Source organism: Biomphalaria glabrata, chromosome 11 (genome assembly GCF_947242115.1).
Source record: "Biomphalaria glabrata chromosome 11, xgBioGlab47.1, whole genome shotgun sequence".
NCBI lineage: Eukaryota > Metazoa > Mollusca > Gastropoda > Planorbidae > Biomphalaria > Biomphalaria glabrata.
In genome coordinates this window covers 6,746,998-6,891,176 of record NC_074721.1, presented here as the reverse complement: position 1 = coordinate 6,891,176, position 144,179 = coordinate 6,746,998, and the positions used below count along the sequence as shown (strand labels likewise).

At 33.9% G+C, this 144,179-nt stretch overlaps 9 protein-coding genes across 22 annotated transcripts; 4 read left to right on the top strand and 5 right to left on the bottom strand.

The window, feature by feature from the left end:
• The first annotated feature begins 2,253 nt into the window (after nucleotides 1–2,253).
• On the top strand, nucleotides 2,254–20,034 carry LOC106068612 (enhancer of polycomb homolog 1-like). The gene is made up of 15 exons (XM_056003833.1): nucleotides 2,254–2,659; nucleotides 9,812–9,968; nucleotides 10,067–10,212; nucleotides 11,334–11,429; nucleotides 11,554–11,661; nucleotides 11,766–11,833; nucleotides 11,953–12,033; nucleotides 12,297–12,423; nucleotides 12,940–13,116; nucleotides 13,212–13,298; nucleotides 13,434–13,576; nucleotides 13,666–13,788; nucleotides 13,892–14,622; nucleotides 15,218–15,521; nucleotides 17,768–20,034. The coding sequence occupies exons 1-15, from the start codon at nucleotides 2,507–2,509 to the stop codon at nucleotides 17,826–17,828; spliced, it is 2,562 nt and encodes an 853-aa protein (XP_055859808.1). The 5' UTR covers nucleotides 2,254–2,506; the 3' UTR covers nucleotides 17,829–20,034.
• LOC106068613 (serine/threonine-protein phosphatase 6 regulatory ankyrin repeat subunit B-like) lies at nucleotides 19,823–23,057 on the bottom strand. Its single transcript, XM_056003834.1, has 2 exons — nucleotides 22,930–23,057; nucleotides 19,823–22,095 (listed from the first exon to the last, which is right to left on the bottom strand). The coding sequence occupies exon 2, from the start codon at nucleotides 22,057–22,059 to the stop codon at nucleotides 20,749–20,751; it is 1,311 nt and encodes a 436-aa protein (XP_055859809.1). The 5' UTR covers nucleotides 22,060–22,095; nucleotides 22,930–23,057; the 3' UTR covers nucleotides 19,823–20,748.
• A 113-nt stretch (nucleotides 23,058–23,170) lies between these two features.
• LOC106057647 (ankyrin repeat domain-containing protein 7-like) lies at nucleotides 23,171–28,484 on the top strand. Of its 5 annotated transcripts, none has more exons than XM_056004553.1 (2): nucleotides 23,171–23,217; nucleotides 24,466–28,484. In XM_056004553.1, the coding sequence occupies exon 2, from the start codon at nucleotides 24,478–24,480 to the stop codon at nucleotides 25,705–25,707; it is 1,230 nt and encodes a 409-aa protein (XP_055860528.1). In that variant the 5' UTR covers nucleotides 23,171–23,217; nucleotides 24,466–24,477; the 3' UTR covers nucleotides 25,708–28,484. The 5 variants fall into 5 exon arrangements, with proteins under 5 accessions (XP_055860528.1, XP_055860525.1, XP_055860526.1 ...); XM_056004550.1 differs by having other exon boundaries at nucleotides 23,177–23,367; XM_056004551.1 differs by having other exon boundaries at nucleotides 23,184–23,220.
• Nucleotides 28,485–31,171: 2,687 nt separating this feature from the next.
• Nucleotides 31,172–44,482, bottom strand: LOC106068615 (speckle-type POZ protein-like). Of its 2 annotated transcripts, none has more exons than XM_013228045.2 (10): nucleotides 44,313–44,482; nucleotides 42,779–43,008; nucleotides 42,557–42,678; nucleotides 42,305–42,456; nucleotides 41,719–41,846; nucleotides 39,499–39,676; nucleotides 39,307–39,362; nucleotides 39,050–39,172; nucleotides 38,172–38,314; nucleotides 31,172–35,360 (listed from the first exon to the last, which is right to left on the bottom strand). In XM_013228045.2, the coding sequence occupies exons 2-10, from the start codon at nucleotides 42,881–42,883 to the stop codon at nucleotides 35,216–35,218; spliced, it is 1,152 nt and encodes a 383-aa protein (XP_013083499.1). In that variant the 5' UTR covers nucleotides 42,884–43,008; nucleotides 44,313–44,482; the 3' UTR covers nucleotides 31,172–35,215. The 2 variants fall into 2 exon arrangements, with proteins under 2 accessions (XP_013083499.1, XP_055859866.1); XM_056003891.1 differs by lacking the exon at nucleotides 44,313–44,482 and adding an exon at nucleotides 43,902–43,956.
• Nucleotides 44,483–49,911: 5,429 nt separating this feature from the next.
• On the top strand, nucleotides 49,912–93,601 carry LOC106068616 (tetratricopeptide repeat protein 21B-like). 5 transcript variants are annotated; one of them, XM_056004005.1, is made up of 38 exons: nucleotides 49,912–50,090; nucleotides 52,063–52,192; nucleotides 53,273–53,383; nucleotides 53,495–53,559; nucleotides 54,539–54,640; nucleotides 54,781–54,798; nucleotides 55,293–55,375; nucleotides 56,651–56,845; nucleotides 58,159–58,243; nucleotides 58,464–58,562; nucleotides 60,215–60,337; nucleotides 60,786–60,953; nucleotides 61,055–61,162; nucleotides 63,013–63,105; nucleotides 63,221–63,350; nucleotides 64,253–64,410; nucleotides 65,268–65,388; nucleotides 65,492–65,601; nucleotides 66,514–66,752; nucleotides 67,230–67,302; nucleotides 68,098–68,208; nucleotides 68,387–68,439; nucleotides 69,074–69,162; nucleotides 69,962–70,082; nucleotides 71,192–71,257; nucleotides 71,390–71,492; nucleotides 72,346–72,456; nucleotides 72,898–72,979; nucleotides 74,240–74,390; nucleotides 81,284–81,448; nucleotides 81,547–81,610; nucleotides 82,279–82,404; nucleotides 82,808–82,861; nucleotides 84,186–84,299; nucleotides 85,775–85,885; nucleotides 91,574–91,694; nucleotides 92,299–92,366; nucleotides 93,381–93,601. In XM_056004005.1, the coding sequence occupies exons 1-38, from the start codon at nucleotides 50,064–50,066 to the stop codon at nucleotides 93,456–93,458; spliced, it is 4,026 nt and encodes a 1,341-aa protein (XP_055859980.1). In that variant the 5' UTR covers nucleotides 49,912–50,063; the 3' UTR covers nucleotides 93,459–93,601. The 5 variants fall into 5 exon arrangements, with proteins under 5 accessions (XP_055859980.1, XP_055859978.1, XP_055859982.1 ...); XM_056004003.1 differs by having other exon boundaries at nucleotides 82,805–82,861; XM_056004007.1 differs by lacking the exon at nucleotides 82,808–82,861.
• A 2,891-nt stretch (nucleotides 93,602–96,492) lies between these two features.
• On the bottom strand, nucleotides 96,493–101,433 carry LOC129921820 (uncharacterized). Its single transcript, XM_056004878.1, has 3 exons — nucleotides 101,274–101,433; nucleotides 98,338–98,435; nucleotides 96,493–97,595 (listed from the first exon to the last, which is right to left on the bottom strand). Coding segments are annotated over exons 1-3 (936 nt in total). The 5' UTR covers nucleotides 101,276–101,433; the 3' UTR covers nucleotides 96,493–96,759.
• Nucleotides 101,434–106,144: 4,711 nt separating this feature from the next.
• LOC106058290 (uncharacterized) lies at nucleotides 106,145–114,050 on the bottom strand. Of its 4 annotated transcripts, none has more exons than XM_013215683.2 (3): nucleotides 113,978–114,050; nucleotides 108,729–108,825; nucleotides 106,145–107,483 (listed from the first exon to the last, which is right to left on the bottom strand). In XM_013215683.2, the coding sequence occupies exons 2-3, from the start codon at nucleotides 108,817–108,819 to the stop codon at nucleotides 106,648–106,650; spliced, it is 927 nt and encodes a 308-aa protein (XP_013071137.2). In that variant the 5' UTR covers nucleotides 108,820–108,825; nucleotides 113,978–114,050; the 3' UTR covers nucleotides 106,145–106,647. The 4 variants fall into 4 exon arrangements, with proteins under 4 accessions (XP_013071137.2, XP_055860044.1, XP_055860043.1 ...); XM_056004069.1 differs by having other exon boundaries at nucleotides 108,729–108,828; nucleotides 113,978–114,021; XM_056004068.1 differs by lacking the exon at nucleotides 113,978–114,050 and adding an exon at nucleotides 111,248–111,401 and having other exon boundaries at nucleotides 108,729–108,828.
• Nucleotides 114,051–114,131: 81 nt separating this feature from the next.
• On the top strand, nucleotides 114,132–122,703 carry LOC106058291 (thiamin pyrophosphokinase 1-like). Of its 2 annotated transcripts, none has more exons than XM_013215684.2 (7): nucleotides 114,132–114,350; nucleotides 115,238–115,309; nucleotides 115,695–115,831; nucleotides 116,131–116,226; nucleotides 117,437–117,577; nucleotides 119,675–119,786; nucleotides 120,915–122,703. In XM_013215684.2, the coding sequence occupies exons 1-7, from the start codon at nucleotides 114,308–114,310 to the stop codon at nucleotides 121,040–121,042; spliced, it is 729 nt and encodes a 242-aa protein (XP_013071138.1). In that variant the 5' UTR covers nucleotides 114,132–114,307; the 3' UTR covers nucleotides 121,043–122,703. The 2 variants fall into 2 exon arrangements, with proteins under 2 accessions (XP_013071138.1, XP_013071139.1); XM_013215685.2 differs by having other exon boundaries at nucleotides 114,134–114,350; nucleotides 116,131–116,220.
• On the bottom strand, nucleotides 122,534–127,234 carry LOC106058293 (peptidyl-prolyl cis-trans isomerase H-like). The gene is made up of 7 exons (XM_056004070.1): nucleotides 127,090–127,234; nucleotides 125,727–125,791; nucleotides 125,415–125,483; nucleotides 124,829–124,871; nucleotides 123,616–123,711; nucleotides 122,793–122,880; nucleotides 122,534–122,702 (listed from the first exon to the last, which is right to left on the bottom strand). The coding sequence occupies exons 1-7, from the start codon at nucleotides 127,141–127,143 to the stop codon at nucleotides 122,593–122,595; spliced, it is 525 nt and encodes a 174-aa protein (XP_055860045.1). The 5' UTR covers nucleotides 127,144–127,234; the 3' UTR covers nucleotides 122,534–122,592.
• Between the last annotated feature and the right edge of the window lie 16,945 nt (nucleotides 127,235–144,179).

Sequence of the window (144,179 nt, the reverse complement as noted above, 5' to 3'; positions counted from 1 at the left end):
CCGACATTAACATCAGCATTGTGTAGGTTCAGAGGGGTTGCTTCGGAGTCATATTTGCGAAGAAAGGAAACTAATTGATTACTGGAAGCGAGCAGGTTTGATCGTATTTTTAAAACTTGCATCTTACACAATTTGAAGATGTTCTGCAATCCACGACCCCCATCCTTCCTGGGAAGGTTTAACCTTGTGATGGAGGACTTGGGGTGTAGGCATCGAAAATTGGTTAGTAATTTTCTAGTGAGTCTTTCAATGTCATGTAGGTCGGTATTAGTCCATTGGATCACACTGAACGTGTAAAGGAGCACTGGGACGGCCCAGCTGTTTATTGCAGTGATGAGATTACTGCTAGAGACAGTTTGGTGTTGAGGATTTTATTAACTCTTTGCTTATATTTACCAATATTTTCTTATTTCTTATGGTTTATCTTGGCATTTTGGTTTATTCCAAGATATTTATAAAGAGAGGCAGAGTTCAATTCCTCGATGCCTTCAAATGCAACGTTGGTGTTCGTTGCCTTGCCTTTTTAAAGCTTTTGATGCCACACTTATCCAGGCCAAAAGACATACAGATATCGTCACTAAAGCATTTTACCGTTTTCATTAAAGTATGTAACTAATGTTCGGTTTCTGCATATAGCTTTAGATCATCCATGTATAATAAGTGGGACACACTTTTTGTGTCAACCCTAAAACCGTTTGTAGAGTCTTGGGGTAATGTAGATAGAGGATTAATCGCTAGGCAGAACCAGAGTGGAGATACTGAGTCGCCCTGGTATATACCTCTTCTTATGTGCACAGAACCTAGTTTATCACGATTAAGGTGCAGATTTATCTTCCAATTATTCATACAGATTTTCAATAGATGTTTTATTCTTGGGTTGATTCTATGAATATCCAGGGTTTTTAATGGCCAATCATGCGGAACTGAATCGAAAGCTTTTTTGTAGTCGATGTAACACATGTGTAAATTTCTCTTTCTTCTATTAGCTTGGTGCAATATAATACCATCTATAGTTAGCTGTAATTTACAGCCCATCGACTCTTCAATGCAACCTTGTTGTTCCTCTGCTAGTAGCTTATGGGCAGAGCAAAATGTATACATTTTACTTTTTAAAAGTGAAGTCAATAGTTTATACACAACTGGCAGACAAGTGATAGGGTGGTAGTTTGATGGTTGATTCGGATCACCTTTTTGGAGAAGAGAGATGTTCTCCCTTCAGTGAGTTCTAACAACATTGAAGACGGTTCTGATATGAACTCGTTAAAACTTGATGTTAGAGGTACATGTATGGCTGTAAGTTTTTTCAGCCAAAGTTGTGTATATTGTCCGGCCCAGGAGCAGTCCAGTTGTGAGTTTTTGATATAGCGGCTGAAACTTCCTCGCTGTGAAATCCTCATCAGACATTTCTGGTATTAGGTTGTTTGTAGTTTGGATTTCGTCGATCCAGTCAGCCTGTACGTTGTAATGTAGAGGGTCAGACCAAAGCGCCGCGCAGTAGTCGGTAAAGGAGCCGTGTTTAGTGCTATCAATGTTTTGAATTTTGTCAGCACCATTATCAGCTAGTTTAGGGAAGAAATATTATTATTATGTTAGAAAAGAAAAAATATTCATTCTCTGGCGCAGCCAGGGTCGAGTTTCGTTCAAGGGAAACAAAATTCATCGTAGTCCCTTTATCAGTTTCCACTGAGGAATTTCCTGGTGATGTGGCAGGTCTGCAGCAGTACCGCCCTTTGACAGGCAACGAGAATGTTCCTAGGAATGTTAAGGGCCTTGAAGGTATCTATGAGGTTAGTTGTTATTATTACTATTATTATTATTTTCGTTTAACAATACAACCGTTACTTTCTCTTGCTGTGGTAATCTCATTTCATTTTACCGGCTCTCCCTTTTTTTTTTTTTACAACCACATCTTTAAAATAAAGCTATTTAAGATTTGATCATTTATGCTTACATTTTCTTTAACAATACAACCGTTACTTTCTCTTTCTGGGGCAATCTCATTTCAGCCGCCTCCCCCTCCCTTTTTTTTTATTTACAAGTGCCTCCGATTTAAAATAGCACTGCATATCAACCTTCCCTTTAATATATTGGGTTTCTGATTTTATTTTAATTTTTTCCCCCCTTTTGTTTTAAAGGGAAGTAAAATATTGTGCTTGTTTTGTGACCAAAACAAACCTTTGGTCATGTCCCTTGGAACATTTTTTTTTCTCTTGGCATGTTACAAAGGGCAGATTGCGCGCGCATAGTCTTGTCGATGCATGCTGGGATATTCTTGATGGGTTTGTTAAGCCGCCATGATGGATCAGAAAAATTGTTCAGAAAGTGAAATATTTGAAGACGTAGGATAGACTCATTTGTGTTTGTATTGATTCTAAAAGGATATAAAAATGTCGAACTGATGTTCTGATATCTATTACTTTGTTTATTGGCCCTTTTTAGGGATTTTTTGCCCGCTTTGGCAGGATAATATTTTGACTATCTCATTAGCATATCCTAGCCGAGGACGATGAGCAAGGTTTCGTTTAGGGCTCGGGCGCTGGACGCCTCTAAGCCCATGCCTGTTTATAAGGCTTGTGAAATTCCAGACATGAAAGATTTTGCGCAGATTAACCGATCTGTTCCGCAAATGCCGACCGGAATGGAGAAAGAAGAAGAAACGGTAAGCATTATCAAATTGTAAGTGTGCGCCAGAAAGTTGGCCGCCATATTGAATTTTAGAAATACACGTTTATTTGTCTTGATTTTTGGCCGTTAATTCTACATTGAAAGCACTATCTTCCCTTCTCACATCAATGTGTTATACATATCTAATGTTTTTTACGTTTTAGAACACGCATAAATCTATAAAAGTTAATTTTCTTTGTCAATGCCGTTTCAATGAAGGGAATTCCCCTTGGTGACGTCATATGACATGAATGGACCGATTGACCTAGATTTAGATCTATTCTATTGGACCATCACCTGGCCTTACATTATGATTGTTTATTATTGTTCTTAGGCTTAGGCAGTCTATAAATAATAAGTAGATCTAATCTAGTCTGAATACAAATAAACATTCAAAACATGAAACATCATTTTTTTTTTATTTTATATGTTACTAGTTATAGATCTAGATTCTAGAATTTAAGACAAAATCTATTCATAATCATGTAATAATGTAATCAATCAATGAATGAAGTGACTAGTCAGTATAACTATAGTAAGTGTAGTAGTAGAGTAAGTATAGCTACTATAGAGTAGTATGATTTATTATGTAGTGACTAGTGATATTTGTTGTGAAGCCACAGGCACAGGAAATAATGCATTCCTCATTAACCTTCAGGCTTGATTTTTTTAGCAGAGTTTAAGTAATTGATTAACATGCATGACTAGATTGACACATGAAATGTGTAGGATGTAATTATCTTCTTTTTTGAAGTAGCGTCTGTAATATAATATAAGATTGTGTTTTTAATTGATCTAATTTGTAAATTACACTTTAATGTTTATGTATTATTTATTACATTTTTTGTATTCAACAATGTTTTTTAATACCTATTTCTACAAGTACAAGAATGTCAAGAGCTTCTTTCTTTTTTTTTAATGTAATATTGTATGTCATCCATGTGTGTATTTACTAGGTGAAGCCCTATCTCATTTATCACTATTTCTCCGACATAGAGGCAATCAAAAATATTATTTTCAAAGTAAATGCATTTTACAGGCTACAAATGATGTGTGTATAAATGGCATCTATGGATACGTTTAAGACCAGTGTGTACGGAAAAGTACGCTTGAACTGCCAGTGTGTTTGAGGTCTTTAACTTAAGACTGTGTTCCACTAAGACACTTTCCACTAGATAAAAACAAGCAAAATTTTTTACTTAGGGACCAGAAAAAAAATTGTGTGTATTATAGAGCCCAAGGGAAGAAGCAAATTAGGGGCTTATTATTATTTGTGAAGGGAGCCTAATTGCAGTATATCCACCAGGAGGAGATTCAATGGTAAGGGAAAGGGGGTTACATTTAGGCTGTTTGACTTGATAAAGAAAAGTAAAGATGTTTATCCTAAGAGGTCATAAAATGTGTAAGGAAGGGAGGAGTACTATTACATATATTCTTTTCTACTTTCTGAGCTACAACTGATGTTGTTTGTGTGGAAGAGGAGACTTTTTTTCTGTGAAAAGACAATGGAATGTTTCTTTGCCCTGGTGGGCTGAATAAGTTAGCTTGCAAATGTTGTATGAAGTGTTACTATGATTAAAGTTAAAGCAAAGAAAATGTATTCTTTAAGGCTACAACTGATTTAATAAGAAGAGTGTGTTAAGGGGTGAGGGGCCTCAATTGTAAGGGTGAACAGAAAAGGTATTTTTTTTTATCCTGAATGGCTCCTTGTAATTTGGGTGTGTTTTAGTAAGGCTGTGATCTAACTTCTTAAAGCCAATCCACTCTCCTATTTGGGCATGTTTAAAATTACAAACCTTTGAAGCTAAGTTCAAAATCCTTTTGGAAAACAAAAAAAAAAATTACTGATATAAAAAAAGATTTTCTATATTGTTTAAAAATTTGGTATGGCTTGGATAGAAAAAGCTAATGAAAATGGTAACACAGGAAGACTGAATGTGGACAGCATGTCTATTTGTGTCTTTAGTAGAATTAAACAATACAAAACATCTTGTATTATGAATATAACTTAGACCCTAATTTATATATTTGCAAAAAAATAATAATAATGCACTCACTAAATATTAACATGCTAAATAAGTGTGATGGTGAGTTTTTTTTTGTTGTTGTCTGTTCCATAATTTCATTGTATGAAATGAAATCACACTAAATCTTTCACCATAGGACTATCCTATGAAAGTATTAACATTTATTAAGACGTTTTTGTAAGCTCTATTTTCATCCTTTTGAAACAATATTATCTATAGGCACTATTTAAACCTATAAGTGGCAAATAAAAATAGAATTAGAATTAATGGTGTATTACTTATGTTGTAGTACATTTGATAACCAAGTAATAATTGATAACAGCACTAAAATACAATACTTTTTGGTGGAGCAGACAACTTAAAAACACTGTTTGATTATGTCAACCCTGGGAAAATACTGGGCTTTATCCGGAAGGTGGGGTTGAATATGAAAATTTGAGATTGGCCAGAGTAATTGTAAATATATACATATTTATAACAGATTTTTATTAAATTGCATACATTTTTACTATTTGAGCTATGAATGGACCTTATTTTTAATAACTTAGCTCTTGAGATATAAAGGGAAAATAACCATTGAGGGATTATGGGCATGACATGGCCTAAGTTGTGCAGATGTGCTTAAAAAACAAAATTTCAAATTAAAATATCAATAGTTTTTTATTAGGGAAGACTATAGTAAAATAAATTTAGGCAATTTCCAACCCTCATTCACACATTGGGATCAAGTTAACATACCACAATCATCTAGATATATTATATCTTTTACCTGACAATAAATTCTATATATGAGTGTTTCTTCAGTACTGGTATCAAAAAAAGTGTCACGTTGGTCTAAATATTATAGTGGAAGTTTTTGGTTTCATTTCAAGTGTATTCACTTCTTCAGCCATTGTACTTCAAAAATTTATCAATATAAAATGAATCGGAATTCATAATTTCCTCAGCGGTGCTGGCAAAAGGGGGGTATCCACTGTTGAATTTCAGGTGCATCTGAAGGGACACCATATTTAAATAAGATTTTTTTTTCATAAGAGAATAGAATACTAGCAATATAGCTAAATATATAGGCTGTTATTTGCTGCAATAATTCAAGCATTTATTGTAGCATGGCTATTATATCACAAGATGTTGCAGGTGTTACAAAGGGACACCAATTTGAAATATATAGTTGTTTTTTTCAATACATGCAAAAATACAACTTTTTATTAGTCTGTAAATACATAACCAATTATTCTTTGATTAATGAGTCACAAAATAGGTTTCTTTAACCTCAAATGTACCTTCTAGGCCTTTGTATGTGTGTTTTCAGCAATCCTTTAAAAATATAATAGACATAACTGCCTTAAACAGGACCTTATCATAGACTAAAAGGTGCATCTTTGAGCCTTTCAATGCACAAAGAACAAGATTTAGAACTAGATTTACATATATTATATAAATTGAAATATAGAGTAGATTTATATCTACACTAGACCAGTGATGCTCAAAATACGGCCCACGGGCCAGATCCGGTCCGTGACGAGGTTCCATCCGGCCCGCTGAAACGTCGGTATAAAGTGTAGAAAATCTCCCCACCCCTTTAAAAAAAAAAAGGTTGAAAATGTATCTTTACCTACGTTAAATTGGTACCAAGAGCTTTAACATTTATGCCTTTATGAAAAGGAAATTAAGAATCTACAAGAACCATTTTGGTCATGTGGCCCGCGACACGAGTGTCGGAAATTTAAATGGCCCGCAGGTTGAATTAGGTTGGGCATCACTGCACTAGACCTATATCTAGATCAAGACTAGTTCAATGTTCAGTGGAGCACCACAAACAATGATAAAACAATGAGGTTTACATTAACTCAGATTTTTTAAAAAAGTATTCTAAGTATTCTAGATCTAAAAGAGAATAATAAGCGTAATCATTGTAATTCAAAACTTTGGTGAGAAAACTTCTTGTATCTAGATCTTGTGGTATAATGCTGTGTTTGAGGTACTGCAGTGAAAAAAATATGTGATACCATGTCTTTTAATGTCTCCTGTTAATTACTATGTAGCCTTTCCCAAGAAAATGGCACTACTTGTGCACTGAGCAATATCAGAGATACCATTAAGTAATTTCCATTACAATAACTTTGTTTAAAAAAATATTTCCCTATTGTCAAGCACGTTTTAGGTTCTTTATATCTAGGACACAAAGACCTATTTTACTAGTTATATACAATTTTACAGTTTTATAGAAAAATTACTCTGCATATAGTAATAATTGATGCTTTTAGTAATAGAAACACACTAGGGAGCAGAATGCTTTTAGTTTGTTTACAATTGATAGAAACTTAATAAATTCCAAGTTGAGTGGGACACCACTTGATGCAACTATGACATATTTTTACAGTGACATTTAAGTAATACCAAAGTAAATGTAAAATAAAAAGATAACCCATTTCAACAAAAATGTCTGTTCAGTACTGTAATATACTGAATCAACTCATAACCTTAGAAACAAGGCTTTATTTCATTAAAACACGACTCAGACTGGTCACGATTCACAGACTACGATAATGCGAATACGATTACAAGCACGGGTAACACACAAGTTCATTTAACGATCACTCCAAGTACTCCTGGTTTTAGTACAGTATTACCTCAAACTATCCAGGGTGTTTCCTGTTTACATTAAAAGATGCAATTTTGTGTATTATTTCACACATTCTCTACAATTTTAAAATTACACTATCCACCTTTCAAGCTCAAAATATCACAATTTAGAAGTTAACCATTTCTAAGTGCAACGAAATGAAAATTGTGACATTTTAAGTAGAATTTTTTGAGATATATATATTCTTTTAAGTGAACCAATACCTATTTGTCGCCAGTTATAAGAGTCTCTATCTACACATTATATAGATCTAGTTAAATGTCAGTGGATCTTTACAGCTTTTACTAATTTAATTTAGTACAGCAAAACCTTGTTGTTGTTTTAATATAATACCTGTTGTCTAGTCTTATCTTATTATATATATATCTATACTATAAAGTAGAATGTAAGGCGTATGTATGTATGTATGTGCCGAATAGAAATCAAAAGCGTTTGACCAATCTTGATAAAACTTGGCAGAAATGTTCCTTGGGTACTAACTTAGACCGTACTGTATGTATTGTAGCCCTAAAACAAACTTAAGACCCTCAAAAAAAAAAAATTGCCCAACTCTATGAAAGTATAGTATCTTATAAATCTAGGCCATGTTTACCATGTTGATATTAGAAAAGATCGAAAGGATTTAGATCTAGATCTAATTTTAAGAACTACACTTTGTACAGATAGTTTTTTACTTTGACACATGAAAATTACTAAATATAGTATATTGATTTCATTTTTTAATAAAATTAAACATCAAATTTGTGTTTCAAAAGCATTTTTACATAAATTCGTTCCTTATATCTGTGAATTTAGAATTCCTTATGTAAATTCTTTCACATTACCCGAAAGGTTACACATCTCTCTATTCCTAGGTCTAAAACTCTAATTCAACTTTAAGATGATAGAACTTGTCTTCGCAAAGATAGTTTTATACTTTAACACATGAACATACTAATTATAGTCTATTCATTTCATATTTTAATCAAATTAATATATTCAAATTGGTTTTTCTAAAGCATTTTACATACATTAGTGCCACTAGTGCAACTCTATTCTTGATATCGCATGGTTCTAAATATAGGTCTATACACAAGCCAATGTTTTCACAAATTGGATTCAGGTCAATTAGCTATTTTTAGGTCCATTCATAATATTTTTTTATTCATGAATTCATGCATTCGCTTTACTTATAACTTTATTATTTTCTTTAATTGTTTCTAATGCACTATATCAGCAATACGCAAGTTAAAGGGAAACTCCAATAGTTTTTTCAAATTTGAGTTATTGACATATTTAAATTCTGCGTAAAAGCTGTAATAGTAAACATTATATCATTTTTTATTTAAATGCTTAGAAAATTTTATATTTAATAAATTAGTCAGTAAATTCTTGACATCTCAAAAAAAAAAACAGGATTCCTTGAGATTTTGTTTTAAGTTATTTCATGCGTCACTTCCCCAAACAATACTGAAAGAGAAACTTGATTTAAACAATCGTATCGCTTCATTCTTACAGTAGCTGTTAGGCTTAGTGACGGCCTAGTCCAGATAGATCCAAAAGCATTAGGATAACCAACTCGAGAAAAAAAAGTAACATTTTCATCTAAGCCTCTCCCTATCCCAAGAAGTAAATAGATCGTGTGTCTGAATGATTCGAACAAGCTGGTCAGTGTAAGGCTAGTCGAGACTACGTGTAGTCGGTCATGACAAGAAAACCAAGCGATAGTGTTTGTTGTGTGTTGAGTGGTCTGGCGAGAAAATACACACTGCACACATCTAGAAATGTAGTTAATTAAACAGTAGTCTGTTTGGGAAATGTAGTTAGTTAAAAGTAGACTTATGGTACACAATCTAAGTTCACAATACGAGTCTTCAAAATCGGGTTATTGATTCTGATAATAAACACAGTACAAAGCCTGACAAATAAGGACAAAACTGAAAAGCATCTATCACAAAGCTGAATGATGTGAAAACCATAACAAACTGTGCTAAGTAGTTAAATTATGTATCTTTTAGAGAGTTTATGCCTGAAATGGCGATTCCACAGCTTCAGTCTTGAGTATTAATATTTTACTTTGAGGTTTGTATATTTCTGTGTACAACTATGTTTGAAAAAAAAAATCCAAAAAAATGTAATTCATATATATATATATATATATATATATATATATTTAGCTTGTAGAACTCAAGTTAAACCTATGTGGTCAATTGCAATTATAATTTAAGATGAGCACAAAAGTGTACAACTTGAACTACATCTGATTTGTTCCACTTAAATGTTTTAATATACTCCTGCTTTTTTCATCTCTACATTAAAGCACCCATACTATTTGTTGTTACATATATGACAGTGTAAGTAATGGAGTGTATGACTCCGTTGCTATTTTAAAAATTTTGAACTTCTTTGCTGTTTTCTTTATCCTTACCAGTAAGATATTAAAATGCCATGCGGTTTTCAGGTTATTTTTTTTTTTTATATATTATTATTTTAGGAACATCATCTTCAGCGGGCTCTCTCAGCACAGCAGGTCTATGGATCATCAGAAGCATTGGTTATACCCATTCCAGAAGTACAAGACATTTCAGAAAGATTTCATGCATTGTATCCAGACACTTATAAACCTTCCAAGCAGTATGTTCATATTCAAGGTAGGTAACCAGAAAAATAAACATTATTTGGTGTAGTTTTTTTTTTATAAAAGTTGTTAATATTTCCTTCAAATAATTATTTTTAATTTTTCCTTTAGCTTTTAGCATGGATCAAGAAATACCGGACTATGACATGGACAGTGATGATGATTGTTGGCTCAATGTACAAAGTAAGAAAATGGAGATTACCCCCTTGAAGTTTGAAGAGATGATGGATAGACTAGAAAAAGGCAGTGGACAACAGGTATGTGTACTTCTAACTAAAAACCCCTAAGAATTTTTTATTGTTGATATATAATATATATAATAATAGTAAAATTATAAAGTAATTATATATATATATATAATTGGACTTAAATGTATTTAAGTGTAAAATAAAATATGAAAATTGTACTTCAAATATCTCCCATTCAAAGGAATAGGACTAAGCATTACTGACTATCTTATAAACTCCATATAAAAAAAATATTATTTCAACCTTTAAAATATGTATAAAATGATTGCAGCCATAGAACTATTTAGATCATTGTTTGACAAAGAAATAATATCCATATATATTGACCTTCCCATATTCATCTGGGATGCTTAGATCCTCATCCAATAAATGGTTGGGGTTTTTTTATAGCTTGCTCACAAAAGAAAAAAAATGCTTTGAGGGCTTTATGATCATCACTAAAAAAAAACAACTTTGTTCTGTTCAGAGGTGCTACTTTTTACCTTGATAATTCTGGTTTCTGGGGATCCTATTTTTCCCCCTTTTGGGTTTGCTCACTAGAAATCATTGTTTAAAATTTCCAGGTATTAGTAGATTTAGATTGCATTTTCCCCGTTGGACTAATCCAACACTTGTATTATAAATTTCATCAATAAATACACACAAACTCTATGCATTATAATGATCAATTACATATTAACAATATGGGGGCATATAGATTTATATGTTCTATAAGTGATACCATTTGGAAAAGTTATTTTAATATATTTATTTCGCTACCCACCCACCCCCACCCCAAATTTTTTATTTATGGGGATTAAAAAAATATGCTAAGCTTCCTTTGATTAGAACAAAAAGAAGAAACTATTTTTATTTATTAACTATTATTACTTTTGACTAGTTTTTTACATTCGAATTAAAAATATTTTAGCTGGCATGCTCTTAATTTCAAGGTTTTGACTAGTTTGTGTATTTTAGTTTCATGGTTTACAAAAATGGACAAGTTTTATATTTGACAAAACACCACAGAACAGACTAACTGCTGATATTATGGCCAGCAATAAACCCTTCATAAGTTAATAAGGTTATATCAGCACTACACATTTTTGGTTATAAAAAACACTTTTAATGAATATGTATATCCTGATCAGGTTGTGACACTTCAAGAAGCCAAACTTCTGCTCAAGGAAGATGATGATCTTATAATAGCTGTTTATGACTACTGGCTAAATAAGCGTCTGAAAATGGTAGGTAACCATTCATTTTGTATTTTAATTTAAATTTTATTTTTGATTTTTATTATTGCACATTAGTTAAAAAAAGAATCTTTTGTCTCAAAATTTTAAGTGTCAAACTTCATATTTTTTTTAGCAACGACCATTGATAGCAACAGTGAAGTGTGAAAAACGAGATGGCACAACTACAAATAATCCTTATGTGGCTTTTAGACGGCGAACAGAAAAAATGCAAACAAGAAAGGTGGGAACTACTTAATAATAAAAACTTTTGTATGTAAGCATTTCATATTGTTGTATTGTTGTTTTTTCCTTACATTTATTTTTAACTATTTTCTCTTGATTCAGAATCGTAAAAATGATGAGGTGTCTTATGAGAAAATGCTGAAGCTGCGCAGGGATTTACAAAAAACTCTGTGAGTTATAATTTTTATTTCCTTTTAAATGTATATATAATAATGCACGCACAATTTAATCAATGACATTATTGAAAATACTAAGCCTTATTTGTTATGAAATTAACATTTAATTGCAGTACACTTCTAGAATTATTGAAAAGAAGAGAAAAAAGTAAGAAAGAATTATTACAGCTTACTATAGAGATATTGGAAAAAAGGTTGGTATTCTATTTGTATTTGATATGCTACAGTAGTTGTTATAGAAAATATTTAAGAAACTTTAGATTATATTCAAATTGTATGTATTTGTGTGTGTGTAATTTTTTAAAGATAAAACAATATTTTGTTAATGATACAATTTTTATATAAAAGAATTTTATGTAATATTGAGATCTCAACATGTCCAAATAGTAATTAGATTAGTAGGTAAGTAACAAAGCAAATATGCATTGTTACGCTACTTTCCTCACTCACCCCGCAGAATTGAAATGGAAGATTTTTCCGGAAACGCGCTTGCAGAAGCGGAGGAAGAGAGAGAGAAACACCCGACGTTTGTCGCTCCCTTCGCCCTCAACAGTCGTGGGGAGTGGGTGCAGACTTACAAGGGGGTAAGTTACGCCCTCTGCTTTAGAAATGAGTGGGGTGTAACAATTCTGGTATTGTTTTCTTGTATAAACATTTGCTTTTTTTTTCTTTTAGATAACAATAATTAACCCCACTCTGTATCTCTAAGTTTACTTTTCTAAATAATCATGGACTTGTTGAATATTTTATTTCATTAAAACAAAATTTGTAAAATACCCACTTTGTTGTCTTAAAAGTATTGATAGAATCGAATTTGTCAGTAAATTTATTTACTGTTTTCCCAAAAAAATTGCTTTTGTATTCATATATATCTCATCTCCTAATTGCCTTCTTTTTCAATAGTGGCTTGTGTATAGTTCAACTCTAATTTTTTATTTTAAATTTTTTTTTTGTTTTTGCTTGTAATGATCGTCTTTTAAAAAAAAATAATTGTTTACTAGTTTTCTACATTTATATTTCTATGTAGAGATTTTGTTATTAAAGTGTTGTTTTTTTTTTCTGTTTACTTTATGGTGAAATCTTATTCCATCTTATTACAGGAGGAGACTGCCCCTGTGCGGAAGAAAAGGCAATATCGCAAAAGAAAGCAAGCACAGCAACAGCAGCAACAGAACCAAATCATATCCCATACGTCAGTTCACCATTTTCAGCACCAGCAACATTCCAGTGGAGATATCGACATTATGGATAGCTCAGAGGAGGACATTCTCTCTCCAGTATGTCACTGTGCTTTTTTTTTTTTTCTGTGTGTTTATTGTAATTTATTAAGAATTTTCAAAAGTTTTAGTTATTCAATTTTTTTTTTTAATAGGCTATGTCCCAGTCAGACCATGAGGATGAAAATGATCCTGATGGAATGTTTGCTTTCAAAAGACGAAAATATTGCCACTATCACCAGGTCAGTACATTACTTGTTTTTAAATTGCTTTAAAAATGTAGACTTAATGAATTAGTTTTAATTCTTAGTTCAATTAAATATTTATGGTTAAAGCTCAGTCTCTTTACTATTTCAAAACAATTGTACTGTTTTTAGCCTTTACAGCATGGTCTTGGGAATTGGCCTTGGCATGGACCAGAAGAAGGTGGTAGAGGAGATAAACGTTTTCGTTTTTCACTCACATCTTTACCCACAGGTTGTATGGCATATGCTCGCAGGAGGATAGGTAGAGGTGGAAGGTAAACCTTTTTTCATTATTTGAAAAAGTTTAAAGCACTTTTTTGTTCTGTAAAGAAATTCTCATTGCATCTTTTATTATTTTTAACAGAGTAATTTTTGACAGAGCAAGTACACCTTGGGATGAAACTTTTGATCGACTTGATTTAGGCTGCAATTCTCACCATTCAAGCATTTATTCAGATTATATAACTTATGTTAGGGAGAATAATATGTAAGTTCAAAACTATTATCAGATTGCTCATAAATCTTGTAACATTAAGTCAACAAGTTTATTATAATCTAACTTCTTTTTGTTTCCATTTTATTTGCTACAGTCCTCATTATCGCCCCAAAACTCCACCTCCTGAAGCAAAGCGTACTTCCCCACAGACTGGCTCAAATAATGGTTTTGGTAGTGGGCATAGTGGCAACTCATATTCCATGTCAGAATCCGACTTTGATGTGGAAAGTTTTCAGTCCCATAGGGAACAATTGCTGGAGATGCAAAGAGAACAACAGCAAAAACTGTTTACTGAAGAGGATCATGAGACATCTATCACATTAGACCTTCAGCCAACATTGCCAGCTGATGTCAACTCACATTTCACTTTAGACTCTGCTGGTGCTGAATTTGCTGTCCGGGCTTTAGTGGACTCTCCGAACTTGGGAACGCTGCCTGTTTTGGAAGGAACCACACCAGGCAGCATCAGTGCTGCTGCAGCTTCCCCAGTAGGAAGCAGGACCAATTTGCAACAGTTTAGTTTCTCTTTAATCAAGTCAAATGACTCTAGTGGAACCAATGGAAAAACTTTGAGCAACTCAGTTACTCCAGGAAAAGTTACTCATGCAGACAGTGCTACAGTAGCTAAACTACCACTTATTGCCAACACAGTCTTGTCTTCACCATCCATTTCATTGCTTCACAAATCTCCATCGGCACCAGTTTTACCCCTGTCATCACAAGTCACATCATCATCCACATTACCGTCCACAGTGTCACTATTGTCATCAGCGACAACCATTCTGCTGCCACATAAAACTAATGGTCCTTTATCATCTTCACATTGTAAGTACACACTATAAATTTATCACATTTGACATGTGGGTATTGTTTATGAAGTATTTTAGCATTGATTTGGGTGGTGGGGGTGGAGACGAATTTACTATTTATATAGCATCTTATGTATTGATGTAAATTCTTAGGTTTGTAAATAGTAGTAGTTGGTTTTAAATATATAACTGTAAGAGATAACAAAGTTTTTCCGTGCTGTAATAGTCTGTTCAAATAGAGCTATTGTGTTTATTTTACACTAAACATGACCATAAATGATTTTGATTATTTTTGGTATCATAAATACATTTCAATCCACACAAATTCTTTGGCTACATCAAATTTTTAAAAAATATTATAGTAATGTCCTGAAAAAACATCCAGACTATTCTTTTAAATATTAGACCATAACTGTGATTAAAAATAAAAGGGATGAAATTTTTTTTTTAATGTATATTTACCATAATCATATTTACTTAGGCTTTATTATTTAGGATATTGAAATACTAGCAAGTTTTATAAAACAATGTATGGTTGTAAATGTGATTGAGCTAAAATGTTTAATTTTGAAAATGTTTATTTTCATCATGATAAACTATTTATTTGACAGTGAAATCCAGTGGGCTTTCAACTTCACCTGCAGCAAATGTGCTTCAACTCAATTTTCCAGCAAACACATCATTACTAACAACAGCATCTACTTTAGCTTCTTCTAGTGCAGTCATTGCAGTAGCTTCATCTTCATCATCATCTACTGCTAATACCACACCAGTGACTACCTCTCTTACAGGGAATGCATCTCTGCAGCTTCAGCGCTCATTAAACAATAAAGTCACAACCCCTGCAAATTCTGCTGGGACACTTTATAAACTTCCTGTTTCAGCCACCCCCACTTCCAACTATGACATTCTCAGGTAAGAAATTATTCCTGTTATTTAATACTTGTATTGTGATTGAAATATTTTGTAAAACAAAATATGTTTAAATCCTGTACAACTTGAATACTGTTTGCTATATTTAATGTTATATTTTATTTCTTAAATCATGTAGTCAAAAAAATATACTATTTGTTGAAGTCATCAATAGATTTCCATTGACCTAAATGGTCAGCTTAGTATGAAAACTAGCTTGCTAACTTTTCTACCTACTGTTTCTTGTGTTTAAATAATATAAAAAGAAGAAATGTTTCATTTAAAAAGAAAACATATGTCAGACCTGCCTACCTTATAAAGTCCAAATGTGTAGCACAGATGGTCAAAATGTGTATTTTGGCACCAGAATGTGTAACGCTTGATATTTATTTTAAAAGCAAAATAACATTATATTTAGATCTAGCTATATATTAAAGAAGATAATTTCCCTTTCTAATTAATACAGGCCATCAAATCTAGATGTATATGCTAAAAATCTTAATGTCTTAATTTTAGCCTAAATTATATAAATTATATCTATATAGATCTCAAGTAGTTTCTAGACTCTATTTACTATTTAATTATCTAGATCTACATCTTCTAACTGGAATAGATTAGATGTCATGATTAGATATAAATCTAGATCTGGGGCGTACCGATCCCGTGGATCCGCTACAGATGTAGCCCCTTCAAACTTTCATAGGCCTACCTAGATCTAGAATCTAGTACCTTTATAATTAATCTAAGAATCTAGATCTACACAAATAATCTAGATCATACTAGATCTAGAATGTTGAGAATCGTAGCGTAATGTCTAGCTATACTCTAAATCTACAATGTGTTTTGAATCGATAAAGCTTTGATATTTTTTTTTTATTAAAATGAATACGGGAATAAGGAATTCTTGTTTTGCATTCAACTTTTTTTTAAGCTCCAAAATAATTAATTTCTTCTAATAAATTTGGTGTAGTAGCTAACTGAATGGTACCAACCGGCCACTCCACCACTCTCGCGTTCTCCATTCCTAGGCTACATCTAATTGTTATCAAGAACCAATCAACGTATAGATCTGGGTATAATGTGTTCACCCTACCTTTTCTGTTGTTTTTTTTCCCTATAGGGCGGCTTAGTGTGACCACTCGTAAGCTAGTGTAGAGAGGTAAAAAAAAAAAGGATATGAAATGCGTAACATGACAGTTTCAATTCATATTTGCGTACTGGCAGTCATTTTTGGGAGATTTTGCATAACTAATATGCATTTTGCGTAACAGTAGGCAGGTCTGATATATAAATCTTTTTAGGTTAATCATGAGAAAAGGGGCAGTTGTTGTCATGTAGATCTAAACAATAAAGGACACTTTATTAAGTTAACAAGTAACCAATTTGTAAAATATACAGGTTTCGTAGCAAAATCAGAAGTCTCCTAAAATTTTAACTACACTCCTTAAATTTCTTCTCAGTATTTTTTTTTTCTTTTGCTTTTTTCATGTAAAAAAATTTAAGCAGCATGTCTAGGTATTGCTATTGCGTGATTAGATGGCTTTTTTGACTGACCATTCATGTGTGTACCTCGCCTTTCACCACTCATATGCTAGAGCAAGCATTTCACCGCCTGTCTTTGTTTTTTATTCAGGCTGAGAAGAACCATTTGTTTTCACTCTTTGATTCAACTGAACATGCGCTGGACTTCTTGATTTAGTCTGTAGCCTGCCTATACCCTATAGCTATTTGATAAAGACTAATCCAATCCTTACCAGTCTAAAATATAAACCCCTCCCTCACCTGTGGTCCACTTATTGTAACAGAGTAACTTGAGCTGCAGATCTTTATTCTTTGTGTACAGATTTTAGTAATCTAGATCTAGTCAAGATAGTTTTCACATGAATTTTATTTCAGTCTGAAAAGTGTTGAAAACCAGAGGAAAAATATGTCCTTCAAAAAATAAATAGGTGAATTGGCTACTCCCCCGTTTTCCAAAATTTATTATGCTAAACAGTGACCTTTCAAAATTGTAAATTTGATTGTAAATAATATATTATAACATTATTGCTTACTATCTGTCAATGCTTTTCTTAGTATCTTTTTTTTTTCTCTCTCTCTCTCTATGTATATATATATATGTGTGTGTGTGTGTATCTTCTTGCCAGCTTTTACTGCTGAGCTGAAATCTTTACTTTACTAGATATAAGATAAGTTAACATCTGCAGTCTCCGATATAATAATTTGTTTTATATTTTCTTTCATTTCAGGTCCAACCATGATGAGATTCTTTTCAACAAAGATACAGGCATCCCTATGGATGTCACATGACAGAGATCCCATGCGTCCCCTTGGCGCTAGTATCTGTTAGTTACGCACCCATGCAAGTATGGTGCCAGCAGCATCATCGCTCCATCTTGTCTGTGTCTGACTAGAACTGGAACAGTCACAATCTGATTCCTGCTCCAAAAAGCAATCCAGCTAATTTAGTAAAGCTCCAGTAGGCACTAAAATGTCACCATGTAATTGTGTAATTGTTAATTCATTCTTTTTTTTTTTATTCCTTTATCTTTTTTTTTTTTTTTGCTCATTATTATTGAAGCAGAATTATGCATTACTAAAAAAAAAAAACACATAAAAGGCATTTGTATATTATTTAGATCATTTATTTAGCATTTAGAATGATAATAATGTGGGCTCTGTTTTCTGGTATGAGCTCTTTTTATAGTTCTCTGTAATATTTCCAGCCTGGTCACAAGATCTTTAGTGTTTTGAAAGTGAACATAAGTTGTCAGCTGCTGGAGCTTTTACTCTCTTGACTTATTGATGCTAGGGCATGTCAAACATGCAGTATCATTTAAATAAAGTAGGAACATTTAGAAGTAGTGAGGTGAAAAGAAAAATTATTGTTTAAAAAGTGTTACTATCGGCAGAAGTGTTCTCATTGTGAATAAGTCCATCTTCCTGTTACTTTGGTGTTCCTCTTTATCCAATTACAACATACAAAATATTGGGAATTGTTCTTATATCCAAGTTGTAACAGAAAGATAATGTAAATTATGGTTGATTTTTGCTTAACATTAGAAAAAAATAGCCTCATAATAAGACAAGATAGCAGGTAAATTTGAATGTGAGCGTTTGTATAATTATCATTTTACAAAGAACAAATATGTAAGAACTGGTAATACAAAATTGTTTCCTGCTGCAATCGGTGTTTAAACATTCTTGTTTTTTTTTTTTTAAATTATAAATTATAGGGACTTGTACTAGCTGTGGTGTTAGTAACATCGAACTTGTCTAGTGATATTTTCAATAAATGTTTAGGTAGCAATTTGCCTGCATTTCATCTTGTGACTTGCTAGACATTTGTTCAGTATAAATACTATCTATAGTGCCTGTTCATGTTCCCTTAAAGGTGAAACCAACACCCCCTCCCAAACATTCTATTGAGTAGCATTGTGTCATGGTATTTGGTCCAGTGTTTGTATAGTTTTGTCTTTCAGTGTTGTGAGATGCTTTAGAAAGTTGTTCTCTTGCAATATTTTTTTTTAAATAATGATGTGAACATATAACTATGAAATATATTTTTACCTTCATATTGTATTGGAAAATCTCTGTAATAGTGCTTGGCATGTTTCTTATTTTTATAACTGTAAAGATAGATTTAAAACAAGTTTACTACCAGTAAATCCTTTCCTTATAAATTCCCTTCTTTTATCCTACTGTTAGAAATTTATTATTTTAATGTTTGGGACATTTTCTCATTATTAGATCAATTTTTTTTTCCCCTTATCCCAGAGTTTAGAAATGTGTTAGTAATTTGATTTTTGTAATTATTATTTTCACCTTTTTTTCCCCCCTTATAATCTGAGCACACCATTATGTTGTGATTTCAATTGTATGAGAACAATTTCTTTGTCAGTGAACAACCATTTGAATTATAATGAATAATGATCATCAGTAGAAATGTTATTTGTTAATTTCTTGACATCTTTGATTTGGTGTGAACAAACCAATAGACAGCTTTTAGATTGCAAACCTAGCAACAGTACCAATTAGGTATACAAGTGTGCAATTTAAATAGTCATTTAGTGAGGCATGCTTTAGCACAAAGATATAACAATTTGAACATTATTTTTTTAGCCTTAATATTTCTTTTATTTATAAATACATATGAAATATTAAACATACATAGCTTGATTTATGTAAAAGGGAAAATGATTTAACAAAATACTGAATGTTTTTTTTTTTTTGTAATTCTTTGCTGCTTGAGACCTTACCCCAGTAATTGTTGTCACTGTAGTGTAGTCAGAGGAGCTGTGTGGGAGTAGGTTCTAAAGAATGATGTATATATGTTTCACTATGTGTATATGTTTCAAGAGCTTCAAGATTATTGCATGATGTGGATGGAACATGAGATGTGTAAACAAAAAAATATCTTTACTGTGATAAACTATAAAACCAACAAAAACAAAACGGGTGTACAATGCATCCTCTTTCACAAATTGACATTTGTAATAAAAGTTGAATTCATGTCCTTTTTGTGTTGGCTGGTTATTTGTTATATATTGTAATGTATATTTATATATAACTTAGCCTTTTCTACAACTTATCATAATTATTAGGTAACAATGTTTTAAAAAAAAAAAAAAAGTACATGGTACATTCCATGACAAAAAATGATGGATTGATAACTTAAAAGTACTTTACTACTAATTACCCAATAAAGCCTGAAATTGATGTTTTTTCATGACAGTTCCAATAGGGACTATATTTTAAAAGCTTGGTTGAGAGGCTAAGTACGCTTGAACTTGGCTCAGCTACCTATGAAGGGGGCTCGAAGTTCGACAGCGACTCGGGCAGAGTTGTGTTTACTGAGCGCCTAAAGGCAGCTCTGAAAACCTACTCCTAGATACCCCTCTCCCACTGGTCCACAAATGAGATTGAACCAAAGCGCTCTGAGCATGCTATAAGCATGAAAGTAGCGCTATATAAAAGCTATAATTTTATTTTACAAGGATTTATAAAACAATTACAGAACACAAACGTCTTTATTTCAGAGGTATACTGGTAATTCAGTGTAATTTAAACAAGTATACAAGTTTCTCCATTTCATAGCTTTATCTGTTCTAAATCTTGCAAATCTTAATTTTCTATCCAACTACATAATTTATAAAGTGGTACCTAAAAACATAATTAACTATCAAGCCTGATCCACAAACTTGCTTCAAGATTGAAAGTAGTTTGTAGGTCAGACAACTTTGAATCCCTTAAAATTACTACTTTCCTTATCACAGTCAAAACATTCACATGCTTCAACTGTCTGATGCTTATCCAAAGAAATATTAGCCCAAGTGCTGGTGCAAATGCGAGAGAATTTCCCATGAAATAACAACTCAGTTTGAATGGCTCTAGGAAGCCTCCAACAGGATAGTCTCTGTTCTCGTTCAATGTTAGGACCAGGCGGGGCACCAATGTTTAACATGTTGCAAAGCTTCACAAAACAAAGTGTATACAATGAGAAGGGAGCATGTAAGGGGAGATGATCAAGGACATCCAATGAACTTACAAACCTGTCCTCTTGCAATTTTGTTCTAATGTCAGGATCTCTAGATAAGTGTAGTATGTCATATGTAGTTAAGAAATTGTTCATCAGTAAGTAGCGAGCGATATCATCATGCCCAGAAAGCAAAGCCACACTCAGAGGCGAAATAACTGTGCCATGGTGGTTGAATTTAAAACAGGTTTCACTACACTTTCTGTCACGAGGGGGACATCCATTTAGAATCATGTATCTCACCACCTTACGCTCACCTCTTGCAATCATCTCATGCAGATGCTCTTGGTCAAACACAGAAAGATTCAGGTCTGCCCCTTGTCTCAAAATGTTTTCAACTAAGGCAAAGTCTCCCAGGCAATTTTGAAATGCCAAGGTCAAGGCTGTTTTCCCATCATGGCCAACAACATTGACATCAGCACCTTTACCCATGAGCAGCTTTGCACTTTGAAATTCACTATTTTGAAGAGCATGCATCAAAGCAGTGTATCCTTTCTCACAGACCACATTTTTGTCAGCGCCAACATTTAGAAGATGTTGGACACATGTTGTTTTCCCTTGTTTGGCTGCATACATCAATGCGGTCTGTCCTTTAATGTCCCTCGCGTCAATTTTCAGATTTTTATTCAAAAAGAACTGAACACAGTCCTCGTACCCCCATTGGGCAGACAGCATCAGCGCAGTGGCCCCCTTTTTATCAGACGTTTTAAAATCAACATCGAATCTCTCGAGGATCTGGAGGTAATGCAAGTTGCCAATGTCAGATGCGTACAACAAAGCAGTCATTCCATCTTTGTCTATAGCATTGGGATTAGCACCATCCTTTAACAAAGCTACTAGTGCATAACGATTTTTAAACTTCACTGCAAAAACGATGGCTGGTGTTAAATCTCTTTCATGGCGAACATCCGGATGAATACGTTTGTTCTCTAGCAGGTGCTTCAGGGCATTTTTGTCTTTTAACCTTATGGCTTTAAAAAGCTCATCTTTCACATTATCTGACATGATGACACTCCACGTTGAATACTGAAGTCTAGATGCCTGGTTTAAAAAAAAATGTATATATATTTAAAAGTTAATTGATAAATTATAATGATCTACATATTTTATTATTAGATCTTTTATGAAGGGTAGTCTACATCTAGATCTCTAAATAATCTAGTTCTAGACTCAATATAATCATTATAATCTAGATGTAGGCTATCCTAGACATTGTCACATGTAAATTATGAGTGAGTCTGGTGTGAATGTACACTTTGGTTTCTTATAGTTATAATGTTTTTTGTTTGGTGTAATGCACAAATTGTAAGACAAATTTCCTTACGGATAATAAAGATTATTATTATTATAATACAGCAGTCAGTGTAACACTATATTACTAGATCATAGATCCTGAGCTAACCAGGAAAACCAGTGACTTGGCAGAATTTAAGTCATTGGTTAATACGCATGACTGAATGCATGACGCGTAGGACGTAATCATCTTCTTTTTTTTTGAAGTAACGACTGTATTATATAATATAAGATAATATTAATTTATATTAGTAACACTAACAGTAGATTTAATTATAGGCCTATAGATCAAAGGTCATATAGAATAATAAATATAGACTGTAGACATCTAGAACTAGGTAACTAGATATCTTTAGATCTAGATCTAAGCATTCTAAGTAGATTTTAGATAGATTGATACTAAGATAGTATTCTAATTATGATAATAGACTATTATATAATAATATAATTATAATATATATTATATTCTAATCTAGTATTATCTAGTAAGATGGAGCTGATCCTGAGGTAACGATGAAATAATAACTAATAAGTTAACAATAACGTTAAATGAATGAAAAGATCAAGTAGATTCTAGATTACATTAGTTATATTATTAACATAATTTCATAAACACTAGATCTAGTCAATCTAGATCTATAACTCTATATAGAACTAGATCTAATGACATCATGATTCATAAAACTTAAAATGCGATATCTTCGCATACTATTGTTTGTTACCGGATGTGATCCAATGTTACCTACCCCCACCTTTACGTTTCTTAGAAAGCAGGAGAATACTCATTAAAAGTACGAACGGGATTTCCCATTTCAATTACACTATTACAATCTTTGAATCTAGATCTAGAATTCTAGATCTAAATTACATGTAGTATGATGTAGCACCTAGATCTAGAACTAGACTAGTATCTATTATATTCGGAATCTCTATCCAAATGAGAGATTTCATTTAATCATCTTAGATAATAACTAGTCAAGAACAAATCTCTTTATTTTTTTTATTTATTAACGTAACTTTGTAAGTCGTAAGTAGACTAGACTTACTAGAGACTGACTAGATCTAGTAGATTAGATATTATCATATACTTATACTAGATCTAGTAGTAGCTTAAATTTGTCATTTACTGATTCAGAATTAGATTAGAGTCTTTATTTATAATTATAAATAAAAATATATCGAGTCAATATAGATCTAGATCTACTGAGCTACTCACTGATGATTTAGATTTAGATCTAGTTGATTTAGGGGTTAGAACTTGTATATAATGATATAATAATGCATACCAGTACTAGATCTATATTATAAGTATAATATAGAATCTAAATCTAGATTAATCTAGGATAGATCTGTCTGTAGTATTTTACGTCTCGAGAGAAGATCTTTTCCCATTGCAACTTCTTGTGTGACTAAAGAGGCCAATCCTTGATACACAGCTGCGATTGCAGGTTGGGCATATGTAATCACCAGGCGCCATTGCATTTTCACCCTTCTTTCTGCTTCTGTTGTGTATGACATCTGCAATCCGTGACCCTTCCTTTATGCTCTCTTTCCATGTGGATCTATCCAGTGTTACCTCTTCCCAGCTGCTAGTGTCGATTTTGAAGAGCTTCATGTGGCGTTTGCATATAAAAGTAAAAGTGGTCGACCAGAGGCTCTCCTGCCTTCTATTAGATCACCATACAGAATGTCCTGTGGAATTCGACCTACTGGCATTCTACGAACGTGGCCAAGCCAGCCAAGACGTCTGCTGCTGATAACAGAGCGGATGTCCTGGCACCCTGCTCTTCAAAGTACTTCCTCATTGGTTATCTTATCTTGCCACCTTATTTTAAAGATCCGCCTTAGGCATCAGAGGTGGAAGACATTCAGCTTTTTTTCCTACCACGAGTAGGTTGACCATGTAGAATAGATCTACAATTGTACAATCTATACATACTTTAACTATGTAACATAGAGAGAGAGAAATTCTAGATCTAGAAGATCTATCAGTTTGTGAGTTTGACATTTATCATTTTGAATATAACATTTTGTCTAAAAAATACATCAAATTTTTATTTTTATTAAAACTCTATTTTTTATGCCACATAATAATTTTTTTTTTTAAATACTCTACAGCAAACTATCAACATGAGCAAAAGGATTGCCCAAAACTCCAGCATTATTGAATGTATCAACAATGATAATCCTGATAAGTTGAAATCTCTGATGGCCAAATGCTTACAACCTGTGGGTACCTCTCCAAAAATTAGTAAGATTGAGTTAAATTCTTACTTGCTTCATGCTGCAAAGAAAAATTCAACAAAGTGCCTGGAAGTTTGTTTGCAAAGTGGGTCTGATGTAAACAGCAGAGATGAGCGAGGAATGTCTGCTTTTTTATATGCTGCTGACCACCATAACTTGAACGCTCTTCAAATACTTAAGAGTTTTGATGCAGATCCTAGTGTTTCGAATAATGAAGGAACCACTGCGCTCATGTATGTGTGTAAATGGCAAGCAAGTGACTGCCTACAGTATTTGATCAATCTTTCTGTTGACCTAAATATGAAAGACAAAGATGGCTGTACAGCCTTGAAGTTTGCAGCTCAATACGATAGCTATGACTGCGTGCTCAATTTGATCAATGCCAAGGCAGACCTTAACCACCCAGAAAATGTTTATGGATATTCTCCATTGATGCATGCACTTAAAAGAGATAATGCCAAAATTGCACAGCTATTAATAACCAAGGGAGCTAATGTCAATATTGTTGGGAATGATGGCAAAAATGCCATAAGTTTAGCTTTTCAATGTAAAAACTATGATCTAGTGGAAAGCATTCTTGTTAATTGTAGCAATTTTAAAGTTTGCCAGGAAAATTATTCCTACATGCACAAAATGATTGCACAAGGTAATAAACGAATTATTCGATTAATGCTTATTCGAGGCTTTCATCCTATAGATCTGTCCTGTAAAGATAGCTGTTTTAAATTTTCTTTTGTCTCAGATGAATTGTCTCCTTTGTGTGTAGCCCTCTTATCACTTCAAGGTGATGTTGCCCGCTACTTTGTGGTCAACAGATTTTTCTCACCAGGTGACCAAACAAAGCTGCTGGATAACTATGTTAGAATTCAGACAATGCTTGAACAGCAACAGCCCCAATCAGTAGACTCATTGTCAGTTTTAGAATATATCTACAGGCATTCAAGTGTGCTTTCTTCAAGTTTTGAGTCACCACAGTGGCCTTACAGCAGATTGTGTTTAGTGTACTGGAAGATAATTCCTCTTGATCACCCTTTTAAAACAGAACCCTGCAACTGCACTGAATGTAATGAGGGACTTAAAGTTGCATCTAATTGCCTCACCTTCAATATGCTTTAAAATGTCGGTATCTCAAGTTATGAGGCAAGGATATCAGCAAAGAACACACACAAAATCGGGCAACTCTGCAACAGACCCAACCTACCCTTGTATGTAGCCAGCTTTTCAAGGTCCGGATTGGACTTCACAGGCATCTTTGAGTTCATAGGAAATGAGATTGTACTCATCTTTGATCATGAAGGAGGAGCCATTATTATATTTAAAGTACTGTTTATACTCTTTTAAACATTAAAACCTTGTTAGTCACTATGTACTTTACTTTTTATTGCGGTACCGGTATGTTATTATACATATATGAAATAAGATAAACCAAAAGAGAATTTTAATATTTTATATACAACAGTTTCTAATATCATTTTTGTTTCTTTTATAAAAATAAAATTTTGTACAAATTTTAAGTTCAACTTTTAGACCATACAGTCTATAGGGCAGATGATGTAAAGGTCATCTGTTTCTGTGGACCACTAGGGTGTCATGTAGACAGCATAATGACCAGCTGCCTTTACTTTTCCCCAACTTATGTCAGGTACTGTACCTATTAAAGCTGGGTGGACTCAAAGGCACTCTAAAAAAGCATTAGGGTTTATTAAAAGAAATTTTTACTAATTAAACAAGAACATAAAACTAAAATGTCATTTGCTTTTGGTTTGGCCAATTTTAGAATAAACCTAATAAAGTACTCAGAAAAACAAAGACAGATCAAATTTCTTATTCCATATATGTTAAGACAAAGTTGTATAAATGCTCCTATTTCTCTTCTATTGTAAAATGTTTTACATGTTTCGGATGTTCCTTCAGAGTTGAAGATAGTTTACTTCCTAGTCCAAACCTCCCGCAGGACGACAAGGGATGGGAGCGGGCAGGGTTTGAACCCTCGACCGTCGATAAATCCGAACGACAGTCCAGCGCACAAACCGAACGACCAGGCAGCCATCCTTTGCTATTAGAGCATGAAATGGATTGCATGAATCATCCAGGAAAACCAACGATTGATTAACTACATGACTAGATTGACCCCTGTCCCTGTTAGGTAGAACATAATCATCTTTTCAAGTAGTGCCTGTAACTTATAGGATAGGATACTCAAAGTTTTGAATAAAATCCTTTATGTCTATGGCAATAATTTTTGCTTGCTATTTATTGAAAGTAACTTACAAGTTTAAATTATTACTTTAAAATTATAGGCTTTTAGTAATAGATATATTTTGGCTTATTAAATATTCAACTTTTTTTTTCAAGTCTTGTGAAACCTATTAATAAGTTAAAGAGGATATTATGTATATGTCTTCATGATTTGGGTCAACGTACATTATAATTGATCCTGTCATTATTTCTTTGGCCTGTATTGATAACTTTCATGCAAGACATTATACTAAGACTAAGACTGCTTTATTGATCCTTACGGAAATTTGTTGTGATTACAAGGACTTGTTTCTCATATAAAGACAACACAACAGAAAAATACACATAAATACAACAGACAACATAAAGAGTTCATTCAGCGACTACACACAGGTATCTTGGTGCATACTGTCAATTCTCTAGTGTATTCTAGTGTTCATATAATTGTTTTTTGTTCCTACAAATAATTTACTGAATGTACTTTTAAGAATCATTATACCTTGAATTTTAAGTCAATTCAGAACTTTGATACCAGATGTAATTCTGGACTTTTAGTAATAATGCATGTGAAACAGTTTAAACTTTAATCTTTATTGTGAGCTTTTCCTTTGTCCTCAAGAACTTGAATATGCATCTTCATTAAGTCTTTTGCATATTTCTTAGATGATTATGCCTTAATTTTTCTAGATGAAATTATGTCTTAATTTTTCCTGCGTAGAAATGAAAAATCAAAATTTAGAAGCTCATATTGCTGCAAGATGGCTGTGATAAATCCTTGTGTCCTGTAGCTTTCAAATTTTTCCCTCTTGTCATGTAATGGCTATTTCTTTACTACTAATTTATTAAATGTACTTTTGAGTGTTGTAAAATTTAGTCAGCCAACTTTGAAATTGATTTTGAACTCTGATACCAGACCTAATTTGAGTATTTCAGCAATATATATTGCATGTGAAATAGTTTAACATAATTTTTATTTTATGAGCTTTTTTTTTTAAAAAAAATCCCACTCAATCAATGAATCCTTATCAATAATTATGAATGAGTATCCATGCAGAAATGCTCACATGATAAAGACTGTGCCAATATAAAGGCATACTATGTAGAGCTGATCTTCTTCCATTTGTGCCAGAATGTTTTTCATGAACAAAAATTTAACTTATTCATTATGATCTTCCTTACCATCAAACTGTATGTATGAACATAAAGGAAGAACTGATTTTGTTATATTATACTAGTTTGTCAATCAATAACATTGAATAAATGTTGGCTTGTTTTTACACATTTAGTTACACTTGTTCTGTTTTACAGATATATTCTTTTTTTTAAACACCAAAACTTGTCTCTACATGATATTGCTTTATAGACTGTTGTGCTCCAATCAAGATTTATAACATACAATACAGCTTTGCTCATCTTTACAGACACTCTCTAAAGAATTGGATAATGCTTTAATGAAACTTTGAAGCGTTTATTTACTGTGAGAAATTATTGTGAGTCTTCTACTCATGTTATATTTCTTGTCTACTCTTTTGGTCCTGAGATTACTACACAAATTACTATCAAATATGTATCATAACAAGACATACTGCATTGCATTCAAGGCAGTTTGGATCTTACCACATTAAATGATAACTATAATAAATAACTTGCAAATTTGTAACATCAAAGTCTTTGTTATTTGAGACAGTATCTGTTGGTAATGCCATAAATATCTCTACAGACTTGGAGGATATATAGATGAAAACACTTGAGAATCATTGAGCGAGCAAAACTTTTTGAAACTCACTGGGAAAAATGTGTTTTGTTTCAAATGTTATGTGTCAAGTGTTTTATAGGATTGAATGGAATGTGTGGCCGAGGGTCCTAAACCGCTACCTATAAAGGGGGTTGAGCAGAGTTGTGTTGCTGAGTATTTAAAGGCATCATAAAGATAACTCAGATTGGTCCACAAAAGAGATTGGATCATAGTGTAATAAGCATGCTATAAGCATAAAAGTTGTGCTATATATACAAGCTATTTAAAAAAAAATTTTGTCAGCATTATTTGTTTATAAGAATTATAATTTACGAGAGACATTGAACTATATAATATAAACATTTTACTTGCAATGCATACTGGTACTATGCTTATTTAATGATATGAATTATTAAGCATTTATAAATACTTTTTAAAAACTTGCAAAACTTGCTTCGGGTGTTGTTTTGGCCCTATGCTTTCTTGGGGTTAGCAGGAAAAAGTAAGTAAATCTTGTTTAAGAAATTAAAAAAAAAAGTACAGTGGTTTTTTTTTTTTTTTTGGGGGGGGGGGGGGGGGGGGGTAAAAGAGTATTGACTTTGATTAGTATGGCTGGCACATATGAGATAGAACTCACTAACCACACACTATGTAACTTTGACCTCAAATTAAACAGTTTTTGACAGATATTATGTCTAGAGCATCCACAGTTTCTTTTTAAAAAAGATAATTCTTCATTGATAGTAAAATTAGCCATTTGCATAAAATAACAAAATTTTACTTTGATATTATTATAAATTATTATAGATACCTTGAAGTAATTAGGTCAGAAGCAGTAAAGTACTCTTTTTTTCTACAGAATACCTTGTAAGTTAGTTTTACTTTTTTAAGTCTTAATAATATCTTTGTAAAGTATCAGATTTGAATGATTCAGTTTTTTTTTCCTTAATGTCAATAAATACTGTGAAGAGTACCCAATCATTTCTAAACTATGCTGCCCCAACTGTTTCCATTCTGTTTCTTTTGTATTTGGATTTATGTAATGAAAATGAGACTTTTCATGTTACAATGAACTCTTATAGTTACTTCAATACTAATGGAGTTTTAGTAATATGAACATGTATTTAGTTTTGTAGAAAATTTTGTGCAATGAAAAGATAAAGTACATTAAGAAAAATGACAGCTAAACATGACACCATGCTTGTTAACCCCAAAGAAACAGATGACCTTACCATCATCTGCCCTATTGGCCTACAGATTGCAAGGTCTGAAAAGGGAAAGTTCCTTTTTTTTAAAGCACAAACAAATGTATAACTCCTGCATGCGACAAAAACAACACTTGACACCTCTTGAACATTTAGAAACCATTTTTATTTTTTCTTCCTCTCTCTCTCTCTCAATTGTAGTCTTTTCATTAAAAAAAAAAAAAGTAATTAATTTACAAGTGACATAATTTATTCAATACACTCCACAAAATGTATTGGTTCTGCAATGCTTTTCAGACCAATAAACCATGGGTTCAAATGAAGCCAAAATTAACTATTTTATGACAAATATTAATTATTCATTCAAAGCTTTATCTGACAATGATAGATTGAGTCTGTAGTTTAACACTTGCTTTATAAGTTCAAAGCTTTACCTGGCAAAGAGAGCTTTGATTCTGTAGCTTTTATCAATCAATAAAATTACAAGCCATTAAAAAAAAAAAGGATTTACAAGGTAAATAGAAAATAGGTAACAACACTGTAAACACATCTTCAATACAATGGAGGGCAACAGCGAGTTACAATGGAATCTTGCTAATGTTTTTATAACAATCTCTTGCATAACAGCCTGTTATAAAAATTCCAGATTCAAACCTTGTTAATTTCCTAGCATAGCATACCCAAGCTGGCAGCACAGTCTCTACTGAGCTTGGTCTTGTTGGGTGTTGTTTCCACTGTAGTTTTGTGGTCAAATTCAGACATGATAAAGTTAGTGAAGTTTTCCTCTACCTCTTACACATAATTTAAAAAAAAAAAAAGGGGGGGGGGGGAATCTCTGACCTGTGCTATGGGTTATCATTATCAATGAAAACTAAATACAACACAAGGTAGATCTTTAGATAGTTGTTAAAAACATTATAGATCAAATAGCAAAAGGAAACAGACATACATAGTTAATGAGTGTTTAAGCGAAATGGTCAAGTCAACAACCGAATTTTATTTTTAAAAAATGCGTAGCGTAGTATAATTTTTTTTTACTAAAAACAAAAAAGGGGGAGGGGGGAGAGATGCATGTTATGAAATGAAATGTACATTAACATAACAAAGCCTCATTATATCAAACTCCTACATCCTAGAAGCTCTCGAAAGTTCACTGTAACCAGCCTTAAGCTGAAGGATCCACATAATTTTTAAATAAAAAAGGGAGTTAATTTTAATAAGGTTTAGCAGAAATGACAAAAACACTAAGGATTGTACATTACTAGATGTAACATCAAGCAAACTTTAATTCAATAGAAGCACATACAAGTCTTAAAGCATAACCAATCATTTTATTTCAAAATTTGGAAAAGTCCATGTAAAAATTGAGTACTGGTATTAAAGGTGCAAGTTTTATTTGTCAAAAAAAAAAAAATGCTGTACAAGATATGACAACAGCACAGGAATTTTTTTTGTTTCATAATAAAGATCACAACAGAGATTTCATTTTTGATAGAATAGCTGGTGTAGCATGAAATGAGAGATGTGTGGAAAAAAAAAAACAGTACATTATCCATGGTGTTTAATTAAATATTAAGTCACATGTACATTAGTCATGAAAGTCACATGTACATTAGCCATGAAAAGGGTAGAATAACTGTACATATTCAAATCATTGCATACATATACAGTTTTAAAGATTGTCATTTCTTTCTTTTTTTTTAATAAAAAAAAAAATAATTTATATAACTTGAAAAGAGTTTCTTCTAATCATTATACATGTATAAAGTAATTGGAAATAAAAATGATTATGGCCACCTAAACCAAATTCATACATTAAATGTACAAAACTTAAAATTCTACTAGGAACAATTTGAAAAGGAAGGGGGGTGCGAGAAACAGGGATATAAAGGAAGTGTACAAAGTCAGATATCTTTGCTTAGTATTTTAATCACAATAAATGGTCTATTCATCCTATGATTTAAAGTATGGCCATCTATTGCTGCATTAATATATAGTATATTAAACATAGTTTAGGTCTGTGACTTTGCAAACATTTTTAACCGTGTTTTTATTTATTTAAAAATATTTTACATATTCATTCCAAACTCATTCCAGCAACCATTCATCTTCTGAGCAATAAACATAGCATTAGTTCAGGTTTCAGTGATCAATAAGAAATACTGGTATTGTGTGTGAACTGAATTTAATTTTAAACTAGCTTTGTAAAGAGCTAAAGGGGTCAACACTGCTGAGATTCTTAAATCTATGCAAATACAGGCTCTGCATTTCACATCTGAGAGACAATAGAGCACTGACCTATTTGAAAAAATTAATTAAAGGGGTTCTTGCATCAGAAAAACAAGTCAAATGCAATTTAAAAAAAAAAGGAAAAATTTAAATACTACTGATATTTTCTGCACTATATCTTGACAAATCTTTCATGGGATTTCTAAGTAGTTCTAAGTAGTCCTAGGAGACTGAAAAGCTTATCTTCATGTCAACCTAGTTAATTTAATTTGCTCATTGACATGAAGACTAGAATTTTTATTTATTTTTTTTATAACAAATCCTGTATTAACCATATGTACTACAATTCATACCTAAATTTAAACATTCAACTTAAGTTTAACAGGCTCTTTGTACATCTAAAAACAATTCCATCAATTACTTCTACTACATTAAAATCTACTGTTGGCTGTAATGATCAACTATTGTTTTATAATACCAAAAAAATATTTAGTAAAGGAAAAAAAAAATTAACAATAAATCATTTCATAGTAGATTCTATGTTTTTTTTTAAAATACAAGTCATTCAACTATTCTCAGAATTGTAAAAATGAATAAATTAAACACATTCTTGCTATATATACAAAAGAAGAGGATGAAAGTTCATCCAGACTAATGATAGATCAACTATTTAACAAATCAAATGGAATTGGAAACATTTGAAATTAACATATTTTTAAAAATTCAAGCCAGAAACACTTTAATAGAAGACTATTTATTAAATTCAAAAATTGCTAAATTGATCCTTTTTTTTGTTTTGTTTTTAATGCAATAATAAATTTCTCACTGTCTGGTATAATGTCATTTTATACACAACTTTTTATACTTTATATTTAGCATGCCATTTAATAAGCTAAAAAAGCTTAATATCTAAAACAGGTTAACTGGGATAGGGTCACAATGAGCCATAATCATAATTTAATCCTAAAAAAATGTTCCTTACAGACTTAACCTCAAAACACTGCATAAAATAAACTTTTCTAATTGTAACTAAATTATATTATACACACTAAAATATATCAATTGAAGTAAATTCAAAGTTTAAAAGAAAAAAGAAACTGGAATTACCAAAAGTTGTAACCAAGAAAAAGGACAACAAAGTTCAGGTGCCTTTTGGTATTTTATTTAACACATTGTGTAGATTTACAGTCGACAATGTCAATCCAATCAATTTTTCATGATGACAAACAATGGAAATGAGTTATTTATCTTAGTACACTAGTATTAAATGGTCAATCATCACTAGTTGCATAATATCACAAAGTAGCAAGGGGGGGAGGGGAGAGAAAAGAAACCATGACACACAATGCAAACCAACATATTCGTAGCAAATACTTATATTCACTAAAGTAGCTGGAGCTCATATTTGTAACTACAACTTACCAAAAGATTGCGTCCGACTATATGACCTAACTCAGGCTCTTGTATGCTATGCTTGAAATAGAATGACTAGAGTCTACAGGACATATAAGAAAATGACTTGATTTCATTTCAGTAACTAATCTTTACATTAATGTCAAATTCAAGAGCAGAATGTGATGCCAAGATTCACATCAAGTGATACATGAATTCCTTAAATTCATTATTTTACTTTACTACGAATTCATTTTTAAAGCATCTTTATTAAAAGCGCAGAATTGTAAAATAAGTTTGCAAAATTTGAGAGACCCAATAATCCAATTAAGCAGCATGTAGCACACAGACCAAGTTTACCTTCTATATGTGTGTATGTCATTGTAAACAAAATACAGCATGTACAAGATTTTACTCAAGAGAAACAAATAATGACAAATGCATTGACAATCTATAAAGAATAATTATAAAATGGAAATCACCATATATAAGTTAAAATGTACAAAGTTGTCAGAAGTCAATGGATAATATATTTTTGTTAAATTTCATTTCTTTTCAAAGTTGTGTTCATAATTATAGCTTTAAAAAGCAAAAAGTGGCAAGCATAAAATGTTCTATACACTATATAGGTTTGTACACTGTTTCATCTTGTCAGGAAGAACAAGTTTCATACACACACCACACAGCCTCATTGCCTACCCATTTTAAGTCTGGTACAAAAGGGGCAGACAATATTATTTGGGTTTACAACAAATGAAGTGGCAATTAAATGCAATTAGTGCCTAGGTTATAAATAACAACTATTCTGATTACATAAAAAAAAAATCACCTACTGATCATTTTATGATTTACTTAACCATCCCAAGACCAACCATTTATACCTAACACAAATTTTATTTGATGCCCTGTTATTCCAAGGAGTGCAGTTTCTTTTTAAAACTTGTATCAAACTAAGATAAATTTGTTCCAATGAAAATTGCTTAACAAGATATCTAGGAACACTTGAAATTGAAACCAAGTAAATGATTGTAATGGCTCATGGTCTATTGATAATTAATATTAGCAGTACATTTTGTATACAACTGAAGAGGTCATTTGTTCTTTTTCTCATGGTTATTCTGTGGGCCAAATTTCATTTTGGCTTTAAAGTTATTTTAATGAATTAAAAATTACCTAACCATAGAGATACATACCTAGAGTTGTTTTTTAATCCAAACTACTTCAGTTGTCAATGAAAAAAAATAATAATCCTGCAACCATGAATTAAAGAAACACTCTTTAACTGAGTAAAATCCAGTTTGAGACTCACAGGTCCTAAACAAGTTTCTTTTTTCCTTATTTTCTGGGAATGTCTCACAGATGAAGATAAAGGTCCATTGATCGCACATCAGTAAAAAATAAATGTGGGCCATAAGGAATCTTTCTTGAAATGAAACCTTTTGAGGCTGAAATTTCCTACCTGGGCTCATTGAGGTAGAACAAACTTATTAAATAGAACAATCAAAGCTGGTGAATCTTAGAACAATCAAAGCTGATGAGTCTGAGAACAATCAAAGCTGATGAATCTTTAGAATTTTGCCATGAATGAAATCCTACTTTTGCTTGTTTCTTAAAAAAAAAATTGTACACATTTACATTTAAGCACAACCAGATGACTACCATAAATGTTGATGGATAGTCCAACTGCGCCATGTTACGCACATTTTTTCCTCCAGCCACATACACTTTCAGGTTCACACAGTCTTTATGTTTGTTTCTTGTTTTAAAAGTTTGTCATAATGTTCATGTCATCAAACAGGGCAGGGCTTAGTGACTTTTCCATGCATTATGCCTGTTTGATTCGCTTTCTTGGAGGTCCCAACGGTGGACTCTGCTGACTTGCTAGAGCTCTAAAAGCTTCTGCTATGAGATGTGGGTGTGCTTGGATCATTGACCGCCAACCTGTGGTCTCCATCACATCTGTGGCATGGCTGAAAAGAAACAAAAAGTTTAAGTTACAAAACTGTCTTATAGAATTCTTTTTGTGTTCATACTACTACTACTATTGTACAACATGGCCTAAATTGTGCAGATATAACATATAATCTATATCTAAACTTCTGTTGCTGAATGGATGAGTTTAATTGGGGGATTGAAACTAAAACAAAACTACCTCTACCCAAAAAAAAAAAAGGAAAATTACAGTCTCCAAATTCTTTAAGTGTAGCCATGGGTTTTTGAGATTAAAACCCTCCCATCTTGTTTATAGATTTCAGATGTTTCTTCAAAGAAGAAGATAATAACATCCTATGCATTTCATGTGTCATCCTAGTCATGCATTGATAATCAGTGACTTAAACTCTGGTGGCACTAGGGAAGAAGGAGCATTTGTACACATTTTTCCTAGAATATGTAATGAGAAATGTGCCTTTATCTTTGTGTCTGAGTATTTTATTAGGTTTTGTTTTTCTATTTGTAAATATGGTTCTGTGTTTCACGCATTATTACTACTTAACTTTTTAGTTTTCTGTCCTGAAGTGTCTCTAAATTGATTGTACTAATAGAGTTACCAGTACTAATGTGAATATTCATTTGTTATAAATCTCATTGTTCTATTTTGCGTCTTTTCTTGTTTCTTTGTTTTCTTGAGTAGAGGGGTCCCAAACAAAGGAGGCTTTTTCTAATATTGGCCTAACTAAAGTTAAGTAGCATTTTTGTTTTGTTTCTATTTGATTTGTAAAAAATTCTTTTAATGAACCCTAATGGTTTGTTTAATTTTTTAAATAATTTCATCCATATGGGAATTTCATGAAAACTTTTCATTTAGTATTACACCAAGATATTGAGTTTTTAGTCTGTGTAGCTGGTTTACCAAGAAAAAATAATCTGACTTTAGTTCCTGGACTAATGTTATTTGGTACGTCCTTTATGTATCTTCAAAACAGTAGTGGGCCTAAGACTGTTCCTTGAAATACACCTGAGTTTACTATTAATGGTATTGATTTAGAGCCATTTATTATTACAGTTTGTTCTCTCCCTATCAGGAAATCCTGAATCCATTGATGTAATGAGCCAGCAATGCCAAAATATTTTAATTTTTTAAGCAAGCTATGGTGATAAACTTTGTCAAATTAGAAAAATCTAATAAAATGGAATCAATTTGCTCATCATTAATCCCTGGTCAGATTTTTTCTCCTTTTAAAAAATGGGGCGTGACATAAGCTTCTTTCTTTCCAGCCCCTCTGTACCCAACATGATTAAGTGATGCCTGAAAGAAGTATTTTTAACACTGGTGCTAGCTAGTGACTTTGTTCCTCAAGTAATCCAGCTGGAATACCATTAGATCTAGATGCTTTATTTGGTTATTTTATAGCTAATAGTGTTTGGATCTCTATTTCTTGCACATCTATATCTCCTATATTTTCAACTTGGTTTAAATGTTTCCAGGGGCTGAGAATGCTGATACAAAAGTATTTATTTTGAATGTTGGCTTTCATTTTGTTATTGTGTTTTTTAATGGAGCTACTTCAGTTGTTTCCATTTTCTTAGATTTAATAGATCATAGACTATAGATTTTTATTGTTATCCTCAGATATTACTCTGCAGCTGTCAGCTAAATTTTTGGGATAGGTGTTTAATTTTAAGATACTTTTTAAGGACTCTTTCTGCCTTAGTTTCTTTCTTTAGTTGGTAATAAATTTTCTATGTTTTTAAGATGGCTTGTAATATAGTTCTAGAGGCCATAAACTGGTTGGTTGATGTCTTTTTATGATAGAAATAATATTTGAAAGCTAAATGTAGCTTAGTGTAATTGGGTTAGGTTATATTTATTCAAGAGTAAGATTTTTCTTCTTAGTTTTAGATTGGTTACTACTTTTATTATACTATTTATTTTAACTACATCATTTTCAGATAGTCCAGGGATAAAATAATCTACCAGATCTGTTGTTAAGAAGAGATCTAATGTGTTGTTTAATCTAGATGGTTTTTTAATAATTTGTTCAAACTTAAGTTGTGTACATTTTCTACAAATAGCTCATTTATATCCTTAAGGTTTTGGTGTTGGTCTATGGTCAATGTTTTCCAATTTATATCAGGTAGACTGAATCCATAATCTCCCATAATCTAAAAAACTGCATTTTTATTTTTTCCTTCAAGAATATTTAACTGATTGTATAGTTTTTGCACACTCTAAAGTAGAATTTGGTTGTCTGTAGATACTGTCTATTATTAAGGATGTTGGAGGTGGTGTTAATTTTGCAAAATGTTGATTCAATATTTTTTAGTTTGGTAAAGTAATTTCTTCCGCTAGTAGTGTATTTTTTATTGCTAAAACAACTACTTTATGATTAAATGACCTATGTTTTCTAAAAATTTCATAATGGTATTGAAAAGAGAATCTATATAGATGTTGTTTTTTTTTATTAATTATTTATATCAAGAAAAATCAATATATCTGGATAACATTTAGATACCAGTATCTATACCTATAAAGACATTACATAAATCTGGATAGTTGTATCTATCTTATATTGTTTTTAAGTTTGTATTTTCATTATTGTAAGAGGAACAATTGTGATCTTTTAACCAATAAGACCTAATATAATATATTCAATCAGTTTAGGACCTTTTTTTGATACTTAAAATTGTGTACTCCTGGGAGATTAAAAGTCCTACACTAGCTCATCACTAGAATGTTTATTGACATGCACACAATTTTTTTATAAATTGAATACAGATAGTGGAAATGTAACTCCTACATGAATATACAATATACAAATAAGACAAAATCACAATTTTACCTGTTTATAAAGTCAATGGCATGTGTCTTTAACTGTTCCGCACTATGCAGATCTGCTAACACAAGAATGTCACAAACACTTTCTATTGTAAGATTGGAACATAGAGCTTCCTCACACATAACTTTTAATCTTTCCAAAGCATACTGTAAAAAAGGAAAAATGAGAACTAAAATAATAAAATACAAATTGTATTTCAGTATGAGCTTTATGGAGCAGAGACCTGGAGAACCACCATCACCACCATGAAAAAAAATCCAGGTATTCATGAATACCTGCCTGAGGAAGATTAGTATGATCCGCTGGCCAGACAAAATCTCGAATGAGGAACTGTGGCGAAGAACAAAGCAGCAGGCCATTAAAGTAAATATCCTTCAGAGACGCTGGGGATGGATAGGTCAAACCCATCGCAAGCCAGCATCCAACTTTTACAAGGCAAGCCCTAACTTGGAACCAGAACAGGATGGCCCAGGAATACATGGCGCTGAGATTTGGAAGCAGAAGCCTAGCAGACAGGCAAGATGTGGGGACAGTTGGAGAGTCACCCTGGAGGAAGCTGGTTGGTGACCTATGCCCCAGAAAGGATAACAGGCAGAGATGAGATAATGATGCATTTTATAATGTATAATGCATGATCGATAACTGGTAAAAACAAGGTGCTGAAGTAAGGCTTTGCAACTAGGTTCAATAAAGGCTGGAATTTTAAAATTCATAATTAATAATGTCCCTTATTCCACCCAGCTCCAATAAAACATGAGAGCTGTAAAAGATCAAGGTCTAAATGGGAACTTATTTAATAGCAGTAATGGACCTCTAAGTCTAAAAGGGAACTTATTTAATAGAGCATTTTGCTAAACCATAATTAGAAATGGGAAAAATACCTTATCTGCAGCTGCTAAAAGATCATCTGCCATCTTGTCAAGGTTTGGTGCTTTCCCTGTGTAAGTAAATCTTAACATTTCTCTCATTACTTCATGATCCACATCTTGGATATCGACACGATTCTAAGAACGAAAAATAGGTTTTTTAAAAAATAGCAAGAACTTAGAGTTAACTAATTTTCCCAACGTTGAGCAGCTAGTTTTTCAGTATAAATTGTTACTAAATGAGTTATTTTCCTTATTAAAGCACTACTTACTTGTTTGCTTTCTGTCATTTGATGCTCAAACATTGCATTAAAAACAGGGGACCTTGCTGAAATAAGCAGGAAGATTTAGAAGTTAGGTAAAGTATACATACATCTTACAAGGTATAAATTAGTCTGAGCATTAAATTTACTGTGCTATATTAGCATTTCTAGCTAACAATTATGATAGGGGAAATGACTCACCAGCCAAGATGGCCTTGTGAGCGAGGAACTCTCTCCCTCCAACACTAAGCGTTACATCACTAAATAAAGATCTATCAAAAAGCTGTCCCAGGTCCTCACTGAGCCTGCATTCTGGAACTTTGACTGGAGTACAGTTGGACTGTCCTGAAACATTAACTGTGTCACCCACAACACTGACCTGAGAAAGGATTTTTTAAAAAAATAAATTTAGTGCTAAATATTCAAAAGATATTTACATACTGCTTTAAAATAATTTTATTGACCTAAATTTAAGAACTACTAAGGAAGAAAAAATTCAGGTTCTTGAAACGAAACTAAGAATCAAGTCACAAATTATACATCAGCTAAAAGGCCACAATACTGCAATGAATGATGGAATGGTTTAACTCGCACTGTGGGTTCCTTCATCAGGGCTATTCTTCAATATTTTAGTAAGTGAAAATAAGGGAGACTTTGATAAAGTAATAATAATAATAATAATAATAATAATAATAATAATCTTTATTATCCGTAAGGAAATTTGTCTTACAATTTGTGCATTACACAAAACAAAAAACATTATAACTATAAGAAACCAAAGTGTACATTCACACCAGACTCACTCATAATTTACATGTGACAAAGTTTATACCAGATTGTTCTTATTTAATGATTTGATTGCCAGGGGAACAAAAGAGTGTATGTGTCTGTTTGTCTTTGCTGTCGGTGTCTTGTATCTCTTTTGTGATGGTAAAATCACAAAATCCTGACACAAAGGGTGATTCTTTATTTCGAGGATCTTGTTAGCTTTTTTATAGATGTTTGTCTCAAACAACTGCCCAAATGGGGTTTGTTTTTTGCCAATGATTTTGCCAGCAGCATTGAGGATTCTATTAAGCTTATTCCTATTTTTAATGCTCAGATTGCCATACCAGGCAGTGATATTGAAACTGAAAATATTGCAGATGTGAGCGTGATAAAACATAGCCAAGGCCTTTTCGCTAACATTAAACGAGGACAGTTTTCTTAGTAGTCGTAATCTTTGCTGCCCTTTTTTGCTGATATAATCAGTATTTGCAGTAAAATTTAGTTTATTGTCTAGGATAGTACCAAGGTATTTAAAGGTTTGCACAATTTCAATAGTCTCTCCAGCTACAGAAACAATATCATTTTCCTTCTTGTCCCTGCGAAAATCGATTATCATTTCTTTGTTTTTTTTTACATTTAATAATAAAAAATTATCTTTACAGTATTCCTCAATGTGTTCTAATTCTTTGAAATACTCATTTACGTCTGAGCTCTCTGAGAGCAGGGCAAGAAGAGCCGCATCATCAGCGAATTTTGTGAAGGAGCAACAAGAACTATCGGATCGAAAATCATTGGTGTACAAAATGAACCACAATTGCGATGTCACAACCCCCTGGGGCGCCCCTGTGTTAACTATGCGTTCATTAGATATAACATTGTTTACCCTAACCCTCTGAGCTCTCTGGGTCAAAAATTCATTAGCCCATAGTATTATGTATGGACTAATCTGCAACGCTTTCATCTTTTCAATGAGTAAATGAAGTTGTATAGTGTTAAAAGCTGATGAGAAATCAACAAAGAACAATCTTACATAAGTGTTCGGTAAGTCCAGATGTTTGTAGACACAGTTTAAAATATTTAGGATGGCATCGTCTACACCTTTACCCTTTTGGTAAGCAAATTGTAAAGGGTCTAACTTATTACAAAGATCATTCAGAAGAAACATTTTAACCAATTTTTCTAAACATTTAGACACAATGGAAGTAAGTGAAACAGGTCTATAGTCATTCATTTCCTTCGGTTTGGAAACCTTTGGCACAGGTACAATTATAGATGACTTCCACACAGGTGGTATCTCATGGTTTAGTAATGAAGTAGAAAAAATATCTTGGAAAGGTTCAGCTAGTTGTTCAGCACATTCTTTTAAGATTCGCCCTTTTATTCCATCAGGCCCACCAGCTTTCATTGGGTTGATGTTTTTGAAAATGTTACAAAATAGATCTATAAATACATACTAATGAGTTCTATTGGGAGACCATCAACATGATGCATGAATGCACAGGTAGGGTTCATGAATTAAATTTAAAATAGCAATTTTCAATCAGAAATTTTAAATACAACTTATAATAAATTTTAGTTTGTGTCAGGTTGGATGGAATGCCATTCGCAAATTTAACTTGTAAAAAAGCAACAGTGTTAATTTTAAATAGTTACCTCGCAGAAAATAGTGAGCTTGTCATCCGGTAATAATCCATTTGCTTCATCCATTAGAAAATCACGACGAATAAATTTTTTAAATCCCCAGTCTTTTCCTTGAACAAATCTGTACGCTCTTTGACTCTCTACAGAAAAAAAATAAAAAACATTATCACTTGTCATATCAAGCTTATTACTTCATACCAGTGCAGATTCAGAGAGAAGGGGGGAGTGATTCCTCCTTTAATCAACTACAAATAAATAATAGTTCATACATGAATATTTTACATCGAAAATGTTTACTTTTTTTTTTTAATTTTTGTTTTAAATTACCTGATCAGATTTAAGCAATCTAGTCTGAACTATGGCCTAAATTTCCATTAAGAACATAGATTCATTTATTTATAAATGTACAACAGTAAATAAAAATAGTTAAGAATTGTTAACAATATCTTATCTTATATAATACAGATGTTACTTAAAAAAAGAAGATGATTACGTCCTACATTGCATTTAAAAAGAAATATGAAATGCATTTGCTCAGCATTAAACCTGATTTTTTAAAATAACAAGTGATGTCCTAATTCTACATTGTTTCACATACCCATAGCTTTTGTCTCTTCTCGTTTAGCATTCAATATTGAAAATTTGAATTTTGCCCGCACTTCACTTTTGTTGCATGAAACTAATAACAAATATAGCGATAAATAATCTTTACTTTCCTCGTCGAGACCTTTGGGATTTACTCGTAGACACCTGTTGAAATGGAGATGAATATAGTTTGTGATACCAAACCATTGTAAAAATTTGTTTAATTTAATAAGTGTGTTCAATTAACTTTATAAAATAAACTTACCATTTAAGTTTGTCATTGGCACCAGCAGAAAATGTCGAGCTTTTCAGAACTTCTCCCATTTCCTCCCTACAGAAACTGAAGTTGTTGATTGTCCAGATGTATGAAAACTTTATCACTTTAACCTGAAGAAAACAAAAATTGTACATTAAAAAACACTATTTACACAAATGCAAACAAACCATGAAAACAGAAATCTTTATAATAAATACTTAAGTGTCTAACCTGTGTGTAACACCAGTTGTCTGCAACAGGACATGAGACATCAGGAGGAGGCGGTGTAGGAACTCTGCAAACTGCCATCCTCGAATTGTCAGGAGATGATGACATTTCGTTTTCACCTTGGTCCGCCAGTTTTGTTGGTTTTACTAGGTAGAACTTAAACAAGAAATATTAGAAACTCCTTGGCCTTCTTGAAGGCTTTGATAGTCCTTAATTTTGAAAGTTGCTTGTTACTGTAAAATATGAAAATAATATTAAGTCAATGATCAATGCAAACTTACTATACACGTTACAAAATAAACAAAATTCCTTATACAAAACTGAATTCCTTATGTAGGAAGTAATGGTCTATTTCTCATTATAATTATTTCTTGTAATGCTTCAATATTGCATGGTCTTTCCAGGGAGCTTTGCACAATCAAGTTTCAAATTTCTAGGTCTTTTACTCAGACTCCTTAAAAAAAAAAAGCTACATCTAAATTTTATTTTTTTAACACTCGACTCTAGATCTATTCTAAAGTCTAGAGTAAAAGTTAAAGTAAAATTCCCCTTTTAGACCTTGCGATCTATAGCAGATAATGTTAAGGTCATCTGTTTCTTTGGCCAATGGTTAACGAGCAAGTGTTATGTGGCCAGCACAACGACCAATCGCCTTTTCTTTCACCAACTCAAATCAGGCACCCATTCCATTAGAATTGAGTGGAATCAAGGGCACCCTAAAAATTCCAGAACTTAAAATCCCAGTCTTCATCAAAATTCGAACCCAGGACCCAAAGTTCAGAAGCCAAGTTCAAGTGATTAACATTTTATTTCATGTTAAGTTAACCATTCAGCCATGGCGCCCCTTTAGTATAGTCAGTGTAGAGTAGCCTTATTAAAAAGAAGTTATTAGATAATTAGATCTCTATAAATCTATATTAACTATATAGATTATTATAATCTATAACTATAATAATGTCTAGAGTCTAATTATGATCTACTCAGATCTAGACTCTAATAATAATAATTAACATCTAAATTTTATTAGCTTAGACCTAAATATCTAGACTCTAGTAGATCTAAATAATTTTGAAGTCATTCTGTCACTAATCTAACTTTAGAATCTTTTTATATTCTTTACTTTTACCTTGGTAGCACTGATAGACTGAAGCCTTGCCTTGAGGCTTATGACTTACTGTACTCTCTTGTCTCTGGATTTAGAAATAATTTAGATCTACTAGATCGACTCTGACTCTACTCTAGTCTAGATCTATGACTTATACTAGAGACAGAATACAATATGAACAGCAATAGATGTAAATTCTAAACTAAGTAGTCAAAACACTAGACAAAAACAAGACTAGTCTAGGTCTAGACTAGTATAACTCTTAAAAAAAAAAGTCTAGATCTAAGACTTGGTCAATATCTCAAGACCAAGTCTCAACATTTCAAGTGATTTTTGTCATGTCTGCTACTCATTTTATCAACTTTCATTACGTCCAATGTACACTAAACATGATCACGGTTAATTTTTGTATCAAATGATAAAAGTAAGAACCTAATTAGTATTATAAAGCCATTCTGAGTCTCATCGTATCGTCATTTTGCCTACAAATGCATCAAATAATTAGGATAAATAACATTGAATGGATAATGAAGAGAAAAGTGCAGGATTTCGTCTCAAAGATACTTTACGCAGCCGCAGTACGATAATGTCACACTTTCCAAACGAGGCAATGACCCATATAATCTCTAAACATTTTGTAGGACTATGGAAACATTTTAGAATCAAATTGTTTTTAACAAAGAAAAGCAAACAAAATATCTAAAACATGCTCGGACATTAAAAGTTGTTAACATTTTAATAGTATTAATATTGCACGAGCTTTGAAACTTTTTTAAAATTATGAATACCATTATTTGTTTTAATTTAAAATCAATGAAGGTGCTGTAATTCATAAACATAAATAAATCTAGATCTAAATCTATAAGTCTAGATTTAGTGTTTGAAAGGTCTAGGTTTCCTCTCATTATTAAATCTAAGCTCGTAATAAATTAGCCCTTTTTAATCACGGTTCTTTTTATTTAATTTTTTTTCGTCCGCTGTTTGTTGCATAGTCATAGAAGCTCTGTATTAGATCTACGTATCTCAACAAACATAGAGCCAAGTAAAAAAAAAAAAGATTTTAAAAAATAAGTTACTAGCTTGAAAAAGAACATGTTACAGAATAGATTATAGGTGTAATCTGTATTCATAGTCATCTTAGGACAACATAGGCCTATATTTTTTTTTCAATATATATTAATATATTTAGCAAATAATTAGTTCGGACCCCCCCCCCCTTTTTTTTTTAAATTTTTAATTTGTTCTACATCTCTTGTTTATTCATTTCGCTTGATTATTTTTTTAAATAGTGATGTAGGCCAACATGTTTTGGCGCTCTAAGAAATCATTTATAGATCTACTAATGTAGATGTTCGGTCGAACTTGAAAAATTTTCCTATTTACGAGACTTATTTTAGTTTGGAAATATATAGCACAGTGATGCCCAAATTACGGCCCGCGGTCCAGATCCTGCCCGCCTAAACATCGGCACAAATTGAAGAAAATTGAAGGTTGAAAAATGTATTTTCCTTACGATATGACTCTCACTTTTTCTTTGATGGATTTCATTCTGATCTATGGTATTCTAATATTCATATTATTTTTTTTATTTTAAATGAACACAATTAGGCCTACCGTTTATTTTTTCGGTGGCAACTGCCAACTGTTGTCAGTTGTTTTAGGTTCTTGGATACTTGGATAATTCCGCTGCTGTCTAGAGCTAGTCGTGTTCTTGACATCTTGTGTGTAACATAGGGCATCAATTCTACATCATTTTTGGTACTGTTCCTTTGATATCAAAGAGAATGGTAAGTACCATTTTATATATTTGTGTGTTAATGAAACGGTAGAGCCGTAGGAACGAAAACTATAGATTCAGAATGAAGAAACTTCCGGGAAAAGTGGACACATCTTTGCTTTTTGGAACATCATAATAAATTAAGCCATCATGATTTGTAGGCATATAGAAATGTCAGGGGGGGGGGTTGTTAATAAAATATGGCGGCATTGTTGGTTTGAGCGCAAAGAAAAAAATCGCTAAGTTACGTATAGCTTAGTGAGTTAAGTCATTGACGAGAAAAAGAGGCAAGAAATGTGTCCACGGAAAGGGCAAGCTACAGAGTTGCTCAAATTATGAGACATGAAGCGTAAAAAAAAGGTGCTTTTTAGCATTGATGAAAGAATGTGTCCTGGTTTTAAAAAAGCTGTTAAAGCATTGCAAACGAGTGGACAATATGGGAAAAAAATTCCAATCAAAACTAAATGACAGAGCAGCAGATTTTGAAATGTTTTCTATTGCAAATGAGGATTGCTCTGAGCGATCTGCAACTGGAACTAATTGACTTGCAAAGCCAGACATCCCTGCTTGAGAAATTTAGAGCGATACAGGCAAGAGATTTCTTCGCCGTGTTTTATGAAGAAACTTTTCAAATTTCCGAAATCAAGTTTTAAGGACGTTTGCAATGTTCACAAGCACCTAATTGAGTAGACAAATTTTTCCAATAATAGGCCTAAAAGGGATGAAACCGATCGTACGTAATCGCCTTACTGGTGTAGAAGTAGTAGTAGGCCAAGTCCTAGTGCTACGGGTTTCTAATAAAACTATTTAAATTGATTTATTCTCTATATCATTTTTTTTTTATCTTTTCGATAATGTGTCGGAAATTAAAATGGCCCACCGGCCGAAAAAGGTTGAGCATCACTGATATAGCATGTATAGCCTAATCTCGGCTAGTGACTAATAGCGACCTCCCATAATGAAGTCATAGAAAGATGGTGATGTTATTATATGTCAATTCTCCCTTTCAGACCTTCCGATCTATAGGGCAGATAAGGTCAAATGTTTCTGTGGTTAACGAGGGTGTCATGTGGCCAGTTCAAAGTCAGCCGCCTTTACTTTTCCCCAACTGTCGTCACGTACCAATATAGCTGGGTAGACTCAGAGGTGCCTTTAAGATCCTAAAGTTAAAAATCCAAGTCTTCATCGAGATTCGAAGCCCAGATATGTTCGGCAGCCATGCGCTTTTCCACTGTAACACCGCACCTCCGGTGGTGTTAAGCAGAATGTAGAAAATAGTTCCAATTGTTGTATGGACAGAAACAAAGCCGATTATCTTCTTGTCTGCTTTCTGTGGTATAACTACTATGATTTCATAAAATAGATCACTTTTTCATACTAAACAGAAAAAATTCACGCTCATAAAGGTCTACTGACTACAGCACAGGTGTAAGTGTAACTCCGAGTTGCGAGTTTTGGAAAACCAAAATATGAACCACAAAAACTATCAAACGTATTAGGTCGTGGGCATGCGCTCTGGATCATTTATTTTTTTTTGCACGTCCTAGCAATCACTATAGGCCTAATTAGCACAATGAAGGCGTTAGAATGATAGCCTATTGAACTAGTTAAACTTTAATTATTAAAGAGTTGTTCTAAAAAAAAAGCCACTAAAAAGTCCTATGTGAGATTAATAGATAAAATTATAACAGGCTAACTTTATCTTTTACTCAGTGGCGTAGCTAGGATTTTGCCATCATTTAAGGGCACGATCTCTTTGGGGGCCCCTGCATTTTGCGTAATATTTAATATTTAATGTAAAAAAACAAAAACAATTTCAGCAATCATTTGGGGGCGTGGGGGGATTTTCAAATTCTCCACAAGATACGCCACTGCTCTTGCTTGTGTGTTTTGTGCAAGACGTGCTTTCGCTTCTTTGCCACCATGGGCCCAGGATCCGAGGAGATAGTGTGCGCTTACCAGACCACCAGCTCGTGTTCCAAAATTATGTTTCTAGGATTCTTCTTGACTTGCCATGATTTCTTTTTCGCAAAGAACAGAAGAATAGCAGAGCGGTCATCGCCTTAGCACCGAGTTATGTTCTTTTTTTTTATTCGACTCTACAACTGTAGCACTGATTTTTCTTTAAATATTTCTTGGCAATACTGATCATCTGTCATCTATGTGAATACCTTTTGCTGCTGGTTGGAAATATCGGCATTTAGGCCTACAATATTTTCTTATTAAACGGCGATGTAAATCATCGCTTTCCAAACGCTTCATATACCTACTTCAAGAACAGAATTCCGTATCCAGTTTCTTCAGAATATTACTGCAACGATTGCATTTATTGCTAGAACTTCTGAGAAAATCGGAAGCACTTCCAACTTTCCATTTGTGACCTGATTTATTTAGAAAGATATTTTCTATGAAAAGCTGACATTTTTTTTTCTACTATTGTGAAAATATTGTGTCTAAATATCTAGAGGTGTTTGGTTCATTTTTTAAAACACGCGTCTCCAAGTTAAGTGGAGAATTCATAAGAAATCTTCAAACTTCTCTGCAAGGAATGAAGAAGATTTCAAGAAATGATGCACTTCGTCTTGAGCCCACAAAGTTTCATCAGAATTTCTCTTGAAAACTTTCGAACTTCTGAATGGAAAGACAACGTTATATGGTCGGAATCTATTTCTTAACACAATGGACGTTGAAAGTGCGGCTCCGAATTTAATTACTAAGTTGAAGAGCAGTGTTTCCCAAACCTGTGTTCCGCGGAGGCCTAAGTAGGCCTAAGTGTTCCACAGTTTACTGAAATAATTAACTAGTATGCCACCAGTGAATTACCCTCTCTAAAATAAATAAGCAAAGTAATACTCTGAACGTGAGAAGTGTTCCGTTAAGGAACAATTTTGGGAAACACTGTTATACAGCATTATTCATTGTTTCGTACAAGCTCTCTGCCATGCTAACGCAAGTCGATGTGTATTTTTTTTTCCTTTTCTGCATTGATCGCATATAATATAGATGGTAAAGTTTAAAAGAGGAATAAAGGAAATATGTGATTACACGATTACCTCATGGCAGTGCCGTCATATATGTGGGTGTCACCCGGTGCTGCTTGTTCAGGGCGTCAATCCCCAAATCAAATTTCCCCCTAAAAATTCCCATTAAAAACTATCTTTAGTCTTTTATCTTTTATTTTTGTTGAACTATAATTCCGCGGGAAGTAACTACATTCATTGATTGTTACAAGAATGAAAAAGGATATCGATTCTATTTTAAAATATGATTGTTTAAAACATTTTATCCATAGTTATAGCATATATATAATTTTAAGATTATTCGAATAAGAAGCAGACTAAACTTCAACTTCACGTGTTTTCTTTATTAGACTTTAAAGAGGGAAAGAGTTCGACATTAAATAATGTTTTTTCAAACTTGTAATAGTAACACACTGTAACCGAAAAATGTTTTTTCTCTGCCCCAGTAAGGGCCCAGTAAGGATACACGTTCTTCCTATTTCCCAGCGAGGTCGAGGGCGGAGCCCCGTGCGCCAACAGTTTTCTTGCATTTCTGAGCTTACGAAATTCATCATTTTTGGGTCTTTAATGCACTATTTCTCATAGTAAGAAGATTACAGATAAAATAAATTTAAATTAGGAAGTAGTGGACGTTAAGGCTAGAGGCATTCAAGGCAGTTGAAGGTGTACGTTTGTAATGGGCTTCATCGTTTTGATTCAGTTTCGTATTTAAAAAATACGTCTCGTAGCGGGCTTGTTCTGTTAACGAAAAAGACGTCAATACAACGATAGTACTTTACTCGGGAGAAATGTGTACGCTTTATGTAAGAAGGTAGTAAATTTATAAAAATGCTTTCTTTATAAGTACTTTTTTAACCGATCTTGTTTCTATGTGTCTAACAGCTTTAACAAAAATGTTTTTAGAAGACGAAACAACGTCATTTTATTTAATAAATCAATTGCTCAAATAAAAAATAACTAGGCCTAGGAAAAAAAAAGTCCCTGTAATCACAAATTTCCAACAAGGAACAATAAAGCCATATTTAAGTTTGAACTTTTCTAGTGAACTGTTTTCTTTGTTAAAAATCCGTTTCTTTTTATTTCCTCCTCTGCTTCAGAAGTAGGCCTACTCTGTTTTTTTTTTTTTTAACGCCCGTTGAATCCCGAAAAAAAAATATTTGGATAATAAATATTTGGACACTATTAGATATACAACCTCTCAATATTTGACTTCCTTGTGTCGGTTTCCGGACTTGCGCAACAGGTGCATATTTTGAACAAAATGAAAACCTCTATCAGTGAATGGTTACTAATGTAAACTCAAAGACTTGAACGATATAATTTTTTTTTTCTTTTGTACAGAAAACATTATTTTAAAATTATTGATTAGTACGGACAAAATTCAGAATGGCCGAAGCAGATCCTATTACTTTGGTATGCATTTTTTTTTTAAAACTAGTCAATTCTAGTCATAGTCAATAACTTACTCAATAAGTGACCAAGTCCAAGACCGTGAAGACGTCCAAGTCATAGTATAGTCATATCGACTATTGAGTCACTATTGACTATCAATCATAGAGTCATAGAGAGTCGACTCATAGTCTAATGAGTCACAAATGACAGATAGAATCATAGATCAATAGATCTAGATGATAAGATCTAGAATTAGATTATTAGATAGATTTTTACTATAACTATAAATACTAAAATAGTATAAATTTTAGAGTATCATCATGATCATTATATTAATATAAGAATATGATCATACTAATACTAGAATGACTAGATCTAATAACTAATAATTACAATTAATATATGAATATACTTATACTATCATAGTCTATAGACAAAAGAGAATAATTTTTTACAATAAGTTTTCAATAACAATTTTTAGAATGAACAATGATTATCAAAAGAATTGAATAGATGATACTAATGATAGTGATAGAGTAGAGTGTAGAGTGACTAGACTCTAGACCAGCGGTTCTCAACCTTGTAAGCTCGGCGACTCCTTGTTACAATCTCCCACTCTGCCGTGACCCCCCCCCCCCATAGACACACACAGCAATAGAAGAATAGACAATAACAATCCTTATTTTTGATGGTCTAAGGCGACCCCTGCCAAATTTTCAATCGACCCCCAAGGGGGTCATGACCCACAGGTTGAGAACCCCTGCTCTAGACTGTCACTGTAGACTGTAGAGTTGAGAGACACTAACTTAACTAGTTTATTTATATTATAGAGTCCTAGACTAGAATCTAGATGCTATAACTCTATAACTAGCATCAAAGTAGCGCTGTATAGATAGCCATAATCTTAGATTTAGATCATCTACTAGATCTAACTACTATATTATGATCTAGATCTAATTCTGATGATTAGACTGGTGACTAATGACTAATCATGTGTCTAATGTCATTGGACAGAAACTCTGCTGTCTTGGGTAGTGCATACACGTCACCATACAGGTCGAGAATTTTTGGTTTCCCAGACCTGTCGAGGCAGAGAGCAGCAAGTCTGGGGCAGTCAAACAGAATATGAGGCACGGTTTCCTCTTCTTCCCCCGCAGCAGGGGGAACTGTGAATCGAAATTTGGCCATAGCCATGAGAAATATGAGCCAACAGGACAGTGGCCTGTCCTGCTCTGTGCTATAATAGCTTGCTCAGGCCTGGACAGCCTCCACCACAGGGAAGTGCGGTCAGGGCGCCTCATGCGCTCCCAGACTCCACAAGCTTTTTGGGACTTGTCCCAGCACTCAAACCACTTTTCCATTTCTATTTTTTTAAATTATAGCCAGAGCATGATGAAAACTTACAGCCTGTTCAGTGGGTGGAATTGGCCCTCCCTAATAATGTTGCCAGTCACACCTATGTGACTCAGTACCCACTGCATTAATACAGGGCTGCCATAGCCCTGCTTTATGTTGTGTTAAACCATGATGACAGTGTCGATATTGGGAGGCCATGGTCCAGGGCTTTGCAAGCCTGTAGTACAGATTTTGAGTCAGTGACCACAACAATCTGTGTTACCCTCAAATGTCCCTCGCCAAGTTGAGAGTCCATGACCTTTAAGGCTTCACAGACTGCCATGGTCTCTGCATCAAAGCTGCAAACACTACCACATGGTCCAAAGATTTTTACTGAGTAAGAGCCAAGAAAGTCGATGTAGGCTCCATAGCCTGCTCTTCCAGAATCTATCAATGCTGACCCATCAGTATATGCAAAAATAGCAATTTTTTTTTTTTTTTTTTTCTAATAAATTGGAATTTGTCAGGTAATAATACCCCAATATTTATTTACTCTTTATAATTGGCTTGCCATTTGGAATGATAACAGAATGAGGAGTCAAAGCTGCCCAACATTCCAATGATCTAACGATAGTTTAAAATAGTTTTTCTTTCTTAGGCCAAGATCAATTACTACTGCCAGACTGGATACTATGGTCATATGGAGTCTGCAGCTTTAGAAGGACTACAGCGATATGGGAATGATCCCATACTCAAATTTTTCTCAGCCTTTGCTAAGGTCTTACAAAGTAGGTTGAAGTCTTAAACAAAAAAAATGTTGCACGTTTTGAAATGTTGATTAAATGTTTATTGTATTCTAAAACAACATTATTTATTTATTTCTTTAAAAAATTATTTAAGTATTTAAAAAAAAATGTGAGGACATAAAGGAGACTTCCTCATTGCAAAAAAAAAGTGCTTAACTTTAACTCTTTCACTTCTAATTAGTGATACCATTACTTAAAATTAATTATTTGTGTTACATAAAAAGAGCATGCAGTCTCCTATAATTCTAGACCAAAGGTAACATTTTCTGATTACAAACAAAAATGTTATTGAAGTTGAATCATAACAGGGAAGAATGTACAAATGTGAAAAATGAACAATGTCAGAATGTGGAAGTGGAAAATAATCACGGAGATAAAAAGTTAAGGCATGAGGTTAAAAATCAGTTAACTGTAACTGTAATATATGTCTTTCTCTGTCACCATTTTTAACAGCTGTGTGAAACTAAATAGTTTTATAACTTTGCCAACTGTCAATACTTCATTATTAAATGACATTTAGAATTTTGTAAAAAGGTTAAAAAATATTATTCTCAAGGTAGCTACTATAGCCTAGAAATTATTGACAAAGTCTTTGGGCTAAGCACATGTTTCTAAAGATATTTAGAATCTCTTGGGAATATTGTTGACTAAATACTTTTGTTCCCTCTCAAATTACAGGCCATCATCTTTCACTTCAGTGCTTATGATTGAGAATTAAAAAAAACTACTTTATATATATATATATATATATATTGTAACCACTCTATCCATGCTCTCTGCAAACTGCACCACACAACACTACCAACCTAACAACTCAGGGCTCCAAATTAACAGTTTGATGTCCAATAAATTACAGCCAATATTGTACAACACATTACTACCCCTATCTGCACCACCACTAAAGTTATAACAATATATATATTTATATATATATATGTATATTTTCATTTAAATTAATCTAATTAGTTACTTAAAAGTTTTGTATTTAAGCTTTGTATTTTCAATAAATGTAGTGGTTTTTTTTTACCACAGTGTAATGCTATGCTCAAAATTTATCCTTAGATAGAGTCCAGGAAGGGATGAGAGAGCTTGATATCTTGAAAGACAAGCGAGATGTAAACCTCTGTGCCACTATGGCATTAATGTTAGCCCACAAGAAATCTCAAACCATGGGTAAGGAGTTTCTGAACGGAAAATATTTTTATATGATAATTATTATTTTTAAAATACGATGCTTCTTTTATGTTGAATTCATATTTACTTTCGCATTTAACTGTTATCCAGACCGAGAAGCTGTGCAGGAGCTTGATGCCAAACTGAAGGAAGAGAGAAAACAAGCTGGAGAATTGGTAAAATTTTTTTATTTAACTTTTTAAAAAATCTTGTTAATTAATGTAAACAATAATTGTGAGAGCACAAAGATATGATTTTGTTGTTTATAAATCTTTGGAAATAGTGGCTGTAGGACTTGACTCTTGTCTGCTGAGCTTAGTCTTAGCTTTTCGATGCTAGTAGAGAACAAGATTTTTAAAATTGGATATTTGTGCAAAAGTTTTGATGAGATACATACAGGTGTCTGGCCTTACCTTTATAGTGCAGCATTATAATGTTAAACTTTTTCTTTATTTCTTTCCTTTTTATTTTCTGCATGTGAGAGGTATTGTTCTTTTTTTTTTTTTTTTTTGGTTGTAAATTGGATGCGGGACCAAGACGTTTTTTTTTACCTGACAACATTTATGTTAGTGGTTCCACTTTTTTAGTTTATATCATAGGACTCAAAATATTTAAATAATAAAATTTTTAGTTACATTATAGGAGACATAAAGTGTTTAGGTTTGTGATTTTTCAATATTTATGGATTAATTATAGAATTATAAGGTTAAATCTTTCATAATTTTTTAAATGAATTTTAAAATATATTTTGTTTTTCCATACTCAGTGTAAAGTTATTAAAAGAAATCTTTTCTAAAATATATTTTTTTTTATTTATTACAATTTTGTAGCCATTTCTTTTTCCTTTAAAATAAAATCAATTATATTGGGTTATATAAAAAAAAAGTTACGTCAGTTTTAGTAACTCTACCCCCCTTTCAGATTTTTGTTTGTCCTGGAAAACTGAGTTTTTAAAATCAAATTAATACGCACTGAAAGAGTTAATGACATGTATGAGGTATTTTTGGCTGGATCTGTTGTAAGGGGAGAGTAAAAGTAGATAGTTATTTTATTAGTTGTATAACTCTCTTTCCTTAAACACATGACTTTGCAAAGGAAACAGAAAGTGATTCTTTGTTGTTTCAATCCACTCATTCCACTTCGTTTGTTCACCAGGGATTGTACTTTGCCGGACTGTTTTTATTTAACTCTGGAAAGTATGACAAGGCAAGAGAGTATATTGACCGGATGCTGAAGATGGCACCTCAAAATCCCGATGTATGTACATTAGTTTTGTCAAAGAATTAAAAGATTTAATTTTTTTTTTTACATTAGTTTTAATAATAATCTCATCTTTTAATTAACTGTTGAAAATATCTGTAGGGAAATTAAGTTTGAGGTTAAAATTGATTTTTCAGGTGTGGGCTAAAGAGTTGGTATTGGCACATTTCTTACTAATGTTTTTGTTATTTTGACTTTCATATATTCATTTGACTTTTTTTTATTCTCGCATAATTTTTTTCTTTAAAGAAATTTGTTCTTGCAACATTATTTCACATGACTGACTTGTTTTTGGTTTATTTCTGGTCTTAGGGCTCATGTTATTTTTGGCTCAATGTTAAAAATTGTGACTTTACTATACATTAGTAATTATTTTATTTTGAACATTGTCTAAATAATGCAGATGCATCACTCTGTTCTGTTTGAAAGTATATAAGTACTACTTCACAAAAATAATTTGAAAGTTCTGCAATACTGTATTAAAAGCATAAGTAAATAGTCAACAGAAATGAAGACACACAAAAAAAGTTTCTTTTTGACCTATATGTTATATGCCTGATTTTTTATTTATAGCCTTAATTTTTGTCTACTGTTCTCATTGTTGATAATAAAAATGATCTATTGCTTTAATATTATTTCTATGGCACAGGGCTTAACGCTTAAAGGTTGGATTGAATTAATGAGTGGAAGAGAGGCCAAAAGATCAATCAAGTTTTTTGAAGAAGCACTGGTGTAAGTGTGATGATTGTCTTGCCCTTATGGGCTCCCTAAATGACTTTGACTTCTGCATTTCCGAGCTTTCTTTAGAAACAAAAATTGTCTCCCCTGCTATCAGGCCTGTTGGTATGCCTAGTACTTTGATCCTGATTATTCGCTAAATTCTTCAAAACCTTTTTTTTAAGTTATCAAACAGAAAAAAAATTGACCATAAAAGCAGTAAAATGTAATTGCAAAAAAAATAATGTCATGCCATTTTTGTGTTACATACTTACATACTTTACAAAATCATTGTATAATAGCAAATTTATGTTTATTACTTTCTGGTGGTTTGAACTTGGCTGAATTAATAATCTTCATTTCTGAAGGAATGTCCAAAACATATTAAACAATCAAGCAATAATCCCATTGTAATAGTAGTTTGATGCATATAAATTGGGACAAATCAGGGATTTCCTTTATTGACGTGATGGTACATTAAAAAACCTAGAGCGAAAATAGCTTAGATACAGAATAACAATTGACTCACTTCAGCATTGCTTAGGACAAGACATGTTTTTAGTTCTAATGACATTTGGACTGTACCCTTCTTTTGGAATAAATAGTTAAGATTTTAACTAAGTAGTTTAACCTTTAATCTGTTTGTTGTGGTATGCTACTTCACTGTATTGACTTAGATCATCATCAAACTCCATTTGAGTGAGGGCTTGAGAGGCACAAATCCTCTCGTGCAAAAGAACTGAACAGAAACCCTGTTGTTTTGTGCAGTGCATACATGCCACCATACAGGTCGAGAATTTTTGGTTTCCCAGACCTGTTGAAACGGAGATCAGCAAGTCTGGGGCAGTCAAAAAGAATATGAGACATGGTTTCCTCTTCTTCACCACAGCGGGGCGCCGTAAATCGAAATTTGGCCATAGCCGTGAGAAATATGAGCCAACAGGACAGTGGCCTGCCCTGCACTGTGCTATAATAGCTTGCTCAGGCCCGCACCTCCACCACGGGGAAGTGCGGTCAGGGTGTCTCATGCGCTCCCAGACTCCACAGGCTTTTTGGGACTTGTCCCAGCACTCTTAGATAGAATATCAAATATCTAAAATTGCACAAACAGTTACAACTAAAAACAACAACATATATACACATGAACCATAATATACTCTTAGCAAAGAATAAGTATTATATAACTAATTAATTATTTGGTGTTATGGAATAAATAAATACTTAATAAATGTTTAAAAAACAACAACATGCCAATTAAATTTATGGAATAGATATTCTATTTCCACACAGAAGTGGCTCAAAAAATGTCAACGCACTCTTTGGCAAGGCCAAATACTTTGAGATGAAGCACAACTATAGTGGAGCTCTAGAGCTTATCAACCAGGTGGTTGTCAGCCAACCCAGTTTCTTACCTGCTTTCTTAGAGAAAATGAGGCTTCAGCTGGCTCTGCAAGACTGGGACCAGACTTTGGAAACAGCTCAGAGGTAGACTCTTTTTTGTTTGTTTATTCTGACTTCTTTGGCTACCTGAGCTTAATTTTCAACTGTAGATAAGTTAGTACTGTTTACTATATTTAGCCTTTTTAATAAGTACTGCTTGGCCTATTGTGAGAGTGGGGAAACGGTGATGGGCAAAAGTAAGCTCACATTTATTTACTGGTGAAGCGTGGTCGAGAGGCCAAGTGCGCTTGAACTTGGCTTGGCTACCTAGAAGGGGGCTCGAGGTTCGACACCCGACTCGGGCAGAGTTGTGTACGGAAAACCAACTCCTAGATAACACCCACCCCCCCACCGGTCCACTAATGAGATTGGAACAAAATCGCTCTGAGCATGCTATAAGCATGAAAGTAGCGCTATATAAAAGCTATAATAATAATATAGAATGATTTTCAAAATACAAATGTTATTGGAAAATCATTTTTTTTAATGAAATGAAATACAAATATTGCCAGTATAAAGGCACACAAACTGTTCAGTTGCCAATAAGCAAAGATATAAAGGAATGTAATATTACTTTTTTAAAGAATTTCTAATGATTAATTTTATGATGTAAGCAATGAAATAGTTTGGCCTAAAATTTTCTATTGTTATCATTCTGTGAATAAAAAAAACCAGAAATGATGACACTCATTATGGATACTTAGGTGTTTTGTTCATTGTGCTCGACACCCTTGATAATTGTTGGCTTTACATCATCTGCCCCATTGAAGGTCTGAAAGGAGGAAGCTAACTTTATCTTTACAATTGTGTTAAATATAACAAAAAGATCTTTAAAAAGGTTTTTATTTAGTTGTATTTCTTTTTTAAATTGTTTTTGTATAGTGCATCTTTAATGCTAGAGCATGCTCAGTGTGCTATGGTCCAATCTCTTTTGTGGACAGAAGGAAGTATAGGTTGAAAAGATGATAAAAGTAAAAAATAAAATTATTGAAAAAAACCCACATACAATTCATATCTTAAACTTTCTGTTATTCACTTTTTTTTAAAATTGAATCTGTTATGATTGATTCAAAATAATTGATACAATTTCACTCAATATAAGCAATATTTTTTTTAAAAAGTATTTTTTATATTTAACTTGCAATTCCATTGTTCGCATACTTTCTATAGTGCAAAAAATGTTAAATATCTGGTTCTTTTTTATAAATAACTTGAATAAACATTACTACAATGTTTGTCATTGCCATTTAATCAGGTCAGCAGTAAAAAAAGTTGTTTTTTTTTCATGTAGATATTCTCTTATTGATTGCTTATAAAGAGTTTTATGTTAATTAAATATTTTTTCATTTGATGTACAGGGCTGAAGGTATAGACATACATTGTATTGGAGCCATTGAGTATCAAGTGTTGTGTATGCTCTGCAGAGAGGGAAACTATGCTGAGGTAATTTGAGCTGTTAGAATAGGATGATCAGACGAGCTTGTTGATCTTAGCACTTTTGATACGTCTGCTTCTTTTGTACTATGATGTAGATATTCTGTAAAAAAATATTATTATTTAGTTACTTTTGAATAAAAAAGTACATGAAAGTACTGACTATAATTATTCTGCTATAATAATTTTCCGTATAAATTTTAATTTGTGAAAAAAATGCATATTTCAGGCTTCAACCAAATTAGCGGATTTGGTCACAACTCTTGACAAAGTGGAACCACAGAGTGGCCAGTTGTACTATCACATGGCACAAGTTTTCTCAAAATTGGTTGGTTATGCATGCTATTTATAAAGAAATAAAAAACTATAAGTTGTCAGGTTTCACTTTTTGCTAAATAGATTCCAAAAGACTAAAAAGTAGGAGAAGAGTCTAGTTAACAGAACAATTAACAATATACAACTAGTGCTTGACTTACAACAACAATTGGTTCTGACAGAAGAGTTGTAACACAACCTCTCTCTTTCTCTCTCTCTCTCTCTCATTCATGTACTGATTGACATATCACTAATTCTCCCACTTGTCCTGGACAAAAAAGTGCTAAAATTTAACCAGTTACTACTTACTGTGTACCTAAACACCTTTCACTATCGAAACCACAGTGGTTACATTTAAGAAAAATGTTTCTTTATTTGCAATTTCACCCCAACCTTTTTAAGTTAATCCCCCATATTTAAAAATGACAAATTTATATTTTCTTTTATATTTTGTGAGTAATTTCCCAATAATTTAATAACACCTGGTTAACTGGTTTAATATTTGCAAAATATATAAAATTGCAAAATACAGGTTTGCAAAAAAATTAAAAAAAGGTTTTGCTAAATTTACCTTCAGGACCAGCTTAATCAAATGATCATAAGTTGCATAGGTTGTAAGTTGGTGGTGAAACCTGTTTGAAATATGTATTTACATAAAAATAATTGCAAAAATTATTAGACATAAACAAGACATAAGCCAAAATTAAAATCATTTTGTACATTCAAAATAATTTTTAATGGGATATTTATATTTACAAAATGTACAGTGACTATGCAGCCCATAGGTAAAGGAGCTGCAATCCTAGCAATTCCTTATCAGGCTGAAATAGAGTAAACACTTCTTTCTTTATAGTTTTAGCTCCTCATTTTCTTTTTAAAATTATTTAAAATAACAAAAACATTCATGTCAAAGTTTGCCAAGAGAACATGCCAATACGTACTTACTAACACTTTTAACCGTGACATGGAATACCCATTAAAAAATCAAACAAAGCATTAGGGTTTATTAAAAGAAATTTCTATACATCAAACAAAAACATACAACTAAAATGTTATTTAACCTTGGTTAGGCCAATAATAGAATAGGCATCCTCAGTTTGGGACCCCTCAACTCAAGAAAACATTAAGAAACTGGAACAGACACAAAATAGTGAGATTCATAACAAACGAATATTCACATTTGACTAGAAAAACACCTTCAGTAAAATAAAATTAGAAAGCCTTTAGGAGAGAAGACTCAAAAGTAAAGTAGCAATTATACATAAAACATTGAACCATAATCTTCAAATACAAAGACAAAATCTGATAAAATACTCAGAAAGACACAAAGGTAAAGGCACATTCCTTGTTCCATATGCTAGGATAAATTTGTACAAATGCTCCTTCTTCCCTAGGGCTATTAGAGCATGGAATGGGTTGCCTTAGCTAGCTAGGAAAACCAGTGACTTAGCAGAATTTAGGTCATTGGTTAATATGCATGACTAGATGCATGACGCTTAGGACGTAATCATCTTCTTTTTTGAAGTAACGGCGGTATTATATAAAATAAGAAGATAACAACATTCTTGCCAAAAAAAGTTAATTTTATTCTTAGTTTACTGCTAGTATTGTTGTTTTTTGTATAATGAATCCTGTCTTAAAATTAATGAATGTTTTTCTCGACAGTGTGGAAGAAATAACTTGGTCCTTCAACAAACACAAGTATTTATAGAAAGGGCTGTGTCCCTAGACAGCAACAGTGCTGACTTTGTCAATGAAATGGGTTGTCAGCTGATGATGCAAGGAAAGGTAACTGAGGAGTATTTATTTACAGCTATCTTCTGTCAAGTCCTTTTACATATGAAATACGAATTGATGTTACAAAAAACTGATCAACAGTATTAAGTCATGATAACTTTCAGTGGAATAAAAGATTACAAAAAAAAAGCACACTTTTAGGAATTCTGCAGCCAAAATTTAAAAACATTTTGTTGGATTAAAAATGACCAGAACAAAGAAGAAATATTTCTAAAAAAAAGTACCTGATAACATTGGATAGAGTATGCAAGAAATGAAGATAGAAAACAAAAATTTTCACAGTAGCTTTATCAAAGTGGGCTTTGACCATATATAGATATTGGTTAGTCAATAATTATTTACTAGACTAACTTTGTTTCATATAGAAGAATAAGAAAAAAAAAACAAGAGACTAGAAAAGTATTTGCATATAAATTTGATAATAATTACCTTTTATCAGGTCAAGGATGCCATGAGATGCCACCGTAATGCAATGCAGCTTGATGAGACAAGTGTTGGGGCATTGACTGGAATCATCAACTGCCAACTTCTGCAAGGTCACATAGAGGAGGCAGCACAGCAGTTAGAGTTTCTCAATGAGATTCAGCAAAGTATCGGCCGCTCAGCTGTAAGTTTTAAGTTATATATGTTCTCATATGGCACTTTGAATGATAATAAGTATTTTGTACGTGATGTATTGGAAATTAAAGTACCGTTTCATTCAAACAGGATTTAGCATACCTCTCAGCACTTTTGGCCATCAAGAAAGGCAAAGGGCCAGAGAAAGCCATAGAGCTACTGAATGAAGCTACAGAGTTGCATTTTGCAGGGCTTAAGGTCAGTGTTGTAAATACAATTCTCAATAATTTATTTATGCTTTCATTTGCATCACATCAGAGGCACGACCTGTGAATGCAGATGTTTATCAAGGATTGGCCTCTTTAGCAACATGATAGGCTGCAAATGGAAAAGATTATCTCTCATGACATAAAATGCCACAGATATTGCCAACACATTTTATTATGCATTAGTTTAATTAGACTTTCTTCATTATGTGGGGTACAACATGGTATAACAAACCAATATTATTGATTGGAGGGCTGTAATAGTAAAAAAATTGAGTTCCATTTTCAGACCTTGTGATCTATAGGACAGATGATGTAAAAGTCATCTGTTTCTGTGGCTCACTGTTAATGAGGGTACAGCACAACAACCAACCGCCTTTACTTTTCCCCAACTAATGTAAGGAACCCATGAAAAACACTCAGGTGCACCTTAAAAATAAAGAAATTAGAATCCTGGTCTTCACCAAGATTTGAACCTAGGCCCCCCAGTTCAAAAGCCAAGCACTTTGTACTCAGCCACGAAGCCCCCAAGTTGTATAGGTGGTAAAATACATTTGCAAAATAATGACTTAAGTTGAAAGGGTGGTAATAGAAAATAGTTGTCTTGCAGTAAAGTCAATACTGTTGCTGTGCTTAATTAATGATATCTTTAAGATAACTTTTTTTTTATTGTCCAAATAAAACTGAAATATTCTTTGGCATCATCCACCAACTAACTTTCTCCATGTATCCAGGCAAGTCTCTCTAATTGTCCCTTTATTTTGCCCATCTTTCTAAACTCATATTGAGCTAAGGAAATATGAATAAATTGCAAACATATTGAACTGTCTAAGGAAATATAAACAAGTTCCAAACTTCTAAAGAGTTTAAGAAATATAAACAAGTTTTAAATTTCTTATGACATCTTTAAGAAAATATAAACATGTTGTAAACTTATAATGAACTGTCTAAGGAAATAAGAACATGTTCCAACCTTCTAACTAGCTGTCTATAGAAATATGAAGAAGTTGCAGACTTCTAATAAGCTATCGAAGGAAATATAAATAAGTTTGTATGTTCTAATGAGCTGTGTAAGGAAACATGAACAAGTTTCAAACTCATAATAAGTTCTCTAAGAAAATACAAAAAAGTTCCAAACTCCTAATGAGGTGTCTAAGGAAATATAAACATGTTCCAGACTCCTAATGAGCTGTCTAAGAAATTTAAACAAGTTGAAGCTCCTAATGAGTTCTCTAAGAAAATATGAAAATGTTGTAAACTAATAATAAACTGTCTAAGGAAATATCAACAAGTTCCAAACTTTTTATGAGCTGTCTAAAGAAATATGAATAAGCTGTCTAAGCAAATATAAACAAGTTTTAAACTCCTAATGAGCTAAGGAATTATAAAGAAGTTCCAAACTTCTAATGAGATTTCTAAGGAAGTATGAAAAAGTTTTTTGCAAACTCCTGTTTTCTATGTTTCGGATGTTCCTTCAGAGTTGAAGATAGTTTACTTCCTAGTCCGAACATCCCTCAGGACGTCGGGGGATGGGATCAGGCAGGATTTGAACGTAGGACCATCAATAAGTCAGAACGACAGTCCAGCGCCCAAACCGCATGACCAGGCAGCCATCATTGAGCAGTCAGTGTCATGTATTTTTTAAGCCGTCCTTTCTAATAAAATGAGCTACAATATTTTCACTTTTGTGAGCATGTATTGTATTTAGGCTTAATCTCTGTCATATTTCTCGTCACCTGATTTACTGTATAGTCTTCAGATATATTTCTTTTTACAACTTATATAAATGTTTTATCTTTTTTTAATTGCACTTAAAAACTCTTGCATTACTTTCAAACCCAGGGTCTACCCCTTGGAATTGATTACTTTTGCAAGCTGAACCCTGACTTCTTGCTACAAGTTATTAAAGATTACCTTCAGTTTGCCCCTCAAGTGGTAAGTCTCTTCTTCAACTCAAAAGTATTTTTGTTTAAATATAAATATTTATCTTGATAAATTATATAACAAAATACATGTTGAATTCATGTACTATTTAATAACCACCTTACAGCCTGTAGCCTCTGGTCAACCAGTGAGCCCTGTACTCAAGAGGTGTCATCAAGTCCTTGACCTGCTAACTCGAGCAGTACCTGGGCTGATGGATGGTTTATTTTTAAGTGCCAAGGTGAAGTTTCTAGCAGGTGAGCAATGAGAATACTGAACTATGTATTATGTAATTCTCATAGGTTGAATCTTTGTTATTGACTGTGCTAAACTAATGATATCTTTAAGATAAGTTAAATTTTATGTATAGGCCAAATAAAACTGAAGTAGTCTAAAAAGAAATTAGTCCCATTTCTGATGCCCTATTGATCTGTAAGTCTTTAAAGGGGAAGTTTAACAATAAATATAACAAAACCTTTTGACTATCAGATGCTTTTTGGTTTAATATAATTTCTAGTTTTTTTTTAAATATAAATATTAATCTTAATAAATTATATAACAAAATACATTAGCAGGTCAAGGACTAGTTTTAATCGTTCCGAACATAAACAATGCCCTTGCTTTCATCTCACTTTCGAGATGAACCATTGTCGTTCTACGACTGTTGGAGGCCAACTAGATCATTTCTAGTCTTAACCCTTGCGTTTTTCAATATATTTTTAGAATATTTCTGTAAAGCAATACCTCTGTTTATTTTATTGGAAAGAAATGTTACAAAATCTTCTTCTCATCTTATAAACTACAGACATTCCTTTCGAAAGAGAAGATAATTATGTATCTATGTGTCAATCTTGTCGTACATGTTCATTCGCGACTTAAACTCTGCTAAGTCATTGGTTTTCCTGGCTGATTGAGGCAAGCCATCCCATGCTCTAACAGCACTAGGGAAGAAGGAGTACTTGTACACATTTTTCCTGGCATACGGAATAAGAAATTCATCTTAATCTTTGTTTTTCTAAATATTTTATTAGATTGTATTTGTAGTTTGAAATTTTGATATAAAAAAAAAAAACAGTTTAATTTAATTACACATTTTAATAATTAAAATTAATATTCAACTGACTAAATTCTTTTCTTTTTCTATTTTCTCTTTTTCAAGGGGACATTGCTGCTGCTCAGAGTACATTACAGCACTGCCTAGAACAAGATGCAACTTTCTCTGATGCCCATATTTTAATGGCACAGATTCACCTCAGTCAAAATAACTTTAAGTTGGCCAACCAGTCTCTGGAAGTTGGACTTAGCTACAACTTCCAGGTGTTTATTTTCACACACAACTTTCAGATTTAAGAAATATAAATATATGTTTGTTTAAACTCATTGTTAATTTTGTGTGTATATTAATATATAAATATTGTAATAACTCATGGCAACTCAACGAGACATAGATGTTTATTTACATGGAGACATGACAAACACATAGGACATCTGCCTTGAGAACAGCATCTTCATATCGGTTCTAGACTTGGGCGGAAATTGTTCTCTCTTTCTAATGTCAACATCCTTCCTAGTTTAGTCACTAATAGTGCGCACCTTCTGCACTATCTTGGATGGCGGTGTGCATGGCTGGGTTATTACAATATCTATATTTCCCTCTCTATGAACTCAGATGAGAAATAAAGCTTTGTATACTAAAGAGAGTCTTATCATTTTGATCAACCACTAAAATTATTCTTGTGTTATACTTTATTAAACTATAAAAGAAAGAAAAACACATTTAAAATAATATTGGTTGGACAGTTTAGAAGTAAGTACACAAATTTTAACTAGTGATTTAAAAGATGCACATTTCCTAAAAAGTATTCTTTTAAATACACAGCTACTGAAAAAGAAGGGACAACTTGTAACATTGAGTTTTTAAAGAAAGGAATATATTAAGATCAATTTGGTCAGACCAGCTAGTAGAATTATTTATTTCCTTTTTTTTTACATGTAGAAATTATCCAAACCAGATCTGATTAACAATGTTCAGAAATATTTGGGTTAAAACTTATTTTAATCTTTGTGTGCATGTTTTTGACTAATTTAGAATTTCAAATTGTGAATGTTGTATATTAATTTTAAATGTGTTAATATTACATTTTGTTTACTATTTAAAACAACCATCCCTCTAGGTGAGAGATCATCCTCTCTACCATCTGATCCTGGCAAGAATATTAAAGAAACAAGGCAATATGGTGGATGCCATCAAAACTTTACAGATGGCTATGGTGCTACCTGGTGTAAAAAAAAGTGGTAATGTTTAAAATCTATTTCTTAAAATAATTAAATTATTTGATTTGAATCATGTCAGAAAGTTTCTTAAAGTAAAAAGTGATTTCTTTTTAACTAACTGTAGGAGCACGAGCAGACTCTGGTAAGAAAAGCAGAGTGGAACAAATCAGTGTTCAGGATAGAGTGGCGGTGTTCCTGGAACTGGCTGAGGCTCACAGATTACAAAATGAACAGGTAAAACTGGACTGATTTTAAAAGCTGAATTATGTTAACAGCAGTTTATTGTTAGTCGCTAGCTGTGCCTCATTTTACCCTCCAAGATATAGTTTAAAGGCTTTAATTTTGTCAACTTTTTGTTGACATGATTACATTTCATAATAAGACAAACAAAAATTCAAACTAAATATTTACAAAAATCTCTGTATATATGATATAACTAACTAAAGTTGTCATATATATATATCAAATAATTTTATATATATAAAATCATGAGAAAAAAAGTTTAGGAAAGGCCCACATGGAGGGCAGAAGTTAAGGAGAGAGGGGGTCCTGAATTGCAGATGAACACACCAGATGCTGGAAAAAGACTGAAAATGCTGAAGTCTCTGCCCAATATGTGACTGCATGTATATCAATCATTTAAAAAAGTAAATAAATTATGGCTTTTATATAGCGCTACTTTCATGCTTATAGCATGCTAAGAGCGCTTTGGTCCAATCTCAGTTTTTGGGGGAGGGGGTATCTAGGAGAAGGTTTTTCTGTGCTGCCTCTAGGCGCTCAGTAAACACTACTCTGCTCGAGTCGGATGTCAAACCTCAAGCCCCCTTCATAGGTAGCCAAGCCCAGCTAAGTTCAAGCGCACTTAGCCTCTCGACCACGTTTCATTGGCCTCTTTAGTCAAGTTGCAAGTTTTAGAGAAGTTGCAAGGGAAAAGATCATCTAGATCTAAAGTGCCTCAATATATATTTATATATATTTATCAATATATCTTGTTTAATAATAATAATAATGGCTATTTCTTTGATCCCAAAGATTAAGGATCAGTGCAGTGTTTCTCAAAACCTTATTTAATAACATTATGTGATATAAATTGTGCATACAATATTACACATGTATGCAACATTACACAGTTTGTTTCTGTCTTAGCATGAAGCTGCCAAAGTGATGCAGGATGCTATCAATGAGTTCCAAGGTACACCTGAAGAGGTTTGCATCCTCATCGCCAACGCTGACCTCACACTGGCAAGAGGTGATGTGGAGATGGCCCTGGGCATGCTCAGAAACATCACCCCGGATCAGCCTTACTTTGTGGAGGCCAGAGAAAAGATGGCTAACATCTATCTCAACTACCGCAAGGACAAGAAACTTTATGCCAGTTGCTATCGGTGAGAATGGCCCTTTTTATCTTATCAGTGTTAGAGACTTTCAAACAAGTTTAATTTAATAAAGTTTCTTTGATCAAAATTGGTTTGAAGCATCATTTTTTAACTTACGAATTTTGAGTTAATCTTGTCATTATCATTAGACATCAGCATGTTAAATATGGTCATTGTGCTGGCTATATATGTTTACCCTCAGTGGAACATTTTTTGTTGTGGCTCTAAAGCACTATTTTGAGAGGCATTCTCCTTGCATTTTTACATGTGATTTTACATGTGAATGTAGAACCTGATTTGTGTTGGAGGAAGTCTTTCTCAGGAAATCTATAAAATTCCCTGGTAAAATTATTTACTATGATTGTGGGTACAGTGTAACTTCTATAACCAGTTATATTGATTTTTTCCTGTAGTAAGCTATGCACATAAACAAATATCGATAGAATAAGCAATAATATTTTTTTTTATTCTGCTTTCTTAATCAAGTGAACTTGTTGACAAATACCCAAGTACTCAAACTTCCCTTCTGTTGGGTGATGCTTACATGAGCATCCAAGAGGTATACTTTCACTTTTTTCTTAAAATTTAAGCAACTTTTGGAAATGAAATATGTTCGATTCACTATTTACTTATTCTTTCTATTTGAAAGTTCTGTTAGGAAGTGTAACTGATGATTTTTTTTTAGCTGTGAATTCTTAAGAGTGTGTTTGTGATTGATTTGAGTATTGAAACTGAATCTATTATGGTTCTAGACTTTTGATAAGGCTCTTCTCATTTGACCTGGATGAAAGAAATCTATATGAGCTGGTGCCAAGAAAATGCTAATTTATCACACCTGTTTACTTACAGGGTTCAGGATGAGAGAGCAGAGTTTAGGGCCAAGCACTCTGTGGAGATCATTTTTTTAATATCCCCTTTGCCCTTGAGGGGTCTACCTTTGGGAAAATGATCCCTTAGAAGATCAATAGGGTGTACCTTTGGGAAAATGATCCCTTTGAAGATCATTGGGGTCTACTTTTGGGAAAATGATCCCTTTGAAGATCAGTGGGGTTACAATTGGAAGCATGTCTAGTTAAAAAAAGATCAGTGTTTCTTCTAGCACTTTGATTTACCCTTTTGTTTTTCCCTCCTCTAGTCTTGTATACAGAGTATATGATGGTCATAGTTTCTAGGACTGGTTGATTCACTCACATGCTTTCTAGTAAACCAAACAAGTGAAATATTTGTGGAGCCATAACTTGGCAAAGTATTAGAGCATCAACCATTCTCCTGTCACCAGTTTTAATGTGATTTAGTAAAAAGAATAATTTTTATGTCTGCATTATTTTTTTTTCTCCTCAAATGAACTAAAAAGCCTGAAAAAGCCATTGAGGTCTATGAGGCAGCACTGAAACAGAACCCTAAAGATGCAGCACTTGCTTCGAAAATTGGTCAGGCTCTTGTCAAAACTCATAACTATGGAAAAGTAGGTGTTATAGTTTCATGTTATATTCTGAAGTTTATTTATTCTGTTTTTGTGTGTTAAACTTTGGTATATCATTATTATTTTTTTGGTAGATGATATTGCCAGGAAAAACTCCTGTAAGATAATAACAAAAATTCGTTTTCTGGGAAAGTACATATTGTTTGTTTGCTTTGTACAGGCTATCAACTATTATGAAGTTTCCCTCAAGACAGGTGGACAGAGCAGTTTAAGGTAATGTTGGCTGACAAATTATCAATTTGAAATATCTTTTTATCTATTTATTATAGATTATTTTACTTCTACATCTATTGTTTTAATAGTAAATAAAAATTGAGAAATATATATATATAACGGTGCAGATATCAAAATGTGCCTTATATTGATACCGGTACTTTGGAAAAGAACACTAATCATAGTTCTTTCAATTAGTTAAAGTGCATCTTTGTTGAGAAATTAAAAACTAATTTAAAATTCACTAAGTCAAACAAAAAGAAATGGTATAAAAAAAATATTTGTCGGATTATTCTGTTCTTTTTATTTGTTTTGGGGTTTTTGTGCTAGCAGAGAGGTAAAGTGTTGGGCTTCCTAAAAGAGGGGTCTCTGTAAAGACTTTTGATTTTGGAACTTTTTGGATTTTGTAGGATGCCTCTGAGTCAACCCAACTTTAATTGATACCTGACATTAAAAGTATATATGGTTGATTGTTGTGCTGGCCATATGATACCCTCATTAACTGTTGGCCATAGAAACATGACCTTTACATCATGTGTCCTATAGATCACAAAGTCTGAAAGACATACTTTACTTTACTTTTACTCTATTTACTATGACACATTAATGTTAACCTAGGAGTTGCATTTCACAGGTATGACTTGGCTGAGCTGTTGTTGAAACTTAAACAGTATGACAAAGCTGAGAAGGTTCTCAAGCAGGCCATCGAACAGGAAGGTCAAGGTAAAGGAAAACTCATGATCTTGACTATACAGTGACCGATCATTTCATCCCCGGTCACTTCATCCCCAGTCATTTCATCCCCTAGTCATTTCATCCCCTGGGGACCTGACTATACATACCCCTTCCCTTCAATCCAGTTTTGTTTTAACTTTAACTGCTTCTAATGAAAATACTAAACTATCTTTGTTTGATTCAGAAATTTATATTTATCAACCATTAAAATATCCCTTTTATTTTTACATTGAATGTTTTTTTTTTCTAATGCTTGTCCCATCTTATGAATGTAATTGAAACTACTTTCTGTAACAATAAACACACACACACACTCACACACATTTTTATTTTTCTGTATTATTTTTGTAAGCATAAATCGGAAACAAAATAAATTGGTAGCAGTAAGGAATTAAATTATTCAACAATACTTTGGCTTTTTATTGCATTTTGGGATTGTTAGGACGCGCCTGAGTCCACCTAATCTTATAGGTACTTGACATATTGGGGAAGTAAAGGCGGTTGGTCATTGTGCTGGCCATATGACACTCTTGTTAACTCTCAGCCATCATCATCATCGTCGTCAAACTCCATTAGAGTGAGGGCTTGAGAGGCTCAAATCCTCTCTTGCAAAAGCCCTGGACAGAAACCCTGCTGTCTTGCATAGTGCAAACTCTCAGCCATAGAAACAGATGAGCTTTAGGTCGCAAGATCTGAAAGGGGTGCTTTTTAAAAATAATGTGTCATTAAAGTTTAAGGTTGAGATTATACTTATACAGTTGTATTTCATCTACCTGTTTCTCGCCAGATCTAGAGACAATGATTGAACACACCAAGTATCTGATTCTCTTAGCCAAAGTTTATAACCAGGTGGACAGACTGGAGGATTCTCAGAACACTTTACAGAAAGCTAGAGACATGCAGGCCAGGTAAGTTGTCACTTCACCAAACACAAGGTTTTCCAAAGTAAGTGATAAGTTGGATGGACAGAAAATTTCAGTCTTAGAAAACTATAGAAAACTTAATACACAGGTTATAGACATGTAGAGAGAAAAGATGAAAAACTGGCAATAGATTTCATATGAGAAAAGTGGAAACATTAGAACTAAATTATCTAGGAGCATATCTTTTGTTATAAATTACAAATGTTGCTTTATAAATGAATACTGTTACATCTAGAGGCTGAGCATATCTAGGTCATATTCATGCTAATTATAAACTTATTGTTTTCCCTGACTGACTCAGGTCAGTCATTCATGTTAATTATAGACTTGTTTGATTCACTGGTTTTCCTGGCTGATTCAGGCAACCTTTTCTGTGCTCTAATGGCAATTTGAAATAATATACTTTTATGAATTTGTCCTATGATATGAAATAAGAAATGTGACTATACTCAGGGTACAAAGATGAAGCGAAGAAAGCTATGCTCTAAGAAATACTGGTACATCTTTATGAAAGAAGCCAAAGTTGTTGTTTTTTCTCCAACACTTTAGAATGTTTTCAAACTTACATCTTGATCTAAAGAGTTTAAATGAAACTTAAGTAAAATTATTAGAAAACAGGATAGAAACATTTTGTTTAGAAGGTAAAATAGTTTTGACTATCCCTACAGTGTGAGTGCTACCTTTTTACCCCTGCCAAAAAATTAACAACACCCTTATTGAATAGAACTGTTATTAGGTTCAAGTAAGTCATATTTGAAGTATTATACAGCCAGTCTTTTTGGACCTGGGATCTCAATATTTGAGATAAAAAGGGCCTGGTTATCCAGAGTTCAGAAGGTTAAAACTGAAGTTTGTTCTGCTTTGCCATCAATGATGCTGTTAAATTTGAGTGAAAATTTGTAATCTCCATCATAGTTTGACTCCTGGATTCTTGGTCAAATATTCAACATATTCTCTACCTTTCTAATGTTGACTATATTTAGTACCTTTGAAATAGACTTTGTTGTATGTCAAATGGTGGGCAACACAACAGCCACTTTCAGCATGTAATCACATAATGCACTAACTTTAGTGCTAATTTTTTTTTTCTTCAGAGTACTAAAGAGAGTGCAGGTGGAACAACCTGATGCCATCAGTGATCAAAAAGAACTAGCTGCAAGGTAACCCCCCAAAAAAATTGGATTTTTGTTCCTTTGGTCATATGTGATTTTTTTTGTTGGAAAATATTTTCTATAATTCCCAGAAAGTAGCTGGTGTTTTCTACCTAGTTTTGACAATTTTCTTGCTTTTAGTATTTGCAGTCAGTTAGCTGAACATGCTGCCAACCAGAGAGATACTGACACAGCAATCAAGTTTTACAAAGAAGCTTTAGTGTATAGTGAGAATGATAGCAAGGTAAAAAAATAAATCACCTTAGACTCTCTTAATAGAACTGTAAACATCATTTCTTTTTCCATAGCAACATCAGTAGAACTAATTCATTGAATGTGACTTTTAATACCATGTCCATTGGCCAAGTATGTTTGTGTAATGGAGTTGGGGGTGGGAGGAATAGCCATTGCCAGATTACCCATGTTTCTGATTCAATCTTGCTTAGTTCCTCATTGTTTGGTTCTGTCTACACCCCCATTAATAACACCGCCCTCTCTAACAATTAATGATTTAAAAATGAAGCAATATTTTTTCATGTTTAAAGTACCAGTAGTTCAGACTCAGAAAGATGGAAAAAAAAATATATTTAACATTTTAGCCCAATGAAAGATCTTTATGGAGACAGCTTGCCGCCCAATGTGCCGAACGGCGCAGGAGGACATAAGTCTAAGTCTAATCCTGCATAAATATCTAATGTTTGGACACAACTTGGGATTAGCTTTCTGTTCAATATATGCTGTTAGGTTTGTGTTACTTTTAAAATTGTGTGTTGCTCTGTTCTTCAAACATAGATGAAATAAACAAAACACTGTACACATTGTGTGTGTGTGTAGTTTTGTTTAGCAAAATTCTTATTTCTGTTATTTTAAAGAAATAGGTGCTAATAGCTTGAGAACAACAACAGACTGCTCGGTTTTCTCAACTTGAACAATTTTATAGTTGTGAAAACAACATAATCAGTTCATGAAACCACCTGTTGAGCTCAAAAAATAGTCTTGCTTATAGTTAGGACATTGTTCTGAAAAATAGATTACTCCAATATATATGTATTTTTATCTATATATAATATATATACATATATTTTGTGTTTAAACAGAGAAGCCTAGACCTAGCTGGACTGTACCTTATGTCAGAAGATTTAGATTCATGTCAGCACCAGTTGATGACTTTACTCAAAAATGATGGTGATAATAGCAATGCAACTATTGTAAGTTCTAGTTACTTCTTTTTTTTTTTTTTTCATACAGAAATATCAGGTCTCTTGAGCCTTAACACTTAGTGCTCTAAGCTGGTTTCAATAACAGAATTAGATGCGTTACTGTATTAAAATTTAAAATATGTTTTTTTTATTTATTATTTTAATGTCTGAATTAGTTGAAAAAAACAACTGTTTTAAATTTACATTTATAAATATATAGTCTACAGTTCTTTGATATTTCATGCTATGGTTGGTGTACATGGAGTGCTGATTCAGGTTGTGAAGAAAAAGGTTTTGGTAATTGTAGGCACCACTCTTAAAGAAGAACATTTTAAAAAAAAATAATGTTTTATGAAGAAGAAGGCCAACTGAAAATAAAAACGTCTTACTCAAGGATTTGTGTGAAAAAAATTAGAAATGCAAAAAAATTGTTTAATTATATCCAAACAGATGCTGGCAGATCTTATGTTTCGTAGGAATGATTATGATACAGCGATGTATCACTTTCAACAGCTTCTTACCTTAAAACCAGGTGAGTCTTTGTGTTAGCAGCATGTCAAGTAATGCCATATTTTTTTTGTTGAAACTCTATAATTTTGTCATGTAACCTATTTGTATACTCATGATCATCTTCACTTCACCTATCCCTTAGTCTGTTGGTATGTTGGTGCACCACACAAGATGTTTGAACCATCTTTTTCCATTCCTCTCTTATGCCTTGGATACAAATTCTTTCAATGACAGGCCTGTCCATTTTTTTATGTAGTCTTCTCGTCGCTTTCTCTTTCTACTATTTTATTTTCTAGTACTATTCCCTGAAGGAAGGTCTTTGCAAGCCCTGAGAACCTTGTGATATATTAGTTTATGTTTTTTTGACAGTAGTTAGCAGATCATCAAGGGGTCCAATTGCTGAATTGATCCTGTTTCTTTTTCATTTGAGATGAGCTCTTTGTATGTGAGTCTGCAGCACATCAATTCTCTACTCATGATGTGCCAACTTATTTTGGTTTCTGCAGGAGCATAGGTTTGCTATCACAAAACTCCAGTAAACAATTACTTTTCAGTTTCTTTAATTCTTTATATTCTACAAGTATTATTCCTGTAATCATATCTTCATTGATTAGCAATCTCTTGATGATTTTTTACAGCTTTTTCATTTTCCTCTTTTCCTGTGAAACAAGGTCCAGATCTTGCTAAGTCACATGATGCTATCAATTTGCATAGTATTCTGCTGTTTAATACTGTATAGGCCTGTTATTATGCAAGTTCTTTTAACTGTTGAGGATTTCTATTTTTTGGTTATTGTTCAATAATGCAAGGAAAAATGCACGTTGTAGCAGTTTCAATAGATTTATTATACAAATATTTTTAGAAATCAACTCTAACTCTATTTTCTGTACAACTCCAACTTTTACAAACTTTCTACTATTCGTTATACAAGATCTCACTTCTCACCACAAGTTCTAGCTGTACCTTTGCTCTCCAAATTCTAATTAACTTAACTCTCCAAACTCCAAGTTCTAACTTACTAGCCCTAACAAAATCAGGCGTTAAATACCCTTTTAGTTCAACCGTACCTTTTCAAAAACACAGCGTAGACACTTTCATTGCCTCACATCACCCAGCCATATTGTATCAACAAATATCAATTTGCATAGTGTTCTGCTATTTAATACTGTATAGGCCTTTTTATGTCCTAGTCAATAGTCTACATAATACATTTCATTAACTCAACTGCTAGGACAGTATTACTTGTATAAAAGTTTACAACTTACAAGGAAATGTTTCCCAGATAACTATGAAGCACTGGCCAGGCTGCTGGACTTGATGAGAAGGGCTGGAAAACTGGATGAAGTTCCTAAATTTTTAGATCAAGCCAAGAATGCATCTTCCAGAGCTCCACTAGAAGCTGGATTCTCTTACTGTAAAGGTCTCTATGAATGGTTAGTAGATTCTCTTACTGTAAAGGTCTCTATGAATGGTTAGTAGATTCTCTTACTGTAAAGGTCTCTATGAATGGTTAGTAGATTTTCTTACTGTAAAGGTCTCTATGAATGGTTAGTAGATTTTCTTACTGTAAAGGTCTCTATGAATGGTTAGTAGATTTTCTTACTGTAAAGGTCTCTATGTATGGTTAGTAGATTCTCTTACTGTAAAGGTCTCTATGAATGGTTAGTAGATTTTCTTAATGTAAAGGTCTCTATGAATGGTTAGTAGATTTTCTTACTGTAAAGTAAAGGTCTCTATGAATGGTTAGTAGATTTTCTTAATGTAAAGGTCTCTATGAATGGTTAGTAGATTTTCTTACTGTAAAGTAAAGGTCTCTATGAATGGTTAGTAGATTTTCTTAATGTAAAGGTCTCTATGAATGGTTAGTAGATTTTCTTAATGTAAAGGGCTCTATGAATGGTTAGTAGATTTTCTTACTGTAAAGGTCTCTGTGTATGGTTAGTAGATTCTCTTACTGTAAAGGTCTCTATGAATGGTTAGTAGATTTTCTTACTGTAAAGGTCTCTATGAATGGTTAGTAGATTTTCTTACTGTAAAGGTCTCTATGAATGGTTAGTAGATTTTCTTAATGTAAAGGTCTCTATGAATGGTTAGTAGATTTTCTTACTGTAAAGGTCTCTATGAATGGTTAGTAGATTCTCTTACTGTAAAGGTCTCTATGAATGGTTAGTAGATTTTCTTACTGTAAAGGTCTCTATGAATGGTTAGTAGATTCTCTTACTGTAAAGGTCTCTATGAATGGTTAGTAGATTTTCTTACTGTAAAGGTCTCTATGAATGGTTAGTAGATTCTCTTACTGTAAAGGTCTCTATGAATGGTTAGTAGATTCTCTTACTGTAAAGGTCTCTATGAATGGTTAGTAGATTTTCTTACTGTAAAGGTCTCTATGAATGGTTAGTAGATTCTCTTACTGTAAAGGTCTCTATGAATGGTTAGTAGATTTTCTTACTGTAAAGGTCTCTATGAATGGTTAGTAGATTTTCTTACTGTAAAGGTCTCTATGAATGGTTAGTAGATTTTCTTACTGTAAAGGTCTCTATGAATGGTTAGTAGATTTTCTAAAAGGTCTTTATGAAGGAGGAGTGGGGGGTGACAGTGAGCGGGTTCAAACTCTGGACCATCAAACGACAGCCCGAAGCACATACCACATGACCAGGCAGCCACCCAGGGCACATGTGTATAATTAAAACAAAGTAAGTTAAGTTCCCCTTTCAGACCTAGGTACAAATAAAACTCTATTAGCTATTGGATGCAAACTATTTTTTTTTAAATTTAATTTTGTAATGAAAATATCATTAAATACTGTTTGATTCCTTTGATGCAGACACTTCTAACCCATACAACATCCTAAACACCATCCCAAACCAAACCTACCAACCACTAGCCAGATCCACTCCTGTTAAACCTAAATCTACTAAAATTAATACAACAGCCTCACTAAACAAACCTACTAAAGAAGTAACACCAAAATACCTTAAAACCTTAGTAATAAATTTTCAAAGCATTAGGAACAAAACAGCAGACTTAGAAATTTTATTATAATGTGAGAAACCAGACATAATTGCAGGCACAGAAACTTGGCTACATCCTGAAATTTATAATGCAGAAATTTTCAATAGTAATTATGAAATTTTTAGAAAAGATAGGGCTGATAATCATGGAGGAGTTCTTTTAGCAATAAAAAACACTCCTATAGCAGAAGAAATTACCTTACCTAACTCAAAAAATATAGAATCAACATTTTGTAAAATTAATACCACCTCAACATCCCTAATAATAGGCAGCATTTACAGACCACCAAATTCTAGTTTAGAATACATGCAGGAACTATGTAATCAGATTACTACACTTAAAGAGACAAATAAAAATGCAGTTTTTTGGATTATGGGTGATTTCAACCTACCTGATATAAATTGGAAAACACTAACCATAGATAAACACCAAAACCTTAAGGACATAAATGAGCTTTTCATAGAAACTTTACACAACCTAAGTTTAGATCAAATCATTAAAAAGCCAACTAGATTAAACAACACATTAGATCTCTTCTTAACCAACAGACCTGGATTAGTAGTTGATTATGATATTATCCCTGGTCTATCAAACCATGAGATCATAAAAATACACAGTCAGATAAAAGCAGTAGCCAATACAAAACCCAAAAGAAAAATCTTACTCTGGAATAAATGTAACCTAACACAACTACACCAAGCTGCATTAAACTTTCAACAAACATTCTTATTAGAAAAAGACATTATTAACCAACCAGTCGATGACCTCTGGAATTTCATTAAAAACCATCTTAAAAGCATTATAGAAAATCATATACCAACTACATACACATCAAACAAAATAAATAAATGCTGGTTTAATAATAGACTAAAGAAGCTTTGTAAACAGAAGGAAAACCTATATAGAAAATTTAAAGAAACTAATGCAGAAAGAGTTTACAAAAAGTATATAAAAATTAAACACTTAACCCAAAAAGTAAGCAGACAGCTGCAGAATGAATACATAAACAATGTAATATCTAAAGATAACAAAAACCTATGGTCATACATTAAGTCTAAGAAAATGGAAACAACAGGCGTAGCGCCATTAAAAGATGAACATAACATAATACATAATGATAATGAAACTTAAGCAAACATTCTAAACAAATACTTTGCATCAGCATTCTCAGCCCCAGGAGACAAAAGACATATTACTGAATTTGAACCAAGTAGACAACATAGAAGATATAGTAGTACAAGAAAATGGAATTCAAAAACTATTAGCCAACACCAAACCAAATAAAGCTTCTGGACCTGATGGTATTCCAGCTAGATTACTCAAAGAACTAAGTAATGAGCTAGCCCCAGTGTTCAAAATACTCTTTCAGGCTTCACTTAACCAGGGCAGAGTACCAAAGGACTGGAAAGAAGCTAATGTCACCCCCCTATTTAAAAAAGGAGAAAAATCTGACCCAGGAAACTACAGACCAGTATCACTTACCAGCATCACATGTAAAATCCTAGAACACATAATATGTAGCAACATCATAAACCACTTAGACAAACATAATGTCCTCACACCATACCAACATGGCAGTGGCGTAGCTAGAGTATATGATGCCTGGTGCGGTACCTCATCTTGATGCCCCCCCCCCCCCCCAAAAAAAAAAAAAAAAAAAAAAAACAACAACTAACTAATTAATAACATTGCAAAACCTTACTTTTTTTTCAAAATAATATGTAGGCTATTCATTAATCAAATATTGTTAATTCTTTCATGACCTTAATGACCTTTCATGACCGCAGCATTATCATAGCCTTTGTGTCGATGAAGTCAACAAAAGACTCACGAACATGCACCCTGTCATTCTCCATGACAACATACCGTAAAATTTGGGAAATTTGATCCAGCTTTGAGATGTCAGGTGTACTGTCAAAAATAATAGAGGAATATTTGGCTTGTTTTACTTGCTGTATGATTTGTTTTTTTAGCGTGATCCCCCAATATTGTAATAAATTCATTTTGTATTTGTGGAGACATGTATATATTCGATATGGAACAAAGCTTAGTTCGAAGCACATGCTCCCTCAAGAGTGGATCGTACTTTGATAGTAATTTTACTAACTCTCCAGGTTTTCGTCTCTTGTATAATCAAATCTTGGGCCTTGTTGTCAATATTGTTCCCTACTCTCAGGCAAACTTCAAGTTCCCTCCAAGCAAGCGATGACTGAATGTGAGCTCTGCTGGTCTCATGTTTTTCTATTTTCGGGGATAACCTCCACCACTCATTGAATCCATCTTTGGATTTAAATGAAGATTTGGTACTTGATCTTGTTGAGAAGAGCATGCAGTGGAAGCAAAATAATAATTTTTTATTTTTTTTTTGGCGAATAACACATCCACTTTCTAAGAACTTTCTCGCCGTTTGACATTTGCCGGAAAAACAAAGCCTTTGAAAGCTTTCTAGCCTTTCCTTTTGCTGATTCTTGATGTCTATACGCCTCTCTGAATTGACTGTCCATACGCTGAACTGTTTCAGATCCTTGAGTGAAAAGGTGTATGCGAATATTATCTGTGATGACATCAGGCCAATCTCCAATGTCGTTCAGTCTAGAGTTTATTATCCTGCTTTCTGTATTGTTTACACTGTCTGATGGTTCAGCTTCTTCAGTATGAATTTTTGAGGACATGCTTGTGTGCTGTCCTTTAGTCTCTAGAACCTGCGGTATTGAAGTATTTTCTTCTTTTCACGATGTCGGCCTCATCCTTTTTTTCTGAATTCAATGATAACCGTCTCATCTTGCTTTGTTGCTTTTAATTGTTCAGTTAATTCATACCCATTAACAGCTCGCCTATAGTCGGTGGACTCTGGCAATGATTTGACTTGAAATTGTCTCGATGCTTCTTTAGACTTAAGAAATTTAAGAAACGCACCTCACTGCGGTCAAAGAAACTGCTTTATGCGGATGACATTGTCCTCTGGTCAAACGGCAAGAAAGCCGACCAAATACAGGCGGCATTACAAGCAGACCTCCAAACCATCTCCTCGTATTGCGACAAATGACAGATTCAGATAAACATTGCCAAAACGACCTGGTCCCTGTTCAACCTATGGATCGACATTCTTAAGGCTTCATTCGAGCTTCAACTTAGTGGGCTGCGACTCCAACGTGAAAACACGCCAAAATATCTAGGGGTGACCCTGGATAGAAAGTTGTCAATGCTCCAGCACGTCCAGGAAGTTGAAAGAAAAGCCTCGGAGAAGTTAGTGTTACTAAGAAAGCTGGCCAGCACAAAGTGGGGTGCCAAAGCTTACATGCTACGCACATTGTACTTAGGGGCAGTCAGATCACACATTGAGTCAGCTCAAGTATATACTAGTAAAACTGCCCTCGAATCACTCGACCGAGTACAATCACAGGCACTAAGGTTCATTTGTGGCACCTTTCGGACAAGCCCAACAAACGCTGCTGAAATCTTAACAAACGAGGCCCCTTTACATTTAAAGAGGGAGAGGGCGGTACTTACAGCCTATGAGCGCTATAAAAGGGGCGACAACATGTACCGTGTGTCCGAAATAAATGTAGTAAATTAGAGTCAAACTGTTCTATAGCTTACATTGTATGGAAGAAATAGTCAAGGAGATGAAACAAAATAGCGACATGACTAGTTTATAAATCGTTAGTTCATGTTTAAAATACAGTAGTTTAAGTTTGTTCGTGTCCATACAATTAGTCGTTTTTACTGAAAAGCTCACGGAAATAGGAAATTAATACACACTGGGGAAATCTTGGTGCCCCTCTCCACTTGGTGCCCTGTGCGGCCCGCACCACCCGCACATTGGTAGCTACGCCACTGCAACATGGCTTTAGGAAATATAGATCATGTGAAACACAACTAATAGGACTAATTGATGATTTTTCAAAAGGTCTAGATAATAGTGAACAAATAGATGCTATCTTACTAGATTTTTCTAAGGCTTTTGACAATGTTCACCACCATAGTTTGCTTAAAAAATTACAATATTTCGGCATTAATGGTCTACTGCATCAGTGGATTAAAGACTTTCTGATAGGGAGAGAACAAACTAATAATAAATGGCTCTAAATCAACACCGATAACAGTAAACTCAGGTGTACCTCAAGGAACAGTCTTGGGTCCACTACTATTTTTAATTTACATAAATGATTTACCAAATTGCATTACTTCAGGAACAAAAGTCAGATTATTTGCAGACGATTGCATAATATATAGAACAATAAAAACAACACAAGACACAGATATTTTACAAAGAGAATTAGATGAATTACAGAAATGGGAATCAAATTGGAGCATGTCTTTCCACCCAGAAAAATGTCAGTTGTTAAGAGTAACAAAAAAACTAAAACAAATTAATTCCACTTATCTTATTCATGGCAAACCAGTAACACAGACTAAAACGCAAAATACCTAGGTGTTATAATAAATGAAAAACTGTCATGGAATCCACATATTGATGAAACTACAAAAAAATCAAACAAAGCATTAGGATTTATTAAAAGAAATTTCTATAAATCAAATAAGAACATAAAACTAAAATGTTATTTAACCTTGGTTAGGCCAATAATAGAATATGCATCCTCTGTTTGGGACCCCTCAACTCAAGAAAACATTAAGAAACTAGAACAGACACAAAATAGAGCAGTGGGATTCATAACAAACGAATATTCACATTTGACTAGAGTAACACCTTTAGTAAAATCACTAAATTTAGAAAGCCTTCAGGACAGAAGGCTCAAAAGTAAAGTAGCAATAATACATAAAACACTGAACCATAATATTCAAATACAAAAACAAAATTTAATAAAATACTCTGAAAGACACAAAGATAAAGGCACATTCCTCGTCCCATATGCTAGGACAAATTTGTACAAATACTCCTTCTTCCCTAGTGCTATTAGAGCATGGAATGGGTTGCCTGAGCTAGCCAGGAAAACCAGTGACTTGGCAGAATTTAAGTCATTGGTTAATATGCATGACTAAATGCATGACGCGTAGGACGTAATCATCTTCTTTTTTGAAGTAACGTCTGTATTATATAGATAAGATAAGATAAATATAATTAAATCATGTGATAGCAGTGATTACAAACAATGGTCAGCAGAACTATCACATAAGCCAAGCTTACACATTTAAATACCATATAGAAGTATGCTAATTAGCATTGTAGTTTATTAGTTCCAACATTTTAGTGAACATTTTGGTCTAATTTTTTTTTGGCCTGACATATTCCAACATTTTGTTTCCTTTTCCTGAAGTCTACATTAAAAAAAAAATGTTATTTGTTTCTTAGGTATTCTGGAAACCCTACAGAAGCTTTAAAATATTTCAACAAATCTCGCAAAGATTCAGATTGGGGCAACAATGCCATCTACTGCATGATTGAGATTTGCTTGAATCCAGACAATGACACAATCGGTGGGGAAGTTTTTGAATCAGTGGAAGGAGAAAGTGTTCAGTAAGTCATTGAATATTGTCTAGCCGTAACTGCTGCTGTGCTTTAAAACTGTCTATCCAATCTTTTTAATGTCATTATTTTACACTTTGTATTGTCAGGGTTAGCAAAGACAAGACAGATACAGAAATAATGGCTGTACGGACAGCTGAGAAACTCTTGAAAGTAAGCATTTACTTCCTGTACTAGTTCGGTCAATGTAATTGTCGAGCCTCTTTAGAAATCTGATTTTAATTAAAAATTTTACTTTATGAAAAAGAGAAAAGAAAAATAAAATACTTTTTTTTTACATTATAAGAAAGTTTTTTTTAAAAAAGGTAGATCTTTAGTTTTAATATTCATTTAAAAGTTACTGTACACAAATTTTTTGTTTGCTGGTTTTACATGATACGGATGTTCCTTCAGCAATGAAGATAATTACATCCTAGCTCATACCTTCTGCAGGACAGTGGAGGATGGAATGGTCAGGGTTCAAACCTGGAAACATCAAGATGACAGTCCAGAGCACATACCACGCCCACATGCCACACAACTGTTTGCACTAAAGCTCTGAATTGTTACTTTTAGTCACTGATCATGTTTATTTCAGCACATTCCCTTACTCTTTATTCTGAAACAGTCGACAGTGTATTCCAAAACAAAAGCACTTGAAGTTGGACTTTAAATTATATTGAGCATTCATGTTGTTTAGAACATTTAATAGTAACATTTTTGTTTAAGTAAATAACAAAAATAGAATCTAAAATTTAACTGGACACACAGAGATTCTGTAGAATGTGACATTATTTCTATGTAATGGAGTTGCAATCAAATTTTAAAAAATTCTTATACAGGAGGTCAAGCCAAAACCAGGAGATCTTCGACCTTTGATCCTTGAAAATATGTCCTTGATTGCCACCAAGCAGAAGGCCAATGTGGAGAAAGCTTTGAACAGTTTTACCGAGCTCTGCTCAGGAGAGGTAGGCTAAAGCTATTTTGTGTTGTTTTTTTTTTATATTTTTTATGTGATGTTGTTTTGATATTGTGCATGAAAAGCCATCCTGCCCATTTTAGGTTTTAGAATAAAGTATTTCAAGTATTTATGCATATTGTAGTATGTGAACCAGCAGCCTCTTTTCTTTCTTTCTTTTTTTGAAGTCAACATGACCTAGCATATGTAAAAATAGTGTATATTTTTAAACAGCTGCAAAATTTTGAAGGCATCTTTGTAATTTCAGTTTACTGAACACATTACCTTTTGTAATTTATTTGTTTTAGCATTGTCTTTGTTTCAAGGTTTTGCACATAAACAGCAAAAAATAAATACAAAAATGCAAATTGAAATAAAAAACTTGTAGTAATGTTAAGTTTGCCATTCAGCAGGCCACTCCTGAAGGTCAGGGGTCATCTCTGTCTGAAGCTTCAGGTCCTCGGAAGGTAGACATTGTATTGGATATTCTTTTTCTTTAACCTATATATTACATTTTATCTTAATTTTATTGCAGTTATAGTTTCTTTAGAGATGGAGGCCTTCTTAAGAATATATTTGAAAATTGTAGCTTACCAACATAAGATATATGGTTGACAAATATAAAATAAAATTTAAAAAATGTATAAAAGTTATTTTTATTTAATTGCAGAAAAAGAAATATTCAAGTATATCTAATTAGACGGAATGTTCTGTAATATCCTATTAATAATTGTAAACATTTCATCTTCATCTTGTGAAGTTTTTTTTTTCATTTTGCCTTATCTAAATTTTATTGCTCTAAAAAGCATTTTAAGGTTATTCCTGAAAAATACTTAAATTTTGTAAATATTCAAAGTAGCAAATCAATTTTGATTAACGCCTAGCAGAAAAGTGACATGTGGGCCATCATCAAAAATTGTTTTGTGTATGTGTATTTCTTCTTTAACTGGACTTCAACTTAATATTAACTCCTAGCGTCTCATTTCACTGCTTCTAACAGTCTTTGTGTTTCTAAACTATAATCTTTTCCATAGGCTTATCCTTTTTTTAAAAAAAATTATTTATATTATTTTAATAGATCACAGTTTTGTTAAAAAAAAATAATTCTCAATTATTTTGGTGATCTTGTATATATTTCTTCTTACTTAGCCAAATTTCCATTATCACCTCTTCAGACTTGTAATTAACAAACCCTATGAAGGCAAAATGTTACATTTATTGTTAGTTTTCAATCCTTTAAGTCTAGCTAAACTGGGAAATTTGAAGGCAAGTGACATGCCCTGAATGAATACTTTTTTTCAATTTTAAAAATAATCTAGTAGAAAAATTCAGAAACCTTCATTCCACTACAATGCTTGATTAGGACATGGAAATCTGGACATTGTCTGGTTGAGTGACATGAGCTACTAAGAAACTGAGAGTTTCACTTCATATCACCATGACAACTTCTGAATTGTATTTCCAGCTGACTTGTGTTTGTTGAGACCAGCATGTAAACATCACAGATTCACCTGCCACACAATAAAGTACAGGGGTCATGTAATAGTGGCATGAAAACTTGATAGTGGCATGAAAACTTATTCCAAATAATATAATAATAATTTTTAAAAAGGGGTAATTAAAGGCCAAGGGAGATAAAGGTATAAAAAGTAAAAGTTAAAATTTCTAAATTTGTTTATAAAGTTAACATTTTCCATAAAACGTCTATAGTTATACAATCAATGTTACTAATACAGAATGAATTATTTCATTGTATTGTTACCAAAGTCATCTGTGCTCTTCACTCCACAGAGAGAGCATGTTGGTGCCCTGTATGGAATGGCAACAGCTTACATGGTGCTCAAACAAGTGCCACGGGCCAGGAACCAGCTAAAGAGAGTGGCTAAAAGTCCATGGACAATTCAGGTAATGCTATTTCTTCTTTTTCTTTTTGGCAAGTTTTACAGTTAGCTGTTTTAAACATTTCTTAAATGCTTCATCTCAAATACCTATCAAATACCTAGAAAAACTCTTTCAAAAAGTATTTTCAAGTCTGGATGGACTGCTTTATTTGACTTGGATTCTAAGTTTCTGTCATCTCTCAATTCCTAGTCTAAACAGGATGTCAGGGTTCAAACTCAAGACCATTGAGATGCTCATATCATTCCACAAGGCATTTAACAGGAAAAAAATTGAACACAAAAATTATTTTCAATCTGTAATTGTTACAAGCCTTGTCAGAAGTACTGTAGAGTGTTTGTTTCAATAAATGCGGCTCTAGTAAAATGATTCTATTTAGATTGTATTTTATTCTGTAGGGCTGGATCCAGAGAAACAACAGGGCTTGTTCAAACTACTTTTTGTGTTTCTAATTTGATCAACTATAATTTAATTAATTCTATTTGGATTAGCATCACGCACACAAGAGACACTATATCTGAAATTCACTTTTTGACATTCTCACCTAGTCTGACGCAAACAACAGAAATAATTATATTATGTACAAGATGTTACATTCTTCCTTTAAAGTATCATGGTTAAACAGCTTGTACACAATATGTTGCCTTATCTACCTAATACATACACAGTTTGCCCTACAAAGTTGTGTCTCTCATGTTTTTTTTAAATAGAAGACCAAGAATAATGATGGTCATAGTCTCATGGAACAGTAAGGCCATAACTTAATGTGGCTGTGTTTTTATACAAAGTTGTCACATGCATTACTTGAATGGCATAATATTCACATGTTTTCCAGTTTATTTTTGTGATTTGGCTGTTATTAGTTGGCCTCATCTCAGTTTTCAGCACCACATTGCACAAACTTTTAATGAGACTCCTAGCCAGAAATCACTGCTCTTGAAATTCTAACAAATAAGTTATTCAAATGATATACATTATAAAACACTATTCTTTAAGTATGTACATGCCTCATTATACACAACTATTAATGCATGAAACGACAATATTTCTACCTACTATACCATGATTTCACTTGTTTGCCAAAGATCAAGTTCTATGTTTGCTAAACGCAAAATCAAAAGGCAGGCATCCCAAAGGCAGACCATGAGTACGGTGGCTTGATGATGTAGAGGCAGATCTACAACAGCTAACAATCTGGGCGTGGAGATGTAAAGTGCAGGATAGATCAGAATGGAAAGATGTGCCAGAGCAGGCCTGGGCCTGTACTGCCACTGGGATGGATGGATGTCTGCTAAACCATTTCCCATTCTTTTCTTTTTTTTTTAATATTACTGTATCAGCCTATAATATCACTAACCCATACATAAAATAATATACATTTTGTATGAGAGTTTTATGTTTATTTATAAATGAATCCTTCAAAAGAGAAGATAATCACACCCTACACATATCCATAATGCTTACAAAACTATCTCTCACAGGATGCTGAAGATCTAGAGAAAAGTTGGCTTTTGCTGGCTGACATTTACATCCAGTCTGGGAAATACGACATGGCTGGTGAGCTTCTGAAGAAATGTCTCCAGTACAACAAAGTAAGGGGGAGCTAACTTTATATAATTAACATGAAACGTCTGCCTTATTGTTGTCTTAAATATCTTTTTTTTTTTAAATTTTATGATAGGCAGAATATTTTAGTAATATAAACATGTAGAACTAATGGTATAAGTATGATTTACATGAGGAGAGAATGAGTTTAATAAATATTATGGGTTTGAAATGACAAGAGGTAGAACAGGAAAAGTACACAAACCCCTACACAAATTAAAATTTCTGAGCATAAAAATAAATATAATATTTTGTGTGATCATACAGGTCTTATGAGAGATAAGTTACTTGGAAGGCTGTAAAAGTCAGCTAGAAACGTTGTACCCATTGTCACGAGTCGAGTCTGTGACCTATTTCGACCAGTTTCTAGAAGCTCGAGTTCAAACCAGTGCAAGTGTCCAGCGTAAACAAGTTAATTTTAGGTATCCAATCAAAGAAAGGGGTTAAGGAAAAAAATAGCACACGTCAGCTTCTAGAAGGTCAAAGTTACTAAAATAATTATCTGAGAAGGTTCAATGATTCTGGAACGTACGATCAAAGAAAGTATAAATAAGGGGAAAGTCAGTTAGACGGGGTCCTCGCTCGGTCCTCGCATAGTAGTAGTTCTTGTAGAGCGATGGTCCTCGCTCAGTCCTCGATTAGTAATAAGTTTTGTGATATTAGCGGGTCCATTAAGTAAAGTTTTAGTAGTTGAAGTTGAAGTTATATTAAGTGAAGTTTTATGTATCTTTAAGTTTTATTTATGAAGTGTCAAGTTGTTATTGAATTAAGAAGTTAATTTGATGTGAAAGTTGAAGAAGTTATTAAAGAAGTTTGAAGAAAATACAGAGAGATGTTTCTTTCTTCATTTCATTGAATTGTCAAGTTTGATAATATAATCCCCGGCAAGTGTGATCGTCATTTCCTATGAATTCATCAACTTATTAATACATCCTTCGGTCAGTTCGTCACATTTATGGCACCTCCGATAAATAAGGCAAGGCATCGATGAATACAGGCATCAACCAATAAAGGCGACATCGAAGTATACATACGTCACATATATTGGCTCCTCCTGACGAAAAAAGGCATCTATAAATAAAGGCACCGACGAAGACAAGCATCACATACTACATTTTCAAAGAATAAAGTCGGCACATTCTAGCAAGTACTACGAATTTAAAAGGAAAAGCCTCTAACAAATAAACCATAGCCTCTCGTAACGACAAAGCCTCAACTAAGCATTACAAGAAAAGCCTCTTTCAGAAAACTTCAACAAGACGTACATTCATTGCTACGAAAAGTATTTTATGATTGAAACTTCCAGTCAACAGGTTACATAATAGTTGACATAGAGGACGTCCTGCAAGACAGATCATCTGTTTTAAGGTCAGTACCTTACATTTTATATTTACTAAGCTGTGAAAGCTACATTTACTAAGCTGTGAAAGCTATATTTACTAAGCTGTGAAAGCTATATTTACTAAGCTGTGAAAGCTATATTTACTAAGCTGTGAAAGCTACATTTACCAAGCTGTGAAAGCTACATTTACCAAGCTGTGAAAGCTACATTTACCAAGCTGTGAAAGCTATATTTACCAAGCTGTGAAAGCTATATTTACCAAGCTGTGAAAGCTACATTTACCAAGCTGTGAAAGCTACATTTACCAAGCTGTGAAAGCTATATCTACTAAGCTGTGAAGGCAACGTTACTAAAGCTAGTTGTACACTAGTTTGTTTACAAATACTGACCACTTGCATTCCTCAAGAGGAGACACCGATCGATATTTAACTAGGTCAGCCATAGTTAACCTCTCACCTGTGGACAGGTGTCGGTCATCGCTAGTGTAGGCAGTACTTATAAATAGAAAAGTTATTAAGTTATTACAATGGCTTTAGTCTCGTACCCGTGGAAAGCATACATCAAAGTAGCCGCTTACGGTAACATGCCACAAGAAAGAATGGAGGAATGGTGCACTCAAAAAGTAAATTACGAGATACAAAGACGTAAAGAAGACGAAGAGGCAGAAGAAAGAAGACGTAAAGAAGAAAAAGAGGTAGAAGAAAGAAGACGTAAAGAAGACAAAGAGATAGAAGAAAGAAGACGTAAAGAAGACAAAGAAGCAGAAGAAAGAAAAAGGATTAGAGAAGAAAAAAGAAGACAAGAAGACAAAGAGGCAGAAGAAAGAAAAAGGATTAGAGAAGAAAAAAGAAGACAAGAAAATGAGGCAGAAGAAAGAAAAATGATTAGAGAAGACAAAAGAAGACAAAGAGGACGAAGAGAAGAAACGCAAAGAAGAAAAAGAAGAAGAAGAAAGAAAACTTAAAGAAAGAAAAGAAGAAGAAGAAAGGAAACTTAAAGAAATACAAGAAGAAGAAGAAAGAAAACTTAAAGAAATACAAGAAACAGAAAGAAATGAAACTGAAGAAAAAGAGACAAGCATTACTGAAGGACCTTACATTGTTTATGAGTACAACAAGAATACTACTGATTTTCAACTATTTAATAATGAAGAATTTAAAGCTGATCAGAAAAAAGATACAACTTTGACAAGAATGTACAAGAAGGCACAAACAATTGTAAAGCAGCCAGGACTTAATGTACCTTATTTCAAAGAAGGAATACTTGTGAAGAAAAGTGTTAATTATGATACCTATGAGATTGTTGAACAAATCATTTTACCACTGAAATATACTCAAGACATCATTGAAAAGAATCACAATTTTCTACATACTAAACTAGCAAGTGTGACGAGGACAAAGAAAAGAATTCTTGACAAATTTTATTGGCCGAGCATTACAAAAGATGTTAAGAAACATGTTAGTAAATGTCAAGTTTGTCAAATGAACAATCCTAAGACAAAAGTTCCAGAGCAACGCACGAATTTTGAACAAAGTTATGAACCAGTTGAAAATATTATACCAGACCAAAATGACTCACTGTCTAAGGCAAAACAAAATAACTCAGAAACGAAAACATTTCAACAAGATTTTGATACAAATATTGAAGTCATAAAGCCATGTGAAAAAACTCAAGAAGCTGAAGTCAATATTCAATGTGAAACAATATTAAATGATTCCATAAAGTTTAGAAATTTTAAACAAGGAGACAAAGTGAAGTTATGGTTACCTGACATGAGAAACAAACTGATTTATACATGGCAAGGTCCATTTACTATCATCAGAAAGATTTCAAACGTAATTTATGAAATCAACAATAACAAATATATCAAAGTGTTTCATGTTCATATGTTTGAGAAATACAACGAGGATACAGATAATGAAAACTTATCAAAAGAACTAGAAGAAACTGTTACATGCTTAGAAACAATTCAAGAGGAAAATGAAGACAATATAAATGAACCATTACCAACGACATCAAAACAAACTGAATCTATCAAAGACATTGACATAGGTCATTTAAAGATGAAAAGTAAGAAACACCTGTTGAATACAAGTGAAGAATATTCTGAGATATTTCATGATGTTCCTGACATATCAACATTTATAGACAATGTGATTATTTTAAAAACTGACATACTTGCCAACTCAAATGTTTATTTTCTAACTTCTCACAATAGAGATTTACTGCAGAAAGACTTAAAGGATTTATCGGAACAATGCATACATGAACATTCAAACTCAACGTTTTCTACTTCAATCGTTTTACAACGTAAACTATCACGAAAAGAAAGATTTAGTGTCGATTTTGGACAGTTCTTGTTTCAACATATGAAAAGCAAAGAATATTATAAGGACCATAGTTGTATGTTGCTTAAAGCTAGAATGAAACGTATTCATGAACTGAGAGACATTTTGTACCAATTGAAAGAACGTACATTTGTAGCTAAACTAAGCAAGTTTGTATTGAAACCAAAAGTGACATTTTTCAACAGCAGAGTTGAACAAAACTCTCTGAAAACACATGACAATATTGTTAAACGTATTTTGAACTATAAAGAACCAAGAAAGAAGAAAGGTACGGATATACTAGAATTGTTTCAAGTGCCCGAACAGAAGAAATATACAGACAGACTAGAATTGTTTCAAGTACCTGGAAAGAAGGCAGTTGCAAATCTAACAAGACTGTACAGCTGGGTCAAGATTTATTTTAATACTTATGTCATGCAATTGTTTATTACTTAGTATATTTGCATTAATACTGTTGTTATAATAGTTTTCCAAAAGAGTAATTTGACATTCTACATGTTTAGATTTCATATATTGGAAAATAAGTTAATATTCAGATATTCTGTATTAGCAAGTAATATGATGAGCTGACATGTATTTTTTCAGTATTGTGAAGTTGTATAATTTTGATATTTTCTTGAGTTACAAAAGTTAGAAAGTTCATGCTCAAATATCATGTAGAGACAAGTAATGTATGGAACTAAGATGTATTTTCTATAATATTAATTATATATGCTGAATATGTACAATATTTTGATTTTTGAATAATGTAAATGTAATGCAACAATTATTTGAATTATCAGTTTTGTACTTTATAGGAACAATTCTTTTAGATTTTTGTGTGCATATATTGTAATAGAAATAATGTTATTTTACGCATTTTATATTGCATACAAAATGCTAAAAAGGCAAGGGGGTAATGTCACGAGTCGAGTCTGTGACCTATTTCGACCAGTTTCTAGAAGCTCGAGTTCAAACCAGTGCAAGTGTCCAGCGTAAACAAGTTAATTTTAGGTATCCAATCAAAGAAAGGGGTTAAGGAAAAAAATAGCACACGTCAGCTTCTAGAAGGTCAAAGTTACTAAAATAATTATCTGAGAAGGTTCAATGATTCTGGAACGTACGATCAAAGAAAGTATAAATAAGGGGAAAGTCAGTTAGACGGGGTCCTCGCTCGGTCCTCGCATAGTAGTAGTTCTTGTAGAGCGATGGTCCTCGCTCAGTCCTCGATTAGTAATAAGTATTGTGATTTTAGCGGGTCCATTAAGTAAAGTTTTAGTAGTTGAAGTTGAAGTTATATTAAGTGAAGTTTTATGTATCTTTAAGTTTTATTTATGAAGTGTCAAGTTGTTATTGAATTAAGAAGTTAATTTGATGTGAAAGTTGAAGAAGTTATTAAAGAAGTTTGAAGAAAATACAGAGAGATGTTTCTTTCTTCATTTCATTGAATTGTCAAGTTTGATAATATAATCCCTGGCAAGTGTGATCGTCATTTCCTATGAATTCATCAACTTATTAATACATCCTTCGGCAAGTTCATCACACCCATTACAATGTTACATTTCCTGGGGCGAGGTGGCTGAGCGGTAAAGCCCTTGGCTTCCGAATGGGGGTCTCAGGTTCAAATCCTGGTGAAGACTGGGGTTTTTAATTTCGGGATCCCCGGGCGCCCCTGAGTCCACACAGCTCTCATAGGTACCCGACATTAGTTGGGGAAAGTAAAGGTGGTTGGTCATTGTGCTGGCCACATGACACCCTTGTTAATCTTTACATCATCTGCCCCATAGACCACAAGGTTTGAAAGGGAAACTTTTTTATTTTAATATACATTTCATAGACTATACAATGAATTGTTTGGATAAGTGGTAATGGTTATTGCAACAATCTTTCGGACATAAATTAAAAACAAGGACAGCTCCCTTTTATTGCCATTATTAAATATTTTGTATGAAATAAACTAAATACAAACTTAAGTGAGATCATAAGTCACAATGTGTATATTTCAGTCTTGTTGCAAGGCTTATGAGTACACAGGATTTATCTATGAGAAGGAACAATCGTACAAGGATGCTGCCAACAGTTATGAGAATGCCTGGAAGTATGGAAACAAAAACAACCCAGTCATAGGTCTGCAATCTTTTTCATGTTCGACTGTTTACTGGTTCTCTGTCTGTCTCATATAGTTGTAAAAAAAACTTGTCCATCCAGTGTTAAGATTCATGAATTGTAGTTTATTTGTTTCATGCAATCTTTTATTAACCGTCCACTTTTTTATAAATTTTTTTATTAAATGAAAAGAAAGGGAAAGAAAAAATGAAAATCTATTTTGATCTGTTTAAACATATTTTACCACTTACTTTTTATTTTGTTTTTAAGTGTTCTTGAATATCTATTTTTTCTTATCTTATAAAATACAGACGTTACTTCAAAAAAGAAGATGATTATGTCCTATGTGTGCCCCTTTACTTAAAAAAGATGATTACACCCTATACATGTCCCTATGTCATTCTAGTCATGCATGTTAATCAATGAGTTAAACTCTGCCAAGTCATTGGTTTTCCTGTCTGATTCAGGCAACCCATTCCACGCTCTATATCAATGACATCTATATTCCTAATAATTGTTGCACTGTTGTAGTTCATTTATCTTTAACAATTGATTAAAAAAACAAAACAACTGAATATTAATTAGGCTAATATAAGTTTATTTTTTGTTTTCTTTTCTTTTTCAGGATATAAACTAGCATTTAACTACATGAAGGCAAAAAGATTTGTTGATGCTATAGATATTTGTCATCATGTAAGTTTTTGTACAATTTTTATTCATAAAATAAATATATAAATGAATGATGTATATTGTGCCTTAAAAATACTCATAATTAGACTGATAATTATAAGAATATAAAATTAATAACAGACAATGTAGACTGTTAATATGTAAATATATATTCAAGTAGACTTAAAAACAAAATGTGAGTAAGTATGTTAAGTAGCTCTTTAGAATCGAGACCAACAGTTGGGAGAAAGAAGCACAAGAAAAATCCACATGGAGGGCAATCATTAAAGTAGGGGTCAGGGGTCACAGATACACCAGAAGTAGGAAAAATGCAGCATCTGGTGATCACAAAGGCTTAACCAGTTGGAAGAAAGACCCACAGAATAGATTCACATGCAGAGCAAGCATCAAGGGAAGGGTCCTTGATTGCAGAAGTTGGAAAAAGGGTAAATCCAATACAGCATCTGATGATCACAAATGCCCAACCTGTGACCGTTGATATGTTTTTAATGGAAAGGCATGTTAAGATGTATAATTGCACTGACTTATTAAGTTAAATGTTATAATTCAACTCCCATCTTAAATCTTAAGCTCCATCCCTAGTAGTCATTAAGCTAGGGGAGTAAATGCTTTGCTGTTTAATGGACATCACACTGACTTAGAGCTTGATATAGAATTTTGAAAATTGTACTGACCATGATCTATCCTTATCTAAACTGTTAACCACATAATGTGATTAAGTGAATGTAGGCTTTTTAATGATAGCAAGACATCCTGGAACAAGAAACTGTCAGGAAGCAATGAATATATAGAAGTGTATTTGCGAAAATTTGAACTCCTTAGTTTCTCAAACTGTTTCATTGTAGAGCATTTAGATTGATAAGCATTTACAAAGTATAAGCTTGCACTCCAACAGAGATTGATAATCTAGCTCACATCTACCAAGGTTTCTTTGTCGCATATTTTGTATTATTTTTTAATCATGGATTAGGTTTTTGTTCTTTGTCAACAATCTTTCTTGAAATTGATTTATTTCAGGTGCTCTCAACTCATCCAAATTATCCTAAAATACGTAAAGATATCTTGGAAAAAGCCAGACAAAGCATCAGAGTTTGAAAGAAAGTCTTCATTCCTTACTTGGTTGGTTAACTGAAATTTGAAGTTCTTAAAATCCGTCCTAAATTGTGTATATACATTAATAATATTTGGCGAAATGTTCAGAAAAACATGTGATATTTATTTTTTTTCTCTTAAAGCTTCAGTTTATATATATATATTTATATGTTTATGTTGTAATTTAATTAAAAGGAAATAAAATCATAATAAATAGAAAACTTAATTTCTTATGTTTCATAATTTAAATGTTGATTAGACTCTCTACTATAAACATAAATATTTAATCTTGATAACATTATCTTTCTATTAAGTAAAAAAAAAAAAGTAAAGTTTCCGTTTCAGACTTTGTGATCTAAGGGGCAGATGATGTAAAAGTCATCTTTTGTGGATCATGGTTAGTAAGAGTGTCATGTGGACAGCACAATGACCAACCGCCTTTACTTTTTTTCCAACTTAAGTACCCATAGCTGGGTGGACTCAGAGGGGCTGAAAGAGATCATGAAAGTAAAAATCCCACAGGATTTGAACTTGGGACCCCTGGTTCAGAAGCCAATCACCTTGGACATGTTAGGTGACCCACATTAAAGATATATGGATGTATGCAAACCCAACATGACACCAACAGTGTGGGTGATGAGGCACTGTACAGATCCAGATGGAGAGTAAACATAACGGAAGGGTTAAGTGATACAGCATCTGGTGATAACAGAGGCCCTACCTGTGACTGCATTGGCCTCTTTAGTCACACAAGAAGCTGCTTGGGGAAAAGATTGTCTCTCGAGACCTAAAATACCACAGAAACCCCCCACACACACACACAGATTGTGAACCCTACAATTTAAAGCAAAAGAGTGCCGCAATTAATAATTCCGATCAATTCAAGTAAAAGAATCATTTAGCTTGTTGTATTTTTACCAAGCATATTCTCAAATATTTGTGTTTCCTTGTCCTCTTGGTCATTATTCTAAGCTTGAGTAACCAAGAAGAATTCCTCACTCCTAAGTTTGTAGACCAATCTTTGAGATCAACTGTATACTACTGATAATATCAATAAGTATTTCAAAAAATTAAAGGCAAACAAACTTTTTTGTTCATAAAAACAGCTCAGAGATTTATTTTGTATACAAATATAAACAATAATATAAAAGTATAAATTTAGTGTAAATTAAGGCATGTAAACCTGTAGGACTTTATAAATAAAAAAAACAACTCTTATTTTTTAAAGGCAAATGACTTCTGACAGCACAATTTAGATCTACAAGTTTACATTATTCATGTTTTCCATTCATTACTTTCTTGCCACTTTCATTCAATAGAATAGAGTTAAAATCATTCTTCTTTATACAGACTCTGACTTCATTTTAACCTTATACTTATAATTGGCTAGCATTCATAATAAAGCAACATTTTTATCACAAGTTTGGCTCAAACTGAAAATATGTATGCATTATTACCGAAACTAATAGAATAAACCTACTTTAAAAAAGAAATATATTTCTTTGACAGCCAAAGACAATTTTGACATATTATATGTTCAAAAAATGTTGAGGTATCACTCATTTCAATTTCCGCATTTATCAAGTTCAAAGATAAATACAGCAACACAAATTTAAACGTATTTACAATGATCAAAAAGGAAGAGAGTCAGGGTCACGTCTGCAATGAAACGTTTAACCAAGAAATAGTAAAAAATTCTCCCCACTCAAAAAAACCTTGACAAAATAAACAAAAACAAACAAATGAAATCATTTGTTAATCGAATAAGACAATATTGAATCATCTTCATATCTCTCAGTTAATCCTTCCAGACATTTGGTCACAAAAATGTTCACATTTGTGTTCAATTGCAAATAATTAGTAGTGAACAAATAATCAACTACATATAGCTCTGGATTGTAAAATCCAAAAGATCTGGAGATTTTTAGTCATTGGATCTGAAACTGTAATATTTTGATTGTCTTATACAAAGTGAACATTGCAACAAAAATAATGTGTGCCGAAGAGTTCTTACATACAACATTGCATTGACAAATATAAACTCCATTGACATGTATTGAATATCTTTGGCTAAACAACAAACTTGTGGAAAAAGGCGCTTTTTTTCAGCTCATTTTATAGCCACATTACCCACATTTGGCTAAAGTTATTCATTTTCTGTAAAACTATTTTTGCATCAATTTAAAATAATGTAAATAAACCATAAATAAAAAGAATTCATTATTTACATAGTAACAACAGTTTGATCAATATCTAAATTGCGTTAGCCCTAATGTTGGCAATGCAATCTCTTTAGTACTGAATTAGAAAAAAAAAGATGGCATTAAAAAATTATAATAATAAAAAAAATAACCCTAATCAACTTGTGGGGGTTCTCAGATGGTGATGTGGAGAAACGGCCTGATTATTAAAGTTCCTTTGGACCTGTATACAATGGCGCCGAACACACGCCTCATCCGTAACGTGATGAGGACTGAGTGATGTCCAGGAACATTGTTTGCATTGATTAGACCAGTTGTAAGTATATAGTGTTGGACATAACAACATTAGAACAATGAAAATTCACGCTGATCTGTCAGCTGGTAAACGCACCAACTAACCCCAATCGTTGTAAAAACATGGAACTTACTGTATTGTTTTGTGTTTTATTGGCAATGTAATCTTCTTCTGATTAAATTTATAAAAAATAGTCAAAAATCGCCACCGTAGACCTGAACAAAAACTCATCTGCGTGCGTATGTAAAATAAAGAATCTTACTTGGAAAACAAAAAGGATCGTCATAATTATACATTTAGGTTTAAATAATGGACCTAAATCATAGATGAACAGTTACCCTGTTACGTACCAAGGTAACACCTTGTTGCTAGATCTATGCAGGGCCTGCATGACCAATGATTGTGTCAAAGGGGACAACACAGTAACCGATCGTCCTTACTCTCTCCCTAAATTATATTAGACCCCCACTGACGGTGGATACAGTCATTTCTAGAAGTCCCGAAAAAAAAAAAAACTGATTAAAAAAAGCCCGTTTCTTTATAGATATCTGCAGGTGTTATATTGCAGCACTAGTGCCCTATAATGAAGGCTTCAATATGAAGCAAATGCAGTTATTTAATAATCTTTTACATTTTATCATATCGTGTGCTCGTTTTAGAAACGTTTACACTTTTGAATTATCTCAGCTTTTAAAAGAGACAGCTTCATTTTGAACTGCCTAATCAAAGTATGTTTCCTAATTAGTTTAAAACATTGCATAAGCAAAACATATCTAAAGTTTGAATAGCAAAAACATAAGAAGATTAATTAAGCTAAGATTCCATCAGGCTGCTTTTCGCCAATCGTTGGTGTGTAATAGGAGACATAGCGCTCTCTCCTAAAATGTTTATATATGGTAACGACTATTTTCACCAGTAAGAAGGCCGAGCCAAGAGCCAAAAGGACAACTCTGAATACAGAGTTCCTCTCTCCCTCGTGATAGTCATTATCAAGGCTGCCGATGAGTGCGACAATTAGAACCATATAGGGGGTGATTGTGTAGCGAGTGAATCTGTCTAACAGGAAGAAGTCTGCGAACACGTACGACAGATAGAGGAATGACAAAATGGCTAAAAGGATTGTCCCGGCCGTGTCAGCGTCGACCACTCTGTCTCCGCTATACGCCAGCACCAAGGCCAAGTTGATCAACGTTGCTATGGTGATCCAGGTGGCGTGGATAGCCAGCCCGTTGTGAACCAGAGCCCTCGTCAGCCATATGTCTTTCACCTGATTCTGTTTGACTAGTTGTGGAGAAGCTTTATCCAACGCGCGGTATGAAACAACCCTGGCAATGCTTATCACCAGCGTATACGCGATTAGCACGGCGCAAGAGACATTGAACAAACCTCTGTCAAACGTAATAAGCCAGGTGATGTTTAAGCTGCTTATCAAAATACACAAAACCCACAGCTTAACCGGCAGGAACCTTGGGTTATCACAGACTGCTCCTTTTTCGTTCTTCCTGAAGATGTTTACCACTGAATAAATCACCAGAAGAGCTTGCCAAGCATAGATAAAGCCCCAAATGCCAAAAGTCCAGCTTGCTGGTGATATAGGAATAGGATAATCTTGAGACACGATTCTTGTGTCATTCTTCAGGACAACTGCGGAAAAAAAAATTCGAAGGTTTAAGACTTAACCATATTATATTTTTATTAAGTTTCATATAGTCACATATAGATCATGTGCATAAGGCTGAATCCCAAATATGACATTCGCGATTTTGAGAGGAAGCGGTGGTGGGCGTGGCGTGGGGATGGGGGTTTGCTATCGTGCTTTAAGAGTTAGGTAATACTAATTTAAGTCGAAGCTAGGAGGAGCTCTTGGAGCCTGGATCCTTCAGAGAATCAAATCCACTGTTTATTAAGGTAGAGTGTATAAATCGCGTTCTATAACAAACAGATCAGACTGTTGGGTAAGCTAGTAACATCATAAATATATAAACCTTGAAGGAGAGTCCTTACCTAGAGTCACTGGCATTATGATCTTTTAACTAGCAAGTTTTGGTACCCTTTGCAGATCTTTCGATCCATAGGAGGAGCTGAGGTAAAGCTCATCTGCTGCTATGGCCGAAGTTTAACGAGGATGTCATGGAGCCAGCACAATGACCAATCACCTTTACTGCCCCAAAGTAGGTCACTTATTAAATTTGGGTGAACTCAGAGGAGACCTGAAAATCTCGCAGTTCAAAATTTTGATCGGTGGAAATTACAACTCGATATCCCTCAGTTCGGAAGTCAAGCTCTTGACCTCTTGGCCACCACAACCTTTTTTTTTTTTTAAATTAACCCTGCCCTTCACATATTTTCACCCCAAGATTTATTTAAATAGTAACACAACACTTACCTCCGTCATTGCCAGAAGTAGCAATACCATTAAGTGCAAACTGGGCTATCATAAAACAGAGGTTTGTGATGGCAACAACAGCGTACAGCATTTTCCGCCTGTTAAAAGAAAACAAAATCAACAAAAATGAAAAGGTAAACTTTTTAAAAAAAAATTGCACTACAACGATGCTAAATTTAGTCATTCTTAGCCCATGGGTCGGAAATCCACGTGGGGAATACAAGTTTACGCAAAATGGTAATGCTATTTATTGATTTAAGTCTATTACTTATTTATTTAAATTGAGAAAATCTGTTCAGAAAACAACGTTTAACACGAGAAAAGCTCAAACAGCACACATTTTTTTTTGTTTTTCAACATTTCTCGGTATGCTCCCACGAAAATACACGTTCCTGCAAAAGATTCCTTAAATTAAGACTTGAAACTCTTGCGACATCAGTAAAAACATATTTCATTATTTGATAGATTCTTTGCAGAGTATGAAATTCAAAGTAACGTTGTAACTTTATTAATATTACATTTCAATGTAGCATTTAAAATTCTCTTGAAAAGAAAATAATAGGTCTAGATGGTAGCCTATGTCTTGGAGTTATTAATAACTCAAATTTGCCGTAGGAAAACACTTTCTATAATATTAGGGTATTTATATTTGAGCCTACCATTTAACAAAAAAGTGTAACTGTACCTGCAAATGAAATGTTTCCTCTGAGGTTCTACTTCTAATTTATTTCTCTACGGGTTAATTTTATTGATTTAAAAAGGCAGTTATAATATCATGAACAAGACAGGACATATTATATATCCTGTATTTTTAAGGAGCGTCTATAGTTTATAAGATAAGAAGGTATGATGGGCATGGAGTACAAAATGTGTAGAGCTACACAAATAGATCAATGAAATAGGGCCCTAATTGCCATAAATCGCTCAACGTTTCATCTATATTTACCATATCAGAAAAGTTATATAGACCGCAGGCGGAAAATGTATTTGTCTGCTTTGTATATATGGCTCCTTTTGTCTCGAAAGGCAATGGATGCGCCCAAATGAGTCACTGGTTTTGGCTTAATCTTGAGACGGGGCAGAATCTGGTGTGGCTAATCAAGCCAATTCTAGAACGGCAGACTTTGCCACAATTCGTACATGTGTATGCCTCTGATTTAGGGCTAGCAGACAGGGCAGCTTTCTTTTTATCCCTCTTGATTAAAGCCGCTTCAATTCTTTTGTTCTCAGCAAGGGTTGTCCCAGCACGCACAGTCTGTCTCCATGCACTCCGGTCTTTGGCTATGTTTTCCCACATACTTTCACTGATGCCTGAGGCTCTCATGTCTCGCTTGCAGACATCTCTATATGTTAGTCTTGGGCGGCCCTTGGGTCTGACTCCTTCCACAAGCTCAGCATATAAGATATCTTTCGGGATTCTGCCATCTGGCATGCGGGTGACATGTCCGAGCCAGCGTAATCTTCTTTGTGTCAGGAGAGCATACATGCTGTTCATATTGGCCAATCTTAAAACTTCCTGATTGGAGACATGGTCCCTCCAAGAGATGCCCATTATGCGTCTCAGGCAGCGCAAGTGGAAACTATTCAATCTGTGCTCTTGGTACATGTATGTTGACCAGCTCTCACTGCCATACAGGAGAGTGCTCACAACACAGGCGTTGTAGACTAGGATTTTGGTCGCTGTGGTCAATTTACCATTTTCCCAGACGCGCTTGGAGAGTTTTGCCAATGCTGTGGTAGCTTTTCCTATCCTTTTTGTCAGCTCGATGTCTAAGTCTAGGTTACTGACAATTGTTGAACCCAAGTAGGTAAATTCCTGCACCACTGAAAGGGTGTGGTTCCCAATTTGTATTATAGGTATTTCTGCGACGTCTTGTGCCAGGATTTCGGTCTTGGAGAGACTTATAGTAAGGCTAAACTCTTGACAAGCAGCTGCTAAGGCGTTCACTAGCTTCTGTAGACCTCCTTGTGAGTGAGATACGAGTGCCGCGTCATCGGCAAACAGCAGCTCCCTTATCAAGATACGACGCCTTTTCGTTTTGGCTTTAAGACGTGCCAGGTTAAAGAGCCTTCCATCGGATCTGCTATGGATGTATATTCCGTCTTCCAGGGATTTAAAAGCACTGGATAGTACGTCTGCATTGTAAGCGACAAAATATTCTGGGTTTGCGAATTCATGTAAAACACTGCACTTTCTATTTGGCATTGAAGACGTTGACATATCTATAGAACAGCGGTTCTCAACCTTTTATGCTCGGCGACCCCTTTTTACAACCCCCCACTCTGCCGCGACCCCCCCCCCACCCACACACACATACAGCAATAAAAGAATAGACAAAACAATTCATTTTTTCGATGGTCTTAGGCGACCCGTGGCAAATCGTCAATCGACCCCCAAGGGGGGCGCGACCTACAGGTTGAGAACCCCTGCTCTAGAAGCTAGGCGTAATTGTAAGTTTAATTGGTTTCAAACTTTACATGTCCCAAAAACTTTTTTAAAAATATGGCTATAAATTCACCGCTAGATATATATCTAGGACCAATTTTGTTAGTTTTTTTCGAAACATTGATATGTATCTAACGATTATAGAGTACTCTTTAGAATACAATTTAAACAATTTTATTATGGGGATAGGTAAAAAAAGAAAAACTATACTAGTGTTCCGTTCAGTTATAAATCTAAGAGTCTAGACATTTTCTTCTTGATCACGTGTCACATTTTACTGTTCGCTTGATAACTTTATCCTGTACTTAGGACTTGACCTGTTTTCTTTATTTTATATATTTCAGACGTTACTCCAAAAAGAAGATAGGCCTAATTACGTCTTATTTATCCAGAGCTATAAATTTTCTGTTATATATGGCAGTGATTGATACGGGATTACACAAATGCATAGTTAAATTATTTCCGATTGTTAAAAAAATTATCTACTTACATGTTTTCCGTTGTTTTTATTCACAGAATTAATTTTTTTTTAAAATATTTTTTCTCTCTCTCTGTTGCTTTGATGTAATTTTATATTCAACGCTTGTCATAAAAGTTCGATTACTTTTCACTTTCTACGTCTGCTCACCGCTTTTTATATAAAAAGAGAAAAAAAATGAGTTACATAACGTAATCTATATATTCAAAAGAAGAATGAAATGCACTGTGCTAAAAATAGATCGCTTTACATAACATATTCGTTTAAGGTACGTTCACACTCGGAGAATTTTTTCAGAAACCTGACCTACATATATAAGGTGCTGTCATGTCACACATTTCTGTGAACATCGAAGGGTAATAGAGCTCCCGTTTGTGACTCCACTGTTATGTTCACACCAATACGAACGATGCTTACTCAATTATTTTCATGTTTGACTTTTAAATAATATGTTTATTTGGCATTATTATTGAATATTTATATTTCATTTCAGACATGTATTATTATTTTATTTTTTGTCGTACAGACGTGGCAACAATTTATTGGTCTAAACTGCCCACAGATTGTGACGTTGCAGGTCAGTGTTCAGGCGTTCTATATCGATTGGTCTCGAGACAACCTGCAACCTATTATACCTACTATCATTATGTGAAATTTACTAGAGTAACACCTTTAGTAAAATCACTAAATTTAGAAGGCCTTGAGGATAGAAATCTCTAAAGTAAAGTAGCGAAGTAAAGTAGCAATTATACATAAAAACAGTTAACCATAATCTTCAAATACAAAAACAAAACAACAACTAATAAAATACTCAGAAAGACACAAAGATAAAGGCACATTCCTTGTTCCATATGCTTGGACAAATTTGTACAAAGGCTTTTTTTTTTAGCTTCAATGAAATCTCTACAATGTCTTTATTGTTTTTAAAAGGGCGATTGAAAGACTAGGTGACACTCCGACATTGTTGCTATTTTATTGAATGGGGCTAACTTGAGCGTTTAAGACAAAAAAAAATCCACGGAGTTGGCATCAACACGCTAATGTAGTTCTAGTTCTTGTCAACTCTTGTCTGAAAAGGATTATAGCTGATGCTCTACAAGACTATATGAAATCGACAAAGAGTATATCAGTAAAACACAGGGCCGGATTCACGATATTGTAGGACTATGAATTGGGTATTATTTATTGATTCACGTTTTGTTAGCTACAATAAATAATTGTTTAAAGTTGCAGCTTGACTGGAGAAAGCGTGAGGGAGAAATAGCGTTAACAATTATTTTAAGGGAACTAAACCCAACAAATTTAGCCACATAGGCACCTAATGACAGATTTGTTTCCCTTGTTGGTATCAAACAGAATAATTAATAGCCATTAATTTATTAACTTATTGGTTTATGCCAATGAATAATTGTGTGAAGTTTCAACTTGATCCGAGAATGGGTGTGGGAGAAATAACGTGTACACACTTTTTACCAGGCAGACAGAGTGAGTTGATATACTTTTTTCTAACTAGTAATTATTATTTTTTCCCCACATGTATGTCATGTTTTTAGATTTATGAATATTTTAAAATACATTTACTAATGAAAAATGTAAGAACGAAGGGGCCTCCACAAAAGGGAAGTAAAGTTCCTCTTTCAGATCTTGCGATGATGTTTATATCAATGGTTTCTTTGGCTAGGTTAATGAGCAGGGTGTCATGTGGCCAACACAACGACCAACCGCCTTTCCTTTTCCCCAAACGAAAGACATGTACACATTAAAGATGGTGGACCCACTAAAGACATGTACACATTAAAGATGGGTGGTCTCAGGGGCGCCCTAAAAAATTCCGAAATTCAAAATCCAAGTTTTCACCTAGATTCGAAACCAAGGCTCCAGGTTCGGAAGCCAAGCGCTTAACCACTCAGCCACCGCGCCCCCTCCTGCCCAAGGCCTCCTCATTATAAAATCCGACACTAAAAGACCTTTCTCAAACCTAAATTCTGACTGACTTGGATAATGGTACGCTTTTTAATAACTTGCTTTAACTACCAGTGTGAATGGGCCTTAATATTTGTGACATATAAGGGTCGAGCACTGCTTATGCTTAGGTAGAAAATTGGAGGGAAAAAAATCAAGAGGACAGGGGAGATTGGTGAGTGCGTAGGGGCGGGATCCTAAACCAGTGATTCACAAAATATATTTTCATGGCACGGTAGTTTTGTATGTGCCACTTTCGTGGACCACTTAACTAGAGTTTATCGCTCTAATTGATTTGACATTTGGCCCTCAGTTCATTAGCTCTACTGGGTCTATGTTTAGTTTATGCTCGTTAGTTCCCCAAGCATGTCGTAAACTTACTATTAGTATCCAGATAAGGAGAGTCGTAAAACTTTGAGGCGTGGACAGAAGGCATATTAGTGACTGTAGCTTATAGAAAAACAAGAAACGAAGTTCTCGTAAATTTCAGTTGATAATTGTCTTTACTTTATCTATTAAAAAAATTAAAATATGGAATAATACATAAAAATTTGCATTAAAAAAATATATAAGTTTACTCTCAAAAAAAAAAAAAAATGAAGCCATGCCTACAATTGTGCCTTGTGGTGTGGTTTGTCATCGCGATGGTTCCGAGTGACTGAGTTAATTGAAAAGAAGATCCCTGGAAATTATTTTTGGGGCCCCAGACAATTTATAACTTGTGCTGTCTATAGCTAAATCTAGCACTGCATGTATGCTGCGACGAATAGGCCTACCGTATATTACGAACCATACCTACAGCGCATACACACATGGTTCCTGGTATCAATATGTTGTGAACCTCTGACGTTCAGATGTTGAATAGAAACTAAAAAAAAAAACTGGGGTCTACTATTTTCAGAATGAGTGTATTGTATGAGTAAACGACAACTTAGGCTGGGCCCGGTCTCGTGTTCTAAAACGTGATCTATGTTTACATTCAATCTACCTGGCCAACTAAGTAGGTCACTAACAACTTGTTGGGGCATGGGCTGCTGACACTACTCTGAGTACGTCAAAGGATAGTTTGAGTGCACTTAAGCTCTGCCCTACATTACAATAAAACTATGCCAGGAGGAGATTATCATTAAGCATTGGTTCTGGTTTTACATCTTCGGATTTCCTTTCAGAATTGAAGATTAGGAAATCTTAGCCCAATCCCACCACAGGACCCCGAGTAGGGTTTGAACCTGCGACCATCGAAACGACTGTCTAGAGTGAATACCACAAGACATGGCAGCCATACTATTTTTTAAAAATATATACTCCTTGCATTGACTAACGTATCATGTAGTTCGTGCTTTAGAAGTTAGATCTTCTTAATTAAACAGCATAGTTTACTAAAATGAGTGATGCCCAGAAAAACGGCTCGCTGGCCAGATTCGGCCCGCGACTTCCTTCCAATCCGGCCCGTCAAAACGTCGTCACAAAGAGTAGAAAATCCCAAATCCAAAAAAAAAAAAAAAAAAAAAAAAAAAAAAAAAAGATTGAAAAATGTATATTTACCTACGTTAGGCTCCACATTCTTTCTCTGTACCATGACCTTTAACCTTTAACATTTGTTTTGCAGCGAATAAAATATTCTTAAACTTTGCCTAAAGATTGGAGGATCGATGGGAATATTTACACAAAAAAAAACAAACACACAATAAAATGAGTCGGTGGTAAGGCCAGATACAATATTGCTCACATTTTAAGTAGATAAATGAAGCCATTCTCCGACGCGTAAAAAAAAAAAGATAAACTTCAAATACCCTATAAATTAGGATTAATTAACGTAAGTACTAGACTAGATCTAGAACCACGGCCAATTTAGTTCGTGTTTAAGCCTTCTCATTGATGTGGCATTAAAATGGCCCACAGATTAATTAGGTTGGGCATCACTGACTTTAAAAAATGTCAATATTTCACCTAGAATATATTTATAGTTCAAATACGACTTTTGTTTGCTGACTTCTTAAGGCGCTCACATATCTCTCACCCCCCCCCCCTTTCCCCCAAAGCATAGCTGTAACTATCATAAACAAATGCTCCATACAAAAAAAAATAAAAAAAAATGAAGGGAGTGCACATTGTTAAATATTTTGTCTTATATTTCCCAGTGCTCTGCTTCATTTCTGGTGACCAATCCTTTCACGCCTTACCGTCTCTTGAGAGATCCATCGACTACTAGTAGTAAAAGTAAAGTTCCCCTTTCAGACCTTGTGGTCTATAGAGACAATTATAAGGACAGAGATAATAATAAGTTTCCTTTGTAATATAATTACATATATAAGTTACAGTCATTCTATCCGAGTAAAAGAAGAGATTATTTCGCAAGTAAAAACAAGTATTGTAAAATTTTAAAAAAAAACTACTTTATGTTGAAATAATATAGTAGGCTATATCATTACCCACGCAACGGCCGTTAATTTGTTCCCATGCTGTGTATTTTTTATTTTGCCATGGATCTACCCCCACCCCCTTAAAAAATTGAATTTCTATTTTCTTTTACATCTAATTGGCACGCCCCCCCCCCCTTTATAACCCTACCCCTGTCAAACACATACTTTTTGCCCGTGAATTCGTTTACCAGTATCACTTGTTACCCCACCACCACCACACACACCCTACGCCTTAGAAAATAGTCCTACACATAATCACTGAGTATTCTTCGACTTGTCAACTTGTTATCGAAATATTTGAAAGGTTCACTGATGTCTTCAAACACCATCTATCAACAAGTCATCCTACGTGCACAATTAAAGCTTGAAATAAATTTTTCAATTTTTCACTTCAGTTTTCAGACTTTTGCTTTGATCAGATTCCACCTTCTGACTGAAGAAAATAAGAACTAATAATGGTAGGCTTACGGCTAGAAATAAAAAGGAACCAGTTGTCTATAGTCTTAAATGTAGGACAGTTTTTTTTTTTTAATCATTAAAAACATTTGATTCTAAGGTTTAAATATATATAATATAAAATTATAAATATAAAAAAATATATTTTTGAGATAAACATTTGGAACATTTATGCATAGAATACTACAGAAATGCATCACATACAAAGATAAGGCACATCAGTTTTAAATGTCACAAAAATTTCATTATTGTAAAGCTTGTTGTCTTCCATTTACAAACAGATTTAGCCAAATATAGGCCTATATACAAACAAATCGCATTGATAATTGAATATAAATCAGCAACAACATTTTAATTAAAAAATCAACAATCTATAAAAAAATACAAGCCTGTCTATTGACCTCTTGCTTCAATATGAAGTCATTGTATATTTACTTTATAAATTACATAAAGTACATCTATTGAAATGTATGATGGTTTGATACAACCTAAAACAAAGCGAGCTATTAACAACAAGAAATGCTGGAAACTTTGATTCGTTAAACTTACGCTAAGATCCCATTGGGCTGCTTTTCACTTGTAGTCGGTGTAAAGTTGGTGATGTAACGCTGTTTCTTGAAATGTCTGTATATGGTGACAATAACTTTGACTAGCAAGAAAGCAGCGGCAATGGACAGAAGAACTATTTTGAAAACAGAGTTCCTCTCGCCTTCTTCATAATGGTTGTTGATGCTGCCAGATAGAGCAACAACCACAACCATATGGGGAGTGATTGTATATCGGGTGTATCTGTCTAATAGGAAGAGGTCTGCTAAGACATACGACAGTAAGATGAAAGATAAAAGGGCTAAAACGACTGTACCGGCAGTGTCGTAGTCAACATTCTTGCCTCCACTGTAGGTCATCACCATGGCGATGTTTAGCAACGACGCTATGGTCACCCAAGTAGCCTGGATGGCCAGACCGTTGTGAACAAGAGCCCTGGTAAGCCAAATATCCTTGACTTGCTGCTGGTCTACGAGCTGAGGGGATGCCTTGTCCAGTGCGCGGTATGAAACGATCATGGCTGCATACATTAGCAAAACGTAGGCTATGAGAGCAGCGCAGGAGACTTCAATCTTCTGTCTGTCAAAGGTAATTAGCCAGGTGATATTTAAGCAGCAAATCAGAATACACAAGACGAACATTGACAGCGGCAGGAACCTCGGGTTGTCACATACTGCCCCATTCTGGTTCTTTCTAAAGATGTTGATCAATGAGTAAATAACCCAGAGAGCCTGCCAGGCATAAATAAAGCCCCAAATGCTAAATGTCCATCCAGCTGGTGTTATGGCAGTATCATAATATTTTGACAAAACTCCAGTCTTGTTAATGAAGACAGCTATTGGAGGGAAAAAAAATAGAGTAAGAGTTGATGTTAAAAATACTGAACTTAAATATGTTTTAAATTTGGAACAATTGTTTAGCATAAAGAAGAGATAGCCGATACTGTTTTCTGTTGCACAATTTTAGTTGGAAAATATTGGTGAGTGCGATGCATTAAAAGTAGTTTAGCGCCCCACAAAAGACATTTAAAAAAAAACAACTTAGTTTTGAGTTGGGTGGATCGCCCGTTGTGGATTAAATTTTAAATGTATGGAGTTCTATAGCTAAAGGCAGCACGGAAAACCTTCTCTCACATACATCCCTTCCTCTACTGGTCCACAAAAGAAATTGGACAATAAAGTATTGAGCATTCTAAATGAGAGTAATAAATTTAAAATGTGAAAAAGTATGACAAATATTTATTCATGTTTTGGCATCCGATTTTTTTTAAAAATACAATCCAAGTCGGTGATAGTGGCACTATTCAGAGCTCTAATAGTTTGACCATAATAAAAAACTAAAAGAGGCTTCCACTTCCGATTTGATCAACAATTGGGATTTATTTTCTCGAGTTTTCAATTTAAAAACTTTTAAAATTCCAGACATCAAGCCTCTTTAGCGCCCCCTATGCTTAACATCCCCCCTCCCATCAAAAGATCTACCCTCCTCCATCAAACACCCCCCCCCCCCTGAAAGTATTGTTTGACTAGGAAGTCTTTGTGCTCGCATAATGAATCAGAATCTAGAATAGCTCACGATTTTCTCATTTATTTTGTATACTAGCTGGATAAGACCCGCGGCCTGCAGACCTTACTTTGGGTATTAATGATCTAGTGAATTGGGTTTAGATCTATGTCAAACATGGAAAATATTCTCTGCACATTTTGTAAATATTTTTCCAGGAAAATGAAAACAGAGTGAAAATTGGTTTACCAGTTTAGCCGCATACTGATAACTAATAGAAAAATACTATGAAAACGGGTTGACACAATTTGTTTAGAAGTTTTGTTCTTTAATAGAGTTAAATTTAGGTATGTTTTGGTGGCCTTTCGGTTGTGGGAGGGACATTAAACATACACTACGGTCGCCGCTATGATCAAATGAACATTTATGACAAGTTTTATCAAGATTGGTCAACCGATTTTGATCTCTATGTGGGACATACATACATATATAAATACATACATATATATACTCCTTACGTTCTACTTTATATATTAGATTAAAGCAAATCGGTATAGAAAACAAAAGAAAGACTTACTTCCGTCTGGACCAGCACTGGACATGCCATTGATGACAAACTGAGTTACCGCGAAGCAGAAGTTTGTGATACTTAAGATGATATACAGCATTTTGGCCTGCTGGAAGAGATGAAATTATAAAAATTATTTTAAAAAAACACACACACACAAAGAGTTACCTTATTATTACTATCTATATATAAATGAACTAATAGTTATTCTTCAGCACTGCCAGGATCGAAAATAGATAAAAACAAAATTCATTAAGTCCTCTAAATGGACCTCATTCACCAATCGTAAACAAACTGCATTCAGCCACGTGATTCTCTATCTCTTCTAGACAAATTATGATCTAAATTTTTAATACACAATGAGGCCCGTTGTGTGCAGTGAAATGTATGAAACGTTACTTTAGAGCAGGGGTTCTCAACCTGTGGATCGCGACCCCCTTGGGGGTCGATTGATGATTTGCCAGGAGTCGCCAAAGACCATCGAAAAAAATGGATTGTTTTTGTCTATTCTTCTATAGGTGTGTGTGTGTGTGCTGAGGGGGGGGGGGTCGCAGCAGAGTGGGAGATTGTAAAAAGGGGTCACCGAGCATAAATGGTTGAGAACCGCTGCTTTAGAGATATTGATGAGGATGTAAAATACCGTATGGTGAATATATCACCAGACGCGCTTGATGAGTTGTGTTCTTTGTAATCATGTTATAGTTTTGCTAAACTGTTCATTCTAATATAAAAAAGATGAAATAAAATGGAAACTACGTACTGTATTGCAACTTTAAATGTTTTATTGTACTTTGACTTTTTCTTTAATTTTAGACTATTTCTAATTTTCTACGTTTTTTTAAACACATCGTTACCCTCTTAATGCTGCAAAGGACAATGCACAACCCAGTGATCGTCAAGTTTAGACTGTTTATGAACAATTTTAACGCGAACTGATGTGTAAACCGTAAACGTATGTTAGTATCTTATGTGTTGTTGGCAATGTAATCTCTTCAGTACAGAATAAAAAAAAAAGAGTCATATAAAGAGGCCTAAGCCCCAAGGATTCCTATGATGTCTTGCTTAGTGCATAAATGTCACCATACAGGTCGAGAATTGTTGGTTTCCCAGACCTGTCAAGTCTGGGGCAGTCAAACAGAATATGAGGTACGGTTTCCTCTTTATGGTATTAATAATGTGTATAGTCTTTCTCTTACGCAGTCAAGATCGAGGTACACTAAAGGGAAACAAAACTCATTGTAGTCGAAGTGTTCACTGAGAAATTTTCTGGGAATGTGGTAGGTACACAGCATTACTGCCCTTTGACATGTAACGAGAATCTTCTTAAGGATGTTTAGGGCCGCAAATGTATTTGCGAGGTCAGTTGCCACTATGCCCTCGGCTGATATAACAACAAGGAATTATGCATTAATAGTATTATCCTGTAGAAAGGCTGGATCGGTAATGCCCTCTTACAGGTATCGAGAGTCTTCCTAAGTTTGTTCATGGCATGGAAGATGTCTGCAAAGTCAATTGCCTCGACCCTTAAGCTGCTGTCACAATAAGGGCATATTTTTTATTTTAGTTAACCTTAAATACTGCTTTATCTCCGAGGGTAGTCTTTCATATATTGTTCATTTCTAATTTGTGTTGTAATTTGGCCGGCGCCAAGTGTAGGACTACACTGATTTAGGAGAAACGTTGAACATATTAGTAGGTTACTTATTGAAACGTTACACGTATCCGTGTTTTATTTGTTTTTTTTAAATATGTTTAACTTTTAGACCCAGACAGAATGCCGAAGGATCTGCTGTATGATAGGCCCTATAAGGCGTTACGAAAAGGGTAAACTGATCGACCACGATGTATAATTGACAACAATTACACATACATATGGTGTTAGAAAGAAAGGCCAACAATACAGGCTTGCAAAAGTTGGAAGATTCAACTTTTATAGATTTACTGAGTAACAGCACAGGACAGAGGCGGTTGGAGAGAAATGGCGAAAGAGTTACAAGTGGTGCCTCTCCGTCCTATTTTCTTGCTTTACTCCCGTTTACCTAAAAGTAGGGCGTCTCGGAGAAGTCATTCGAAATGTATAGGCCTACACAGTGACTAAACACAAACTATAGACCTATATAGAATACAACAAAAAAGAAAGGCTAAAGAGGTTAAACTTAATTAATATCATAGATATAGCATTATAAATAAGGCCTAATAGGCCTAGTCATATTAAATATGCCCATTAGGCGGCTTAGGCCTAATTATTTTATTAACTTATATTGAAGTCTAGAATATTGACAACTCTGATGACTTTTTAAAGAATGAAGCATTAAATTCACATTTTAATCCAAAAACATTTATATAGATAGGGTTAATATGATAACTTAGAAGAAAATCTATATCTATGTAGTTATATAAGTTTTTATTTCTAACAAACAGTTTTTGCTTTAGCGAACCTTTAGTCTCGAATATAGGCCTAATTTATATATAGGTCAAGATATTTCTGAATGAAGATAAATTCAGTTAAGATTTCTAGTTCTACTTACGTTATTCTCGCTTCGATTTTCTTTTTTTTTTTTTTTCTCTCAAAGTTAATATTTATCTTTGAATTCTTTCTTTTCCTATGTCAACATGTGTCAAACAAGTTGAACCACTCTTCTGTTACACACTCCGTCTCGCGGTGTTTTATAAATGGGAGAGCTTATGTAACATACATATAAACACAAAATAAACGTCACTGTTCTAAAAATAGACAACTTTATATAACCTGTTATGCTAAGGTTTTATAATAAACAAGGGACAGAACCTTGACATTTAAAACAAGCGAAATCTTGTTATAAAAGTCTTAACAAAACCAGGCCTTTATACTTTTATGTAATGTCGATAACCACATCTACTTATTGTTATATTCATGTGTATTACTTTATTACATAATTTGTATTAGATTTATTTATTGGCTTATACATATTTATTTTTTAAAGACAGACTTTGGCGCCTCTTTACAACGAACGTCACGATTAGGTGTGGGTCATATTGCAACATAGTTGTCACATATTCTAACCAATGCGAAACTTACAAAATAAAGTTATGGTCTAGTAGTCTCTGGTTAAACTGTAATTTTGTTAATTTCTAATTTAATTATTGTTTTGTTTGTATTATGGAAATTATTTTGTATAGAAAGTCAAATATACACTTAATCACACTATTTATTATATATGACCTTTATACTTTCAGATACTTTAAGACACTCTTTATTTCTATTTCTCTCTATTTCATCTGTAATTTTAATTAAAATTGTTTTACTACGCTGGACTGTTTACATATTATAGTCTGATTGTCTAAAGGTAAAGCTCACCAGAATGGAAATAAAAGTAAAGCTTCTCTTTCAGACCTTGAGATCTATGGGGGCAGATGATGTTAAAGTCATCTGTTTCTATGGCCAAGGAGTAGCCTACTCCTTGCAATAATGGAGCATTACGAGAAATGTATAAAATGGTAATTATAGACACCATCAGCTTCAAAAAGGAGGAATGGATTAAAAATAAACAACTTTTTTTGTTACGTGTTTTTCTTTCATTTAATATCCACATTTTGTTAAGATTTAAAAAAATATATTGGAGATATGGAGGCTAGGCCCTAGGCAGCCGCACAGTCTTGCGCAGTCCTAAATCCGGCCATGTATAGCTCTATTGTTTATATTCTATGTCTATGCAGGCCGCTCCCAATTTCTCCCTTCGTTAGAGTTTAACAAATCTAGAGTTTTTTTTTATGCTCAATAAATGTCAAATTCAAAGACGCAAAGATTGTTACACATAGCGATGATGAAAATACGGCTTTATGCAACATAGGTCTAAATTCTAAATAATGGTAGTTGAAACACACTGGGTCAAAGTTCGAAAGATTGAAAATAGTATATAATGCATTATACAACTTCCAGCGTCTTATGATATAGGATTACCAAACAGAGCTTGGACAAAAGTAGGACAAACACTTACTAGAGAGTACCAAAAAAAGACGTTAAAACCTTGTTGTAGTATGCCTGCATATGGAGACAATGTAATGTAGGCCTAACTGACGAAAATGAAATAGTTGTAAGCAGGTACAGTAGCTCGTTGACTAGATTTAGTCTTATGAACCATCCAACATGCTGATCCGTGCGTCAAATAATTTAATAATCTTATAAAATACAGACACTACTTTAAAAAAAATGATTACGTCCTATGCGTATTATTTCTTTTGCTTTGCTGTACATATTTCAAATGTTCCTTCAGATTTGACGATTATTACATCCGACTGCATAGCCATCCTAACCATTTAATTTTATAAGAAGGCCTCGTTGCATAGCTCATTGGCAAACACGTCGACCTTCCATCATGGAGTCTTGAGTTCGAATAAGCTATTGATTCGAGCAAATTCAAAAAGGCATCAAGGAAACCTATCCCCCCTAAACTTTTGAAATTTGGACCATAGCACACTTAGCTTTCTGGAAGATTAAAAGTTGCGCTAAACAAAAACAATAAGGGCCTAATAAAAATATTTCCAATCGCACAATGTCAGCATTTTTGTAGGCTACAATAAACTTTTTTAAGTTAAAAAAAAATGTCTGCTTTTTTTCCCCACTTGGGTGTCACCCCCCTGGAAATGTAAGTAGTGCGGCCCGCACCCATTTGATGACGCCTCTGAGTTTTAGATCTAGTAGGCTACATTGAAGGAAAATGAGATGAGTTCCCCAAAATCTGCTGGTGTTACGGAGAGTATAGATGGACTATAGACTAACCTATGTTGTCATCATCACGACATAGGTATGGGTTCCTCCAGGGGGAGAAGATTTGGGTTGCCACTTAGAGCGAGCAGTGAAAACAGTCCAGACATTAACATTGGACTATAAACGATCGAAAGACCAGTTATTTAATTGAGTTAATTCAGCCACTCACTCGTATGGTCAGGGTTTTTAATCCACGAAAGTGGAGTGATGCAGGAGACCTTTTTTTTTTTAACCACCAGTTTAGAGTCCGCAAATTTTAATAGCTTGACCCTTCACTAGTTGACACTAGTCTCCAGGGCGCAGGCTGATCTGTTCAGCATAGGCTACAGCCCCCGACAGACACAATCCCTACATCAGACGAGCGTGCAGGGGGTTATGTCAGTCAGAGCTTAGCATATTCCCTCACCAGCAGAACTCTGCACCAGGAGAGCGTGAGAGCCTGCTAGGAAAGTTGGAGCTCCCGCAACGTTAGCCCTTTTCGGAACACCCTGAGAATAAAGGGTGAACTTACTCCAGTTACCAGAGGACACCACGAGGAGGTCGGCGGGCACTGTCCCCCAATCTAGAATAATCTAGATCTATGTTGTAGAATCCAAGTCTGCAGCCGAATGCACAGAACCCATAATATTTTGTGTTTCGGTATTTGGAGAGCTGCTTAAAAATATAAAAAACTTGATAGGATACGCTGAAACAAATAAAGAATCTGCGTGTATTATATAGATTTGCCATCATCTGGATCTGTAACAATCTGTAATCTGTTATTTAGGATCTATTCTAGATCTAGTAATCTTACCTTGTCGTCAATACTCCTTTTCTTTTCAGATCGAAGAAAAGGAGCAGAATGAATGTCATTCGTCCTCTGGCATTTTTGATGCCAGAAGCAGGTATAGAATAGTATACTTTTGAGTTTAAAAGTTTAAGTTTAAATTTATTATTTAAAGTTTAAAGTAATAATATTATAATAACATTACAGTTACAGTGATTTATTTACTGATTACAACAACTTCTACTGTTATATTAATATAGTTATTGACTTATTTAAATTGACTTATTATATTAATAGTGACATATTATTGTTAATTTAGCGAAAGCCCAGCCCAATCACTTCAAAAGGAAACTGATACTGATTGACTGAGACTGAGTGATAGCAAAACTCGTAACACTGACTTTAACTTTAAAAATAATAGAGATCTAGATCTATCTTGAATTGTATAGATCTAATGAATGCTCTATTTCTAATAAGGTTTATTTCTGAAACATTAGTACCTTTAAAAGCCAAAAAAGGCTTAAAGTTAAAGCAGTCATACAAGTATTCTGGACGTAGACTACTACTAGGTCAGGTGCTGTAATTAATTGTCTGTTTGAAGCTTGAGAGGTGAATTCTATTTTTTAAATAATTTCCACAACTAGTTATAAATTGGACCTTGACGTCTGACTTCTGCAGACTAAATAAAACACAAAACATGAATAAAATATTAGGCAGGGTAAATTTTGTCATGATAAAAAATATTTGGGAGTTAGAAATTCCTTGACTTTTGACTTTTGTGTTTTTATAGATACATTGTAATGTAATGGCATATATTCATATTAATCATACATATATATTTTTATATTTTTTCTTAAAGTACAGAGTACCCAAAGGATCGGTTCTAGGCCCAGTATTGTTCACTAAGACTAAGCCATCATAGATCATTCATTAGATCTATACAATTCTAGATCTATTATTTTTAAAGTCACATATACACAAGTGTATATTATTTTTATTTTGTAGGTCTAAAGATAGCCTTCATAATTCTGAATCATCATACAGATTTTCATTTGATTAAGCATTTATGGAAGAAAAGTAGGTATGAGTCACTGCCTTTTTGTTTATTTGGTTTCTTGGTTGTTACATATTTTGGATGTTTGTTCAGAATGAAAAATTATTACATCAAATCCAGGGCTATTGAAATGATAGTCCAGAGCACATACCATGCAACCAGACATACATTTTCAATATACTTTTGGCTAATACTTTGTTAAACAGGTTGTTTACAATTATCTACTATTAAAAGTTTATAGATTTTAACATTTAAACTAGACACATAGAGCGAACAAGTAGTAAATATTATCATGTAAATAAATATTATTTTTTTTTAGGTGTATTAGTAAAATGATATTGAAAAAAAAATGGACTATAACATACACACTGTAACACAAAAGTAAATCTTATACTTTTGGTTCTTCAGGTGTGTTTACAGCTGTTGTTGATGGTGCCGTGAACCACTTGCATTCCAGTATTAGTCAAGAACAGTACCTGCCTAGCATCATCACTGGAGACTTTGATTCAGCTGACCCTGACTTACTGGAATATTATAAAAATCATGTGAGAGCTTGTCCATTTCTAAGTTACCTATGAATGCTGACATTTTAACTCAGATGTTTGGATCACCACCCTTGTGCTCTTTCTTCAAGGAAACCTCATAGAAAGATATAAGAATTTATTCAGTTATGCAAAACCTTAATTATAACAAAAAATATTAAAGTAAACCCTTTTTTTGTTATTCTTTACAACCGCAAATACTGTCACTATTGAAAGTAAATGGCTATTGAAAGTAAATGACATATCTTAAAAAGAATGCTTAAACTGCTTGTGCAATAGATTCTTGTCTCTTTGTGTTGTAGAAAGTACCTGTGGTTGCTACACCAGATCAAGATGAAACAGACTTTACCAAGTGTTTGAGAATAGTAGTCGACAAAATGGGAACCTGCTCGGTAAAGTTCAGAATTTTATTAGTTAAAATTCCCATTTCAGATTATTTGAATTGGGGTATTTGAAATCATTATAGGACCTGATATAGAATTTTAATAGTGAATTTAAAATTACACCTACTGGAAACATTAATAAGTTTAAATCAAGAACTTGTTGAAAGAACTTGAAAACAGAATTATTTGTAAAAATAAATTAAATAGGTGTGAAGCATAAGCCACTTCATTTCAATGCCAATATTAACAGATTTTTAAACACATCTTTCTGCTATATCCATATGTACATGAATTTTGAAAAAAAGAAAAATTGTGTATATTGAGTTAAAATTTATTTTTGAGCTATTTTTTTTTAGTTGTAGAAATTTATTACATAAAGGGATTGAGTTTTAATAGGTGTATTTTTAAATGTTATAATTGAATAGCAAAGATTTTAAGATTATACCATTTCTTCCTTTCTATTTTCTTTTCACTTTCTATATAATTTTTCTGCCTAAATTTAAAATCTTTCATTCGTTTAAAATTCTTATTGACATGACAACAGGGTTTACATGGTACGAATGTGCTCTGTGTCAAACCGAATAATTCACATGCTTTACAAATATTGCTGTGATACTTTATTACTCATACAAAGATAAATGCTAACAAAAAATCAAAAAAATTTAAATTTAAAAGCGAAGGGCTAAAGAATATACAATTCATAATTAATTATCTCATCTGTCCCTTGACTTTTGTTGTAGGGGTGCTGTGACAGTTCACATAACTAAATCCCTCCACTTATCCTAATTAGTAGCTGTTCTTAGCAGGATATCAAGAGAGAGGCTTGTCCATTTTTTACGTTGTCTCGACAGGTTTTCTTTGGACGACCCTTTCTTTCCACTGTACCTTGAAGTATGTTTGTTTTGTTTGTTTGTAAAATGTTTTACTTATTTCGGATGTTCCTTCAGAGTTGAAGATAATTACTTCCTAGTCCAAACCTCTCGCAGGACGACGGGGGATGGGAGCGGGCAGGGTTTGAACCCGGGACCATCGATAAGTCCGAACGACAGTCCAGCGTGCAAACCGCACGACCAGGCAGCCATCCTGGTATGGTATCAAAGTATGACCTTTGACTGTGGAAATAAAAATGTTAAGCTACATTTGTTTCTTGTGGTATTCAATACAGTCATTTTGATTTACAATGTTTAAAAAAGGAAATATGTATCAAGTTTTTTTATTTTGATAGCAAATTTTAGCTGTTGGTGCTTTTGGGGGACGAATGGATCACACTTTTGCCAATGTAAATACTTTATACACTGCCTTGAAGCTGACTAAAGTTCCAGTGCTGCTTGTGGCTGATAACTCCATGTCTGTTTTGTTGGACAAGGTAAGTATATTTATGATATGTGAGGAGGTCTGTGTTGTTATACCAGGTAGGCATTTGTAAAATGTTTTACATGTTTTAGATGTTCCTTCAGAGTTGAAGACAATTTATTTCCTAGTCCAAACCTCCCGCAGGATGACAGGGGATGGCAGTGGGCAGGGTATGAACCAGGGACCATGAACAAGTCTATACGACAGTCCAGTGCACATACCACACGACCAGGCAGCCACCAGTGGTGTCTGGTTTGTTGGACCGTTTGATTAGTTTTGGTACTTATGTTGTCTAGAATTAAGATTGTTGTTTCATTCCCTTTTGTTAAATAAGATCATGAGTTTCAGCTATTGAGTTTTTTTTTTCCTTTCATATTTGTTTCACTCTCTGCTGGGTTTTTAGTTTAGAGCAAGGGTAGTCTTAACAAAAAAAGTTTTCAAATGTCAACGCTCTTAAGTTGAGTTGTTTTTTTAAATAGCTACCCATAGTAAAATGTGTGTTTTAGACATTTTGAATCATAAAGCATTGTAACAATTTTAAATGCATGATCACTTCACTGATCAAATAGAGAATTTTGGATATTGGTGCATAAGTCTGAATTAAAAAAATGTTTTAAAAGTTAGATATGGTTTTAGTTAATTGGTACATTGGCATATATTAGGACACGCCATGCTCAATAATCCTTGTTAGGACTATTCAGTCCTCTAGATGACATACCATGCTCTAATCCTTGTTAGGACTATCTAGTCCTCTAGAGAACATGCCATGCTCTTTAATCCTTGTTAGGACTATCTAGTCCTCTACCTCATGAGTCCTATATGGGAGACTAAAAACTATTCAAGTTAAAACTCTTATATTAAAATCAACTTATTTATAATTCAATACAATAAACATGTGACCCTGACAGACCAAGTAAAACAAAGGATGTTAGGGCCACGAGGCCTTCATCATGTTTCCATGTTGAAACCCAGCACCCAGGATGACCAATATGTATATGAGGCTATTATCATTAATACATTTTCTCCTGTATCTTGGGATCTGGGGCAACTTAGGAGGATGTACCCCACATTGAGGTCTCAGTTACAACCTATGAATAGTAGGGGGCTCCTCTTTTCTTATTGTTATTGTTCTTGATAATGTGTATTGTTATGGCATGATTAGACATTAATTATGTTTCAGAATTAGGGGAAGTTTTGACTTAGTGACAATGACATGACTAGTAAAAACAAGAATAGGTTCTAGAGATAGAACAAAATTAAAAGTCGAAATAACAGACTACTTCCAGGACAACGTAGAAATAAGTAGCATTTTATAAACATATTATAGAGTTAGCTGACATTTGACAGTTCCCTTTATTGCGATTAGACTTGTTCGACATTCAGTATCAGCGCAGATTAACTTCTGTTGATTGTTCGGCCTTTTGCCGGTGTTATTGGATTACATATTACGTTGAGTGTTACCTCCATTTGGTTTATTTGCATTAGGCACAGCGGAAGCGCCTAACAGTATACAGTGTAAAATTGATGTCAAAATCAAATGGCAGAGTTTAAAAGATAATATCTTTCTTGGGTTTTATGAAGCAGTGTTTAGAAGGAAGAAGAAGGGAAATAACTCTATTTGTGACCTAGTGCTTTAGAAGATTTGAATTTCTGTTGGCTAATCAACAAGCTAATTATTTAATTGAGTAAAGAGTCATCAATATGTCTTTAAACAGAAGAAACTTCAATGCTTATGCATGGGAGTTAATTTGTTAGTTTTATTACTTTTGTTTTGCTTGCTATGTTTATGAAGGCTGGCTTTCAAAAAGATAAGTCTCTCGTTGTAAACTTTTGACATTTACCACTGGAACCCCCAAAGCTTGGTTGGCTCTATTTCAATTTTTAGCTTATCTTTGTTTTGTTTTTTTTATTATTTAAAGAAGATTTAAATATTACTCGTCCAAGCATTTAGTGCTCTTAATGTTTACATTGCTTTTATTTCTGCTTTAGATTATGTACATGTCTCATAGAGCATGATTTAAAGAATCATAGAACCTGAGTAAAGAATTCTTTTATAATTTACCAACAAATTTGAAAAGATAGTGGTAGTAACTTTTGTGTCATTTTATAGGGAGAGCACACTCTACACTGTGACACTGGCTATGAAGGTGATTGGTGTGGCTTGATTCCCATTGGCCAACCTGCAGATCATGTGACTACCACTGGTTTGAAATATAATCTTAGTAAGTTTGTTTCCATTATCATAGTTGGCCTCCTTCAGTTGTAGAACGACTCTAGTTCATCTCACACACTTTCTCATGTGGCTTTCGAGCCCTATTTTGGAGAGACACTCCCGTCCACAAATATTGCAGGTTAAGGTGGCTTTTGCTTCGGTGGTAGAGGAGCTAGCCATTAATCGTATTATACGTTTTTCTTTCTGAGACCCATGTTCTTATAAATCGTATAAATTACAGACATTCCTTCTTAACAGAAAATAATTAATTCTAGTACATATCCATTACTTTTGATAACTTGATAGTATAATAATAATAAAGCTTGTCGAGTCCAAAGATTAATGAGGAATGCAATATTTCCTGTGGCTACACAGCCCCAGTTGTGATCTACATATTTTGCCACATCCAAGGCAAGCATAAGCATTGTCCTTCGGTGGTCGATAAAGATTTTCTTTTCACAATAAATTGATATATCTGCTCATGAAATGATGTTCTCATGTTGATGCCTCTTGCACCAATGGGCATTGAGAGTTGATAAATGTTTCTGCATCCTTTTTAAAAAAAAACAAACTAATTACACTTGAGTCACTGATTTGCTTCTTTTATTATTAAAATGTATTTCATGAATGGGGAAATAGCCTGTGGTTCCCCCACCCACATTCTTATGATTCTTTTCATCTTAGGTTACCCAGATATTAATCCAGTTATTACCCAGATATTACCCTGATATTAATCCAGTTTATTTCTTGTGAGGTCACCATTTTTCTTGAACATTTCATAGGCGTTACAATAGCCTTAGTCCTATCCCATCCATTATCCATAATGTTTTCACCATTATCACTTAGAAGTAACGGTAGTGTATATAGATCACAACATAATGTCTGGTGGACTTAACAGCTTGATAACCACTACACTTAGTAGTGAAGCTCAGAAATGTCTTTTAGTTGGTACTATTCCTCTATTTTTTTTCTCTAACAGACCTTTAAAAAGTTTCTTTTTGTCAGTGTTAACACTAATATTACCTAGTCTACTTTGTTCCAGTACTACATAAACATTGTACAATTTAATTATAAAGTTTATGTTCGTTTGTGTTTGTTACTGAACGTTTATTATACACATTGTACATTCTTTGTGCAGCAAATGACAGGATGAACTTTGGTGATTTGATCAGCACATCCAACTCTCTTGCTGGCTCTGTTGTGACTGTCACCACTGACCAGCCATTGCTTTGGGTCATGGGATTTACTGATTTAAAAGGAAACTAACACTTCAAACAGGATTTGCACTAAGTTCATTGATGACTTGTTTTTCTTAATACACAATGTTGTTACAACTCATCATATTTATAAGAAATGTTACCAGTGAGACATTGCTTTATATGCAATGTTTTAATTCATAATTCAATCAGATTTTGTTTATTAAATACATCATATGCCTGTTAAGTCAAAAACTTGTCATTGCATGATTTGTACAAGAGCTCAATTTGAATGTAAAAAAATAAAAGAAAATAAAAGTTTCATTGGTTGTGATGGTTAATGTAAAAAGAAAATTATAATCTTTTATCAGCATAATGGTAACAGAGTGTTAATTTTGTCCTTGTTAAAAACAAGTCTTTCATTTTTTAGCTTTGCCTTTGTCTTCAATTCAGCATTAGCATTCCTTCACCGATTGGTTTACATGAAGTTGTAACATGATAACTTTGCAGTCGCTGATAAAGTATATTTATTTATGGAATGTGTTGAAGTCTTGATTTTTTGTTCCCATTGACACAAGTATTGGACATGTTCTAAGGAATTTGCTAAAAATGAGCTATTCTACAGATTGCTATTGTCCCACAGAAACTTGGCCAAAACTTTTCATAACCCTTGGTGTGATTTTGTAGTCTTTTTGCTTATATTGTTTATGTATATGATATTTAACTCTTTCTTCTATTTGACAATACCATTTAATTTGACTCCATTAAATTATTTCTTTTTCTTTTTTTTTGTAAACATTAATTTGTGTCATATGAAAAGAGCATGTATTTCCTTTCAATTCTATACCAAATAAAGCATTATCTGATAACAAAGTTTTAGAAGTTAAATCATAACAGAGAAGTGAACTACAAATGAACAAAATGAATAATTCCTCGGATCTTGGAAAATAATTACGGAGAGAAAGAGTTAAAATTATTTTGTTTTGAATCTTTGGAACAAAATTAACATGTTATCATTTTTATTTCTAGTCCAAATATAATATTACTTTTAGAACAAATTATTTTTTTGTTGTTATTTATTTAAATTACAGTATCATATATAGATAAATAAAGAAGCAATATCTTTTTTTTTTGTTTGTTTACACAAATAAATGTTTGTGATATAGTCCAAACTTACTCAAGAATAGTCTTTTTTTTTTATACCAAAACAATGTATATATTTGTTTGTATCTCATGTTGCTCTACATTATTTTGTTTGTTTGTTACTGTCTTGTATACTTTTTATTGTTAATATTTTGATTAAAATTCTTCAGAAGTGGGTGGTATGTTGTTTTCGTGTAATAGATTTCATAATAAGGTTGTAATCAATGTGGCCACTTTCTAGTCTTGGTAATACTTTGATGTGGCAGATATCCTAGTCATTCTGGTACTAAAGTTTATTTTTTGTCTTTTGTTTCGGTGCTCATGTTTATGTGTCCTTATGTTGATATCTTTACTTAATTACAAGCAAAAATTAAACCTATGACATTTTCAGACAATAATAAAGGAAAAGAAAATGAAATAGAGTAAAATAGTTTTATTCTGTACATTAATGAAAAAAAATGACAAAGGATGATTAGTCTACATTTCCCCGCACTCTGATATTGTGACAGGAATTTTGGGTTTATTATTTGGGCCAACAGGAACATTTTCAATTTTCCTAAGCACAAGATGACCATCAATAACTTTACCTGCAAGCAGAAGAATACAAATAGTCAGTAATCTAATCAATATACAAGACAAGAACTATCCTGAGAGGTTGTGACCACAAGTGCACTCACCAAAAACAACATGTTTACCATCTAAGAATTCACATTTTGCACATGTAATAAAAAACTGGCAGCCGTTTGTGTCTTTGCCGCTGTTAGCCTGAAAATAGAAAATATTTTTTGTTTAAATTCCAAAAAATAAATTTTGTAGAGATCACTTCCACTACAGAATAAAAATATTTGATCATCTATTACTCTTTGTCCTCAACACAAAATAACAAAAAAAGAAATTAACTGTAACTTAAAAACACAGGTAAAAATTAATTTGTTAATTTGCTGGTAACAGGGTTTCAGTTGGGAATAGGTCTGACCATAGTTTAATGTAGACATTTTCTGAAGCAAGTAGTAAAAATTTTAAACATGATATTTAAAAAAAATGCACTAAACATCTTAGACATTTATCTATGACAGACTTAATTTTTTTTTTGAAGCTGAAAATACTAAATTTATGACTTGTGTACTAATTGAGTAATAAAAAAATGCATCCAGCATATAAAATCCCTATGGATATTCTAATCAGGGCATTATCTTAAAAACTGGATGGCAGCCAAGCTATTGTGGTATGTCCTTCAGACTTTCAACACAACAGTCCTGAGTTCCAAATATCCCCTGCTGTCCTGTAGGAGGTTTAAGCAAGGTCTAATAATCTAAAAACAAAACTGAAATAGCTAGGAATAAATCTTCAAATGAGATTTTTGTATTTGTTCAAAGATTGTTAAAATAATCATTTGATCTGTTTTCTTTCTGGAACATTTCACTACCACAGCACTTGTACATCTCTAGATTATGTGTTATAATTGAAACAGCAAGAGACACATTTTGACAGAAAACTTACCATGGAAAGTATCCCTGCACAGTCATGCTTTTTGTGAAAATTTTCATCTGCAAAAGGTCTGCCTGCATATATACTTGTCATGCCTGTTCCATCCCCCTAAATAGAAACATACTAGTTGATACTGAATGTAACATATTTTTAAAGTTTAGGAGGAACACATTAGATTATCTGGATGACCATGTGAAGTTTTATGAATATCTACATCAGTGTTTCCTAAACCTTTTTCCTTTATGAAATGCTTTGTACATTCTGAGTACTTAGTGGAACACTTTGATTATTTTTGCTTTAGAGAGATTAATTCATGTGGTGGCCTACTAGTTCATTATTCCAGTAGTTTGTGTAGCACCTATTTAGTCCTCGCGGAACACCAGGGTTCAACAAAACACAGTTTGGGAAACACTGATCTAGTGATACAGAAAGGTTGTACAGAAAAAGACAATTCAGTTAGGATAAATTAAATTAAAGCCAATTAAAAAAAATTCTTTTTTTCTTAAAGTTTAATAAGCAAACCATGGCTAAAAAAATCTTTTTGTCTTAAAGTTTAATAAGCAAATTATGGCTAAAAAATCTTTTTGTTTTAAAGTTTAATCATCAAATCATGGCTAAAAAATGTTTTTGTCTTAAAGTTTAATTAGCAAATCATGGCTAAAAAATCTGTTTGTCTTAAAGTTTAATCAGCAAATCATGGCTAAAAAATCTGTTTGTCTTAAAGTTTAATTAGCAAATCATGGCTAAAAAATCTGTTTGTCTTAAAGTTTAATCAGCAAATCATGGCTAAAAAATCTGTTTGTCTTAAAGTTTAATCAGCAAATCATGGCTAAAAAATCTGTTTGTCTTAAAGTTTAATCAGCAAATCATGGCTAAAAAATCTGTTCAAATTTAAGTCAACATGGAAGTAGGGTAAATATCTTTAACATGGCTTTTATTTAAAACTCTACAAAAGACAATCACATCTGTTATGACACCCTTTTACCATCAATATATGTGTATATGTAAAGTTGTTAGATTGACTAGTCAACCATGACCATACATTGGAACCATACATCGATAGATCTTTGAAAGTGAAGCATGTAATTTTAGGGTGTTATTTTAATAGACACTATTAAATTTCAATACACATGGGAAAAAAAAGGCAAAATCATTTGCAATTGGTTAGTAATTTTGGGACAAAACATGATTGTGTGAAGTTAATACAATAAGAACCAAATCTTACATTGACAAAATCACCACCTTGAACCATAAAATCTTTGATCACCCTGAAAAAATGAATAAAATTTTGTTTGAATAAATTGAAAAGAAGTTGGAGCTGATATCAAATAATTAATGTATGTTTATTACTTTGAGTATTACAATATAATACATGATATAAACAAGAAATAGAAAAAAAAGAATACTTTTTAAAAATAAAGCTTATCTAAGGGAAGGAACAGGCTAAGTACTGCCATTTATCTGAAAATTACGAGATTTTAACTTGATTCAGGAATAGGAAATGGGAGAAATAGTTTTTTACTAGACAGAAAGATTGACAGATAGAGTGAGTTGATATAAGTTTTGTAACACTTTTAAATATTAAAGGCTCTTTCGTCAATCTGTTGTGCAGATTTATATTTTGTGGAAGATTTTTTTAAAAAAAGATATTCAATAAGTTTTATTTTGGGGGGGAAAGGGGGGGGGGGGCTCACATGAAAATGACAAATCTAAACAGAAAATACATTTCTAAGAGAGGGAGCTGGAAGGGTAATAACTTAAGTCCCTTTCAGCACAATACAATAATATATCAGCTAGCTTTGTCAAGGTACCTGTGAAAGATTGATCCTTTGTATCCTATTGGTTTACCATCTTTTCTATATTCACCTGTACAGAGCTGCCTGTCCAATTAGACATTTCATAAGTGTGTTATTATTATTAGCTTCAAAGAAATATATTATATGGTAATTCCAACAGGTAAATGAACAACAATTATATACAATAATTCTATTAAATAAATGATTCTATTTTTTTCTTCAATAAATTTGTGTACATATTTAATGCAAACAACTCTACATAGTGAAAAAAAAAAATTAACTCAAAAACTTTTAAGCAAACTGAAAGAAATAAAAATAAAGCCTCACCTAAAATTTTCTGCAGTTTTCGGTACCACATCAGAAAAAAGTTCAAATTTGATTCTGCCAGCTTCCTAAAATGTGAAGAAAAAAAGGCTTGAATTAAAATTTGATAATGTAATCTAACATATATATATATATATATATATAAATATATATATATATATAGAGAGAGAGAGAGACTAGATGTCTAGCAGAGAATCAATATACTAGAATTGTCTGAACACTAGATCTAGAATAATCTAGATTAGTATTACTAGCAGATAGAGTCATTTTATTAGTAGTTAAGTCTAAGTAGTATTAGATAACTTAATAACTAATAAATATATGGGTCTATATATATATAGATCTATAATCTAGAAATAGTAGAATCTATATCTAGACTCTTCTATAGGCATAGTCAGAGCCTATAGTTTAAAGCATATAAATCTAATCTAGAATCTAGATGTACTCACTATCTTCGAATATCTAGAATAGAGTTTAAATAGTAAATCCTAGTAAATTATCTTCTATTAGATACTATCTATAGGATAGTATAGTCTACTATAGTTATAGACTCTAGATTCTAGATCTATAGTCATATACTAATAACAAGAGAGTTAAAGAGTCTTATTTTAAGAGTCTAGTCTAGATTCTAAGTCTAAAGTCTAAGAGTAAGAAGAGAGTGACTATCGGTATCATTATTAATGATTATTATGATATGTAGACTCTATGTATTATAATTATTATTGTATTGTAATATCTAATTATTGTGAAATAGATCTAGATTGAGAACATGATAATCATAATCAATCATAAATAATCATAATGATAATGAGGAGATGATTTGATGATAGATTATTATTGATAGATTATTATAAATTATCATTAGAATTAGTTGATAATTATGATTATCATATCATAATTAGATCTAATTCTAGATTCTAGATCTATATCTATCTATGGAAATAATGAATAATGATTGAATAATTGAATGAAGTTGATACTCAATGAGTAACTCACTCATTGATTAGAATCTAGCATCTTCATGATCTACTACTAGTACTAGGTCTATGATCTAGAGTCTAGAGTGACTGAGTCTAGAGACTAGATAGACTGTGTCTGCGACGACTGTCTAGCTAGACTAGACTAGAGTCTAGACAGAGATTTAACTTAGTCTTACTAGTCTAGATACTAAGATAGATCTAACTAAGACTGAGTCAAGTGAGTCTTAGTGACGTTTCGTTAGTCGGAGCCTCTCCTTACTCAGTCAGTAAGTCCTTAGACTTAGATCTAGAATCTAGATAGAATCTAGACGTCTACATAGTACTATGATATAATCATACAGATCTAGAATTAGATGTAGTCAAGATATAGATAATGAAATAAATACCGTGCTGCCTATGGCTATATCGAAGAATACAATAGGATTCGATTGGTTTGTCATGTTGTTACGAATTGTTTTTGTGTACAATTTTTATTGCGTGTTTCGTTTAATTTCTTTTTAAAATCAGCGTAATGAATTTTAAATGTTGCATTGTCCATTTACCGAAATAAAGCAATAACTATCAAAGGACATAAACTATAGCATAGGAGATCTCAAAATAAAACCATACAAATTTTATTTCATATGCTATCTGGCTACTGTAAATAAATCTATTTTTACAATCAGTAAAGGAATTGACGACAATGGCCATTAATCCATCCAGAAAGGAGGTGGGGTATTTATTAGCTTGATAAATAGAAATAATTTTATAAATTAATAATAATAATAATAATAATAATCTTTATTATCCGTAAGGAAATTTGTCTTACAATGTGTGCATTACCAAACAAAAAACATTATAACTATAAGAAACCAAAGTGTACATTCACACCAGACTCTCTCATAATTTACATGTGACAAAGTTTGTACCAGATTGTTCTTATTTAATGATTTGATTGCCAGGGGAACAAAAGAGTGTTTGTGTCTGTTTGTCTTTGCTATCGGTGTCTTGTATCTCTTTTGAGATGGTAAAATTGTATCCTGCCTTAGTATCATTTGAGTTAAAATAAGTATATTACTTATAATGACATAAAGGTAAACGGCGAATTTCTTATTTCATATGCTACGGCAAAATCTTTTACGTGCCTTTTCTTCCTAAGTGCCATTAGAACATGAAATAAGTAGTCTGAATCAGCACACAAAAAAAAAATAGGCATAATAGATTTTGCCTTAATTATTAACATCCACGAATAGATTGGCACACGAATATGCATCTAATAAAGCATAATTATCTTCTTCTGTGTGAATCTCAAATATCTCGATTTGACAAATGAACACTGATTTTCAAACAACATAGCCTTTTTTTGTTTTCTTCACAAAGCTTATAGTAATTCTGTCTGTCTGGTCAAAAGTTTGTACACGTTTTTCTCCGACATCTCATTTCGGATCAAGTTGAAAATGTACACAATTAATTCTTGTACCTGACAAAACAAAACAAAAAAGTTAATTAACTATTGGTAATTAATTATTATGTTTGGTATCAAACAAGGGAAAGAAATTGCAGTTGACAGATGTGGTAGTATAAATTGAATTAGTCCCCTTGAAGAGCCCCGAGTTTGAATTCAAGTAGTACAACGTTTCTTGCCTTTTTTTTTTAATGCATTTAAAAAGCGATCACGGTAATATTCACATGATACTCCCTTCTATCCCCACCCCACTTTTCCCAATTGGTCAAGACATTAAGTGAGAGGGTCATAGCACAATGAGGAAGCTAAAAGCATGACATTGCGCTAAACAAAAACAATTGCTAAAAATATCTCTAATTACACAGATTTATTATTGTTAGTCTAGATCTATTACAAATGTGATAACATGATTGATCCAAACTTTTTTAAAAATTATTTTTTTTTAGTTTTTTTTTTCGTGTTGTATCTTCTCTTTTTTTTTTTTGAAGAAGCGCCTGTAATTTGTAAGATACGATACCATGTCTCAGACTTTTGTTTCAGCTGCCTGCAAAATTACTAATAGTTCCATTAAAAAAATTCAAGCGTTGCAGTTTAATGTCGTACTCAGGATAAGGCAGTTTAATACCCAGCGTCGTAATGTATGTTGGAACTAGTCTCACCGTATGTACGACTTACTATCACTGTATGTAAGGTCTACTCTTAGTCTAAGTAGGACCCACTGTTACAATATGTGTGTGTGTTTTACAGAACAATCTAAACATATAATGGAACTTAAAGAAAAACTGTAAGATTAGATTACTGACATTAATGCCAAATAAATGCATATAAATTATTTATTTAAAAGATTGGATTACTTGCATTTTTGCCAAATAAATGCATATAAATTATTTAATTAACATTTAAATAAAAACTGTAACATGTTTGTATTATTAATAAATCTTTTAAAAAGTTTTACCACCCTATTGATGGAAACAAAAAAACAACAACCATGAGTTTCGCTGACGGGGAAAGTTAAACGGCTCATAGAGCCTAAATGTTTATATTTAACGTTTCTATTTCTGTCTATGATATAGACAGTGTCGAAAGTCGAAAGTCATTGGATGTGCACATATGAATCGCTGGTGTCGAGGAGGAATCTGCTGTAACTAAACAAGATAAATTAGGAGCGGCAAACTTTGCAACAGTTAGTGGGATATTTTTTTAGGGCTAACGAATAGGGCAGCTTTCTTCCTCTTTCTCTTGTCTAAGGCCGCTTAAGACTTTATGCTCTTGGCGATGGTCGTGCCAGCATGCACATTCTGTCTCCATCCTGTGCGATCTTAGGAAATTTCCTCTCACGTACTTTCCTTGCTTTACATCATCTGCCCTATAGACCATAAGGTTTGAAAGAGGAACTTTACTGTTGTTTTTCTTTACTTTCCTTGCTGCCTGTAATCCGCAGATGTCGCCATATAGTTAAGAAAACTTCATCGTTGTACGGACAATATTCTTCTTTGTAATTGTCGCAAGAGTTGAGTTAAAGGCTAAACTCTAGGCTCACAGAAAGCTCCCATTCATCGGCCTATCTGGGAGTGATCTAAGCTGATGTCAATTTGCTATATCCCTATTACATGTGGGGATGTGGTTGCTGAGTGGTACGGCGCTTGACTTCCAAAACGAAGGCTATCAGACTCGAATCCCGGTGAAGACTGTCATTTTGAATTATTTGTAGCATATAGGTCGCATCTGAGTCCACCCAACAACTCTAATGGGTACCTGACATTAGTCGGAGAATAGTAAAGTCGGCTGGTCTTTGTGCTGGCCACATGGCATCATCGTTAATTGTGGAAACAGAAGCATTGCACGAGGTACTGTCAGTATACTTTAGCTTGAATGTTTAATACGCTGGCGTTGGCGTTTAATAAATTTAAGACATTGGAGGTCTGTCACGTTATAACGAAATGTTTGTGTTTTTCCCCCTGTGTTTTCCGCTCTGAAAGTGTGTAGCCCGATACTACACGTACTTTGATCTTATGGTGTTAGCTGTCAAAGTGTGTACCCACATTAATTGTGTGCAGTCGCAGATCGAGAGAAAGAGAGAGAGAGAGAGCAAGAGGAAGACAACAAGAGGGAGGGAGAGAACGAGAGAGGGAGAAAAGAGAAAGAGGGAGGAAGAGAAAAGGGAAGAGAGGGAGAAAGAGAGAAAGCTAGAGAGATGGGGAGGGAGAGAGAAAGGGGGGGGGAGGAAGAGAGAAAGAGAGAGAGAGAGAGAGCGTGAGAGAGGGAAGGGAGAGAGAGAAAGAGAGAGAGAGAGTTGGGGAGAGAGAGAGAGAGGAGATAGAGAATTTGTGGCGTAAGCACCATTTGCTGATAATTTAGACATTGAACATTTCAAAGTTGTTGTTTTTTATTCAAGATCCAGTCTTGAGTCTTCTATTTACTAGGCAATAACAACGTTAAGTGGTAGCGATTCTTTACTTGCTCTATACACCACAACCTCTTGGAAAGGATTCTTTTTCAACATGACATTTTGCCTTTTCGCACTCTTCTTTGTTATCCGCCTTGGTCTTGCCAAGGTCATGGAGTGATCCAATGAAAGCTCAAACTCTGAAAGTCATCATATGATAGACATTACTGAAACCCATTTAAAGTTATATTCGCTGTGTGCAAGGGGGGAAGGGAGAGGAGGCGCGTCATTTGTGTGTGTGTGTATATTTGTGTGTGTAAGTGTGTGTGTGTCTGGGGGGACACTTCTTTTATATTGACGATAAGCCTTTAAGTTGATATCTAAAGGTCATTCCTACATCGACATTCTCCAATTGAAAATCTATTTTAAGAAAGTTTAAAACTAACAACCAAATGAGATCAAAACTACTTCGCCAGCTGTTGAACAGAGAAATGCTTCACTTGGAAAACATAAAAAAAAAAAAAATCTGTATTGTCACAGAAAGTCAACAAAATTGGAAGTCGCTGTTGGGGAAGTCACTTGCAAACATTATGAATGGATCGTTAACTTCTGGAGATCGTATCCATCCAGGAATAATGGGAGGAAATTATTCTTCGTAGTGTGACAACAAAAAGAAAAGCTTCTGAATCGAATCAACCAATGCACGATTGGGCAAGCACTCACAATGAATCACAAGGATCAGGTCTTAATAAACAATGCGCCTTAATGACTGACAATCTAAACTGAAGAAACAGACTCGGAACAGACAAAAGTTTGATTCATCATGCTTAACTTCTATCGTCACTGTAAAGTGAGTATTTTTTATTTTTGAGTCACGTCTCGCGTAATCTCACGGGAGGCTTGTTCGGACACCACCGCTGAATCTTTCACAACTTCTTTATGTCATTTTGTAAGTCTGTTGCTGTTCTTAATATGAATGTTAAAAAAAAAACAACAAAAAAAAAAAAAAAAAAACACGTTTGTACTCATTGAAGTCATCAGTCCAACTCCTCTTCTGTCTAATCGCTTTTTTTTTTAATACGTTTTCTCTATTTACTAAAGTAAATTTTCCCCAGTGGTTCCCAAACTTTTTTGTCTCGTAGCCATGTTTTCGGTTTTCTAACTGTAGTGAGTTGAAGAGTTAAAAAGAAATTTAAAACTAAATATCAAGTTATAGAGATCTATGTTTTTATTGATGAAATTGAAATTTAAACAATTAAAATAACAATTATTAAATAATGGAATCACCAAACACGCTAGAGTTTTATTATTTTTTTTTAGGTTTATCATCCGTTGCTATAGATATTATGTTTTCTATAAAAACGTGTTGTTCCATGAAGCGGTCCTTCAAACATTAAATAATTAATTAATTAGTCTTAAGTATCATTGTAAAAGTTTTTGCAAAGAGCAATTTTTCGAGAATTTCCTGATATATTGAGTCCGAGGAACTGTTTTCACTAACAGTAGAAAGGGCAAAGGCGAGTAACTGGAGCCTAAACAAGTGAGTTTCGAGCAGGAAGGGCTCATTAGCCTTGGCTTGCTACACACCTAGCAAGAAGAAAAACAATTCAAACCTTTGTTGCCTTGCAACTATACCCACACATTGAAGGTTTTGTGGGTCAACCCTGAGGAAAAATAAAGAGCCGGCGACCCTTAGACAGTTTGCAGCACACAGCGCTACACCCTGTCAGAGCCTGCGACGCCGCTAATCCCAAACTGTATATATATTGTTATGACCTTGCATTGCACACTGTCATTTGGTGCAATATTGTGCACCATGGGACACAATGGAAAAACTAGAGCCAAACTAATAACGAGATTTTGTGGGTCTATTCTGAACTTTATCTTTGAGTGTTCGAAATTTTAAAAATCTTTATCTATTTTGTTAGGGTTGAATTTTCTCAAATGATCCTCCAACGTAATAGGCTTTGTATCGTTATAAAAAGGCATTTAGGCAACCGCTTGTTTGACAAGGAAGGAAGGAATCCCAATTTTAAATAATCAACACTGTACAGTCAACATTCTTTTTGTTAAACATTAGTTACATGTAGACAAAATTATGCTATTTAAATATGTATTGAGATTAAATACAACAATTTTTTTAGTTTTAATGTCAGGATAAATATCCAAAGTATGAACTAAGGGACAAATCATATATTAGTGTATGAAAGAATTATCGGATGTAAAAATTAAAGTCACAACCTACTTAAATAGAATCTATTATTGTACCCCCCACCCCCCCGTGGACATCTCATAGACCCCTAATTTATTTTTTCACTTTCGTAGACCCCTTCGAAGTCTTCGTAGACCCCTGGTGGTCTATTTAGACTACTTCCGGAATTCCTGCTATAAACCATAAGGCACAGCGGTAGTTTAAATTACATGTTGAGGCCCATGTCACATTTTCGTTCATCGACACACAGGATTACAAAGCTAATGCTTTTAAAGTTATTAAGTTTTTTGGGTTAGTTTGAGTTGTATAGAGGAACTCGATTTATGTACACTCAAATGTTATGACTTGACAATGTATATCGATGAATAGTTTTTTTCTTTTTATGAGACAGCTAATAGAAATGGTTATTATTTTGAGGATTATTTCCCTTTATAGTTTTTAAAATGACATTGAATGATGTGAAAAGTAACGAAATAATTAAAAGCATAGAAACCAATTTAATTACACTTGCATCCTGCTACTAAGATAAAATAATTTAACATTTGGCATTCACCAATCGCAATGGCCGAGAAAAAATAACAATACATAGAGAAACAAGAAGTTTCATGGGACACTATATTAGTCCGCAAGGCATAAAGCCTGACATAAAGAAAATTAAAATAAATAAATTAGAAGCCCACAAAAGAGGCTGGAGGGCCCAAAAAAGAGGCAAAGAAAAGAGGCCCAAGGATTCCTATGATGACAAAGCTAAAATTGAATTGCGCAAATTCTTAGATTTCCTAATTAAAAAAAAAACAAGACCAGATAAGTTTCATGGGACACAGCATTAGTGCGTAAGGCTTAAAGCCTGACATAAAGAAGATCAAAGCTATTCTAGAAATTAAGAAATCAGATAATAGCCAGGAAGCAAGAAAATTATGTGTAATGGTGCAGTATTTGTCAACATTTTTGAAAAATCTAGCCGAAGTGTCTCAACCATTAAGAGAACTAACAAAGAAAGACTGCAATTTTAGATGGACTGAAAACTGTGAAAGGGCATTCAACAAGATAAAAACAATGAAAAAACAATACCAGTACATATAAACCCATTTCAATAATGTCCACAGGTGCATGATAATCCATAAGTCAGCAAACACAGGCTATCGATCACAATACATGTTTTATATTTACAGTTAATAATTAAAGTAGACCTACATTATGTCTCCAAGCCTGCATCAGACAGACAGCCTTGTGTATTGCTAATGATAAATTAATATGTGTGTTAAGTTAAAGTAAACCGCAGTGAAACCAACTGAACATATATGTTGGGTTGAGGATTTTATTCCAATTACATAAGTTAAATAAAAAAAATAGAGATTAGTAATCAGAGTCTAATTGCATTTGTAATGAGATTGCATAATAAAAAGGACTTTTTAAAAGAACTACTATAGAATAAATTGAAACAGCACCCGAGAATTCCTTTCATTTTCTTTTTTCCCCCTTTAATTCCAAGAACATCTGTTGTCCACTCTAAATCATTAGAAAGAGGAGCCAGACAGCCTTCAATGTCCAGTGTCTCATTAGAACAAATAACTCTGCCTGGGTACACCTTATAGGGGTATCTTGCCGGTCCCCAAGCACGGGTAAAGGAGGAGGGGTGATCGTAAGGCTAGCAACCTCACATCACTAAACTATTGCTACAGAAACCGGAAATACACCAAACCAACTAGAACTTGGCCAGGAAGGTTCCTCTGTGGAAGAGTTTATGACGTTTATGTACTAGTGAAAGCCCTCTGGAAGCTAGCACACCGACAAACCTGATGACCAAGACCTCAACCAGGATAGAGACCTGGAACATCAGAACCCTGTATGATAGTGGAAGAATAAATGAAGTGGCTAACGAAATGAGAAAGTACAAAATCAAACGATGGAATGGAAGCGGTCTAAGCAATCTGACAACTGGGGAGAGCATTCTATAATCTGGACATGAAGATCTAGACCAAGATCACACACAGGGAGTAACACTTCTACTGTCAAGAGAGGCATCAAAGGCTTTGTTGGGATGGGAGCCAGTTTCCTCAAGACTAATGTCAGCCAGGTTTAATGCAAAGGGAAGGAAAACATTATCCAGTGCTATGCACCAACAAATGCAGCACCAGAAGAAGAGAAGAAGAATTTTATAACGCTCTACAATCAGTACTAGAAAAAGCATGGGTGACCTGAACGCAAAAGTAGGTACAAACAACGCTGGAAAGGAGCTCTACATGGGTAAACATGGTACAGGCTCATGCAATGAAAATGGGGACTTATTTGCTGACTTCTGCGCATTCAACGATCTTATCATAGGAGGAACCATCTTTCCACACACAACTGTACACAAGACAACATGGACTTCCCCAGATGATAAAACGGAAAACCAAATTGACCATTTTGCAATATCTCGGAAATGGAGGAGAAGTCTCGATGTTAGGGTGAGACGAGGAGCAGATGTAGCTTCTGACCATCATTTGCTAATAGCAACAGCGAGGATCAAACTTAAATCCTTTAAGGATTTTTCAGACAGACCACACTACAAATTCAACACCCAGTACGAGAAAGAGCGAGAAAAACAAGGTACTCTTCAACTGTGAGATTAAAAATAAATTTGAAGTACTTGCTGGACTAGTGACAGATGAAACCCTTGAGCAGCACTGCCTCACTCTCCAAGAGATATGGAAAAGCACATGTAGTGACGTCCTAGGCAGGAAAACGAAACAACACAAGCAATGGCTGTCTGCGGAGACGTGGGCCAAAATCTAGGAACGTAAGGAGCTAAAAGAAAAGATAAATCAATGCCAGATTGAAGAACAAAAAGCTAATCTTAGAACCCAGTATGGTGCAGTAAACAAGTCTGTAAGAAAGAATGCAAGAGATGACAAAAAATGCTTCCTTCATGAAATGACAGTCGATGCAGAAAAGGCAGCAGAGCAAAGAGACATAAGAAAGGTTGTATGACATAACAAGAACCTTAGCAGGAAGAAATATCAACACCAACAAGCCAGTGAAAGACAAACAAGGAAAGATTATCACCAGTGATGTTGGACAGAAGGATAGATGGGCCGAACACTTCCAGGAAATTTTGAACAGAAATCCTCCTGAATCGATTCCGGGCATACCCCCAGCAACAGAAGAAATGGAAGTTAACACAGGCCCACCTACTAAAGGGGAGATAAACAAGGCCATCAAGAATGCAAAAAAAGGGAAAGGCGCCAGGCCCAGATGGTATACCAGTAGAGACACTAAAAGCAGACCCCAAAATATCAGCTGAAATGCTGCATCCACTGCTATGCAAGATATGGGAACAAGAACAGGTCCCTAAAATCTGGAAACTGGGTTATCTAATTAAATTGCTGTTACTGTCAACCCTTAGCAGGGTCTTAACTGGGATAATACTGGAACGCCTAAAAGATGCCCTAGACAAAAGACTAAGACCAGAACAGGCTGGATTCCGTAAAGAGAAATCATGCACTGACCACATTGCTACGCTACGTATTATCATAGAACAATCTATCGAGTGGCAATCTCCTCTGTACATGACACTTGTTGATTTTGAGAAAACTTTCGACAGTATTGACAGAGACATAATCTGGAGACAGATGAATCACTACGGAATTCCAACAAAATTCATCAATATTATTAAACAGTTATACATGACTCATCATGTCAAGTAATGCACAATGGTAAGCTGACCAACCCTTTTCAAGTAAAAACAGGAGTAAGACAGGGATGTATGCTTTCGCCCTTGATATTTTTGCTGGTGATTGATTGGGTCATGAGACAGACAGTCTTCGATAATAAAAGCGGCATACAGTGGACACTAACACAACATTTAGAGGACCTGGATTTTGTCGTTGACATCTGCCTCCTCTCCCATACACAACAAAATGCTCAGACCAAACTCACCAGACTCTCAGAAATAGCGAAAAAGATTGGACTTCTAATCAACAAAAAGAAAACAGAAGGATCAACAACAGACAAGAGAACCCAATCATTTGGTAACGCGAACTGTCACAGCACCCCAACGACGAAACTCTAGGGAAGGACGAGGTGAGATTAATATTATGTCTAATGAATCCTAAACAATGTAAGTTATATAGGTTAGACAAAAAAAAAGGAGGAGTCTAGTTTAGAGGCAAAGAAGACCACTTTACGCTCGTCAGTGCATGGCATTCAGTTTACGCTCGTCAGTGCATGGCATTCAGTTTACGCTCGTCAGTGCATGGCATTCAGTTTTAGCCTTATGTTTTGTTTCATGTTTTTGTCTGCGATATTTTTTGTTTAGAAAGCGATCAAGGAAATCCGGGCAAAGAATCAAGCACCTAATCCCACAGGCCCATAATGCCGTTTTTTTTTTGTGTTTTTTTAACATTATCATCACGTGACGCTTAATTAATTCCCCGGCTCACAGCATGCGGTTGTAATTTCCCGCCCCCTGCCTAGCGCCCCCATCTTGCCACTGACACCCGCCCCCCGCGACCTTCCGTCTCGCGAGGCATAATGGGAAGGATGTGCGCATCAAAAGTGCGCGGCAGTCAAATTGGACACGGCCGATGTTTTCAAACAAGGGGAAGTGAGGCGCGGGTGCACCAGTTGTCACCTCCTCCTCCAAAGAGTGCCAGAATGTTTTCCCCTCTCTTCACCCTCCCCCATTTATTCCCCTCCCACCTCCGTTCTTGTCGTTTTTTTTTTTGGTCCCCTTTTCTTTAACCCGCTTTCCGTGTGAAAATAGCCCGCAGGGAGTCTTTGAGCGACAAAAAGACCATTCCATTGGTTTTAATTCAGTTTACAGTCGAGAAATCTTGTAGAATAATTTAATACGGATAGCGACCAACCTCTGACTGGATATCTTGCAGGAAGATAATTAAGGATTACAGAAACTAGCTGAATGAGAGTGAGCGAGAGAGAGAGAGAGAGAGAGAGAGAGAGAGAGAGAAAGAGGAGAAGAAAAAGAAAAAAAATGAGTGATAGAGGGAAACGGGGAAAAGAAAGATGCGCACATTACATTTAAGAGACATATGATGATAATTATGATTTTGATAACGACAGAGCCGGCTTTAGATAATTGGAGGCCCTAGGCAAAGTAAATTTGGTGGCCCCAACTGAAATTGAAAAAAAATATGTAAAAAAAGAAATAGCGAAAAATAAAATTACTTAATTTATTTAAAAACTAGTATACTCCAATTACATTTAACACAAGTTTCGCTATTTCTACTCTAAAAACATTTATTTGAGCCTTGTGCAAGGCCCCCACCAATCGGAGGCCCTATGTGGCTGCCTAGATTGCCTGTGCCTAGGGCCGACTCTACAGCCGGCCCTGCTTATAGAATGAGAGATGCGCTATATAGAAGTAATTCTTTTCTGAAAACCAGCTTGATAAATATAATTTTAAAACCAAACGGTTCGCTTTTAAAAGATTAAAATAAATACATCAGAACTCTGCAAGTTGCAAAATGCTGGGCCGGTCTTAGATATTTGGAGGCCCTAGGCAAAGCGAATAGAGAGGCCCTAAAAAACGTGAATAAAAAAAAAAATAGAAAAACAAAAAATCAATACAGGAAAACACACTTGTAAAGAATTATAAACCATTCTGTATTGACCTGTATACATATCGAAATCAACAAATAAGTTACATTCATGTCCCGCCGTATGATCACCAGACTAGAAATTAAGTTTCGATATTTCACCCATATGTAGTCTATAAAGTAGATCTAAGATCTAAACATAAGCGGATAAACCTTGAAGTTGAATAGACTTAGAGCTAGGCTAGTAGCCACAGAGCCATTGAGTTCTGCTAGGTTTCAGATTTGATCTATGTTGTTTCACAATTCTTTAATAAAAATCCGACGCCCTAGGCGGCTGCCTAATTTGCCTATGCCTAAGACCGGCCCTGATAACGATACTGATGATGTTGTTGATCATGAAGATGATGTCGATAATAAAGATAAACATAGTGGTTAAGAGAAGCACACATTTTGGCAACAGTATGTTTCAATGAAAGGGAGGGAGCATGCAAGGAGAGAAAATACAACATAGAAAGATTAAAAATACATAGACATATCTGAGTGATTGCTTTATACAATTCAATTTTGTCTTCAAAAGCTGGTTAACACTTTTTTTGCCAAGATCAAGATATTATCTAATGGTCAGAATATTTAAAACTAATTAGCTAAAAGGCTAAAACACGCATCTACTTTAAAAGCCTATGCATAACCAACTAGATCTAGAATCTGTCCTTTGCCTTGGATAGAATCTCCATTCAATGATTTTATGTTGTGTTCCCATCACTTTCTCTGTCTCTTCTTCTTTTTCCTTGTACTGTTCCCTGAAGGAAGGTCTTTGCGTGCACCGATGGGCCTTGTGATGTGGTCATAGATTGATCTACGGGGATTTAAAAAAATGACTTCAAATGATTTAGATACATTCTCACACTACAAGATTATTCAAACACTAATAATAAAAATCATCATACGATAAACTGCAATGTTGAATCTTTATTAAACTTAAATAAAAATACATTTATAGACCTATTTAAAGGGAAATAGGTCAAACATAATACCTATAAGTGCTGATCAATTGGTTGGAAGAGCGAGATAACTCTTACTTAGTCGCCCAAAATGTCCAGGCCGGGGAAATCTTTATTAAAAACAGCTCAACGCCTGCTGGTTGACAAGTCACCCCCCAGCGCATGGCTGGTCACTGCTGGCCGTGAGCAAGTCACGTGACCTGGCTAATCAGCTGTGATTGGCAGAGCGAGAGCAGCGGATGTCAATATCGAGTGACCCCCGGTTGGTCTATTTGTCGAGTCTCTAATTGGAAAACGATGATATGAGGGCTGGACCAAGATCCATGCGTGTGTGTGTCTGTGTATGTTTGGATCTGTGCGTGCTTGGGTGTGTGTTTCTAAAGTCGCTGTTGGCCGATTTATAATTGGCAGTGGTGACATATGAACTAAAAGGCTGCGAGCAGAAGTGAAAGTAGTTGATTGTGCCTGGACGCGGATGTTCTTGCATATTTGTCTAGGGCGCCGAATAGTGTGGGGCTTGGGGAAGGGTGAGGTGGTCTTCCTTCAGGAACAGTACCAGGAAAAAGAAGAAGAGGCAGACAGAGAAAGCGATGGGAGGACAACATAAAAGAATGGACGGGCCTGACATTGAAATAGGTTCTAACTAATGCCAAAGACAGAGAGGAATGGAGAAAGACGGTCGACGAATCTTGCATGGTGCCCCGACGGTCATACAGACTAAGGGATAGGTAAGGTAAAAGGTAAAGGAGGTGGGCTTCACGGAATGCCGACATGGCTGATAAAAATATTCTCACTTATTAGACCTACATTTTTTTTTCTATAACCTTTCAGTAATCACCCTCTCACCCCCACCCCCCTCCAAAAAAAAAAACAAAACTAGTCAGTCAATGGCCACCCCTTACGTGGTAGAAAATCACGGTATCCAATTTTAAGAAGTTGATAACCGTCTTGCTAAGGCAAGTAGCGCTATGGACTCCTGCAAGCGAGAGTGAATCGGAATAAATATCTACGTCTGCCCCCCCCCCCCCCCAAAAAAAAACAAAACAAGCCATTGTTCTCTCAACCCTTCTGTGTGGCTGTGAGATATGGGAGCTATACAGAAAGCGACAATGAATTCTTGAACACTTTCACTAAAGGTTTCTGCGCTCCATCGTGAACATACGATAGCAAAACATCCAAAACAAAAGCGATGTTATGGCGAATATCGACTGCTTATTGTTCGACAGATACGCATACATTCCATTATGGGGACGAGCGCAGATGACCGGATATCATGCCAATCATTTTTTTGGTGAACGCAACAACGAAAACGCTCAGGCGCCAGATTTCTTTAAGTGACAGAAAAGAGTAGCTGTCAGCAGGCTGCTTCTGAACCAGACAGCTGGATACACGTTTGAGACCAAAGAAAATCCACTGCCAGGTGTAGAGGACGAAAAAAAGATAGCTTAATCCGGCAGACAACTGGAATCGAAGACAAGCCTTCTTATATTTGCATAAGAAAGCATACATGTTAAATATATTAGACAATATTTGCGTATATTTAGCATTTATTGAAATACCCATACAGTCGAATTCAATTAATTGGACCTCCGGATAATCAGATCAACTGCTTTTTGGACAGAAATCGGAAGTTTCGGTTTTAATTTGTCTGTTGACAAAATTTGGAAAGATGAAAATGTTTCTTATAGATATACAGGTGTTTCGATTTAAAATTGTGTCTACTATTAAATTAAAAATGTTCACTCTGAAAGAGGCCAATGTGGGTATTAGGAGTTGTGAGAATGTTTGGCTGTAACTCCAAAGAAATAATCCGATTTAAAACTGTAGGATTATTTTTTAACAAAATCTCACTACGATAACACAACCTTTCAGTCTCACGTTCTGGAGTCGTCTGTCCTAAGATCAAATGACGACAAAGCCACAAATGTTGCATCCTTCACAACCTATCGCTAACCTCTTTCCACCGTCACCTTAGAAACACTTACTCCATAACAACTAAACACTTACACATTTGAAAAAAAAAAATCTTTTTTGAATAAAATAAAGTTAATGTTTAATACAAATCTCTACAGGCTTTAGTTATCTGAGTAAAAATAAACTGACTACAAAATAAATCACAAGATGTTGAAGAATGGTCAACTGACCTCTTTTTGCCATTCCATAATGTTTTAGTAGCTCTTCCGTCAGCCGACCAACTCCTTGCAATCCAATCTTCTAAAAATAGCATCTTTTCAAAGTACCTGTATTACATCAGTCAACACACCAAACCACCCACACACCTCTCCACACAAACATGCCCACACACCATAACAACAGGCCTGAGTCGTATAGAGGATCTGCATGGCGTTAAACATTTTCAATAGATGTTGCTATGAGGTTTATCTCTTCTAAGACACTTTAACTCATGTCTTATACTTGCCAGTCGATGTTCAGTTGTAGGTCTCTACACATCATGACTATATATAGTTAAGTATTTAGCCAGCAATTTTCCAGCATTGTAATATGTTTGTTTGTAAAATGTTTTACATGTTTCGGATTTGAACCCTCGACCATCGATAAATCCTAACGACAGTCCAGCGCGCAAACCGCACGACCAGGCAGCCATCCACCGTCACCTTTGTTGGACCGTTGGGGCACCACACAAGATCAGTTGACCGTCCTGTGTCTTTTTAACTTCAGACTAGGACAGAATCTCTTTCAATGACCATTGCTTTTTCTGTTGTCTGCCTCTTCTTTTTTTTTTTTTTTTTTCTGGTACTAATCCCTAAAGGAAAAGCTTTGTGAGCCCCGTGGACCTTGTGATATATCGACGAATGAATTCCTTTTTTTAAAGAATGATTTATTTATAGAGTTCTTGAGTTGATGGGGACTCATCCAGCATCAGAGTTCTTGTGTAGATATGGGCATGTGGGGCTCGTTTGAAGGAAAACCATACCCAAACAAGGGAAAGACTTCGGGACTTTACAATGGGTGCACCAGATAGTAGATTCGGCTCCGGCCGAATATTCGGCTTCTGTCGAATATCACCGCTGGATAGTTGGCTCGATAGTAAAATTACACTATAGAACCTATATTTCTATTAATATGTATAAAGTCGACGTGATTTTATTTTTGTCTATTATTTAATGTATTTGGAATATTATAATTTAAATAAAGTGCTTAAAAATATATGAATATGCATGTGTAGACTTTGATTAAAAAGACGAGCTGTGTTAATAGAAATAGAAATGAAACGTATCATTATAAGTGAGTCTGGTGTGAATGTATATTTTGGTTTTCTATAGCTATAATGTTTTGTTTGGTGTAATGCTCAAATTGTAATACAAATTTCCTTATGGGTAATAATGATTATTATTATTATAAATGCGCATTACATACATAACTACAATGGTTGGTATATTTTTTTTTACTTTGTCCTGACCTTTGAGTGGGCTAATTAACTATGTCACGCTGACCAAACATCTGTCTAGCTTTGCGGCTATATTTCCAGAGGTAGAGATGGACGAACTTCTTCCATTTTATTTGTCTAGTTCATAACATTGAGTTCATAGATAGACAGGATTGACGTAATGTCAACATGTCGACACCGAGGGAAACGAGTTTGTTTAATTGGTAGTAAATCTTAATTAGGGGGCAGGATTTCAACCCACACCTCTACACCGGTAATCGGGTATGAGTTAGTTTACTTGGAGAAAAATATCAATTAAGGGTCTGGACGAGTGCCGAGTTTGTTTACTTAGGAGGCAGACCACACGAGTGACGTTTTTCTACACAAGCCATCATTACATTACTATGTTTCATAACCCAATAAGGCATTAACTATTGATGTTGTAAGTCTTTGGTCTTTAAATTATAAGCCTGATGTCCAGTTGATGGTCTAAAATGCATGAACATACATACATCTACCCACTAAACAACCCAGATTGCACTTTACTTTTGATAGATTTACATTAGTAACTAGCTAAATATACATTTACATATTTTACATTGACCACTCCACACTCCTCCCCATTACAGTTGGTGGTCTTTTAAATACATACACACACACACTCATGTTACACAGATTAGTGTGTGATAGGCCTATTTGTTACTAAATGCTTCTAAGCTTTAATTCATCAATCAGTAACAGAGTTCAAAACAATAAGGTAAATAAAGGTAAAAAGAAAATTAATAGGAATATAGATATAATATTTATCAGTTTTGCAAATTGTTCAGTAACAGTATCTGTTTTCAAGACATGTTGGTATTAGGTTTCAGCTCCTGCGGGATATCAAAAAGTGCTATCCGACAAATCAGTCAGCTTACAGCGCACAATGCTATTGCTACATCCCGTAAGAACTTGCGATGCTGCCTGTTCCAAATTGTATTGGGTATTAGACGTTTTTTTTTTTTGGACACATCGGCAAAGTTGTGAGGGAAGAACTACTGTGTAAGGAGATTTCGTAGCAAAAAAAAAAGTTCCCCTTTCAGACCTTGAGATCTATAAGGCAGATGATGTAAAGGTTATCTGTTTCTGTGCCCCACGATAAACGACCAACCGCCTTTACTTTTCCCCAACTATTGTCAGGTACCCATCAGAGTTGGGTGTACTCAGGGGCGCCCTAAAAATATCGAATTTCAAAACCCCAGTCTCCACCGAGATTCGAACACAGGACTCCCATCCCCAGGTTTGGAAGCCAAGCTCAGCCACTGTGATTGACCAATAATTAAACTCTTGTTTGCGGTTGATAAGATAATAACTTAATAATTTCATGCTCACTAAAATGTAACATTCATTAGACGGGGGTTTAAAATCAAAATCTTCCTTAACTGTGCTCTTGGAATTAGGGGATTTTGTTTGCATTTTTTTTTGTTTTGTTTTATAGAAAAGGGGGAGTTAACTGCAAAAACCCC

Excerpts from the sequence above, each read along its gene's own strand:
- LOC106068613 (XM_056003834.1), bottom strand. The coding sequence starts at position 22,059 with ATGTCAGATAATGTGAAAGATGAGCTTTTTAAAGCCATAAGGTTAAAA.
- LOC106058290 (XM_013215683.2), bottom strand. The coding sequence starts at position 108,819 with ATGCTGTATATCATCTTAAGTATCACAAACTTCTGCTTCGCGGTAACT. Across the intron at positions 107,484-108,728 it reads CAGTGCTGGTCCAGACGGAA|CTGTCTTCATTAACAAGACT; the intron begins GTAAGTCTTTCT and ends TCCCTCCAATAG.
- LOC106057647 (XM_056004553.1), top strand. The coding sequence starts at position 24,478 with ATGAGCAAAAGGATTGCCCAAAACTCCAGCATTATTGAATGTATCAAC.
- LOC106058291 (XM_013215684.2), top strand. The coding sequence starts at position 114,308 with ATGAATGTCATTCGTCCTCTGGCATTTTTGATGCCAGAAGCAG. Across the intron at positions 115,310-115,694 it reads TAAGCATTTATGGAAGAAAA|GTGTGTTTACAGCTGTTGTT; the intron begins GTAGGTATGAGT and ends TTGGTTCTTCAG. Across the intron at positions 117,578-119,674 it reads TGTCTGTTTTGTTGGACAAG|GGAGAGCACACTCTACACTG; the intron begins GTAAGTATATTT and ends GTCATTTTATAG.
- LOC106068616 (XM_056004003.1), top strand. The coding sequence starts at position 50,064 with ATGGCCGAAGCAGATCCTATTACTTTG. Across the intron at positions 52,193-53,272 it reads CTTTGCTAAGGTCTTACAAA|ATAGAGTCCAGGAAGGGATG; the intron begins GTAGGTTGAAGT and ends ATTTATCCTTAG. Across the intron at positions 58,563-60,214 it reads CACAAGTTTTCTCAAAATTG|TGTGGAAGAAATAACTTGGT; the intron begins GTTGGTTATGCA and ends TTTTCTCGACAG.
- LOC129921820 (XM_056004878.1), bottom strand. Across the intron at positions 97,596-98,337 it reads TACTTCTGGCAATGACGGAG|TTGTCCTGAAGAATGACACA; the intron begins GTAAGTGTTGTG and ends TTTTTTCCGCAG.
- LOC106068615 (XM_013228045.2), bottom strand. The coding sequence starts at position 42,883 with ATGTCATCATCTCCTGACAATTCGAGGATGGCAGTTTGCAGAGTTCCT. Across the intron at positions 42,457-42,556 it reads GCCAATGACAAACTTAAATG|GTGTCTACGAGTAAATCCCA; the intron begins GTAAGTTTATTT and ends CCATTTCAACAG. Across the intron at positions 41,847-42,304 it reads AGAAGAGACAAAAGCTATGG|AGAGTCAAAGAGCGTACAGA; the intron begins GTATGTGAAACA and ends TTTTTTCTGTAG.
- LOC106068612 (XM_056003833.1), top strand. The coding sequence starts at position 2,507 with ATGAGCAAGGTTTCGTTTAGGGCTCGGGCGCTGGACGCCTCTAAGCCC. Across the intron at positions 13,117-13,211 it reads AGGAGGACATTCTCTCTCCA|GCTATGTCCCAGTCAGACCA; the intron begins GTATGTCACTGT and ends TTTTTTTAATAG. Across the intron at positions 13,299-13,433 it reads AATATTGCCACTATCACCAG|CCTTTACAGCATGGTCTTGG; the intron begins GTCAGTACATTA and ends TACTGTTTTTAG.
- LOC106058293 (XM_056004070.1), bottom strand. The coding sequence starts at position 127,143 with ATGACAAACCAATCGAATCCTATTGTATTCTTCGATATAGCCATAGGC. Across the intron at positions 124,872-125,414 it reads AAAGGATCAATCTTTCACAG|GGTGATCAAAGATTTTATGG; the intron begins GTACCTTGACAA and ends TCATTTTTTCAG. Across the intron at positions 122,703-122,792 it reads TGGTAAACATGTTGTTTTTG|GTAAAGTTATTGATGGTCAT; the intron begins GTGAGTGCACTT and ends TTCTGCTTGCAG.